General features: G+C 38.0%; 1 protein-coding gene across 3 annotated transcripts; it reads right to left on the bottom strand.

Annotated features, from left to right (window-relative positions):
• Window positions 1-55,692: 55,692 nt before the first annotated feature.
• LOC131074565 (seipin-1) lies at window positions 55,693-135,707 on the bottom strand. 3 transcript variants are annotated; one of them, XM_059218184.1, is made up of 2 exons: window positions 134,080-135,707; window positions 55,693-56,892 (listed from the first exon to the last, which is right to left on the bottom strand). In XM_059218184.1, exons 1-2 carry the CDS (start codon window positions 135,058-135,060, stop codon window positions 56,542-56,544), a joined length of 1,332 nt encoding a protein of 443 aa, XP_059074167.1. In that variant the 5' UTR covers window positions 135,061-135,707; the 3' UTR covers window positions 55,693-56,541. The 3 variants fall into 3 exon arrangements, with proteins under 3 accessions (XP_059074167.1, XP_057867186.2, XP_057867185.2); XM_058011203.2 differs by lacking the exon at window positions 55,693-56,892 and adding an exon at window positions 60,690-64,772 and having other exon boundaries at window positions 134,080-135,696; XM_058011202.2 differs by lacking the exon at window positions 55,693-56,892 and adding an exon at window positions 127,759-128,663 and having other exon boundaries at window positions 134,080-135,685.
• Between the last annotated feature and the right edge of the window lie 8,472 nt (window positions 135,708-144,179).

Here is a 144,179-nt window from a genome sequence, read left to right as displayed (position 1 = left end):
CCCTTTGATTGGTGATACAAGTATTGGAGGATTCATGAGATATTATTTGATTTGCATAAAAGCCTCTTCACACTTCTGATCCCATTTGAATGGAACGTTCTTATGTAAAATATGAGTGAATGGATGACATCTATCTACTAATTGAGAGACAAATCTTCTGATTGATTTCAATATTGTTTGTAAAGAATGCAATTGACTTATGTTCCTCAGTGACTCCATTTCCATGATAGCTTTGACCTTTTCTATATCTACTTAAATTCCACGAGTTGATATAATGTACCCAAGAAGTTTTCCAAAGGTTACTCCAAATGCACATTTTTTTGGATTTAATCTTAATTGATATCTTTCAAGCTATCAAAGATCTTGCCCAAGATGTTCAAATGTTCTTTTCTTGTATGAGATTTTGCAAGTATATCATCTACATAATCTTCCATAAATGTATGCATCATATCATGAAAAATTATTGTCATAGCTCTTTGATAAGTTGCTCCTGCATTCTTAATCCCAAATGGCATAACATTCTAGCAGTAAGTACCCCATGCACAGGTGAATGTTGTCTTTTCTTGATCTTCAGGGGCAATTCTTATTTGATTATATCTTGAGAATCCATCCATTAATGAAAATATCTCATGTCCTGCTAATAAGTCCACAATTATATCAATGTTGGGTAGTGGGAAATCATCTTTGGGACATGCCTTGTTCAAATCTTTGAAATCAATGTAGACTCTTATGCTTTTATCTACCTTTGACACTGGCACAATGCTTGAAACCCATTCTGGATAGGCAATAGGTCTTATGAAACCCACATCTAATAGTTTCTTTAGCTCATCTTTTACAAGGAGAGCGATGTGTGGATGCATCTTCCTTAGCTTTTGTTTAAATGGTTTTGCTTTTAGATCCAAATTGAGATGATGCATGATAAGGTCTAGACTAAGTCATGGCATGTATGCATAGGACCAAGCAAAATTTATTTGTCTTTGTCTGAAGAATTCTATGTATTATTTCCTCTCTTTATCTGATAATGATGCAGTAGAATGAAGTATCTTGGGATCCTTTGGTGTACCAAAGTTTATTTCTTCTATTGGTTCTATTAGAATAGCAAATCTCTCCTAAAAAATATGCAGGGAGGATGTCAAACTTTCCATCTTCTGGCACCTCAAATAGATTGTCACCATCAAATACGTCTTTTATTTTTCTTTTTGATTGATCCAGTGTTGCCATGAAATGGTTTTCAGCACTAGGTCTTTTTCCTTATTTTATTTCAATTTTGCGACTGGAAATTTTGGCATTCTTTTGACTGCAAGAAATGCTACTTGATTCTGTGATGGAAGATATCTTAGGTGTTATGGGTTCGACAACATTAAGATACACAGCTAAGTCATGGTCATTGGAAAAGACATCCAATTCAAGGTTTTCTAGGTTATCCCAATCAATTAGTTGTGGATGAAGAAGGGGTAAGTCATAGTCATCGTCATTGTTAGGTGCTTCAAGATTCATGACATAATAGTCATAATTTTGTGTAGATTAGGTAATGTCATAGATAGAACGCTCTTGAGGATATTCTCTCCCAAGTGTTCTCCAATTAGTTCTAACAAAATCAGTATTGGTATTTTGTAGTTCACACTCAAGTGACTCTTCATCTGAAGTTTATCCCTCAAACGAATGGATTATATCAACATACACATCTTTAACACTGCATGTTCCTTCTTGATTAATTTCAATAGATTCATTTGTATTTTGAAGTTTACATACTTGTGCACATGATATAGAGGATTCTTTTTCTATTTTTTGTCTTCTCTCAAACTCAGCTTCTTTTGGACTAATAGTCAATCCTGCTTGACTATATCTTAGTTCTTCCATGGTTCTTCCATACCTTGGTACATCTTGCTCATCATTTGATAGAAATCTGATATTTCCTGATGCTTGATCAATAACTATTTTTGCTTCTTGTGGCGTTACTTCTTGGCCTTTTTCATCTTCTTTCTTTTGTTATCTTGTATATGCCTCTTTTCTTTGGATTCTGAGTTCTTTTCTTCTTTCTAATTCTATCCTTTGTTTTGTAAAAGACAAGTCTTCATTTTTGATAGCTTCTTGCTCTTCATTTTGTTCTTCACTTGATACACTAGATGATACATCTGGACCCCATTCATATTCATTTGAATCTATCTCTGAACCATTGTCTAGGATTACACCACTGTACCATACAAGAATATTGTATGGTGCAAATAGTTCTCTGATTTCGGCCATCTCTTTTTTTATAGCTTCTGAAATATCTTGTTCAGATTTAGCATTTGCTCATATCCCTTGAACTTTTTTACAAGATTCTTCTTCTCTTTTGATTGCAAGTTCTTCCTATAGTTTCTCATATTCTTCTTGTTTTTGCTTATTGGCTACTATTTATGTTGCTTGATGTATCTTTTCTTGCCATTGTTCTTCTTTAGGGACTGATTTCTTTCTCCACTTTGGTTGTTGATAATTATGTTGCTTTTGATTTAATTTTGGATATCCAAGTCCCGATTTATCTTCTTTAGATTGCGAGTGAGGACAAATAGGTTCTTAAATACCTTGGTGTCGCTTACCAATTGTTCCTTTTCCTTCATATCCCATTTTTTGCATTATTTTATAACCATTGCCATATTGCTCTATGGGAATATTGACTTCTGCAGTTGTTGCTATAGTTTCATTTTCATCTTTGTACAACCAACCAAGAATGTCCTTGTCTTCAGTTTCTTCTGCAAGTGTTCCAGATATAACAAATGCTCCATTAAACATTTATTTTAATATTTCTAAGATCTGTGGTTGAACATTTGTAGGCTTTCCATATGATTTAGGTGAAAGTGGCAAATTATGCAAACAATATTTTCCCATTCCTTCATCTTTTAATTTGAGATTTTTCTCGAAGGTTTCCCATAACTTTTCTTGAATTTCTTTGGTAGGATATATTGATTCTCTATTATGTGAAACTCTTGTATCTTGTGTTGGCTTCAGATTATTGCAATTTTGGCTAGAGTCTGCAATTATAGTGACCTCTTGTCCCTCATGAGGAAACTTTACACATTGGTGATATGTAGAAGGAACTACTTGCATGTTGTGAATACATGGCCTTCCCAGAAGAATGTTATAAGAGTTCAAATCTAAAACCTAACATAATGTATTCCTTTCCACAAGTTCTATTTTGATTAGTAACACCATGGTTCCTTTAGAAGAATTCTCTTCTTCATCATAAATCTTAATGGTTATTTTCTTCTTTGGATCTACTGCATTTTCTGAATATCCCAAAGCCTTTATTAAACTTAATCCACAAATGTTTAAGCTAGTTCCACCATCTATGAGTATGCGTTTGACTCAGGTTTTATTAATGGTGACTTCAACATGTAAGGGAGAATTGTGAGGATGTTGCAAGGATGTGTCATCATTTTTAGAAAATGATAAGCAATGAGAGGCTATAAGGTGTCCCACCATGTTTTGGAACTGATCTACATCCAGGTCTTTTGAAACTGTTGTTTCCATTAGAGCTTTTTCCAAAATTTCCTTATGCATAGGTGAAACTTTGAGAAGTTCCAAAATTGATATTTGAGCAGTTATTCTTTGCAATTTTTCCACTAAGTTATATTGTCGTGAAGTGGATGTTGATTCATTTGTTATACCCGAAAATGTGACCTTCGCTTTGCTTCTCGTAATGACATTGATTGGTTATGAAGGTGTTTTATCTTTAACGATGATGACATTTATCACATCATCATATGTATAAGTGTAGTTCACTTTGGCTTTGCCTTTGTTATCTTTTGATTTAGATTGTTCACCTTTTTCATAATTTGAAAGCGGAGTTTTGAAGGCTAGATGTGATTTGTTTTTCTTATGAATATCCACTGTGATAGTTCCATTATCGATTAAATCTTGTATAAGGTGCTTCAATTTTTTACAATCATTAGTTTGGTGTCCTTTATTTCGATGGTAATTGCAAAAATGATTGTTGTTCCACCAATTAGGTTTGACTTGTGATTCATAACTTCTTGGTTCTGGTAAAATAATCAGTTTGTTCACAAGAAGAGTTTTCAAAGTTGATTCCAAGGGTTCCCCAATGTTTGTGAATTTCCTGCGAGGATTGGAGAAGAAAGAGTTGGATTTATCATTTTCTTGATTGTTATTGCTTAGGATTTGACTTGATAGATTAAAGATTGGTTGTTGTTTTGTAACATTATTGTCATCATTTCCTCCATTGATGACATTCCTATTCTTTGACCAGAACTTGGGTTTGTCATTGTTGTTGTTGTTGTTGTTGTTGTTGTTGTTGTTGTTGTTGTTGTTGTTGTATGAATTATTGTAAAGCTTTAGCTCTCCTTTCTTTACCATTGTGTCTTCTATTTTTAGATCATTCTCAATCATCTTGGCAAAAGGAGGACATTGCATTTTTAGATGATAACTCATTTCACTAATAAGATTATCAATGAATATATCCATTTTTTCTTGATCAGGTACATCTCTTGGATACCTATTAAACATTTATTTCCATCGCTGCAAGAAGATCATGAAAGATTCACCATTCTTTTTCTTTACATTGCATAAATCCAGCATTGTTATCTCATTTCATACATTCTAGGAGTATTGTGAAATAAACCTATTCACGAGTTCTTCAAAAGATTTGATTCTAGATGGTAATCTTGAGAGCCATTCCATTGATTGTCCATTTAAACTCCTATGGAATAGACGCATTAGGTAAGTTTCATTATGTACGAATTCCATACTCATAGTAAAAAATTCCCTAATGTGATCTTGAGGATCAGATTTCCCATCGTATTTATCATATATAGGGATTTCGCAATGCTATGGAAATGGTATCATATTTAAACTTTTATCAAAAGGATACAGGTAGATATCTTCCAATGAATACTTCTTGGAACTTGTTCCATTCTGTATATCTTGTATTTGTTGTTGTAGATTTTGCATTTGCTGAGTGAGATTTAACAATGGATTATCCATACGGTTTCTCCTTGTCTCTTCACAAGTTCTTCTATCACTACGCTCTCTTCTTGTGTCATCATGTTCTTTTCTTGTTCTACCTCCCCTTGTTTCTTCATGGCTTTCTTTGTTTATATCTTTGCTATTTGGATCATCTGTGTTTTGAGTGTTACTTGTCTCTGCATCTTATTTCAAGCCTTCTATGTTAAAGTCTTGTGGAAATTTAGCTCTTGATTTTGCCAACATCAAAAGATATTTTTCTTTGCTTTGCTAATAATTTTTCCATTAGTCTATCAAATTTGAAATCTTGCTTAAGGTCTGTAATGGTGTTATTGACCACTTCTTCATCAACAGTCGTATACCCAAAAGTTTGGAATGTTGAATTATATTCTTCTTCCATTTGTTTTTGTTGTTTTCTAAGTTGTTCGTATTGAGCTCTAGTCCAAACTAGCATGTGATTGTTTCAAAAAATTTGAAGTTTTTGACCTTCTAAAGACAACTCAATAGGTGATTATTGGTTTAGGAAGGTATGATTTGTTGATTTTACCACTGTTGTTGGTTTGTTGTGATAAAGCATCTCTTTGTTGAAAAGCACGTCCCTGCAAAATTTCTCCATCAAATTCTTTCCCACAGCCACGTAAATAGTGACGAAAATGGTGTAGGAATGTCCTATGTTTTAACAAGATCTTGCGATTGATATACAAGAATCTTATCCTTTTCTGAGTAGCTTTATAACTAGGCTTTCTTTTCTTAAGGCGATACTTAAAAGTCATATAAGCATATGATAGTTTACAAGTTTGCTTGATTCCAATGTGAGTGCAATTTTGATTTTGATATAACGTAGGTTCAAAAGAGGAAAGATATATCCAAGATAATGAACACAAGGTAGATTGATCAAGTTTCATGATAGAGGATTTGATATATCTTGATGAGAAAATGATAATGATGTTGATTTTCTACACTTAAGATGTTTGAATCACTAACTTGTTGAATGTTTTATGCTTATGGAAACCTTTTTGGAAATAGCATGTTGGATTGGTAACCCAGTTATCGAACTAGCTTGAAAATGTGTGATAGTTTAAAGATAATTCTACTCAAGAAGTGTTTTGATACTAACTTTGAAACTTTGGTTTGATATGCTTTGTCTCAGATGTGAGAAAGTATTTGTGCTAACTTTTTCGGACAAATGTGCTATTTTGTTGCTTGAAAGCGTTGCTCTGACTATGTTTCAAGGATTTTTTTCAACTTTTCCAGCAAGTTGTTGGATTTTTGCTCATTTTTAGATGATGATTTTCTTTAATTTTTTACCATTCTTAGCATGTTATAAACATAGAAGACACAATGTTTGAAAAATAAAATGCACAAGCAAGTACAAATCTTATGGCAGGTTGAGACAATAATTGTTGAATCTCACATGGGGTTTCCCCCGAGGCTACCCTATTCAAAGTGGATATTTAGATGCTTGACCCCACTGCCTCCACCCTCAGCACTCACTTCTCCGAGGAAGCCAAGCACTAGTTTCCATGAAAACACCCCATGGAAAACTTTATATCTCTACTAAGAACCATATGTGTCAGTCGCTTCAGAGGTCTGACCTCCTACGCCAACAATTAGAAGGATTTTGGCAACTAGTACAAGTGGTTTTTAGTAAAGGCTTTCGGTCATGTGGCCATACATGCGGCACTTTCAGCTCTGTAAATATAGAAGGTTCCTAGCCTATAGAGGTTATGCTCCATAGGGTTTATGGGGAAACATAGTGTCGGTGTGAACTTATCAGCACATGTTGCTTGTGACTTTCATCACAAACATGATTTATTTAGAGTGGATCGGAAGGACTTGATATTAGCCCATTTCTACTTTGGGTCATTCCCCTCTCACTGGCCCCCTCAAAGCAGCTCAGGAAGGCAGGCCCTCTAAAGGTTACACATAAAAGAGAGTAGGTCTAGTTTTCTAATCACCATATGAGGGTGAGAGTATACTTACCTACTACTTCATTAAGCATGAAAAACACAAGTTTATTTTAGCCCTATAAAATCTATGTGCAACTACTTTAAAGAAGTCACTCAAAATGCAAGTTGCATGCTGTCGATTTTGTTAGACAGTTCAGATAACCAGAAGACAACTGAGAGGGGGGTGAATCAGTTGTCACATATTACCGAAAGCATTAGAAATTTAAAAAAACAATACCGGAACCCAAAATAATAATACTAGAATAGCAGTTAATCCAATTAAGCATAAATAATAATCACAGAATAAAAGCCATCCACACAGCACCAATATTTGTACGTGGAACACTAGGTAAAGGGAAAAACCATGGTGAGAAGCCTGCCCATAGTCAAATAATACTTCTACAGTAAGTATATGAATTTACAATGAAGGGGCCTGCACTTGTAGGAAGGCCAACATCCTAGAGCACACTGCTCATCACAAAAGGAGCCTCGCTGACTACATACAAATCCAAACTACAATCCGGAGAAGTGTTGAACTATAAAAGATAGCATCTCCTATGCCTGAGTACAGTTTTGGTTAAGTTCAATACCAAAGGACTAAATCCTCTTTCACAAACCCAATTTGATCACCAATGATTGACCAACTCCTCTACCTAAATGATATTACATTATTCGCACATTACTTTCCTTGACCATGACCTCTTACAATAACCATGATGATCTACAATGAGATCTTACATCTTATTTACACAAACCCTCGACCATAAAAAATCAGGTCGGCCACTAGACAATAAACCAATTACATAATTACAAACCATGTCGGCCTTAGACCAAACAAATAATATCCAACACATAAGATATCTCAGAAATACAACAATAGGTCCTATCCACACGTTACATCAATGACAGTCCATAGCCTAGATTAATTGGGACCATGTATAGGTCCACACGCTTCAGCAATGATCTCCAATTGTTAAGACTCGAACAAGATCACCAACAGCATCCTGAAACTCCATCAGAAGCTACACCAACACCAATTATGCAATGCATCAAAGATCTCCACCAAAAGCTCTACCGGTAAAACCCTCGCCAGAACCAGAAACCAATCTTAATAGCAAGCAGGATAGCATCCAATCACCAGACCAAAACCAACTGACCAAATATGAGTATAAGCATTATGAACAAGTCAATTCCATCACCATATTATACCGAAGTCAACCGGATCATGCCGGATCCAAGTTAACCAAAAACCACTCAACCTACCGGGACCAGAAGGGTACCGGTAAAGCATCCAAATAGCTAGTGTTGGCATCAATGCAACACATAATAAATTCCACCAAATGGCCAACAGATTTATCCCTTAGTTAAGATAAATAAGCAAGATATGATGTGTTACTTTCCAAAATAAAACTCTTAATTAACTATGTGAGGAAATGCATGAAATTTTTTTAAAAACAATCCTGCACATAGATATGTTAGTAGTTTGAAAATTTTAGCTCTTAGACATTCGGACCTGCGTAAAAGTTTGTTAGTTGCAAATAAAAGCGCTATCCTAACAAATGTGTTGTCTTCCACCTCAAAAGCACTGACCTAGAGGACAAAAGCATGAACCTGTGATACAAAAGCAGTGCTCTGAGAACTAAAATGTGAGAATTCACTGACAAAAGCGCTAGCCAAAATGACAAATGCGTTAATCTCAGAGACAAAAGCGCTAATCTAAGAATCAAATGCATTGATTTGCTGACAAAAGTGCTAACCTAAATGCCAAATGCGCTAACCTGGGAGACAAAAGCACTAATCTATTGAACAAAAGCATTGTCAAAACTCACACATGCGTGAATCTGAATTACAAATGCATTAAACTTATGTTTGCGAGAACTAGACAAGATATTAGAAAGATATATGCGAGGCTCCAGCCCTATGGTGGGCGCCAAAATGTGTTAACTTGAATTTCATCATCAAAATACTACCTGCAACATATTAGTTTCACAAAATACAAAGGAAATGCTACAGGAAATCCAAATTCAACCAATGAAACTACATGAAATGAATATTTAAAATAAAAACTATATTACCTTCATGATTTAAGTCTCATTGTGTCCTAACTCCGTTGTTCCTGGTTGTAGATGATGTGCTCTTAGATAAGCACTAATAGCTTCCAAGATGACATATGAAGAATGGACTGATAACTGATAGTTAACTGATACTATGATATGCAATGCAAAAGATTTAAGGCTAAATGATTATGCTAAATGAGAAATTCTAAATTGCTAATTGCTTCAAGATAAAAACTCATGGATGCATAAGTTTTACTCAAATTTTTAACTTGAAGACTAACTCTTTCTCAACTCAAACTCCCACATTTATAAACTTTGAGAGGATAAGATGATGTGTCCTGGATCAACGGTCGTGATCAGATCTGCAAATTTGGATGGCTATGAGCAAAGGTGAAGGTTGAGAGAAAGGGGAAAGGAGAAGACAAGTGTCACTCATCTCACCTTGACTGGGTTGCTGACCGAGGGAATCTAGGGATGGTTGGAGAAGATTTAGGCATGAGAGGACAAATGGACTCAAGTCCTTCCTAAGATGTAGGGATGTTGGAGAGAATATAGAAGAAGGTTAAGAAATATGTGTATGTACACAATATTTCATTTATTTTGGAAGTTGGAGATAGGTGGCTAATAAATGTTTTATTTATTTTAATTTTGTTGAATTAATTTAGCCACATGATGGATGAGTTGGCAAAGGAAAGATGAAGTGGAGATGGAAGGATGAGTTGGAAATGAAATTAAATAATTTAGAAATTATTTAATATTTGAGACTATAGGATAGAGGAATAACCATTAAATATTAGATATTTAATTGATTGAAGAAATAATTAAATGTTCGATATTTAATTAATTGATTAGTAGAAAAGGATAAATGAATTAATTAATAAAATATTTTAATTAAATTAATTAATAGAAAGACATGAAATGAATTAAATTAATTAATATTTTCAAATTAACTATTTAACAGAAGTAATTATTAAATAAATATTAAATATTTATTTAATTGCTCATAGCCATTTTTATGTGTATGCAATGTCTACACTTAATATTTTGTGGTGTTACTACTAGCATTTTGGAAAATAGTGATGATGATGATTCTCATCATTAATTGCAGAAATGATATTAAGATGAGGACTAGAAGCATTGAGATGAGGATTAGAAGAATGATGATGAAATATCGTTAATAAACGATCTTGTACATACGGCAAGTTGTTTTTATCTCTGTATTACTCCTTAGTGAAAGCATATGTTGTTTTGATATCTACAAGTTGATTAAGAGTAAAAATATAGAAGAATTGTGTTGAAGACAATTTGGAAGATTGCTCCACATTCTTATACATTTGTAGATATGGTCTTGTGGTCTTGGATATAATTTCTATGCTTAATGGACATTACACTCTTATATTTTCATGTCTTTAGTGTTGCAGTTGATACTTCTCATGATGGTAGTATGTTGGCAATGTGTTGACTGGTTAGGTCTAGTCTAGAGAAAGATCTGTATTGATGTTCCTATCGATGTGTCTTGGAGGGTATGTTTATAATTTCTATGTAGTACCTCAATTCAGATCTCAGGTGATGAAGTTTTTGGATGTGTGCCAGTTTAAGTCTTTTCTCAGGACTATGTTTCTTCGCACTCCAGTAATGAAGAATTATGTATCAATTTGGTTTTGCAAATCAATTTTATCTTGACAGTGTGGAAGAAGTATGTAAGGATGTTGTTGAGGGTTCATGGAGCACCTCTATGTGGTCCACATGATTTTAGATGGTTTGTTTGGTGTTGATTTTTAAGGGTAATTGGTAGCTATCTGGCCAACATGGATTATTTGTTTTCTTTTGGTGAATCTTTGGGGGGCTTTTCCAACATTAGAAGATGTAATGAGTAGTGTTTGGGTCCTACTATGCCTTGTGGGGATCCACGTTCTAACAATTCATCTATAAGAAGAGTTTTTGGGCCGACTAGTTAGGTGTTACATGTTTTGCTTACAGGTGACCTTGTTGTTGACCTTGGAGGATGTGTCCTAGCATTTGTAATGTTTAGAGATGCATTAGATGATGTGTTATTTTTTTTAAGGTCCTCTTTAAATCTCTTGGATAGGAATTCTTTCACCATAATTGTGTTTGGTTTCTGACCCCAAGCAGAATCTCTTCTTGTCCCCTATTCTAGACAACTTAATTGATATTTTAGTATAATATGGATGGCATGTAAAGAAGGTCAATTTAATTGAAAAGAGTTTAGATAAAAGTGAAATGAGGAAGATGTGAATGTAAAGAAAAGTGTAGTGTAAGTATTGGAGTTGAATTTCCAATGGTTGTTTAAGACAATGAGTCAAGACCAACTACACTTGAAGGATATTGTTGGATGTAGTGTTGTTGAAGGCTTATTTATTATAACTTAGATATTCATATATCTTGCTTGGAGATAGTGATTCTCCTTAGCAAGTCCTTTTTATCTTTCCACTAGGATGTAATCCTCAGTCCACAAGTCATAGGATAATTGAGCTTCCTTAGGAAGTGATTCCTATAAAAAAATTGTAATACTATTTATATAGTATGAGTTAACTCTCACTGTTGTGTTTCCCTTCTTGGGTTTTCCATGTAAATTTGGTGTTCTCTTTTGCATGTATGTCCATTACCCTCTCTTTTTTATCAAATTAAAATTTGAATTTGAACTTGAATTAAGATATAAATTGTTAAAATTTGTTCAATATTGATTCACCTTCGCTCTCTTAGTCTTGGGGTGCGTTCCAAGGAAAGATTTGGTCCACGAGTTGTGAAACAAATTGACAAATGGCTTAGATCTTTCCTTTTATTGAAACACTTTTATAGAGGAAATGGCCAGTTTAGTGATTCAAGTTTTTTAATTGAATCAATAGAAAGTGACATATATGTTTTATGGGAATAAAAGTATGACAATAAAAGGAAGTATCCAATAAAGGATGACAATATATAATGGTTGTGGCGTACATGAACAAGGAATAAAAATTCACATAGAAACATATATGTGTGAAGCTTAAAAGGAACAAGAAAGATAAGAGTCATAGTATGTTGATATATTGCACCAATATCATTTAATTGAAAATAAATGACTACCCAATGAAATGTTCGCCAGTGTTATAAAAAAAATTGTATTGATCTCAGGGGTTAACAAAGATTTGATTGTATCTAGGGAAGCCATCCCTAAAGGACAATGAGTCATGGCCTGCAATGAAATCAACAATCATGTCAATGTTTGGAAGCGGAAAGTCATCCTTTAAGGAATCTTTGTTAAGATCTCTAAAGTTAGTACACATTCGAATATATAAATATTTGGTTTAGCAATGGAAACTATGTTTGAGATCCAAAGAGAACAATCAACGAGGTGGATAAAGGAAGCTTGTAGGGGTTCTGCATTCTCATCTTTAACCAATAATGTAACCTTGGGGTTCATTTTCTAAATATTTTGTTTAATATTCTTGGCATCGAGATGCAACACAATCGTGCATGTCTAAGCGTTTATAATCTAAGGGTCAAAATTAGGCATGTCTGAGTAAATCAAGCAAAGCAAAATAGAAAATTCATATAAAAGAAGAAGACTATTCATGGTGTTCATCAACATGTAAGCATTTTCCAAGCTTAATCACTTTTTCCGAAATTATTTGGATTGATCGAGACATCTATATTATCTCATACAAGAAAATTATTACATTCAACAAGATCTAACATGTGGGGGAGCTCTTGAGTCTTTTCCAAGGTATCATTCGATAATTCAACTTCTCTCCCAAAGTATGCCTTAGCATTTAAACAATAGGGAAATCATTGATTATGATGGTGTTGAGGTAGGTTATCATAAGCTCCCATGAATTCAACTATGTAATCATCCATTGAAAGGATGTCAAATGGAGTTATGCTAGAAGTGGAACTAATGTCAATTAAGTGAGGATCAATTAGAAAGAAGCTATCATATTCACATTGACATTTATAGTTGATGGGATATTTTTGTGGGCCTTGAAGGATGGTAACCAAGACCAAATAAAGCTTCACTCATGTATGGTTCTATGGAAATTTTTATTCCTTTTCCATTTACACCACAACTATTGCCTCTATATTTGCTCTTAGATAAGATGAAAATCAAGACAATAAAGGGATGTCATTTCTGATGGAGATGGTGGGGCTTCATAAGTCTCCATGTCATATGAAGACAAATTAGAAAACTTTGTTGAAGTAGAAGAACGTGTAAAATTAATCTTAGATCTTTTAGAATAATAAGCCTTTATGGATGCCACTAAGTTTTCCTTTTAAGTCTCAAATTCTAATGGAGGGACTTTAAACTCTCCAACATGGGAAGGTGTAAGGTCAGATGACCCCCAGTCATCCTCAAAGATTTTCTCATTAGTTGAATGAGTGTCATCAATAAGAGTTGGCATATCTACTTTGGTTGAAGAAGAAATTGTGTGTATGCATACACTCTAACAAGGATACTACATTATTCAGTCTCACAAAAGGTAGAACCACTATCTTTTGCAAAACCTCTTAGAGAATCTCATGGTATGTAGGTCAATTTTAAATCAATTCCGAAATGGATATCTTAGCTTGAGTAGCATGAAGCTTCTCAACAAGATCATACTCCTTTCCAAAGTGTTGAGTAAGATGAGGTGCGGGAAGACAAAAAGTAGGAACTAATTGTGTAGGATTAGGTTACTTATTGTTTCTCATGTTATATGTGTGAGAAATTGCATTATAATGAGGTTGTTGTGACACTTGTTCATTCATCCTATTTATTTGAGTGACTTGTTTTGTAAAGTTTAAATAATAATTGGGAGGTATAGCTGGATTCTTAACACCTTTAACAACAATCACAAGTTTATTTAGAGGTTAAGGACCATCAAGACAAAGGTGCACAACAATCTTAGGTTTTTAGGTTTATTCTTATTGTATACACCTAAAAATGGTCTAAAGATAATTAATTAAATAAGAAATTATTTAATTAATCCCCCTTCCCAATTTAAATGAATTTATTAGCAATTTGATTAAATTCTCTCATTCATCTACTTATTAGTAAATCTAAGGATTTATTTAATAGGTTCATTTCAATAGTCCCCTTTGATTCATTCCTTCTAATCCCCTAATTAATTAAAACAAATCAATTTATGAGTTGTTGAAAGTTAATTAGCCTTTTCCTATTGTTTGAATTTTTAAATTCAAATTACCCACATGCCTCGTAACTTCTAACCACCTAACCTAACCACCCTCTAACCTAACCCATTCCACCTAACCCTGGGTTTAACTAACCCTATCCTATCTTGCACATCCTAACCTCCTATGGGTTGGATATCCTCCCCTTGAGACATATGGCACTTATGCCACATGTCTCCTCCCTTGGACACTTTCCCTCTTATGAGCAAGGCTCCTTGACACTTGTCACCACAGAGATGACAAGTGTCCCTCCCTCCAACCTCTTCTCCAACCTCCTCCAATTTCACCCTTGATATCTTCAGACTCAATCTTGATCGTTCATTCTGACCACCTCACCCCTCGCCTTGGAAATCCTATAAATATCTTCCATCTTGGAGCACAAAAGATCCCATCTCATAGCATTTTAGGCATTGTTACTATAGGCATATTGCATCTTAGATCTAGTTTAATTTGATCATATTCTAGCATAATTGTTGAATAATATAGCATAATCAATCTCTATTCTAGCTTAATTGCAGCATCATCATAGCTTAATCATGCATATCATTAGCTTAATTAGCCTCTTGGATCAATATATCATAATCAATCTCATCTAGCTTGCATATCATATCATTTTAAATCCTCTGTCTAGGTGTAGTCAAGTTATTAGGATTGCTTATACAAATCTGAGAGCAAATCCATACTCGCATCTCTTAGGAGATGATAGGTTGCTTTGTCATGGTTTATCTTTCATTTGATTTCAATTGGCTAACCATGCTTGTAATGATGTATTGAGCATTTGTGTTGCAACTGTAGGTACCCTACTTCACACACACGACATTTTGGGGCCCACCATGGGGCCTAGCCCCTTTGATCTTTAACAAGTTTTATCACAGGAAATCTCATTGATAGGTTGATTAGCTCTTTCGGTGCATAGATTTTCTCTCTCGAGTTCCAGATTTGTATTCTTGGCCTCTTTTGTAGCGTTATGGCACCTCAAATGGCATTTTTGGGAGATTTCTCAACTCTGTTTTTATGTTTTTCTGTATTGTAGCGCTTTCAATCTGTACTTTAGCATTTTTGGTCTGTCTTGCATGCTTCTGGTCTATCTTGCAATGCTTTTGGTTTGTTTTGTAGTGCTTTTGGTTTGTTTTGCAATGCTTCTGGTCAATTCTGCAATACTTCTGGTCAATTCTGCAGCGCTTCTAGTCAATTCTGCAGCGTTTTTGGTCAATTCGATAGTGTTTCTAGTGTTCAAAATAGCGTTTTTGGTTAATTGTACAATGTTCTTGGAACATTTGATAGTGTTCTTGGTCAATTTGATAGCGTTTTTCAGTTTTTCATTGATTTTTCTAATGTTGTATTCTACATTTCTTATTTCTGCTTCTGGACTGTCATTTTCTCGAACCGAAGTTGCAGTTTGTTGATTTTGCAGGTATTTATTTCACTGTGAAAGATCAAAGTCATAAACCATTTCGTCGTCAAATAATGCAATATAAACTACTAACTTTGTTTGCATTCACAGGATTTTGCACTTATTTTTGATAAATTAGGCACATAGACTAATTACAAAGGAAATGAACAAACATGTCTTATGTGTTTTTGATGATAGGCGAGTATTCTCTCACCTTTCTTAGGTAACCAGAAAGCTAGACTCATCTTTTCTTTTCAATAGTGCATATCTTTAGTGGGCCTGTCCTCCCGGGCAGCCTATAAGACCAAAGCCATTAAGGCCGGTGAGAGGGGAACGACCCAAGTGGGAACGGCTAATGCCAAGTACTCCAACCCACTATAAAATAAACGTGATTTGATGAAAATCAAGTCAACGGCAGTGCTCGGGGAATAGATCTCCTTTGTACCTTCGGGTCTATCAAACCTTGGTTCTCAAGGTTGGGAGACCTCTTAATTGTGTTTATACCCCAACGCGTCGAACGGATCCCTTAATAGTTCCAATTAAATTAGAAGCTACCTGGTTTACCTCTGAACATTATTAAATTCTTAGTGCATGGAGGGGGAAGAATCTCTCCTTAAGACACTCACCATATGTCCCTCTTGAGCGTATGTGTGAACTCCCCTTTTGAGACCTTATTGCTAGGCTCATAATGGGAATCCACTAGCTCTCACAAAGGCAAAAACACGAGTGCCCTTTAGGGGGTGACAAGGTTGTGTGAGCTGACAGGGTACCAAGTGTGGGCTAAGAACTAATAATGAATCCAATCTCCTTAGGATAGACTGAATGATGTGTTTTCAATTGTTCAAAACCTATGAAAACTTGGGCTCTCTTTAAAGCTTCTTGAACATACACTTTATGTGTCCTTTGGGACAAAAATACAATCGGAATTTTGTGTTTGTAAGTCAGGTCAAGATATCATCCATTGAAATATAAAAAAAATTGCAAACTCAAACTTCAAATTATCAAATTTACAAGTTTCACAGCAGATTAGCTCTTTCGGTCCAAACAGTAGCTCTCATGGTCCAAACAGTTGCTCTCATGGTCCAAACAGTAGCTCTCACAGACCAAATAGTATCTCTTTCGGTCCAAACAGTAGATCTTATGGTCCAAACAGTAGTTGTCATGTTCCAAATAGTTGCTCTCACGGTCCAAACAATCGCTCTCATGGTCCAAACAATAGCTCTCGCGATCCAAACGTCAGCTCTCTTGGTATGAATATTAGCTTTCTCATATTTCAACATTAACTCTCCAAGGTTGAGCTTGCTAGGTATAAACATCAATTTTCTCAGTCTACACATTAATTCTTAGGGTCAAAATAACCATTGTCTAAGTTCTAACATCACTAGTTTAAACTTCTGAATTCTTGGTCTAAACAATAGAGCTTCTTGTCTAAACAATAGCTCTCTTGGTCTAAACAACAACTCTTCTAGTCTAAATAGTAGCTCTTATGGTCTAAACATCAACTCTCTTGGTTTAAACAATAGATTTTCTGGTCTAAACAACAACTCACTTGGTCTAAACAACATTTTTTGTGGTCAAAACAACAACTCTCTTTAAACAATAGAGTTCTTGGTCTAAATGTCAGCTCTCTTGGTCTAAATGTCATCTCTCTTGGTCTAAACATTAGCTATATGGTCTAAACGTCAGCTCTCTTGGTCTAAACGTCAGCTCTTCTGGTCTAAATATCAGCTCTCTTGGTCTAAACAACAGCTCTTTTAGGTTGAATGCCAAATTGCTCATAATTCAACACTAGATCTCCTAGTTTGCACTTGCTAGGTCTAAATATCAGTTATCTGAGTCTGAAAATCAAAAATTTAGTTCAAAAAGTTATCAAACAATAGAATAGGTAAACTTGCGATAGAGGTTCCTGATTTGGTTATTGATCATAGCATTTCTTTAATGACTCTCTCTTTGGTGGGAAAATTTGTCGGACCCCGACCTAATATTGAGGATGTTAGATCCTTTGTTAAAAGAAAATGGAGAATGAAAGGACAGGTTGAAGTTTATGCCCTGCCAAGGTGTTTTTTTGTGTTTTCTTTTTCATGCGGGGAAGATTTGGAAGCAGTTCTAAGTGGAGGCCCCTGGATGTTTGGTAAATCATCTCTTTCTTTAAGAAAATGGACCCCTAACATGGAACTAAATGATTCCTTTTTTGAATCTTCCCCGGTGTGGGTAAGACTGCCTAGACTACCGTTGGAATACTGGGTGGAGGATGTGTTCTCAGGAATTGCTAACTCCTTTGGGGAGCTTATTGTGATAGACCCAATGACTGCATCTCGCAAGAGACTTGTGTATGCATGCATCTGCATCAACATTTCCCAGAATATGGATCTCCCAAGTACCATTGATATAAATTCCAAACTTAGGGTATGGGAACAAACCATTGAATTTGAATCTCTCCCTTTTGTGTGCTTCTCTTGCAAAAAAGAAGGTCACTGGGCTAAGGCTTGTCCCAGCAATGCTAAAAGACCTATGATTAAAGACAAAAATATTAATAAACCGGTATGGAAAGAAAAAAATAACAACAAAGTCTGCAATAAGGCAGAAGAAAAAAGTGGAAATCTATTTACAGAAAATCAGGAAAATGAATCTAGTGACTTAACTAAAGACCCTACTTTGAAGGGGAACAAGAAGAATGAAACTAAGCAGTTTGAGATCAAAATAGGTAATACCTTTGAAGCCCTTCAGTTGCAAGAAAAGGAGGATGAAATTAGTACAGAGACCCTTGAGGATGGTGAGATTGAGGATATCACTGACTCGCATCATGAGGAACGAAATGAACCCATGTCAGAGAAAGAAGAACCATGTTTAGGGAAAGAGTTTCAGGAATAGGAAATAGAAATGAGAAGGAGCAACAAGTTTGGATCACCACAAGCAAACTTAAATGCCTTATTCTAGAACATAGAAGTAAATATGACCACTTCACCCCGGAAGAGAGAAAATCTTTGGAGTAACATACAAGATGAATCCAGGGCAAATGATGAATCCAGGGCAGAACAACAAGAAGAAAACATGATAGAAAATGAAAAGAAAATTAAGACCAAGAAGACAGGAGGTCCTAATGGAGTAAAAACCAGAACCAGATCCATGGCAGATTTTAGGGCATCAAGATCCCCACCAGGATGCAAAACCATGAAATGGCACAGGGACCAGGAGAGTAAACAAAGCATAGCTGATGGAAGGTAGAGAACTAAGGAGTCCTGCCCCCAGGTCTCAAAATGAAGGTAATATCATGGAACATCAGAGGCCTAAATGGTCTCAATAAACAGGATATATTAAGGAATCTTATTCGAGATCAAAATCCGGATATTATCCTGATTCAGGAAACTAAAATGAGCAAAGAAAAAGTGGAGAAAATTAAGTTTTTTAAAAATGGGGGAGTCTGTGGCAGTAGCTCAAATGGCACCTCTGGTGGAGTTTCTATATTCTGGAATAAAAGCACAACTTCTAGAGACATGATTGAAGAGGATGGCAATATTCTATCCTTAAAAGCTAGAAATATTTTTGATGAGAAGGAATTTGTTATAACTAACATCTATGCCCCTAATTCCAAACATGCTAGAAGTAAATTTTGGGAAAAATTTCAACAAAAAAGGAAAACTTTCTCTATGAACAGTTGGATTGTTATGGGAGATTTCAATACTCCTCTGCAAGATAGAGAAAAATTTGGAGGAAGTCAAGCTCAACCTGAAAGCAGATCCGACCTGATGGACTTTATCAATGACAATGCTCTCATTGATCTGGATCTTAGTGGAGCCTCCTACACTTGGTCAAACCGAAGAGATGGGGAAGATCTTATCCAGGTAAGACTTGATAGAGCTCTTCTCTCTAATGATTGGATTCTTTCTCATAGTTGTTCCCTTTTTGTCATTGATAGAATTGGATCAAATCATTATCCCATTTCCTTTGTTGCTGAGAACTCTAAGCAAAATCAAAGATTCCCCTTTCGCTTTGAAAAGATGTGGATATCCCACCCCAATCTTGAAAAGTCCATTGCTGAATGGTGGAATCTTGATATTAATGGAACTACCATGTATAAAGTTGCCAAAAAACTTAAACATGTCAAAACCAACATTAAGACTTGGAACAAAAAGTTCTTTGGTGATATTTTTGATTCAAAGAAAAAGCTAAAGGAGGAACTGAACCAGATTCAAATATCCATTCAAAAAGAGGGCTACACAAAGTATTCCAGAGCCATGGAAGATAAGGTCCTTGACAACATTCACACCATAATTTCAAGGGAATAAATATTTTGGAGACAGAGATCCAGGGCTATATGGCTAAAGGCAGGGGACAGAAACATTAAGTTTTTCCACATGACCTCCCTAAAACATAAGGCAGCTAATAGAATCACCAAGTTAACTGTTGAGAACAGCACTCTGACAAATAAGGATGAAATCAGGGATGAAGCTGTTAGATTCATCAAATAGTTGTTGTCTAGTAATGAGGAGCTTGATCAGACCCATCAACTCAATCTGGTCAGCAATATTCCTAATATTATAAACTCTTTTCAGAATAAGACCCTTGTTGCCATCCCGTCTGATGAAGAAATCAAAAAAGTTGTCTTCTCCTTTCGAGGGGATAAACCTCCGGGCCCTGATGGATTCCCTATGTTTTTCTTTCAAGAATTTTGGAATATTGTGGGGAAGGATACGGTTAATGCGGCAAAAGAATTTTTTGGGTCCAAAAGAATCCTTAAGGAGTTGAACTCCACTTTTATTGCCTTAATCCCCAAAGTTGCTGGGGCAGATTCTATGGGAAAATTTAGGCCTATTAGTCTATGCAACTCTTTCTATAAAATAATATCCAAAGTGATGACGACAAGAATGTTGGCGATGCTTCCCTTCATCATATCTGAAGAGCAAAAAGGATTTGTTCCTAGTAGACAAATTCTTGATTCGATCATTCTTGTTCATGAGAACTTTCACTCTCTCAGCGTTGCAAAAAAAGGTTTCTTGATAAAGTTGGATTTGGCTAAGGCTTATGATAGAGTTGAATGGGATGTTCTATTTAAAATCATGGGGGCTTTTGGTTTTGATGGTAAGGTTATCAAAATAATTAGAGAACTAATCACTACTCCTATGTTCTCTATTTTGGTTAATGGATCTCCTACAAAAAATTTTAAAAACTCTAGAGGGCTAAGACAAGGAGACCCCATATCACCTATCCTTTTTACCATTCTCGCTGAAAGTATGAGTAGAATGATTCATAAATTGAAACAAAGCAAAATTATCAAAGGTCTTCAACCTTCTTCTGCCAATGTGTTTTGCACTCATCAATAGTTTGTTGATGATACTATCATCATGGGATATTCTTCAGTCAAGGAGGCTAAAGCCTTCAAAACTGCTCTCAACTCCTATGCTTTGGCAACTGGTCAACTGGTTAACTGGGACAAATCAGCTATGTACTTTCTCAATACTCCAGTCATAAGACAACAGAGAATAGCCAATATAATTGGTTGTAAAGTGGACTTGCTGCCTTCTACCTACCGGGGTCTTCCTTTAGGGATGGCTCCCCCAAACTCTTTCTGGAATATGATCATTGATAAAATTAATAAGAGACTTGTAGGATGGAAAGGTTCAATGTTATCTCAAGCTGGGAAAATGCAGCTCCTCCAAGCTACTCTTCAAAATCTCCCTGTTTATGCCCTCAGTCTGTTTGGTATTCTGGCAAAAATTGCTGAAACTATGGAAAGAATTTAGAAGACATTCTTATGGTCAGGAGTTGAAGAAAAGAAGAGAATACCTTTGATTGCTTGGGACAAGGTGTGTAGACCAAAGAACAAAGGAGGGTTGGGGATTAAAATTAGTAAAACTTTTAATAAAGCCCTTCTTGCCAAGCAATTATGGAGAGCTTTTGACATTAAGAAAGACTGGAGCCAAATTTGGTTTGATAAATACATTAAGAATCAGACTATCCAAGGGATCCTCAATGATGAAGATGTCCCGGCTGGATCTTTCATCTAGAATAGTGTTACCAAAGCCATAAAAGTTGCAAAAGTTGGAGCTGGATGGGTCCTTGGAAAAGGTGACAGAATAAGGTTTTGGGAAGACCCCTGGATGAAGAATGAAGCCCTATTTGATCAAAACAACAATCAAGTCATTGAAGAATGTAAAAGGAGGTTTGGGCTGATGGTTTGTGACTATTGGAGGGAGAATAAATGGGTCAATCTTGAGGACATCCATCCTGGTCTTTCCTCTATTCAGAAAGAGTTGTTGTCCTTTTCCCCTAACAACAACTATGATGATGTTTTCCTTTGGAAAAGTGACCCTAAAGGTGAATTCACAGTTTCTTCTACTTATAAAAACACTTTTTCTCAAATCCGCAATCCTTTCTGGAATAAAGTTTGGAACAACATCCTAATCCCAAAATTCAACATGTTCTTTTGGCTTGCTTCCTATAATAGCATCCTTACTATTGATAATTTAATTCGAAGGGGCTTCAATTTCCCTAACAAATGTGAGCTCTGTCAGAAGGAGGAGGAATCAGTTGATCACCTATTTTTTCATTGCTCCTACACTTGGGAAATCTGGTGTAAAATATGGGAAAAATGGAAAATTAATTGGGTCATGAACAAAAGGATTAAGGATATAATATGGCAATGGAATTTTCCTACCAATTGCCAAATTATTAAAAACCTGTGGTCCCTGACCCTCCCCATGATATGTTGGGGCTGGAAAGAAAGGAATAACAGGATATTTAGGGAAGAAAAGTGTAATACTCAGGTTGTCTTTGAAAAAATATGCAGGGCTATAAAGGAGAACATCAACATCCCTCACAAGAATAATCAGCAATGGGCTATTATAAATTTGAATGATATGGAAAAAGGCATTATTACTGAATGGAACCTGATTGATAAGGTCTACATAGTGGATAACAAGAAGAAGAGAGAAAACATTGTTTGGAGGTTCCCTGATTATGACTGGATAAAGGTTAATTTTGATGGGGCTGCTAAAGGGAACCCTAGAAAGGCTGGTGGAGGTGGAGTTATCAGAAATGCTCAAGGAAGGTGTATTGTTGCTTTTGCTTCCCCTTTTGGAATCCAAAACAACCATGTGGCTGAAGCTACGGCCATGCTTAAGAGCCTCCAGTTAGCCCAGGAATTCAAATTTTAAAAAATCTGGCTTGAAGGGGATTCCTTAAATATTATACAAGCCCTTAAAGGGATTAGTTCAGTCTCCTGGAATATTGCTAATATTATTAAAAATGCTAAGACTATCCTTAATAACTATGTTAGCATTATTTTAACCCACACTTTTAGAGAGGGTAACAAGGTAGCGGATTTCCTTGCTAATGAAGGGGTTAATTTGGAAAAGGGGATCAAATATATAGGGGAAGATCACATTAAGTGGGAGATTAAGGAACAATTATTTTTTGATTGCCTTAATGGAGCAAGCAAATATTATGATTGAATTTTGGGGAATGAGTACCAATGACAGAGTATGGAGGCGGATGACCTACCAGTCGATGAGTGCTTCTAGGCATCATTACCAAGAACACATGTGTGCGAGAGGTAATTGTAATAATAGCCAGGTTCGTATGAACATGAAAGACAATTTCAAAATTGTGAAAGTATCTTTTCAAGCAAAAACCAGAAACACAGAGTTTTACTTGCGGGCCGAGAGCTGTAACAGAGGTGATCGTGACCTGAAAAGCAGAATGGGAGGCAGCCTTAATAGGAATGAACCGTCTGGGTGTGAGCACTGGAAGAGCAAAAGGAAGGTGTGGAGAAGGCTCCACTGACACGGGTTCACGGATTACATGGAGAAGCTCCATGGTAGTAGAAGCTTTGTTTCTCAGGGGTTCGCAAAAAGCTGGAGCAATAACAAGGCTACCCTGTTTGGGGAAATCTGGCACATTGATGAAAGCCTGATCTCGGAGGTAACGGGGCTCAAGATGGAGGGGACCAAATTCTATAGGGATAGAAAGTACGCCGCTGAGGCCTTCAAAAACTTCCCTAAGACGGAGGACGAGAAGAGCAACCTGGAGAAGAAGGATAATATCTCTTACTTCACCCCCCAACAAGTAAAACCTTTCTGGCAAAAAATTCTTAGGGCATTAATGGAATATTTAACTGTGGATGGTAGGTTTACGAAAATTTACAATTATCACTTTGCCATCCTAAACCACTTCCGCCATGGGGTGAAAATTTATTTGCCCTTCTATCTTGCTTCTTCTCTGAATGAGAGTTTGGTTTACCACATTAAAAAACCCAGCTCCTACCCTCTTGCGCACCAGGGTCTCATCCTGTTGATTTATGAATATATGAAGAATAAGACTAGGGCAACAAAGGATGACCCTTTAATTGTCAATGCTCAGACTTCTAAGAAAAGCATAGACTCTGGTTCGACTGAGGAGACCAAAACCCCTTCCCATAAAAAAAGGAAGATTAATGTGCAGGAAGAAACGGATGTGCTTTGTGAGGAAGAAGAAGGAAAAAATAATGAAGAAATTTCTGAAAAGGAGATCAATAAGGAGGAGGAGTATGGGGAAGGAGAGGAAGGGGGCAATTCTGAGAATTGTCAACATAATATTGTTGGCTCGGAAATTGAGAAAGAGGCTCTGAAGCCTAAGGAAGGTGAAAACCCTAATGAGGAGGAGACGGAACAAAGCAAGGATTCTGCAGAAACCATACTAAATACCGCCCACAATTGCACCCTTGAATTCTTCAACTTTTAGAAGTGGGTGGTGGAAAACATTACCAGCATGCAGGGTAAATAGAGGGAATTGGAAGTTAAGATCAACAAGTTGATCAACATGTCTGATTCTGGGAAGTAGCACGAGGAGATGGAGAATAGTGAAGCGGAGGAAGAAATGGAAATGGAAGACTGGCAGGAGAAAGACTTGATTAAAGGCGACCTAAAACACCTAGAGGACGTCATCAAAATTCTGAAGGAACAGGTGTAGGAGGATAAGGACAATGTCAATGCCCGGATGGCTAGAAACGAGAAAGCCCTGAAAAGCCTTATGGATCATAGCCTCCAGGTTCTAAAAGTCTCCTCCCAGAACATGAACGCACTGGTGAACCACCTAGAAAAGAAAAACCAAGAGAAGGACCTCGTGGTTATTGAAGATGCTCCTACTTCCAGCCTAAAACACCAGACCTCTAGGCGCAGAACCAGGCAGACTACGGCGGAGAAGGAAATGAAGATGAAAGATAGCCAGACTGCTCAGGAAAATACTGATTTGAGGGAAGCAACAAAAGCTATGATGCTTTTGGTATAGGATGCAGAAGAAACCATGAAGAATTTCTAATTGTTGTCTTTGCTGGGCTTGAGGCCAATTTCTTGCTGGCCTTTTATTGTCCTTTCCTTTGTTGCTGGTCTTTTTGCTGGTGTTTTGCTGCTGTTGTTTTTTGTTGCTATATTGAATATCTTTCTTATGTAATTGGGTTTCGAGTCCCTTAAAACCTATTTTTAATTAATCAAAAACAATCTCCTAAGTTCAAACACCCAATTTGTTGAGTCTAAACATCATTGTTTTGAACTTTAGAGTCACTGCACTACAGAATAGTGTTTTTGGTATGTTCCTCGGCGTTTCTGGTCAATTTGTCAGCATTTCTGGTTACTATAGCAGCATTTCTGGTTATTATAGCAGCGTTTCTGGTAAGTTTGTCAATGTTTCTAGTCCATTTGTCAACGTTTCTAGTCAGTATAGCAGTGTTTCTAGTCAGTATAGCAGCATTCTCGGTCAGTTTTTCAGCATTTCTGGTCAATTTGTCAATGTTTCTGGTCAGTTTCTCAGCATTTCTAGTCCATATAGCAGTGTTTCTGGTCAGTATAGCGGCGTTCTCGATAAGTATAGTAGCATTTCTGGTCATTTTGTTAGTGTTTTGGTAAACTGCACCAAAATCAGAAAACAAAAACCCTTTTTCTCAAACAGTCAAACATAGAGACTAGGTCATCTTCTCGGGTCACTCAATCAGGTTATCTTTTGTTAAAACAGATTCAAAGCTAGACACGCTAAGGTTCTCAAGTATTCATCTCCAACAAGTTTAAGATCTAACATCTCAAAGTGCAAAATCACACCTTCTTTGATAAACTGATCACTCAAAACATAGTTTCTCATCAGGATCTATCATCCTCTATCACGAAACTGCAATGTTTGATCAGGATAACCTTGTCCCACATCATAGGATATATCATTCCTATTGGACTTGGTTTTATCAAAATCATCATCATTGCACTCCAAACTAAGATCAAAAAACTTACAAATCTACAAATACTTGAATGATCATTGTGTGTCTTATCCATCTATCATATTTACCTCAACAATTGATCACTTATTACGACACACTATAGAAGATTTAAACCTCACAAAATATTCAGAACACATGTATTCCTGTTTTAACTAGAGCGCAGAGATGAAAGATCGAAGAAACATAAATAGAAGCATTTGAAATAGCTGAATATCGTAGAAACGTGTCATACCAAAGCAAAATACAAGAAGAAGACATAATAGGTCAACATATCAGAGAAATCAAACAAGTCCAAAATAAAAAGCCAACTATGTCAAAACCTCACAAGGATTCAAATAAATCTCCAAAGAAAGGTGGCTCTTTTATGCAACTCTTAAAGAGATCCCTAAGGGATTTTGTTGAGGAAGATTAAAATCATGCACCTATGTCTAGTAATGGATCATACCCCCATAAGAAAATTGACTCTCCAAAGGCATCTATTCCTACACCTCTTAAAAACTTGCAAGAACCGTCCATAGCATCCTCACCAAACAATACACCCAAAGATGATGTTCCCCAAGGGATATCCATAATTGTCATCAAACCTATTTCAGAGGATCATATTCAAAGCCCATCTCCTTTATATCCAAGCATTGATTCCTTGCAACATCCCCATAACACTTTCTTGCAAATTGAAGTCCTCATTCATAGAACGCTCGTTAAACGTGTCCTAATAGATGGGGGAGTTGGCTTAAACATTTGCTCATTGAGTCTTGTCCACGCTCTAGGTTATTCTGAAGATGCAATTGATCCTCGGAAAAAGATCACAATCAAAGCATATGATAAAGAAGAGCATTCCTCCAAAGGAATTGTGATATTATCCATCAAAGTGGGACCTTTACAGAAAGACACAGCATGCCAAGTTCTATACTTGGACTTACCATACAACATACTCTTGGGAAGACCATGGATGCATGACAGACAAGCTATTCCATCAACATATCATCAGTGCCTTAAGTTTCCATACAATGGGCAGGAAATCACGATCTCAATAGACTCAAATCCATTACAATGTTGTAGTAATCTGAAACCGGCCCCAGAAGTTATTGTTCCACATAACAGGGAGGCATCATCTTCAAGCACACAATCCAAAGAAAAATCATTTGCCTCAATATTTTCAAGTATGGAAATACAATTACAGCTAAGAGATCAAGGGAACAGGGAATATTCACTATCATGGAAAAACAAACAAGAGCAGTTGACTTGAAATTGAAAGGGAAGAAGAAGATGTAGGTGTCGATGCATTTCATGTGTATGCAGAGCAAACGTTAGGAACTAGATCACTTGAATTAGAATCACATTTGATTGACTTGAACTTAATCGAGGATAATCAGGATCTACTTGCGAGAGGTCATTCTGACGAGAGTATCGTTCCAGACATTGAAATACATATCAAAAACTTTGACATCTCTATCATGACCCCTAATATCTTTGAAACAATTCAACCTGAGAATCCTTTACCCTTAATCCATACTGAACTTATGGAGTGGGAAAATGAAAGACATACCACCATTGATACCTTTCCTAATGACCATGCCATATCCTTATACCTCAATACAATCGAACCCGCAACAAATTTCACCAAGGATTTTGCCAACACATCTTCCAATCAAGTGGGTGCCAAATCTCCTAGTCACAAAAATGAAAATAAAGAAAACAATATTAGGTATAATACTGAAAACCATTTATTGGCAACATTAGACCGCAAAAAAATGAAAAGAAATGACGCATCTAACGGTGAAAACCTGCTCGAGGCGCCGGAAGATGGGAGATTTGACACCTTACCTGAATACTATCAAGAGAGGTCATCTATCCTGATAGAACCAGCAGAGGTAGTTACCATTGGCACAATTGATCTACATCCAGCAATCTCTCTATCTAAACACGAAGTGCGGAAATATTTGGAACTCTTCACAACATGGCAAATCAATTTTGCCTGGTCATATACAAACATTCCAGGGTTAGATCCAGATCTTATAATACCTCGCTCGAATATCATTCCAGGAGTAGGCATCAATAATGGAACACAACATGGATCGGAAGTAAGAACTTTATTCATCACACCACAAGGTCATACAATTCCAAAGGCGTACAAATTAATCTTTCCATGCACCAACAATATGGCAGAATATGAAGCTTTGGTCACAGGAATCAAAATGGCTATAGAATGGAACATTACACAACTTCAAGTCTTTGGAGACTCTCAGCTCGTCATCAATCAAATTAATGATAATTACCAAATAAAGGATGACGATTACCATCTTTTAATGCCTTATAAAAAGATGGTAGATGATTTCAAGAAGTATTTTGTAGAAATAACTTTTGAGCAGATTCTAAGGAATGACAACAAAGCAGCAGACGTCATGGCAACACTTGCTTCTCTACTTTAGACACAGGAAAATCAAGAGCATTATGAATTCCTGGTGGAAGAGTTGTTTTACCCTGCTCATAATTGTCCTGATTCCCAATCTATTTGTCACCTTCCTAGGCATGATTCCTCGCGCTATGGCAAAACTTATACATACCTAAAAGATAACACCCTCCCTCCCGACTTGTCAAAGAACCAAAAGAGAAACTTTATTCGCCAATCCTCCCATTATACTCTTTGTTGGCATTCTACACTCTAGTGAGAAATGATGGTGTTGTCATTGATGGAAACCTACCGGCAATCTTGTGGCATTCATCTAGTAAACCACCGGCAGGCACCGGCAGACACTTCACTGGTAATGACAACAATGTATACCAGCACTCTAGCCGACAGAAATAAAGTTTTGTTTAATTGTAAATATCTTTTGTAAAGTTGACATGGAATATTGTAATAGACTCATATATGTATGAGATCTTGTAAATCATTTTGAAATGATAAGAACATGGATGAACATATGACGGATATGGTAGAAGTGATGAGCGAATATTAAGGCAGATTTTGTATAAAGTTTATGGTTATAGTATGAGCTTAAACTGGTACTGAACCTGGCATAGCAGATGTTGAATTGTAGCAGTACATTATATTAGATTTTCATAATCCATTTTGTAAGTCAGTGAGACTTCCATTTTGTAGATTAAGCAGTGAGCTCTAGGCAGTTGGCCTTCCTGCATGTGCAGGCCCCTCTTGTAAGTAATATCCATTCATTGGCCAGTGAGTGAATATTGTGGGTCACAAATCCCACCGAGGTTTTTCCCACGTCGGGTTTCCTCATTAAACATCTTGTGTTATGGTGTGTTTTCTATGTTGTCTTTACTATTCCTATTTACTGCATTAATTCTTGTTTACCGGTACACGTTTTGGAATGCAAAATACTTAATAAGGTGAAATATTCTCTAAACCAGTTAGATATTGATTCACCCCCCCCCCCCCCTCTCAGTATCTTTGGGACTATCATTAATCCTAACACTCTTGTCATGGATGCCTTTTTTAAACAAGGTCTGGACGGTACTCTTTTAAGATGTCTCGGGCAAGAAGAATCTGAGAAGGCCTTAAATGAATTCCATAACGACATTTGTGGCACTCATTCAAGTGGTCTTAACCTTTCGAAAAACTCATACGCTTGGGCTATTATTGGCCAACTATGGAATGAGATTCTTTTCAAATAGCTCGAACATGCAAACAATGTTAGATCCATGGAAATTTAATTCATGCACCAACACAAGAGCTTCATGCTTTGGCAACATCTTGGCCTTTCTGCCAATGGGGTCTTGATCTAGTAGGAAAGATAAATCCTCCTTCATCCAATGGTCACAAATTCATCCTTTTAGCTACAGAATATTTTACAAAATGGATTGAAGCGGTCCCTCTCACAAATATCACGGGAAAACAAATTGTTGCATTTACCTTGAACTACATCATATGTTGCTATGGCATACCCATGACCATTATTACTGATAATGGGCGACCGTTCAAGAACCAGGATGTACAAGAACTATGTGAGAAATTCAAGATCCAACACAGATTTTCCACACCCTACTATCCACAAGGGAATGGACAAGCACAAGCATCAAACAAAACAATTTTGAAAATACTCAAACAGACAGTGAATTATTCTGGCAAAGATTGACATATTCAATTGAACTCTGCTCTATGGGCCTACCATACCAGTATCCGCACACCAATAGGCGCCACACCTTTCTCTCTTGTCTATGGATCAGAAGCAATACTGCCAATAGAAGTAGAGATACCTTCTCTATGAGTATCATTAAAAGGCCTTATCCCAGATGAAGAACAATGAGTATCTAGATTGCAAGAGTTAGAATTGAACCATGAATGAAGACAAAATGCCTTTGATCAGTTAAAGGTATATCCACAAAGAATGTGCTGAACTTATAATCACAAGGTCAAACCACAAGCCTTTCAAGTTGGAGAACTAGTACTAAACGAAAATCCATGAAACCAGTTAGATCGAGAAAAGAAAGGGAAGTTTGAACCAAACTGGTTAGGTTCGTTTGTGGTCACAACAGTATTTGGGTCGGGAGCATATCAACTATCCACATAGGACAGGGATCATATCGAGGAACCCATCAATGGCATGCATCTGAAGAAGTTTTATGTCTGAAAAGGTAGAAAAATCCAAAAAAACAGTGGAAAAGCAGAAAAATCCAAAAATGGTGGAAAAGCAAAAAAATCCAAAAAACAATGGAAAAGCAAAAAAATCCAAAAAAGTGAAAAAGCAGAAAATACAAAAATAGTGAAAAGTGAAAAATCAAAAATCAAATATGAGAAAAAGTGCAATAATAACAGATGGTGAAAACCTGGCAAACAGGTGCTATCTGTCAACTAGCTCTTCCATCTATTGGTTCACGCATCCTTCCGCTTGCATTCATTTTCATCATCACTGTTCATATCCATAATAAAGCCTTTGTACATACGCAGGCATCGTAGATAGTTTCTCACCATGGTTTGGATCATTGGGTACATCATAATGAATTTGTTTCTAGGCTTGGGGCAAAATCCTACACCTAGCTGGGGGCAAAAGTTTCGATCATTTGAGCTTAATCAAACAGGTAGAACAATAGTTAGATAACTTCTATCACACGAAACTGAGACACATCCAATGTTGAACACATCATCAAATTCTCACCCATCAACCTATCACATGTTAGTCTAAGAACATCACACACATATCAATGGATGTATCTTTTGGATAATGATTTTAACACTTTGGTTCAACTTTTATATATTGATTTTTTGCTATCATGATTTCTGAGTAAATCCAGGATGTCTTTGACTAGAGAAACAAGAAAGGAACATGATATTTTCCTTGTCTGTTGCCTGTAAATTAATCATTAATATGTGCAAATTTGTCTCAAGACATGATCATCAAAGACATTTTCGATTTGCATAGAGAAATGGTTAATACTACCTGTTTTATGCAAGCAACACTCAGGTCATCTTGGTTTAATTATACCTCGATGCTTGTGCTAACTTTCAATATCAAAATCCAGGTAAGTCGTGCTCAGGTCATCATGGTTCAACTATACCATCGATGTTTGCACTCACTTCCCACATTTTAAAAAGCTCAATGATGACAAAACGCAATAACCTAGTGACTGGTACGATCGTATCTTTGCATTTTGCATTTACATTTAGCTTGCATGGGATCACAAAAGCTCATCTTATCCAAGACCACATCTATCACAGGAATCATCAATGTATCAGCATAGGTGTATACACAATCAGAATGATGACTCATCTCTCTCCAGATATTGTCGACCCAACGCGAATCCTATGCTACTCCCTCAAATATGCCAACATCAGCATATTTGAATCTTCCTGCAACAAGATATCAACAAAATGTTAGTTCTTTATCCAATCAATCTTATCAATTCTATCAATCCATCGCATCTGATCCATCCTATCATGTCTTATACAGGATGTATCTTTCCTAGACCCAGTTGTTTTGATCATTTCTTAAACAGGATATATTTTTCCTGAAACCAGATGCTTTGATCATCTTAGTCTTATACAGGTGGTGTCATTCCTGAAACTAGACTAGATATCAATCTTATCAATCTAATCAATCTTATCGAATTCAGTCAAGCTTTATCAATCATCACATCGAGAACCACATCACAGTGATCGGAGAACTCGCACTTTCATCCATCAATGTTGCAAAAATCAACTCATTTCTAATCGAGAAATCAATTTCACAAATATTCAAACACTCCAAAGGTCAATTATCTAAATTGATCTCCTGAGGGGGCATCATTGTACTGCATTTTATCAATGAATGTCTAGGGCTTCCTATCGAACCAATATCACATCACCATCATCAAAAAAAAGATTATTCTTTGAATCAATTCATCATCACACCTTGCTTCAAAGAGGGGAAAAATGTATACACCTAAAAATGGTCTGAAGATAATTAATTAAATAAGAAATTATTTATTTAATCCCCCTTCCCAATTTAATTGGATTCATTAGCAATTTGATTAAATTCTCCCATTCATCTACTTATTAATAAATCTAAGGATTTATTTAATAGGTTCATTTCAATAGTCCCCTTTGATTCATTCCTTCTAATCCCCTAATTAATTAAAACAAATCAATTTATGAGTTGTTGAAAGTTAATTAGCCTTTTCCTATTGTTTGAATTTTTAAATTTAAATTACCCACATGCCTCCTAACTTCTAACCACCTAACCTAACCACCCTCTAACCTAACCCATTCCACCTAACCCTGGGTTTAACTAACCCTATCCTATCTTGCACATCCTAACCTCCTTATCCTAACCTCCTATGGGTTGGATATCCTCCCCTAGAGACACATGGCACTTATGCCACATGTCTCCTCCCTTGGACACTTTCCCTCTTATGAGTAAGGCTCCTTGACACTTGTCACCACAGAGATGACAAGTGTCCCTCCCTCCAACCTCTTCTCCAACCTCTTCCAATTTCACCCTTGATATCTTCAGGCTCAATCTTGACCGTTCATTCCGGCCACCTCACCCCTAGCCTTGGAAATCCTATAAATATCCCCCATTTTGGAGCACAAAAGATCCCATCTCATATCACTTTAGGCATTGTTACTATAGGCATATTGCATCTTAGATCTAGTTTAATTTGATCATATTCTAGCATAATTGTTGAATCATATAGCATAATCAATCTCTATTCTAGCTTAATTGCATCATCATCATAGCTTAATCATGCATATCATTAGCTTAATTAGCCTCTTGGATCAATCTAGCATAATCAATCTCATCTAGCTTGCATATCATATCATTTTAAATCCTTCGTCTAGGTGTAGTCAAGTCACTGGGATTGCTTATCTAGATCTGAGAGCAAATCCATACTCGCATCTCTTAGGAGGCGATAGGTCACTTTGTCATGGTTTATCTTTCGTTAGATTTCAATTTGTCAACCATGCTTGTAATGATCTATTGAGTGTTTGTGTTGCAGCTGCAGGTACCCTACATCACACACGCGACACTTACGTTACTTATTGTTTCTCATGTTATATGTGTGAGAAATTGCATTATAATGAGGTTGTTGTGACATGTGTTCATTCATCCCATTTCTTTGAGTGAGTTGTTTTGTAAAGTTTAAACAATAATTGGGAGGTATAGTTGGATTCTTAACACCTTTAATAACAACCACAAGTTTATTTAGACGTTAAGGGCCATCAAGACAAAGGTGCACAACAATCTTAGGTTTTTTAGGTTTATTCTTACAACAATAACATGTATCGTATTTATTAACCTTTGACAAAGTGATGCTTTGTGAGACGTAAAGGATAATTCAATAGAGGTGAAGTCATCAAGAGCTTCATCTAACATATCAAAATCATCACTACTAAATAGCTCATCAAATGTATAAAAATATTGTAAAAACAAATCTAATAAAGTTGTCCATAATATTACTTTCTCCAAGATAGGGGTTGATTTTGTTTTTAAAGTTTTTTATTTTCTAATCTAAGAAAATAACAACTTATTTTAACAAATGTCTTTAAATTATGTAATCTAATGAAATGATAAAGCATTCAAACACTTTGAACAATTAAGAAAACACTCTAAAATACTTAAGAAATGCATGGAAATCATATTTTTATATTTTTAGAATCAAAAGGTATGTAAAATACGTCGAGTTCACCAATATGTTTGATATTAAAAAAAGAGATGGACAAATCTAGCTTGTAATTTTACCAGAACCAACCTCTCTTCCGTAAAACATTGGAATATGATGGACCAAAGCTATTATTTTTTACTAACCCAAATCGAAGAGATTCAACCAAGCTAGGTTATATTGCTTTGTTGCATAGAAGATGGGTTGATTGATTTAGATGTGAGATAATTAGGTCTAAAAGCATGCATAAATGACAACATAAACTATTGAAACCAAATTATAGACACACAAAAACTATTCAATGTTATGGAAATGGAATAGAGACATAGATGTGCACCTGTGAAAGCAAGAAGAGCTCAAAAGTTCTAGACATTCCTTGAAGATTCAATCTTCTTTGCAATAATAGTGAATGAACAATGTTGAAGATTTGATGTTGTTGATAATCCTTCACATTTGCAAACTTGTGTGATCAATTTGGCAAAGCTTCACTATCATAAAGAATAAATATCCAAATGAGGAAAGCTAATATCTTTCATATGAGCTACAATGTTGATTTTTGATTAAAATCTAACATAAAATGATCATTAACAAAAGTCAAGGCCAAATTTTGTATTGTCAAGGATGACATTTAAAATATTTGAAATTTTTAGATATTTTGGTAGGACATGATTGTCGGGCACCGTAGTCTCACCAAAATAAGCTCTACAAAAGTGGGTGCAAGAGTCAAGGCCTATGATATTAGATCTATTCCTAATTTGGTTTTTGACAATGATTAAATGTGGAATAAGATAATTCAGTGTTAAAATGGGATAGGTTACATCTCCTTGAGTTCAGGTGCAAATTCAAGGGTAGAAATGGTCCTAAAATTATCTAGGGGAGTGGAAACTAAGCAAGTTCTAAGAAGAGTGTGAAATTGGCCTCACAATTAAGAAGTGTAATTTACAACACTATAAGCACATATTGTACCTACTATAAATATGTACATAATTTCATATATTTTCTAGCTTGCTTTACTAAAATTCAATTTCAATATCTAGTTAAATTTGTTATGATCTCTAGGTATGCTAGAGAATGTACTGGTTTTCACATTGATATTATGCTTACTAGAAAATCAATTTGAAGAAATTTGTTTGAGATTCAACCCAAATTATAAATAGAGATAAAGAGAAATAGAGAGAGATGAAACAGAGAGAGAGGGAGGGAGAGAGAAACAAGGAGATATATATATATATATATATATATATATATATATATATATATAGAGAGAGAGAGAGAGAGAGAGAGAGAGAGGGGGGGAAAAAGAGGGAGAATGAGAGAGGGAGCAAAAGAGATTGGGAGAGAGTGAGATTGATAAAGAATAAGAAAGAGAGAATAAAAGAGAGGTAATTATTTTATTTTATTTTTATTATAGAATACTGTATAATAATAAATATCTTTAGTATGTTTTTAAAATAAATTTTACATTCTACATTATATAAATTCAATTAATGATTTTGATTATATAATCTATGACATAATAATAAATATAACTTTTAAAATATTATAAATTAATTATGTAATGTTTGTGTGTGATGGTAATACATAATAATAAATATAAATTATGTGTGTGTGTCTCTATATGTATGTATGTATGTATGTATTTATGTATGTATGTATTTAAATATGTATGTATGTATGTATGTATTTAAATATGTATGTATGTATGTGTATGTGTATGTGTATGTGTATGTGTATGTGTATGTGTATGTGTATGTGTATGTGTATGTGTATGTACACACATATATTTTAAATAATATAATAATATATAAAACTATGTAATTTAAATATAATATTAAGAATTTTTTTAAATTTTGGTTTTATAGTATGTAAGATCATAACTTTCTGACCTTGTATTAAAGAGCTAGGACTTTCTCTTAAAAGGAAACAAGCAATTCAAAGTGTAGATCAAACAGGCAAATTGAAGTGAAGATCATTACTAGAATAAATACAATACTCAAATACTAAACATGCAAATCTAAAATTGCAAATTATGAAAAGAAAATGAAACAACTTGGGTACATGAACATACAGTATTTGGGAAGTCATGCTTGCAAAATTTTGAATTTGAGATGTACACCACTAATGATTGAGAATAAGAATTGACAAAATGTATCACAACTCGAAGATACCACAATTTATCATGATACTGATTTTTTTACCTAAGTATTACTAAAGAATGAAAATATTATGTGTTATATACTGCTAAAGAATCATTGTATATAGATGAAGTATTGAACTTCTTCACTATATTCTTTGGACTCCAAACACATGCATGTCAATTCAATCAAGCTTATATCTTACTCAATTCAAGGAACAACAAATGACATCAAGCTTAACAATATATGTTAGATGTGAAGGCCTTAAATGATGTGATTGTTAATATATGTATGCCAAAGAGGTGTGGAAGGTCAAAATATCTAGAAAATCTTAGTGTATTTTTCTGTAACACATGAGATCAATTGCTAAGCCATATAGAGAGATGTATAGATGATGAGATAGATTAATTGAGAGATAAAGATATAAGGAGATACAGAGAGAGTGGTAGAGGCATATAGATACAAAGAGATGGACAAATAGAGAGAAGTGGATATAGACAAATAGAGATGGCAAGAGATAGAGGGGGGATAGAGAGAGAGAGAGAGAGAGAGAGAGAGAGAGAGAGAGAGAGAGGTAGAGATATATGAGAAGAGAAAGAGAGATAGAGATATATGGGGGAGAAAGGGAGAGATGAGTAGAGGGAGAGAAAGAAGAGGGGGCCAAGAGTGAGAGATAGCTCAATCTATAAAGAGGGAGAGGCATAGAGGGAGATGCATTTGTAAAGAGGGAGTGGAATTGAGAAAGATAGAGGTAAAGATGAAGATGGAATGATAGAGGAAGAGGGAGAGAAACAGATAAAGAGAGGTATAGGGAGAGATAAAAATAGAGGGTTTGTGAGGTAGATAGGGAGAGATAGAGGGGAAGAGATAGTGAGATATAGAGGAAGAGGGAGAGGAAGAGGGACAGATATAAATGGCTAGATAGAGTGATATAGAGATAGAGATATAAGAAGATATAGAGAGAGGGATAATAAGAGAGGAATATAGAGAGAGGGACAAACATAGAGTAGAGATAGAAAACGGAGATTGAGAGTGGAAGAGACAAATATATATGGAAAAAGAAAGAAAGAGATAAAGATGTCATACCCCATTGAGAATTGCATCCTTCACTATCATGACCCTAACTATAACAAATTCATTATCATTAAATAAACTCATAAAATTGTCTTGCTCCATAAGACTTCACCATTTTTGAAGTAAAATGCTAAACACCAATTAGTATGAGAAGTTCGTGCGGCTATTGGGATAAGTTGGGAATAGAATATAGCAGATTAAATGAGAATCACTTAGACCAATTATCGTTTGTCTAGCGGTCCGACTTAGCAATGTAACGATATTTTGTGAGAAGATAGATGCAATAATTGTGAAGTTAAACAAGGCACGGGTTATTAAAGCAACATGTCAGAGGAACAATAAAAAGACTGAAGTATGAAGTAAGATATCACAATTTCATCGACCACTAAACGTGTTACAAACAACTATCTCCAGGGACAGGAATATTGCAGATCCGATGTCTGACATTAAGTAGTAATTGTTTAGATCGAACCCATTTCTCTTAATGGCATGCGATCTCCAAAATAATGTTTAAGAATTAGTTAGCATTAATAATAATATTTTGAAGAGGGTGGTCCAGTGAGGGGCATCGAAGTATCTGGATTGTGAAAGAAAGAAAGCATTCATGTGCTTTCAGACTGCAACATACACATCAACCACTCAGCGATCTAAGTATTTTTATTATTTTTGGTGGTATGATTTATACAAAGAATCAATATGCTTTTATATGTAAATAATACTTATATGATCTTAGAATGACAACTCTGTTGTATTAAGTCTGCATATATATTTCTAAATTAGTATTAAATTGTTATACATTTCTAAAATCTGCATAAGATAGGATGAACAGAATCAGTGGAAATCCAACCAATCAAATATTCTATCGTGGAGGGGATGATACGTACATCTAAGGAGAGCAAGCAGCCAAAAGGTCCATTCTAGGTTAAGCAGGGGTTGATTGATGGATGTGCTTTTGTACCCCTGAAATCTAAAGAGTTAAGCAGGAGGTAACATAACGGTGGTACTTCTGTAGCTCTGAACCTATTGGATAGGCTCAAAGGCGCCTTGTATGATCTCCCACAGTACTTCACAATAGCAATGGGTTGATTGGATGGAGCTCCAAAGGCATTTATTGAATACCATAAGCATAAAAGTTCTTTGTGTACATTGTTAAATATGATGTTTCTTTGTGTTACTAATCTAGTTGCAAGTTCAAGATTAAGGTTCTAATTCAATAATACACATTTCCAAGAATCCTCCAAACCCTAGTTAGGGCAATTTAGGGCAAAGTAAAAGGTTCTCATAGGGGACATTACAAACATTACAAATGGTATCAAAGCATGATCCTGTCATCCTGCAGGGTATAAAATCAATGAATCATTCTAGTCAATGAGAAGGAATCTAACAATACATGTATTCATGTGTATGTTGTGTTTGCATATATCTAAGTGTATGCCACGTGTTTTTATGTGTGTGCTCTATGTTTGGTTCATACCTAATGTATTTCCAATGATAAATTCGGTTTAAAATAATAGTTCAAACTTCAAAGTCTAAAATGATCATATGAAATGATAGTGTTAGAGGTTTTTTAAGTGACAATCATACCCCATTTATAATAGCTACTGACATACTTTATAAAAATTGATTGCACTTGGTCTCTTATATTGCAAAGTGACAACGAAGAGAGTCAAATGATTTATGACATGACAATTTTGTTCCTATTGAAGAAGACAGTGATCTCTACGTTGAATAGGGAGTGAAGTGATGAAAAGAGAGTAAAAGTACTATTGATTCAAAGGCAATGGGTGTGCAGAGAAGTATAGAAAGTATTTCCTTATGAATAATCATGAAAACTGTGAGACCTAAATACACCTCACAGACCTTATACATACCAAGAAATGGTGGGTAAATTATATCAAAATGTAGTGGCAACCTTGTGAAAGTCCATATGAATAACAAATAATAAGCATGAGATTCACCATAAATGGCACTGGCAAGACACAAGTAAATCAATATCGGAAGTTGTGGAACATAACAATATAGAAACAAGAGTAGTCCACATATCTATATTTCAAGTTGTAGACGTATAAAATTGACCATATTCCTAAATGAATATTTTATGTTCATTTATCTATTTGATTAAATCCAATTTAATTAAATTATCCACATTCTTCTATTTTATTAAGTAAATTACTCAATTTATTTAGATAAAATTCACTATACCCATCTAATGAATAAATCATTTTATTCAATTAAACCCCCCCTATCCACTTTTAATTAAATTCAAATTTAATTAAATAGTTATCCTAAATTGAATAAATCTAATTTATTCAATTTCCCCAAATTGCAACCAAATTGAATTAAATTACTTTATTTCAATTAAATCATATTATCCCTCCATCCACTTGCAAAATCCCAAACCCCTTTCTAATTCCTTCTAGAATCTTCTAATCGCTACCCCTCCTCTAAACTTTGTCACATCCCTAAGCCAAGGGAAGTCACTTCTCAAAAACCTCAAAGTCTTTGATAACCATTAAAGGCTTTCAACCTTCAACCACTTAATTCCCCAAAGTCTTCAATAACCATTAATGGTTAACTCAAACCCTCTTACATGGTTAAAAAATTTGTTTTAACTCAACCTTCACCCAACCCAAAGGTCTCATCGGGCCTTTAATGCTTTGACCATGATTATCTCTTAATCATTTGCACAAAGGTTTATCTTTGGATTAACTCTTAATCCATTGGGTAATCCTAATTTAAGCTTGACCCTTACCTTCTAGATAACCCTAAGGTATTCTCAGGTATTTAATGTCTCCAACCCCTTCTCTCAACCCAACCCTATGTTGACACTTGTCACCATTTCATTGGTGCCAATTACAAACATGGATCCCCAACTTTCAAACTCAACCCTTGATCAACCCTTTCAATCCTGACCATCCATTGCCCTATTTTTGCTATAAATAGAGCTTTCATTCCTCCATTTTTACATATAGAGGATCCTTCAAATTTGTAGTATCACACTTATGCTCAAATACATTCAAGATTTCTCATATCATTTTATGCTCATCATTTAGCCTCTCTTTAGAATAGAAATTAGTCTAAATATGCATGTTTAGAATACTTTCTTTATCATATAGCTCAGTCATAGACTAAATATATCATGTTAGGATAGTATTCATACTAACCTTGTCACCTTATCATCTAGTTTATTGCATTTTAAAATCATGCATAGCTTAGAATGCATCTCATACTAAAATCTATCAAAGCATCCCTCGTTCTTGCATTTGCCATCCCTAAACTATTTTGCTCAGTGATCTAAGAGCAAAAACATTGGTTTGAGGGACATTGTGAGATAGAGAACCATGGGACCCACCTTGGGAAGCTGAGTAATACTTTGTTACTCCATAGCTTGCACCAAGAAGTCCTGTGTGTGTGTGTGGACAAGTCATTTAGCAATATTTTCACATATTGAATTCTATCAGCCCACTTTTCCCGCATACATTTCTAGCGCCCACCGTGGGGCCTGACCCCAAATATCATATCAGTTTTTGAAACTAACCTCTTTTGCAGGCACGCGGGAAAAATGAATTAGCGCGTTCAAATCACTGTTTAGCGCATCCCGTAAACAAAGTAGCGCATCCAGCCCACTGTTCAGCGCGTGGGGTCTCCACTCTAGCGCGTAAAATCCATTCTTTAGCGCATAACCCACACAAAAACTTTTCCTGTAGGTCTCAGCGCGGACGAAAAACAGAGTAGCGCATGTGAAAAATATATTAGCGCTTCGGGTCTGTCAGATAGCGCATTTAGCTAACAATATAGCGCTTAAAGCCCATCATCCAGCGCGTGAAGGCCATATTTTAGCGCATCAAATCAGCACTTTTCCTGCAGGTCTCAACGCGGGAGAAAAAAAAAATAGAGCAGTGCTTTCAACGCACTGTTTAGCGCATCCAGCAAATAGTTTAGTGCTTTTCGACATAATTTTAGCGCATCTAAGCTGTAGTGTAGCGCGTATAGTCCTTTCTGTAGCGCATCACAGATAGAGAGCAAAAATTTAAAATTGTAACCGAACTAAAATTTAGACTTGTAGAAGTCCGCCAAAATCTAGATTTTCTAACTATTCCATTGACTTTTGGCAGGACTCTAACAATTTTCTTGCAGGTGGAGCGAGCCATTTTCTTTTAAGCGATTTCTTTTGCTGACCAAAACATCGAATTTACTTTGCTGACCAAATTTCCTTTCATAGATCAGAAAATCATTGCTTTGAAAGGATAAAATAAACACCATGTTTTTGTAGAGCAACATCTCCACATAGATTTTTAGCAAATCACTGAATTGAAAGGATAAAATAAACCAACTTGATTGCTTTGTCTCGAAAGTGGAAGGAATATGCTCTCCCCTTAACTGGGTGATCAAAAATCCAGACCACTCTTACAACTTTCTTTACTTCAAGCAATAAAACCTTTAGCAGACCTACCTTCTCGAGGAGTTGGAATCAACTCTTAAAGCCGTTTATGGCCGGTGTGAAGGGAATGACCTAAGTGGGGAACGACTTTGACGCCAAGTGTTCCAACCCACTATAATCAAAAGTGGAGGGTGACGAAAGTCCCTTTCAACGGTTACGCGCAGCGATTAGCCTTCCCCCAGTATCCTTGAGATACGTAAAGCCTTTGTTCTAAAGGTTGGGAAGCCTCCTGAGGGAGTTTATCACTAACGGCCGAACGGGAAGCTTGATTTCGAACCATAGAAATAGAAGCTTTGAACCGAGTCAGTAACCAAACATTTATAACATCATAGTGCAAGGGTGGGGAAGAATCCGCCCCCAAGATTACTCACCATATATCTCTCAAGATAACTACTCAACTGTGAAGCAATTCATTTTGAGTTAATTTCTGGCAAAAGGCAAAAAAACGGGCGCCCTCTAGGGGGTGACACGGTTGTTTGAGTTGATGGAGTATCGAGACTAGTGGGCTATGATGTTATTTATGACCCTTGACTAAAGAGTCTTTTTGAAGTGTATTACTTGTATCAAAACCTGTTAAAACATTGGGGATTTGAACACATCCTCGCTAAACATACACTTTTTGTTAGATTAGGCAAAATGGTTGTACGTTTTGTGCCGTGTTTGCATTTATTACTTCAGAAAATCATCCATAAAACTTGAAAAATTTCCAACAAAAATTCAAAATTCACAAAAACCAAACCAAAGAAAAAATCAGGGCAGTTTAACGCATGAGAGCAACTTCTTAGCGCGTGGAGTACTTATGTTAGCGCATCCAAACCGTCAGTTAGCGCGTTGGTTCAAAACAGTAGCGTTTCATCTTAAAGGCAAAACAGTGTAAAATCCTTTAGCGCATCAGAAAAACAGTCTAGCGCGTGGAAGCAACAGCTTAGCGCGTGGAGACCAAACATTAGCACATAAAGTCCAACAGTTAGCGCGGCACAGACCCAGAATAGCGCATAGATTTTTCAACAGTTGGAAAAACAAATTTAACAATCCGAAAACTTTAGCGCGTGTCTAGGGGCAGCCTAGCACGTGTGGTTATTGTTTTAGCGCATAGAGAAATTTCAATAGCGCATGTAGACTCTGTTCTAGCGCGTGATCCAAAACAGAAAAACAGAGAGCAAAACCGGAAAAAAAAATTTGAAATTTTCAAAAACATTTTTAGACGTCTTTTTATCAACATCATTTTTCATCAAACCGGAGTGACAAAAACAAACCACTAAAACTATTTCTTGAGCTAAATTTGTGTCAAAACGAAAGTTGTCAGAATCTTAAACGAATCGCGCAATAGAAGATGTCTCTCCTATCATAATCCGGAAATCTCATCATCAGTATCAACAGAATCCTTTACCATCTTACGGATTTTTATCTCAAAACACTTGTTTAAAATTTTCAAATTGTCAAATCAAGTTTCTAGATCGAGAGGCTTTTATCCATATCATTTGACACGTTTTGTCATGAAGGGGCATCTAAACCTTCACTCTGATAGAGTAAGATTTGAAATTTTCAAAAGCAAGAATCAACTGAATCCAAACCAATCAAAGGAAACCATTGATCACTCATGCATGACTAATCCCCTTATTCTGAGAAGAAAGAACCTCTATCGTAACATCACGTTGAAGAAACAACAACCTAGTTTTTCCAAATTCATCAAAAGAAATAAGTTTTTATACATCAATCGTCAACTCTTCAAATCTCATCGAGTATTCCTTCATCACGTCAACCGTTATATCCAAAACAAATCTAGCAAATTTGACAAAGAACCTTTGAAAACTAGAGCATACTGTCAAAAGTCTGTTTTTAATCAAACCATAAACCGCGGAGGAAAGATCAATCCAGCATTCTTGCCCGACGAGTGCATCACATATAACACATCTCGACCAGAACCAGCAACCCCCGAGCAACATATCAACGAGGCTTTTGTCCCCTTCATCACTGAAAGTTTCTACTAAAATGTTTGTTACTCGCTCTCAAAGAGACAAACAAAGCGAGGCACACGCTGAGTCTAGTATGAATCGAAGATTATCAAATCCTTTTGAAGTTCCACCCGTAGAAGAACCTGAAATTACTGAAGCACTTCTTCGGGAATGTCAGGAAAACCCTTCATTCCAAAAGCTTGTAGAAAAGCTCATGGAAAATGACAAAGAAAAATATCTGCTCATGCTTACAAGAAAAGGAGTTAAACTTCTCGAAGATTTAGACCCAAACATCTTTAAAACTGGATCTCGACAATATGCATATCAAGAACAACAAAGAGAAGAAGAAACCCATAACTTTGAACAACATATACCTGAGCAACACATTCCAGAACAATGCATACCAGAGATGCATATACCTGAGCTAGAAACACCAGAACAAAATATACCATTTACTACACCTTTTCAGCTGAGAACCAATACAAGGCAAGAACTTTTCCCTCGACAAGACAATATACCTTTGGCAGCCCTTACTCAACAAATGCAAATGTTGCAAAGGCAAATACAGGATATGCAACAAGGGACGACAGTGCAGTACTCTTTAAACGAAATATCTCCTTACCCATTTGACAGAAGATTGAATATGGTGTCTTTTCCTCCAAACTCAGACGTTCCCAAATTTGATAAATATGATGGAAAAAGTGATCCCCGAGATCATGTTCGAGAATTTTGCACACTAAGCCTTGAATTTGCTCATGATGACACCTATTTGATGAGGTTATTCCCCAGAAGCTTGGGAGGGCAAACCATGGAATGGTTATCCAAAATTTCACCACCTGTCAGATCATTTGATGAATTGGTTAACAAGTTCATAACCCACTATTCCTACAACATCCAACATGCCATAACCATGTTAGATGTTTGCAACACTAAACAAAAGAATAATGAAACATTCATGGTGTTCCTTCAATGCTGGCGACGCATGGAATTACGATATCCTCGAGATATTCCTGAAAAGGAGAAAATGGAGATCTTCATCGATAACTTGAATGGCGAAATGAGTTATAGATTAAAAATTCAATGCATACCATCTTTCGCTAAATTGATTGAAAATGGCATTCAAGTAGAAGAAGCATGTGTCAAAAAGGGAACACTCAAATTCTACAAGGAAGGAACAAACTCATCAAACTACAATAACCAGAACAACACCAATCTTGACAAATCTCGATTTTGGACCCGAAACAAAAACGAAGGCAACAATGAATCATATGATCCCAAATCTAAGCAACCAGTGCTTGCATTATCCGAAAATACTCCAAATATGAAAAATCCTAAAAATGCTACTCCCAGTGCTAACACATATGCACCAAACAATGATCATAGACAACTCAACGCAAACAACACCAACGATACTCAAAGCAAGAACATGAATCCGGGACCTAACAACAATTCACGCAACAACACGAACAATTTCCAAAAGCGTATCTTCACACCACTGGGACAATCATTAGAATCTGCATTCAGAGAACTCTTGGCAAACAAGATTCTTTCTTTGCCTCCAATCAGCAACTATGAACCCCCAATAAAACCACCTTGGTGGAATGATTCACACTATTGTGATTTCCATCGCAACAAGGGTCATAGAACAAACGAGTGCATGAGATTGAAACACATAGTACAGGACATGATTGATCGAGGTGACTTAACAGTGGATGGTCTCAAGACAAATGGTGATCACGAAGCCTTCAAAAATCCTCTCCCAAATTACAACAAAGATGGAGCATCAACTTCAGATGATACACGTGGAGCTCGTATTAATCACATTTACAACAACACAATCAACCACATCTCAGCTGAAGATCATCAAGTCAATGTCATCACCATTCGAGATCGGCATGATCATGAATCTGTCAATGTAACAACCCGAACTCAAAAATATGTCTTGAAGGGACATACTGCACCTACAACTACCACACCAAAAATCCAATATGATTTGGTTAGCCAACTACGCAAGACTCCAGCTCAGATATCTATCCTGAAATTATTGAAACTATCACCAAAGCACAAAGACATATTGGAGCAAGCGCTATTGGAAACAAATGTACCTCAAAATCTTGATACAGACAAATTTCAAGCCATGGTCGCCCATATGACAAGACCTCATAACCTCACCTTCTCAGAGCATGATAATACTTCCTTGAGTCATCCGCATAATACTCCTCTCCATATTGAAGTCATTGTTTGCAAACACCGAGTAAAAAGAGTCTTAATAGATGGAGGAGCCGGACTTAATATATGTACTTTAAAGCTTATCCGTGCATTAGGCTTCTCAGAAGAATCTATTGATCCTTGCAAAAAGATTACCATAAAAGCATATGATGATGAGGAAAGGTCCTCTAAAGGCACAATGATATTGCCTATTCAAGTAGGACCAGTACAAAAGGATACTATATGTCAGGTCTTAGATATTGATCTAACCTACAATATCTTGTTAGGACAACCCTGGATACATGAAATGCAAGCAGTACCTTCTACGTATCACCAGTGTGTCAAGTTTCCTTATGATGGACAAGAAATCTCCATATCAGTTGATCACAATCCATTTCAACATTGCAACGCAATGGGGGCAGCCCAAGACAGTTTGGTTCCTCATAATAGAGAAAAGTAGCGATCTTCAACATCAGATCCACCAACAGCAAAATCAAACTCCTTATGGGGAGACTTCAAACAGAAAATGCAAATCAAAGACCAAGGCATGGGAGAATACTCTTTGGAGCCTTTATGTTTGGCCAAATTGCCAACATCACCTAGATCGCATAGTTTGCCTACTACATCAACGCATCTGGCCACTCAGCCCATCACTAAATTTGATGGTACCTTCATCCAATTAGGTACTCTAGCACATGAATCAGAAGACAAAAATGTTCTTAGCTAGTTATACAAAGATGAGGAAGAAGATCATAGAGCAGCCGCTCTGGACATTGTTCTACCAACACACCTGTATGGAAAAGGCTACTTAATCATGAAGCAAATGGGATATGGCGGTAAAGGACCTATTGGGAAATGCAAAGAAGGAGTCACTGAACCTATAGATCTTCCTTCACAACCTAGTAGAAACAAAGAAGGATTGGGTTCTAAACTCACGTTCCTATTGAAAAGGACGCCACACAACTACAAAAGCTCAATGGAAGGTGAAGAAGAAGTACAAAGAAGAATCCTGGCAGGAAGCACTCTTTGAATCAGCAGAAACAATCCGCAAGGCACAGGAACGTCAAGATCAGAAGTTGCATCAGGGAAAACTTCTAAGTCATAAGAAGGCCCTATTTGCAGCAGTAGCTCATATTCAAACACCAATGTCTCAAGAACAAATCATGTCATCTCCAGATACCGTTATTCCTCCACGAGGAAGCACAGTCTATGAGCAAATCCAGAAAGTAGAAGACGGATCTGATACAGAATCAACAAAAACCATCAAAATGGTATCCATTATCAAATATTTGTTTTCACCATACAACATACCTGTTTGCAGCACCGATAGAATCTGGGATGATTTCTATGAGACAGATTCCAATGAATATGAATGGGGTACCTGCTCCAATGCTACTACAAATGACCTGGATGATACTGAGTCTATATCCCTTTCTCAAGAAGAACATAAAGCAGAAGATAGACCTCTTGAATTTGGACCACAAAATATCTATGACGCCAAGTAAAGCAAACAGGAACATTATGAACAAGTCTATGTGAAAGATAATACCATCGAAGACCTCGACGAAATCCTAGACTTCTTTAAAACCAAGAACAATCACAATGCAAACTCTGTCCTAACACTCACAGTAACCGAACTTGATCCACCCAACGATTCCTTACCGCTTGTCTTTCCTGACCTCATCAACTGGGATGAACCTGAAATCCATGATATACCAATTTTCCCAGATGATGAATCCATTATCCATTACCTATGTACCGTAAATCAAGAAACAGGCTCTACCAGTGAACAAAATAACGATGTCTACAAACCAAGGAGTGCCAAGTCTCTCAGTTGCAAAAATGAACCAAATAAAGGATCTAATGCTGAAAACCAGTCAATGGCAGCTCTAGATCACAAAAAAGTAAAAATAAAGGACGCATCTGAGGGTGAAAACCTTTTTAAGGCACCTAACGATGGGAGACTTGACACTCTTCCTAAACACTTTCATGAGCGATCACCCATGTTGATTGAACCCACTCAATCAATCAACATTGGTACCATAGAAGCAGCCAGAAACATACACCTTGCAGAATCCCTGACAGAGGAAGAAAGATCGGCATTCATCATCTTCTTTAAAAGACAGCAAATCAACTTTGCTTGGTCATATGCTGATATGCCTGGAGTAGATCCACACTTAATCATGCATCACTTGTCCATTTCTACAGGAGTTAAGCCAATCAAGCAAAAGCTACGAAAGATGAATCCACAGGTGGCACTCATGGTCAAAACTGAACTAAAGAAACTATTAGACGTCGGGTTCATCCGACCCATTGACTATGCAGAATGGATTACCAACATCGTTCCAGTATCAAAACCAGATGGTAGTATCAGAATTTGCACTGACTTCAGAGACGTCAACAAAGCTTGTCCAAAAGACGACTTTCCTCTGCCCAGTATTGACATAATTGTAGATCTTACAGCAGGTAATGCAATGCTCTCACTAATGGACGGTTTCTCAGGCTATAATCAAATCAAAATAGCCCCCGAAGATCAAGATAAAACCGCATTCACCTGTCCTTGGGGAACGTACTGTTGGAATGTTATGCCTTTTGGCTTAAAGAATGCAGGGGCCACTTATCAAAGAGCAATGATGGTGCAGGAGCACCTGAGCACCTGAATGCTCAAATCCTTGCAAATTAAGCATGTGTGTTTATTTTATGCTTCTAGTAGGTTTCATAGGTTTGTTTTGTGGTGTAATAAGGTTTGGAACTCATTGTTGTTTAAGAGTTTCCAAGATTTTTGTTTTTTTGCTCAATGGGCCAAAAACTGTCAATTTTGGATCCAAATAAGCATTTTTGAATTTTTGATGTTGTAAAGCCTTGAAAGGCATTGGAGCATGTTTATTTATTGTTTCTAATGATGTTGAGCCATTGGTTTGAGTGCCAAGTCACCGGGAGTCAAAATGCAACTTTTTGAGCAACAAAAGTTGTCAAAAAGTGCAAAAAAGTGATTTTTGGTGGTTTTGGTTAGTTCCAGCCTGTACCTGTCCGTACAAAGGCTTCAATAAGTTGGCACATGTATAAAAACCATGTTCCCATCATTGTATGTGCAGTTCATGTTTGAAAAGTAAGAAAAATATTTGTTTTGCTCTTTTTTTTGTGAGTTTTAACTAGTTTCCTGCACTTTTGAGAGTACAGTCCGTACCATGGCTTCATGAGTCCGTACTACTCCTGTTTTTAATTGGTGTGATCTCCTTTGATGTTTGAGTGGTGATTGGAACAAGTTTTATTTGAAGTACTTTCAAGAAAGGCATTGTTTTGTGGTTCCAATGGAAGGTCATTCATGGTCCAACTAGTTTCTTCAAAGTCTATTCATCCATGGCTTTGAGGAAATCTGTTGGACCCTTTGTACATACTGTATCATACATCTATTTTCCTTTTCTAGCAATGCACAAGTGTTTGTAAGCCCATGGCAAGTATGTGAAGTGGACAACTTGGCTTGGGTATTCTTAAAGTTGTTTGAATGGTACTTTGCTGTTCATAGCACTGTACTTTGAAATGTTGAAGAAGAATTAAGTTGGCAAGAGTTATCATTGCAGTTTACCATCCTTGTCTTTCTTATGACTTGGTTGGATGCAAGAAGCAAAGGTGTGATCAGATTGTAAAATAGTGTGTCACTGTTTCATTGTTGAAATTTCATTGCCAACCTTCCTAATGGACAGTATGGAATGATGGATTCCTCTTTCATGCATCATGGAATGTATTTACAAATGTTTTTAATGCTAAGAAGACAAGATGCACAATTTGATTGTAAAGGACCTAAATAAGGATCCTAGAAAGGTGTATTTCTTTGTCACAGTCTTATAATGCTGTCATGTTTTGAGGCATCTTTTTAAGTGTTCAAATCTACAAGATCCTTGAAGAGGATATATGTATTGTTTTACCTTGCCATTAACACCTTTTTGCAGGCCAGGGACAGAGTGAAGGAGTAAATTAAAACAAAGAAAGAAAGTTGTAACTGTTTTGATACTGTCAAAGTGCAGTGATGGCGGGTAAATGACCAACAGTCATGAAAAAAATCCTTTCCTACTTGTTTGCAGGTTGCTCCAACTACTATCAAGTCATTGTTGCATCTGTATTTGACATACCTTCATTGTATTTGGTTTACAAATGTTGAAAATGTATGCAAAACATTAAAAACATTGCCGTCTCAGTCCTCTAGACTGTTATTTCTGTGTAAATGCAACAGTATGGCATTTGTTTGACATAATGACAATATTCTAAGATGGCTTTTGAATCCTTGGGAGTGTTTGGTAGATGTCATAGCAAGGTTTGAACATTTAAATTGGGTCTAGTATCATGGAGAAGACTTTTAATTTGCAAACCCTCACTAAAACCTTCAAAAACCCTTGAAAAATGCCTATTTTGTGGGACAGTCCTCAAACAGTCCGTACAGTACTTGCCATAGCAAAAATCCTTGAACTTTCATCATCAAATGACCACATCTCCAAGGGTTTTCCATGAAGTTTAACAGATTGAGCAGGGTGAACAATTTTCACTAAAAACTAGGGCTAATCCTAGTAGCCTTTTTGGAGCAAATTTGACAATTTCATGAAATCGGTAAGGAAGGAGAAGTAAATGATTGCTTCAAATCATCAAAATTGATGAGTGAAGACGTGAGACACCCTACTACAAGCTCCACAGCATTGCATTAAGTCATTTGATCAAGATGACCTTTTGAACCTAGAAGTTGCCTTGAGTAAACCAACGTTCTTTGCATCCAACTTGGATATTTTCACTCTTGAAAGGTGAAGGATAGTCATCAGACTTTGCAAACCTGTCCAAATGCTCAGTCAACATATTAATATGATTGAAATCCTTAAAAGGTGCAAACAAGGTTAGGAAAACCATGGTTCTCCAATAGTTGCCCATTCCTAGAAGAGAGGAGATTCAGCTAGTTGGACAACCAAACTTGTTCATTTTTGGTGACACACAAGAGGACCTCATTTCAGATTTGAATGCCTTAGCATGGAAGGTAAGGAGGAGTGATGTACAATACAATAGGGTGCAAGCAGTGTTGAATAGAGAGGAGGAGATAGGAGAAAGGTTTAGAAGAATCCCCTTTGTGCCTAGGGATTGATTTGGGAAGCACATTGAGAACAAAAGCCCACCAACCTCAAAGGAAGAGCAACTTCTATTATACCTCCTCATCAAATGACAACAATCTTCCATGACATGATGCACACATTTATGGAAGACTATGTGGATGATTTATTAGCTAAATCCTTCACTAGAGCCGAACATCTTGGCATCCTAACAAAGATTTTTGATCGATTAGAGAAATTCCAAGTCAAGCTCAACCCTAAGAAATGTGTCTTCGGGGTAACATCAGGGAAGTTACTAGGCTACATTGTCTCAGCTAAAGGTATTGAAGTAGATCCAGCAAAGGTACAAGCCATTATGGACATGCCACCACCAAAGAATATCAGTCAACTCAGATCTTTACAAGGACGACTTCAATCAATCAGGCGATTCATCGCTCAGCTAGCAAATAAAAGTCTCTCATTTAACCATTTACTACACAAAAATGTACCATTCAAATGGGAGGCCAAGTGTGCAGAATCTTTTTACCAAATCAAACAGTACCTGATGAATCCACCAGTCCTGGTCCCACCAGTCGCAGGAAAGCCTCTTATCTTATATATCTCAACAACAGATATATCACTGGGGGCACTATTGGCACAAGAAGATCAACAAGGAAAGGAACGCGCCATATATTACATCAGTCGGACATTGAATGGTTATGAACTCAACTATACATTCATTGAAAAGGCTTGCCTAACAGTGGTCTTCGCATCTCAGAAGTTCCAACATTATATGCTAGCACACACCATCAAGCTAGTCGCAAAAATTGATCCTCTCAAATATCTACTCAGTAAGGCAGCTCTTACAGGCCGATTGGCTAAATGGGTCATGATTCTCAGTGAATTTGACATCCAATACACAGAAAGACGACCCATCAAGGGACAAGCAATTGCAGATCAGTTGGCTGAAGCACCACTACCAGGAAAACACACCATGGAGATTGAATTTCCAGACAAGGACGTTCTTGCTCTTTCTACCAAACAATGGACCCTATACTTTGACGGATCTTATACACAACACAGTTCAGGTGCTGGCATTTTGTTCATCACTCCTGAAGGACACACTATACCAAGATCATATAGGCTTATGTTTCCCTGCACCAATAATGTAGCTGAATATGAGGCATTAGTTATAGGCATCAAAATGGCCGTAGAATGGAAAATCACGGAGTTAAAAGTCTATGGAGACTCACAACTAGTCGTCCATCAAATCAACAACGACTATCAGACAAAGGATGACAAGTTACTACCCTACAAGCGAATGGTGGATGACTTCAAACAGTATTTTGTGCACATCACCTTCAAGCAAATACCAAGATTGAACAACAAAGCAGCCGATGCAATGGCTACAATCGCTTCATTACTACAAATTCCAGAACAACAGAGTCGTTACGAGTTCCTAGTAGAGCAACTGTTCTCCCCCGCCTATGACCACTCTGAATCCCAGGTTATCTATGCCTTGACTGGTTCAAATTCTCCGTTATATGGACCAATATACGACTACCTCAAGCACAATATCTTACCTATTGACCAATCCCGTAACCAAAAACGTAACTTTATCCGACAAGCTGCCCGTTACACCCTTACCGCCGATACTTTATATCGTCGAGGTCTCGATGGTACTCTTCTTCGTTGCCTTGATCGTAATGATTCTGATTCTGCTTTACACGAGCTTCATGAAGGTATTTGTGGCACACATTCAAGTGGCACTACTCTTGCTAAAAAGCTTTTACGGATGGGATACTACTGGCCTACCATGGAAAAGGACTCATATCACTTCGCCAAGAAATGTCCTAAATGTCAAATCCATGGTAATCTCATACATGCACCAGCACAGGAACTACAGCCATTTACAACATCCTGGCCTTTTTGTCAGTGGGGACTAGACTTGGTTGGCAAAATTCATCCTTCATCTTCAAATGGACACAAGTTCATTATAACAGCCACGGAATATTTTACCAAATGGATAAAAGCAATTCCCATGACCACAGTGACCGGGAAACAAATTGCCTCTTTTATCCTAAATTATCTGATCTGCAGATATGGTATTCCAAGTTCAATCATCACAGATAATGGACGGCCTTTCAAGAATCAAGATATCCAAGAACTATGTGAAAAATTCAAAATCCAACATCGGTTTTCTACGCCATATTACCCACAGGGAAATGGTCAAGCAGAAGCATCTAACAAGACAATCCTGAAAATCCTCAAGAAAACAGTGAATGATGCAAGAAAAGATTGGCACGTACAACTCAATCCAGCACTTTGGGCATACAGGACCAACATCCGCACACCTACAGAAGCAACACCATACTCATTGGTATATGGATCAGAAGCTATTTTACCCCTAGAGGTAGAAATCCCATCTCTCAGAGTCTCTTTGAAAGGTTTAATCCCAGATGAAGAGTATCAAGTTAACCGACTGCAAGAACTTGAACTATTAGATGAAAGACGCCAACATGCTTATACTCATCTCAAAGCATATCAGCAACACATGTGCAGGAGCTACAATCACAAGGTCATTCCTCGCAACTTCAAGGTTGGTAACCTAGTCCTCAAAGAAAATCCAAGAAATCAGCAAGATCGAGAAAAGAAAGGAAAATTTGAACCTAACTGGTTGGGTCCCTATGTTATCATATCAGTCTATGGATCAGGTGTCTATCAGCTAACAAATTTTGAAGGAGATGTGCTCGACGAACCAACTAACAGCATCCATCTAAAGCGGTACTACACTTAAGTGGCCTAGTGCACGGAAAAAGCCAAAATACGCAAAAAAATCAAAAAATCAAAAAAGTCCAGAAAAAGCAAAAACATAAAGTACAAATAAAAACAAATGGTGAAAACCTGGTAAACAGGCGCTCTTGTAAAAGAATGGCTCCTCCATCTATATCAATACCATTTTATCCATACAAACACTATCGGCCATCGCCCAACACTTAGCAAATATCCATTCAGGACATACTTAGCGTAGTCATTATCCTGATTTGTCTATATATATCCTCTTACCACATCCCACCATGGCTTGGAAATCACTGTACATGATCATATCAAGAGGCACACTCAGCTAGGGGCATTAACTTGTTCAAAAACTTGCAAACATTCAAGACATCACAACTATTGCAAAAACTCAGAAGCAAGACATCCAACAAACCAAAACTACGGTTCATCACAAAAACCAATACAAAACAATTCACAAAAATACCAAGGATGGATGATTTTCTGAAGTACTAAATGTTGCATTCTTGCATAAAGTCTTGACTAGTTTTGCATTTTGAACTTTTTGAATTTTTGGCTTCTCTTCTTTTTCTCACTAAAACGCTTCAAAGCTAGAGATCAAGGGGAACTTCCAATATTTTCTTAGTCTTTTGTCTGGGAGGCGATCACTTGTACTGTGTAAATACATACCTCGAGACGTGATACGTCGAATATCACTGAAGGCCTGATTCCACTTCACGCATACAAATGATCAAATCTTGTCTGTTTACGCAATACGCACTCAGGTCGTCTTGGTTCAATTATACCTTGACGTTTGTGCTATCTTGCAAAATCAAAAATCATGTAAATTTTTCTCAGGTCATTATGGTTCAATTATACCATGATGCTTGTATAAATTTTCAACATATCCTAAACAAATCAATGCTCAATGATGATATCTACAAAGAAAGCAAACGAATGGCTATATCGGATGGCAAATACAGAATGAGGGATGCTCCAAAAACATTAGTTGCATATCATTTTACAATTAGTTGCATATCATTTTAACATCATTTCATATCATTTTAACATCATTGCATATCATTTTAAACATCATTGCATATCATTTTGCATTTAGTTGCAAATCAAATCATCTATGTCATTTTAAGATACATCACACCGCATATCCAATCATATATCTCATTTTCAAGATACATCTCACAGCATATAAAAGCATTGCATCACATAAACAAAATAGCCCACATAACATGCATCCATATAAACACATCACATGATCAAAGCAAATGGTGTCGTATATATATATATATATATATATATATATATATATATATATATATATATATATATATATCAAAAATGATCCAAATGTACAAAATGTGTCAAAATTGTGTCCAGTACAAAGAATAACAATGATCCAAAACTACAATAGAGAACATGTCTCTCAAGTATGACTATCCCCTGACGGAGATGGTCTCGCTCCAGATGCACCCGCCCTTGGATCTCCAGGAGGGTCCTGTCTCGGTGGCCCCGTAACACCTCGGCTCTCAGACCGTGACCCAGTAGCTCAAGATCGGCTGGATCTCGACTGTGCAAAACTCTGTACTCGCCGGTCCCTAGGTACTGCCGCCTCATAGTGCCGCTTGTAATACTCCGCCTCCTGGGCTCTCAACGCCAGCTCTCTCAGGGTGTCTCTCATCGGACCACCCACCGCTGCTCTCTGCATGCTAGACACCACCTCCTCCGCTCATCCCTGTCGCTCTATCTCGGTATCTCGCTTAGTGGTCAACTGAAAAATCTACCGCTGATAGGTCAAAATCTGTGCCTGCAGCTGTTGTACAGTAATCTGTAGGGTCTGCATCTGAGCATCCTCCATATGACCCGGGATTCGAACCCATAGTGGTACCTGTGCTGGAGGAACCCCTCCCACTCGGCCTGTCCTCGGTGCTGGAGGTGGGAGTACATCCGTCCTCCTCCTCTGCGCTGGTCGCATAGCCTCCTTTGTACCACCCACTGCAGCTAACACCTCCCTCACTCTCCCCTCTCCACCGGCTCCGATAGCCAATCCACCTCTCCCCCTATCTATCCTCCCCTGTCTCACTGCTCTATCCACACCTCTATCCCCTCTCCTCCCTCTATCTCCCCGCCTCCCTCTGGCTCCTCTCCCTCATCCTCCTCCTCCATCATCCTCATCATCTCTGTCGTCTCCCCCGTCTCCCTCCTCATCTGAATCAAAGGCTGGCCTCATCTCCTCAAGATCAGATATCCTAGCCACCGTCCGTGCCGCAAACAATCAAGCAAACTCATCCGTCATGCCCGCATCCTGAATCTCAGGGGCATAATCTCATATCTACCCAGCCAACCCCACAAACTCCTCCACCGCCACTGCACTATCAATGGTCGGCCCCCAATCCGCTACATCCTGCTGCCGTCATGCATATAAGCACGATCCCTGAGGAATACCCTGCTGGCACCCAAACTGCCTCAAAACTCGGGTAACCACAAACCTCACTATAACAAACGGGATCCTCCCGATCAAGTACCTGGTCATAAATACAAAGGGCATCTCCAGCCCATCCTTGGCCCACACCTCACATCCTGTATACGATCCTCAAGTGACCGTACCTGTATCATCCAGTACTCTCCTCCAATGCTCTAGTTTGCCCAACTTACGCTGGACAACTAAACCCCTGTATCCATAGGCATATGCACAACCTACGGGCCTATCCCTGTCTGCTAGTGGCCTCGCTGCTGGAATCTCCCAGCACCATACCTGTAATAATGTCACGCCAGCTGACAAACTGTCGTAATCGAGGTATACTACCTCATGCAGACCCCTGTATAAATAGGCCAGTATAGCTGACCCCCATGCAAACCTCCGCCCCTGTGTAACCATCTCCTCCAAAACCAGCCCCCATCCCACCGAAAATCCCTTTGACCTACGATCAGGACAAAGGAATCCACCAATGAACCCTGCTAGTACGGATGGCAGTGGTGCGTAGTCCAGGTCTAGAAGCTCCTGCCATGGGATCTCATAGCCACAAACTATCATCCTGGAAAATGTGGCGCAGTGCCTCTGTGCCACATTCCTCCGACTGCTCATATGGTAGTAGTGCCCCTACTACAGGGATGCGCAGAATCCGGTAACAGTCCTCTGGTGTGACTGTCATCTCTCCAGTGTCAAAATGGAAGGTGTTCGTATCACTGTGCCACCTCTCCACAAGTGCTGTCAATAGCCCCCGGTTCACAGTGAATCGAGGCATATCCAAGAGAGAAATCAATCTACATCTCTCAATAATGTCAAGATCAACCTGCGACAACCGCGGTATCAATATCCATGGTCTGGGAAATCTCTCCCGCGACTGAACCACGCCCAATTGCTCCTGTCAACAAGAAAAACAAATCCAATATCAGTTTCCACATCAAAACAAAGATATCAAAATCAAACTTACATCAACAACATGAAATAATTTGCTCATCTACATCAAGTTCAAAATCCTATCATTTCATATCAACTTGTAAAACAACTCAAGTTATCAAAAACCATATCAAAACTTGTAATACAACTCAAGTTTCCACAATCACATAAACTTGTAAAACAACTCAAGTTTCCCACCCATATCAGCTTGTAACACAACTCAAGTTTCCAACCCATATCGGCTTGTAACACAAATCAGGCTTCACACATTGAACTTGAAACAAGGTACGCACTCATCATATCAAATCAAAAAATTTCAAAAAACAAAATTGATTCATCTCCCGAGGGGGCATCACCATCAAAATATCGAATCTGAGGCATCACACATCAAATCAAATCTGGTATCACCATCAAAATATCGAATCTGGGGCATCACACATCAAATCAAATCCGGAGCACGACTAGCAAATCATAAGAACGACACAAAAATTGCATTTGATCATAAATCACAAAAACACATCATTTTCTTTGAAATAACATGTGCACACACGTCACTTCAAAGAGGGGCAAAATGTAAACGTATAAAAATGACCATATTCCTAAATGAATATTTTATGTTCATTTATATATTTGATTAAATCCAATTTAATTAAATTATCCACATTCTTCTATTTTATTAAGTAAATTACTCAATTTATTTAGATAAAATTCACTATACCCATCTAATGAATAAATCATTTTATTCAATTAAACCCCCCCATCCACTTTTAATTAAATTCAAATTTAATTAAATAGTTATCTTAAATTGAATAAATCTAATTTATTCAATTTCCCCAAATTGCAACCAAATTGAATTAAATTACTTTATTTCAATTAAATCCTATTATCCCTCCATCCACTTGCAAAATTTCAAACCCCTTTCTAATTCCTTCTAGAATCTTCTAATCGCTTCTAATTAACCTAACCCCTCCTCTAAACTTTGTCACATCCCTAAGCCAAGGGAAGTCACTTCTCAAAAACCTCAAAGTCTTTGATAACCATTAAAGGCTTTCAACCTTCAACCACTTAATTCCTCAAAGTCTTTGATAACCATTAAAGGCTTCAAGCTTTCAACCACTTAATTCCCCAAAGTCTTCAATAACCATTAATGGTTAACTCCAACCCTCTTACATGGTTAAAAAATTTGTTTTAACTCAACCATCACCCAACCCAAAGGTCTCATCAGGCCTTTAATGCTTTGACCATGATTATCTCTTAATCATTTGCACAAAGGTTTATCCTTAGATTAACTCTTAATCCATTGGGTAATCCTAATTTAAGCTTGACCCTTACCTTCTAGATAACCCTAAGGTTTTCTCAGGCATTTAATGTCTCCAACCCCTTCTCTCAACCCAACCCTATGTTGACACTTGTCACCATTTCATTGGTGCCAATTACAAACATGGATCCCCAACTTTCAAACTCAACCCTTGATCAACCCTTTCAATCCTGACCATCCATTGCCCTATTTTTGCTATAAATAGAGCTCTCATTGCTCCATTTTTACATATAGAGGATCCTTCAAATTTGTAGTATCACACTTATGCTCAAATACATTCAAGCTTTCTCATATCATTTTATGCTCATCATTTAGCCTCTCTTTAGAATAGAAATTAGTCTAAATATGCATGTTTAGAATACTTTCTTTATCATATAGCTCAGTCATAGACTAAATATATCATGTTAGGATAGTATTCATACTAACCTTATCACCTTATCATCTAGTTTATTGCATTTTAAAATCATGCATAGCTTAGAATGCATCTCATACTAAAATCTATCAAAGCATCCCTCGTTCTTGCATTTGCCATCCCTAAACCATTTTGCTCAGTGATCTGAGAGCAAAAACATTGGTTTGAGGGACATTGTAAGATAGAGAACCATGGGACCCACCTTGAGAAGCTGAGTAATACTTTGTTACTCCATAGCTTGCACCAAGAAGTCATGAATGTGTGTGTGGACAAGTCATTTAGCAATATTTTCACATATTGAATTCTATCAGTCCACTTTTCTCGCATACACAAGTAAAACTCAAAAATGTCAAATAATACAAGAAAGGTTCATCACAAGGATTTTGTGCTCCTCAAAAGTATGCCCAACGCCATACTACTTATTCTTAGGGAACTAATCCATCTTTGGGCTTCTGGTATTTCCACTTAAATAGATTGACATCAATTTTTCTGAAATAATAATATAAAGACAATGAAAATCTGTGAAACCCCGGATAAGTTAATAAGGAGCCTGGGGTTAAGAAGCACTTTAAGTAATTGCTACACCTTTATTCTCTTAAGATTTGGAAACAATTTATCCAACTAATAAGAACTTATTTCAGTAGTAAACTTGAACTATGTCAGCTTTAAATCACTCCATAAACTGATAGAAACAAAGAAAAATAGACAGATGGAGATATAGAGTAGAATAGATGGAGTGAAGAGGGAAAGGGCGGAGAAAGAGAAATAGAGTGGAGGGAAGTAGAGGGAGTGATAGTAATAGAGGAAGAGATAAGAATAGAAAGAGGGAAAGATATGGATAGAAAGGAGAGATAGAGAGATATATAACTTGGGAAAGATAGAGGGGGTGAGAGATAAGAGTGGGAGAGGGAAAACTAAAGAGAGGAAGAGAGAGAAGAAGATATGGTAAGTGATACAGCAAGAGAGGTAGAGAGGGATAGATAGAGGGGGCAAGACTGAGAGATAAAGGAGGTGATAAAGACAAGTGATAGAGGTAAAGGGAGAGGGGGAGAGAGAGAGGTGAGAGAGAAAAGGGAGTGTCTGTGTGTGAGAGAGAAAGATATAGAGATAGAGATAGGGAAGGAGAAAACAATGAGTGTCTGTGAGAGAGAGATATATATTGAGATAAAGATAAAGAATGAGAGAGATATACAAATAGATAGCGAGAGAAGGAGAGGAAGAGAGAGAGAAATACAGAGGATTGAAGTGAATCTGAGAGATATAGAAAGAGGGAGCAATAGGGAGAGATGGAGGGAGAGATAGATATAGTGGAGAGAGAGAGAGAGAGAGAGAGAGAGAGAGAGAGAGAGAGAGAGAGTTCTCTTTATATCTATGTATGTCTTTCCTTGATTTTTGCAACCATGTCTCCATTCATAAGTTACAACTTAAGATTGATTTTTATTTTGCAAACACAAACATGTCACATACAAATGTAGTACTTAATTATTGATATTTTAGAAATTTGAACTAGAAATCTCCATCTTGGAATGATCATCACACCTTAAAAATAGATTAAATGATATAAGAAGGTACTTGTAGTTGTAAAATTAAGATAGTCACATATATAACACTATGTAGTAGATTTTTTTGTATTAAGAGATGAAATTTTCCATTTTCCTCTTAAAAAATTATGTCAAAAAATTTTGTTAGTGATTTTCACACAAATTTCTAACAAGGTTATACCCAAAATGTTTTCAGACCTCTAACGTTATTTTATGACACAAAGTTGTTCAATGATCAGCTAGTTTTACAGAACTCATGTTTTCACGTACCAATGCATCAGTGCTTGGTAAAAAGGTTTCAGTTTTCCAAAGTTTTTGGAAGGAAAAGAGAATATTTCAGAAATAATCACTGTTTGTAACCATTACACAACTTCCAACCTGCAAATAATATATGTTTCTTCTGCCTAGAGGTGCTAGAATGTTTAAAAATTTACATGATAATTAAAGAAAAACATACATCAATAACCATATTACAAACAATATAAGAGAAATTGAAAAGGCTAAATACTGAATTTTATTGCTCAAAAGGTGTCTTACAAGAGTACATAATCTGAAGATGTTCTGATATTCCTTCAAACATGAAAGATTACTTGCAGTCTTCAAGACTGATTTTTGAGTTACAGTATGGTATATCTGCTAGAAAGAACTTTTGAAGTTACAATACTTAATGAATAATGCAAGAACTACTAACTCTAAAACTGCCGTAGACATCCACTTTAGCCTTGACAAAGTACTTTCTGTCATCTAGCATCATGTTTTTAGGACATAAAGGCATGTGCTTGCCTTTGTTTGCTTGGTCAGCTCTTTCCTGGGGTGCTCAGCTGAATCATATCCTGCTTTTGCTCCTTAAATTGCTGCTCCATCATGGTGTTTGAAGGGAGCATCTTGATTGCTTTGACTTATTTTGGTTGAAGATGCCCCTAGATGCTTGGAAATGACCCTCAAATTGATTCAATTATCTCCTAAATCTTCTCACCTACTATCCAACTCACCAAACTGCTCTTAGACGCCCTCCAACTGCTCATTACTCCTCCAAATTACGACTGTCCTCTCCTTGCTTTTAGGACATGTGACAAAAGTTTGAAAATGAAAAAACCAAGGTTGCATGGGTACGGGGGTACTCGGAGGCGTTGGAGACTGGTACCGTTACCGGTACGCCTATTTTTTCAAAATAGGAGACGGGGGTACTTGGAGACACCAATTTTTAAAAAAATATAAATTAATAAATTATAGAAAATCTGAAAATATAATGACATTGAACTTTCAAAACAAGAATTAACATTCACTTTGAAGTTTAAGTACACAAATGTGAAATGAGTCAAATCAAAATGTCATACAAATGTCTGAAAATGGGGCTCACGTCGGAGGTTTTTGCTTCTGCCCATGCATCGCGACAAACTTTTTGACTTTTGTGTGTGTTATTTAGGGTGGAGACGGCAGGGTTGGTTGACGTGGAGTCTCCTATGTGTAGAGACGTCTCCTGACAGGTCTCCGGTACGCATTCTAGGGGGTTGGGTACGGGTACCCATGCAACACAGGAAAAAACCCTCCTAAGGGCATAGGAGATCTTCTAGGGCTAGAATTTGCCACTTGTTTCATTCATTTAAAGCCCCTTTCTCCATTTCTTACCCATTGCTCAAATAGTCTTCTGCATGTTTATTCATACTTATATGTTTAAATTGATGGTACTCTACGAGTCTACAGGTCCTTGGTGATATGCGACTATCATTGACATTTCCAACTGCCTTCTAGGCTTATTACAGTCACTGTCCTTTTAATGGCTTCTACGCCTTGCTTTAGGTTCTGTACATGCCTCTCATTTGGACTGCTCTTCAAGTCTTCCTTGACTATCATTTGATCTTGCTAGGTCTCTTGACTAAGCTTGGCTGACTTTACAACCCCTGTATTTGTCTCATGACCCTTGGATTGTTCTTTCACATTCAAAACTGTCGTACTTACCTTCTTCACCCTACAACTTTTATCTATCCTTGTTATGATGCTCTATTTCCCCTGTCTCAAGTCATGACTCTGCCCTTTCATGATAACCTCTTGTCTCTGTCACTTAATCCTTTGTTAATGATGCTCTTTAAGGTCTCTTGGGATAGGGATTCAAGGTCTAACTATTTTTGTGTTCGTGCATTCTTCTTTCCCTTTCACTATCTGACATGAATACCATGTTGTCCCTAGTTGATTTTTGTGAATGTCCTTGACAGGCTATTATGTCACTTACAAGGACTGTCCTCCATTTATGTCATCTCTGTCACTCTGCCTCTTGTAGCTCTGTCATTCTATTGGTCATGCTCTATTCAGTCTATCCATGAGTTGCATGCTTCCTCAAGGATTTCAAAAGAACCTAACAACTCTTGACTGCCCACTCTTTGTTTGGTCTGTATATGATTCCTTCAGGACTGTCATCATTGCATTTATCTTCTACCATCATGGCTATAGTCACTGTCCACACTGACTTATATTCTATTGTACTGTCTCTGCCATATCTTTGCCTGACTCTAGCCATTGTTGTGTTCCTTCACCCTTCTGTCACTGTGTTTGTTCTCTTAACACTGTATCCAGCCTTTAAGGCATTGTTGTACCCCCTTTTGATAGTACTTTTGTTGAGTAAGCTGTCCTTTATAGTATCCATGGACAAATCTTACCATGACTGTCACTCTTGCCCTTGTAGCTCGTACAACTACCTCTCATATTCTTTGATAGGACTGACTACTGTGCTATGTATACTCTGAGATTGACTTATGCCCTTCTATCTGTGTCACTATTCCTTTAAATACTCTGTCATCGTTCACCATCACAGTAGTTTTAATGTATTTATATGTGAAATGACATCTGCCCCTGATTTCTGTGCACTGTCATCTTGAAACAACTTCATGACATGCCAACAAAACCCTCAAGATATTGAAGGTACACTATCTTTTGCTCTTTGGACTTGTCTTCGACAATGTTACCAAGCTCACTGTGTTTGTTTGTATAGGACTGTCATTCGCCTTTGAAAATGTCACTGTGTTTGTATAGGACTTTTATTATGTGTGTTCATAAACTCCTCTACAAGAACGTCATCTGGTATCGCTTTCTTACACTGTCAAAGCAGATGCAAAACCTTAATACACTGTCATCTCATAAAACTTCCTTCACTGTCTCCATGGGTTTCTTAGTTAGGGTTTAAACAAGAGTTCTTTACCATTTCAACATGCCCTGCCATGATAAATTTGCAATGAAAAAATAAAAATGACAAAAACTCCTTTACCCTATTTTCATACCTGACATTAGAAAAGGTTATAACAGTTTTGGTCATTTCATGACCCCTCTCAAGGCATGATCCCCCTTAACTTAATTATGCTACACATTCACTATGTTGCTTGGGCAAAGATAAGAATTTTATCACCATTCTTCAAGACCATTATTGTATGGCTCTAATCTCACCTCTTCACAACCTTTCATGACACTTTGTCCCTATCTCTATCATATTCTTAAGCTTCATCTTCTTACTGACCTAGTTCACCTCCTAACTATCCATCTTGTAGATTTACTCAGTGAATGGCCTATTAATGACTTTTAAATGTTCTCTTTCAATGCAAAGTCTTCCTATCTAACATGTCATACATTAACTACTTTGTTTACTGAGGAACGCATTAAAATGAACAGTATAGATAGCATTTGTCACCTATAACAACAATACTCTACACAAAACAATGATGGAACACTTTTCAACCTTTGACAGAGACTCTCTGTTTGTTTACCCTGGACATGCATACGGTTTATGAGCTCCATGAAGGTTTTGATACACATTTATTTGATAAAGTCTTTCCTTCTTTTATGACACTTCTATACAAATCCCTATCAATCGTGAGCAACAATGATGGCCAAGACAGAGAAACTTAACAGTTCACAGGTCCTCTTAACAGGATTTTGACATAGGTTTAGCATCTCACAAGTCAGATATGTTGTTATGAACAAGCTTTTCCTTTTAGTGAGTAGCATCACCACATTAGTTTGTGAAGGAAACATATTTTGGACAATGGTTATGACTTGTGACTGTCAGAATAAAGACCCTATCAATACATGTTCTCATCTTGATAATGGCAGGTAAGTACAAGCAAAAGACAATGCATTAAACTATCACTTGCATTACAACAAATCCCTGCACAGGATCTTCATTGACAAACAATCTCTTGACCTAAATAAATGGTTCAGAACCTTTTGGAGAACTTTGACAATGTCGTAACCCTGTTTCCCTCTTGATGAAATCTTAAAATGACTGTCACGGAGCACCCATATTGTCTTCTTACCATACAGATGTCATACAAACTGTTATAAATGCACTTTTCCAGAGAATACATAAGAAATCATCACCAAAAATGCATACAAAATTGAAGACTGCGAGCATCTCCTCTTGTCAGTGCTAGGGTTTCATAGAACAAACAGACCTGTTAACTTCTTTGTCTACCATGTGCATGCATTTGCATGAGCTGGAAATCATGACTTTCAGGGCTCCTTCATTTCCACGACTTTGAATCACTCCATGCTGCCCCATAACTGTGGCTGTCATAATAGCCTGCAAACTGTGAAGTAGAAACAACATGACCAAAAACCCTAATACAAGTTGACCTAGTCAATGAAAATTGCACTTTTTACATTAGACTTACCTCCAAATACATGCAACATGGTGTTTTAGGTTTTGGACACTTTTTGATAAAAATAAGGTTTTGGAAACCTTATTTAATACTAAAACACTTTCAAAAGGTCAAGAGTTACAAAACCTAAAGCCTCATAACAAAAACAAAAGACACTTCATTAACTTCACCCTTTGGAAACACTTCAAGCTCTAAGGCTCAGAACCAGGCAAACAATTAATCATTTGAACAAACTGAGCAACCTTGTCAAAGACTATTTAAACCAAAGGGCAAAATAGGCTAACAATGAGTATGTAATGGGAAAATGGATGATCTCATTGAGTTTGATCAAGCCAATTTTCTTGTCCTTCTTGTAGGCCTAAATCAATTGAAATGAATACACATGTGCTAATACAAGCGTGCCCAGGCATTTGAAAGGCAGGCACAATGCAATTATTTTTTAGCTTTTGATGAATTTGATATCATTGTTCCTAACAGATTTAGCATAGTAAGCACGTGGATAAGTCGGCTACATGGATGAGCATAACGTGTATGATGCAATTATATTATGGGAATTGGAATGTGTACGGGTATATTTTGATTGCATTAAATTGGTGCGTTTCCACAAATTAGTCAAAGTAGGGAGTTTAAGTTTATATTTGAAGGAAAAGATTGGGTGCTTGGAGGTGTCCCTAATGGAACAGTGGATGTAGACAAAAAAAGGATGACTTCTTGCAGGGGACAAATTGCTTGGAGAACTAGTTGCTTAGTGAGGGATAGCATGCATACTATCTCATTTTACGGTAAGAAACACCATCTCTATTTTGATATTCAAATGTCTCCAACTCAGCATAGTATGGTGTGCAATAATATGTTCCCAAGATCACCCTCCATTAGAGCATTCAAACAGGCCCTAGAGTTCCTTGAGAGCACGCTACCATAAGATTTTTGATGGAAGGGAGTAAATGCAATTTTCAAATGCCTTGTTGGTCACATTGAGTTCTTGGTCATACTATTCAATGTCATTAATGCTCAAGCTACTTTCCAATCCAAGGTGGATCGGGTATTAAATGTTCAGATGAGACTATTTGTTTAAATGAATTTTTATGACATGTTGATATGTGAAAAGGCATGGAAGGATCAAAGCAAGTACCTAAATCTGATCATTGGGATTCTAGAGCAGCAAGCTCTACTTTAAAATAATGTGTGATTTTGGGATCATAAAAATTTTATACTTAGGTCTGTCATTGTCACTCAAGGAATATACATGGAGCAGAAGAGGACTAAAAATTTCCTATTTTGGACATTCCCAACCACACTAAATCTATTGTGAAGATTATTTTGTCTATGCAGTAGTGCCAGAAGGCTTGTTAAGGTATTTTCACATGCAGCAATACCCTTAACCAACATGAACAAGAAAGGAGTAAGTATGGAAGGATGGAATATGAGAAAAAATGTATAAGTGTAAGAGGGCAAACAAATCATGCCTTGTATTTATCATTTCAAACTTCCCACATCCATGTGTGGTAGAATATGGTGTTTTAGGAGAAGGTATCGGAGCCATGTTAAGGCTCCATTAAAATTGAAAGCATGAAGTCAAAAAGGTTCAAGAAATAGCTAAGATACCGGTTCTTGTCTAAAAGGACTAGTTCCGAGTCCTGGTTATTGCCCTGTCCTGGTTCTTGCCCAATCCTGGTCCGAGCCTGGTTCTCCCTGGGTTCCACCCGGGTCCTGCCCAGGTGGCTGGGTTGTCTGTGGGTATAACCCAGCCACCTGGGCAGGACCCGGGTGGAACCTAGGGAGAACCCAGGTGGACCCATGAGAACCAAGGCTCGTGAGTTCCCAAAAATGGGGCCCACGGATCATAAAAAACCAAAAAACATGAGGTATGCATCCAAATACATGTATCCATAGTACTCAGCAAGTAATAAAACTAAGGATTGTATCATTGTAATAATCAATAATGGTAGTGATAGTATATATAATACATATATAATGGGAATATCTTTATCTCTTTAATAGGAAAACCGGGCAAACAAGTTAGGAAATTGTCCTACAAATTATATAATAATTACAAACAACTAACTATGATGATACATAAAATAAAGAATGGCTGATAAAGAATGACTAACTATGATTCATAGAGTAGAGTAGAAAGACTATAGAGTAAAGGACCAATTGTTGATGAGACCTAAAGGAATTTGCAATTACAAACAACTGTAAATGTAGAGATCAGAATCATAGATCATAACTAAAGGAATCCCAATCATAGCAAGCTAAGATGGGTAACTTGATAGGGTGTCTTATCAACCGTTCTCCCTCAATCAAGCCACACTTGATAAGGTATCTTATCAACCGTTCTCCCTCAATCAAGCCACCTTCTCCTACTTACATGATCCTGTCTATCACCATGGTGGAGAGGACAAGGATTTCCTCAATAGGTTGTCCTAAGTCTAACCCTCCTAAACCCAAAGGCAGAGCCCCTTTGGCCTCATGTGGACCCTGCCATAAATATTAGATGGTGTGCTTAGAGGAGACCCCAACAACGTTCTCCCTTTTGCAATCCTTCATCTCCCAACCATGGCTGATTACAATAATCAGACAGAATACATATATATATATATATATATATAAAGTATCATATTATGTCACATATCCCATGTTAAATAGCCATAAGCAATCACGTAGTATGAATTGGAAATGAGCAGATTGGAGATAACATGCAGTGTACTATATTGAATAATCATAACAGCAATCTGCTATCAATAGTATGCAGAAAGTATTATCAGATATATATGCACAGAAACCTCATACCAGAGTGTCACCTTATCTTAATGATCATTGCAGGTTCGATCTTTCCTTTTATGCTCTCTTCTTCAAGGACTATTTGATGCTTTTCACCCACCCCCATTCGATGCTCTTGACAGAATATGTATCCGCCTTTAAATAGGATGTGAGGAGATCTGCGGTGAAAGGAAATGTCTCTTTACGTGACCCCTGCACATAACTCCTCATTCGTACCTCTTTGACTTAACTAATATTAATGACTACTTATCATTTTCATCGATTAACTATATTTCATTGTTTTTCCTTTCACCATTGATTATTATGTGATTTCCGTTGTGGCTGGTCAATCATAACTATATCCATAATTGGTTTCCCCTTAAAATACATTCATTTCAGTATTGATCGGATGTTTCTACTTTCTAGTTCGATCATGATTATTAATAAAGTCATATTATTAATACTATAGTGTCAAGCATATATTATATTTGATCAAAGAAAATATGAAGGTTAGGAACGGGGCATGACAGTCTGTCTGAGATAAAGGTTGTGATCTAATTGATAAACAAGCTAGAGTCTATCCTGATAGGACTATGACAGTCCCCACGCATACCACCAAGAACAAGGACGTTACTACTTGTAACTTAATAACAGTTCTGATCTGATCTGATTGATGGTGATGTCACTGGATGCTTTTGATTCCTTTCCTTTATATCTCTCAATGTGAGGGAGAGATCACACCTCTTCATCATGTATGCCCTTTGGCAAGAGGCATGCCCTTTCCACCATTAGCACCCTTCGAAAGAGTGCAACTCTTCATTATATCTGCACTTTGAAAGGAACACAACCTTTCATGATCAGATCTGCTACTTCTTATTTAAATCAGATCTGCACTTCTGATTCCCAAAATTATCCCCTCTCAAATGAGGTACTCTTCTCCCTTTTATATTTCATATTTGAGGGAGTCACAACTTTTCATTCCATGTTTTTTGACCATTCATTAACTTAATTAAATTTCAATTATATTCTTTTATATTATAATTTTAATTTATTATTAATATTATTTGCCATTAAATTCTATTTCAAAGTGGGGACATTACATTAAGCAAAATTTAGACATCATTTATTTTATGGTAGGTTTGTGGTTGAAACAGATTGCAATGCCTTTCTTGCACTAAATTGATCTGAATGATGACCAACAGCAAGTGTTGAGATGCAACTGCAGACCTAGGAGGAGCAATTGATGTTATGGAACACAGACAACATCAAATGTTTTGCATTTTTTGCCAAAGCCATGCAAGGGTCAGATTTGTGACATAGTTTGTGCATCACAACGAAAACAATAAGCTGCTTATTGCAAGTAACAAGAAAGGAAAAGTACCCAAAAATGAAGTTGTCAAGACCCATGAGAGCAGCCATAATTGAATCCTTGTTCTAAGTCTTAGGTGTTACGAGTAAACAATGGGAAAATGACTTTGCAAAATCATTTGGAAGTCGCCAACTATACATGGTAGGGATAAGAGTTGGCTCCAAGAAACATGAGCCAAGAACCAATATGAATGTGGTTTCCAACCACAGATCTGTTGTTATCAATGTTTCCAGCCTAGTCCATAACTTATTTGCCATCTTTATAGAAGGATTTTTTATCACATGGTGGAGGAGTTTTCAAGCCATTACATTTGCTAAAGTCTCTCAGCTAGTATAGGACAATTTCTAGCCTTTACTTTCTTGATTCTAAATAGTGAAACTCGGTTTTGCAACCAGGCTGTATGTTCCTTTCAATCATTTTTATTAATTCATGCTTTAGATGGATGATATCTTTCACAAACAACTATAGCTCTGCAAGTTTATGGAAGATTTCTTTGTTTGATGCCGCATGTAGAAGATCTCACCTATCGGGGTCACAAAGTGTAAGTATCATAATCTACACATTGCTGTTTGGAAAGGAGTTACAAGAGACATATGATTGTTACAAATCATATTCCAACTTGCACATTGCTATTTTGGGAGAAGTTTCAAGCAATTTATGCTTTTTACAGCTATTTTCCTAACCACAATCTGATCCATACCAATTGCCAAAGGGTAGAGCTTGTGGCATCATGGTAAGAATCTATGGAATACTGGGTAATTTTTATGACAACAATCTAGGGTAGACGAGCATAATTTTGAGCACGTCATGGTCACAGTCCAAGGAAGAGGAAATAATGCTTTATGGCATCTTTCATATAAAGTTGTTGACATAATACAACAGCACTTCACAGGTATTAATAAGTTGGAGGGAAGAAGCTCATATCTAGATTCATTCTCACAAGAATACAAACTAAACAGAAGAGGAAGAAGTGATGCTCACATTTTGCAACTATGTTGCACAAAGAACAAAACAAAGACTACCGTCCACATAATTCCCAACTTCGAAGTTCCTACCATCATCATTCCCAGCTACCATAATAAATCAACTGGAATCACACGAGTGTTGTGAGTTATGGGATTGAATAAAGGATGCCATTCAAAATTAGGGAGAAATTGTTTTGGACACATCCACCCTATTGAAGAAGTTATGAGCACCACAAAACAATCTCAAGGTGGACTTCAAATGAATACTAGAGTAATGCAGCATAAGTGTGGTGAACTGACTCCAAAATTAGATACTTGTGCGAGGAATTCCCAACAAAAACATGGGGATGAATGCATCTGACAGCCTTGGGTTTTGTGGGAGTTTATGAATATTTTCATTCATCGTGTCAAAAGGTGGCATGTGGAGGATTTTGCCTTCACCATTTGATCCAAGTCAAAGGTGGGGAAATTTGGGACATGGAGCCATCATAAATATTTGGTTCATTGGAGGAAACTACGTATAGAGGAGGCTCCTTGGGAAGAATTGGGAATTTCAGAGCAGCTAAGTTGCCTCGCTTGAGAGCAAACAAATTTTGGGAATGGCAGACTTGTCATGTCCCATTTTCAATTTACTTGTGTTTGTGGAACACAAGCCCATTTCCTATCTTCAGCGAGCTGAGTCTACAAGAGTATGAAGGTCCAACTATTCAAAGTTCTAAGGAAGAAGCTTACGTTGGAGTTTCAAACTTCAACATCCCAACATGTATTTCCACCAAGCTCTACTTTTCCTTCATGCTTGTCGGAGTTTTGGACTTCACTATCCTAACATGCCTTTCCCCCCAACTCTACTTCTCTCCTTACTTTTGTCAAAGTATCAAACTTCTCCCTCAAGACATGCCTTCTACTCAAACACTTACTCCCCGACTTCCAACCATTGGTATGAGTCATGCAATATCCCTCCCAAACTCAAACATTCCTACCTATGTACATTGCTCACTCCACCTACCTATATACATAATCGAACACCATTAATGCTGAAATGGATAACGCTTCTTCTGCAAGGTTTTCCACAAGCAATAATAGTATCATTTAATAATGTGAATGTGGATCCATGTATACACCTAGTTGTACAAACAAAGAAGATAACATTGGCCACCATTAATGAGGTAGTTAAGACTTTCAACCCTATGAGACCCCAGACCATTATTGTGGAGGATCGTTGCTACTCACAAATGACATTCCCCCATGCCTCTCAAATACAGCCAACCATATGTGTGCACAATTTTAGACACATTTCAAAGACAAATGGCACTAGATAAGTACAAGCCTTCTTAGTCGTATACTAGCAATGGGATTGATACTATTGTTGCAGATTTCAACATCTTTTTGGTTGTATAATGGACCAAAAGATAAGATGGAATGATAATTGTTGAACACTAACCAAAGCTTGTTGCAAACATGTGTGTTCAAGCATCCAAATCTATGGACGAAACCCATAAATTTGCAGGACATCGAAGGATGAAACCCTTTGGATCTGACTCGTCAAAGGACAAACCCTTTGGCCAAGAGGAATGATCTCAGCAATATTTTGTAACAACCACCCTACTTTTTTTCATTTTTTTCTTTTTTTGCAATATTAAAGATGCAATGCAACATCTTCAACACTTTCTAATCATCCAAATCCTGGAGTGGGCAAGGTGAGAGTGTACGGTGCCTCCATCCACACAACTAATCTAAATGAATGCAATTACAATGATATGGTGGCAAGTCGACCAAAATATGCAAGCGGTAGATTCAACCTAATTGATACCTCTTCGGTGGATTATGTAGAATGATACACAAGCAGCAAAGCCATCCTATCAACACCTCTTCAATAGATTGCATGTATGCAATGCAAGCCATTGGCAGAATTTCTAAAATTGACTCAAACCAAAATGGTCAATAATGCCAACTTGTTCATGCGAAAATGGGCTGAATGAAAATGCTATAACTGTTAACGATAAACTATCCAGCTTACAATATGAAATTGCATTCAAATTATAGCCTGTGGTACTAACATTTAAGATTTACAAAATATATATAAAATGCTTTACAAAATAGCATGAAACTACTGCAATAATCAATTTACTACTCAGATCAGACTCATAACACTACTACAAGCCCCCAACATCCTTTCATTAATCCAACTGAAGTATACCTCTAATAGTCAATGCAAGAGGCTGATTGCAGCTTTGATATCACTATGTAACTGTTATCATACTATCTTACGGATCTGATACACTCTGATAACATGTTGCAAACTTCTCTATATTCTGATGGAACACCCCAAAATGAAAGAAACACACTCCAGACTAAAACAACAACAAAATTGGACTCGAAACTGACCCCAAACAATCATGAACACCATGGATAATGAACAGAATGAGAATAAATCACCTTGCAAGTCTCAAACTGAATTTATTGCTGCTAGTACAAAGTACAAACATCAATATTATAAAAAATACTTCAAAGTTCACCTCAAAAGTGGGTAATCTAGAATTGTTAGTCAAGGTGCCTTCAGGGAAGTAAATCTGGGCACTTTCAAAATGAGGCGCTTCTGCTCCAGCATTCCCACACCCCTTTCCTTGCCTAGTACGGCCTCCTCCAAGTGTACGACCTCCAATAAAAGACTCCACACTCCTCCAAATCGGTACAGTCTATACTAGTCACCAAGGATAATAACAATGGCTCATAATAATCCAGCAATTAATCAAAGATATTCATCAACAATAACCCAACAAGTGGTAAAACAAGCATGCGGTATGACCCTTCATCATCCTATGATGTACGCCCAGCATTTAAATTCCTGTAATCTCAGTTAGAAACCTCTAAAATTTTCTCAAGCCAATACATTGATAATCTTATCAAGCAAAACAAATCAAATCGCAGCAAAAACCTTCATTTTCAGCAATAATCTGGAAAATATTTCACTTGCAGGCACAGATGTGACTTCAAGATGAAATCACAAGATACAGCTAAAAGGGTTTTTGTCCCTGAAAATGGTACTTCTAGAGGGTTTTTTGTCCTCAAAAAATAAGAAACACCAAATCTTCTTAACGCAAAAAAGATATGAAAAAATAGTAACCCTTTTCTCTTCATAACTCCTTTTATCCCTAGTGAATAAAATATTCTCTTTTTTGGCTCCATATTCACTTTACTATTTTAAAATCATTTTAAAGTGTGCAAAAAGACCACCCTTTTCCCCCCTTGAGCCTAACACCTCCTTCTTGCACAACTTAAAGTCACATTTTAAATAATTAAAATAAGTTGTCAACATAAAAAATATAAGAAATATTACTTTTGACTACTTAATCATTTAATTGACTTTTCCCTTTTTTGATGCCAATCAGCTTACAGGAAAATATAATAAAAAAGATAATGGCCACATATTTGCATACATGTGAAAATGGGACATTACAGTCCTCCCTCCCCAAAATTGCTTGTCCCCAAGAAATTACAAATCAAGATGCTCCAAAATTTGCTCCCATTCTCATGTAGCATCCTCAACAAGAAGATTCTCCACTTCACTCAACATTTTTTATGCTTCAATTTCTCAACTTGCACTCTCTAAAATTGATCACTGACTTAAAAATCAAAATGTGCTTCCCTTCTTCATCCAAGGGAGGTAACTCAACAAAAGCAACTACAGTTTGACACAATGCCTTCTAAAGGTGTGAAACAAGAAATACAGTATGCACCTTACTACCATCTAGTAGCTTCAATTCGTAAGCCTAGAATGTGGATTTCGCTCCTGACCCTTCCAAAGGGTCCAAAGCGAAATTCCTAAAATCCACCTTTTCCTTTCATTTTTGTGTCAAGCTAAGTGTGGATCAAGGTAGATTGAGCTTGGAAGGACCCCTAGGCATGCCTTTGAATTGATTTTGGCCACCAAAGATGAAGATTTTGAGCTAGGACAAGGATTTCACTCTTGACCCTTCCAAAGGGTACAGGGCGAAATCCTAAATAGGTCCTGTCCCTGGCCATGATTCTTAGCGAAATTCTCCTTTCTAGCCATTTTGAGGGTCAAGCAAGTTTTGTCATGTTGAGAGAGGGATTCAAAGATAAAAGTCCATATATGAAAAGTGAAAAGAGTAGACCTTGGTGAAGGAAAACAAGCAAGTCAAGAATTTCGCTCCTAACCCTTCCAAAGGGTCCAGAGCGAAATTCTCAATTTCACCTAGTTTGCTCATAATGAAGGTCAAGTTGTGGATTCCTAAGCTTCGGTGAAGAGAAGGATAGCGTATGCTTGCCTTGGAAGGCATTTTGGAGTAGAGACATGATGGAATTTGTCCTAAAATACAAATTTCGCTCCTGACCCTTCCAAAGGGTCCAGAGCGAAATCCTTAAAAACTCCATTTTGCTCCAATTTTGCATCAAGCTTGGTGTTGATTGAGATTGAGGGCATCCTTAGGCATGCATCTAAGCAAGTATGGTCACAAAGTGAAAGGAATTTGAGCCAAGAATGCAAATTTCGCTCCTGACCCTTCCAAAGGGTCCAGAGCGAAATTCCTAAGTGGTCTAGTATTTTGCCTAGGTCCTTGAGCAAAACCTTGTCCTGGGCAATTTTGAAGGTGAATGACTTGATCTTGGTGGAGTAATGTTGAGAATGAGGTCTGATTCAGCAACTTTGTCAAAATTCGCTCCTGACCCTTCCAAAGGGTCCAGAGCAAAATTCCTTATAGGTCCTGTCCTTGGCCAAGGTCCAAAGCGAAATCCTCTTTTTTGGTCTTTTTGGAGGTCAAATCAATGATGTCTTCAGGAGAAAGCGATTCAAAGGTCAAGAGAAGTTCAAGGCAGGGAGATGATGAAATTTGAGCTAAAATGCAAATTTCGCTCCTGACCCTTCCAAAGGGTCCAGAGCAAAATTTTTATAGGGCCTGTCCCTAGGGAGAATCTTGAGCAAACTTCATTTTAATGTCTTTTTGTTGATGATTTAAGGTATAGAATGCTATCTTGAGATAAATACATCATGTGTACTTGATCAGCTTTTGGTTTGTTTTGCAGGTGGAAGAAAATCAAGCCAAGACAAGGACGACCTATTCTAGTCCATCATCATCAAGGACACTCCAAATGCATGGAGGAAGACTTTAAGTGTTTGAGAAAAGCATTGGGAGATTTCAAGTGTTCAATGAGTTCTAAGCTATGCTCAAGGACTCCATTCTACCACATAAAGACCACAGGATGACAAAGAAGAATGGCCTTAACAACACTTCAAGGCGAGGTATGCTACTGGAGAAAGGAGACTTGACAGTAAGGAGGCCTCATCAAGCATATGGGAGTCAAGGAGGATCAAATTGAGACAGAAAAGAGATCAACCAAGACACAAATGTCAGACAAGGTGGCATCCCAATCACTGCTCCTCCAGTCGGATTGGTCCACCTCAGCATGTCCAGATTCAATGTACCTAACTCATCAAGGACGGCAAAAACTTCGAGGCACCTACCCCTGCTTCCGATTGGTCCTCGCTCTTGGAATGTAATTTTCTCATTGGCTAGAGGAAGTTTGTTGTAACAAACCCTAATTAGGGTTTTTATCTTGTAATCCTAGCCATTGGTTCTAAGTCAATCAAAGTCATCTGTTTGTAAAGGGCTCCCTATATAAAGCCCTGGCTCCTCATTTGTAAAGGTTAACAGTTAATAGTTAGCTAATAGTTAATAGTCAGAGAATAGGAAATAGTTAGAGAGAATAGTCAATAATTCATAGCATTTTAGAGTAGAGTAGAAAGAGAAGGCAAAGATTGTTGCCAAGACATTGTTGCAAAAGACTTGTAAACTTCATTGAAGAAATGGTGAATTCTATGTGTCGATTCAACAATTTGCATGGTCTCTATACTTCTCAAATTTGATTTCATATGATTAGGTGAATGGAAGAAATTTGTATGACCAACGGTGAAATTCGTATATCCATACTACTAGCGGTTTGTTGATTGCAGACTTGCCTTGCGTAGTCAACTGGAATCATTCAACTTAAGCTTAACTTCAATTATCGCTTCTTCATTGATATGCATCAACCTGACGGTGTCCATGCTTGTAGCAGTGATCTAAACATCATAAAGCTTTCCTCATAAGATCGCACTAATCTTGTGGAGATGATCCTAGGATGTCAAAGCAAGACTTAGTTAGAATTTCATCAAAGGTCATTCATTGCTCTTACGTTATTAGTGTTAGAAATAGATCCCGTTCCAACCCTTATCCTTTTTCCTTTTTTTCAAAATCAAGGGCCGGTGAAATTGCACCTTCCAATAATATCCAAAGCAAATCAAACGTTCAGGTCGTTGAAAGTAAGTCCCCTTGTGATTCTAGCAAAATCACATCGTACCGCAAAGAGCTTATCCACACGTAGAGAACCTACATATCAAAACCTTGGAGTTACTCCGACTGATCCTTTGGCGAGATCTTCAGCAGTTGGGAAACTTTGTTCAAGAGAGGATAAGGTACCTTTAGGTATTTTATTTTGTGTTTGGTCGTGTACAAAAGACACATCAACAGGTACCAAGATAATTCTTCCCTTATACAAGATCAACTCATTCACCACTTCATACTTATTATCTCCTAAGGTACCATCCAAAATATTAGTGGTGAAGGAGCTTTTGGCATTTCAACAAGAATTCGATCCTTCCAATTAGCATTTATCTCCACCATAGAACTCAAACGTGGCCTTCTTGACAACACATCAGCAACAACATTTTTCTTCCCTTTAACATAATTCAATGCCAAAACCGTAAGCTTGCAGCTTACTTGGCCACTTTAGTTGCCTCTCATTAAGATCCTTTTGATTAAGAAAATATTTTAGACTATCATGATCAATTTTGAATCTTGACAACAAACTTACCTCCAACCAGGTACTATCTAATTCTAAACTTAGCCAAAGAAAGCATAATGGCTAGCATTTATTTATCATAGATGGAGTAGCTTCTCTCCGATCCTCACAGCTGCTTACTTTCAAAGACAATTGGATGTTTATTTTGCATCTACACAACACCATTCCTTCCCATCACATTCAAGGTCAAAAGGCTTTGTTAAGTCTAGTATGGCAAAATAAGACAAGAACTATCACTTTCTTAAGCTGATCAAAAGTTTGCTGCACTGAATCAGACCATTAGAATGCTCCATTTTTTGTCAAATCAATAAGAGGAGCAACCAACTCTAAAAACCCCTTCACAAACCTTCTGTAGAAATTGCATAAACCAAAGAAACCTCTCAAATGAGTGAATCCTTGGTGGTGGCCAATTCGAGATGGCTTGAATCTTTTCTTGATCAACTCTTACACCCTTGGAGCTAATCACATGCCCCAAATACATAATTTATGTCATAGAAAACTCACACTTAGATTCTTTAGCAAATAAATATTGAGCCTCTGAATTTCCAATACCTTATCTAATTACCTCAAATGCTCTTCACAAGTCTTACCATAGATTAAAATGTCATCAAAGAAGACCAAAACAAATTTCTTAAGTTGCTGATTGAAGGCTTGGTTTATACAAGTTTGGAAAGTTGCAGGTGCATTAGTCAAACCAAAAGGCATGACTAAGAACTTACCAAAGTGGCATCAAAAGGCAATTTTCTAGATGTCTTCTTCTCTAACTCCGATTTGGTGATATCCAGACCTTAAGTCTATTTTGGAGAAAGAAGACTTTCATCAACCCTCAGAATTCAATATTGATTCTTGATGGTCTTCTTGTTTAGTGCACATTAATCTATACAAATGCACATAGTTCCATACTTCTTCACCAAGACAACAAAAGATGCAAAGGGACTTTTACTAGGTCAAATGTGTCCCATCTCAAGGAGCTCCTTAATGGCTTTTTCTATCTCTTCCTTATGCCTTCTAGGATGGCAATAAGGAGTGGTAATGACAAGCTTTGCTCCTTCCAACTCAATCACATCCTCTATCCCCCTACCTGGTGGTCTTCCTAGAGGTATTCCACTGAAAACTTTGTTGTGCTTATCTAACAAAGTTTGAACACCTACATGATATTCTCTTATATTTCGTGGTAAATGTGTGGGCATGGTCAAGCAAGGCTACCCAATCTAATTGGTCATGACGGAATAAACTCTCCATCCTTTTTGGCTGAAACAACACAAGGAGTTCCATTGGCCATACCCCTCAACACCACCTTTTTACCATCAACATGAAATCTGAGCTCCATGGTCTAAAACGAGTAATCTTACCCAAAGAGTGAAGCCATTAAATGCCTAACACAGTATTAGAGCCTCCTATACTCACCACATAGAAATCATCCTTCACTTCATAATTCCCAAATAAGAGACTCAACTTAGGAACCCTTCTAGTACATTGGAGAGTGAAGCCATCAACAACTTTGGCATCAAAACCTTCAAACTCTTCTATTTTTAGAACTCTCCTAGCAACAACTTGTTGTGACCATTTCACACATCGCCCCATTAAAATGGGGACCCCCCCTCTTTTTTTTTTTGTTTTGCCTGTTCTTCTCTCTGCTTTAGGGTTTTGGATTAAATGAGTGAGTCGTCTGGATTAGGGTTAAGCCTTAGGGTTGCCTTTGATATTTTCAAGCCGAAGTCCAATCCAATTTTGAGAGATTATTAAGCATCCTCGCATTGATTGCAATTTTGAAATAAGATGAGCCTGCCAGGAAGTCAGGTATGTCTCAGGATGGGTCCAGTTAAGATTTTGAAGGCACATTCAAGTTATGACTAAGTGCTAGCATAGTTTCAATGATTAAATTGTGCAATTTTGTCCGGGTGAATTTTGACCAAATTTTGGAAGGTTTACTATCTTGCCCCCGGCCTTGGAGATGACCTAATTATGCCTTGTCGAGTGATTGAAGACCAAAAATGTGGATATTTTGGCCTGCAGAGGTGAAATCGCCCCTGTCCCTCACCCAGGGACCAGGGCGAAAATGATATTTGGTGCATATTGGTTATTGACTTGTTTAATTTGTTTTGTGCAGGGTCACCAGGGGATACAATCGAACGTGAATTGAAGATTTTGAAGATTTTGAAGACTCAAAATGACAAGTTTTTAAAGTTTAAGATCAAATCGCTCCTGTCCTTCACTAAAGGACCAAGGCGAAATGGTTTTCTTAGGTCGTTTTGGGCCTCATTTGACCGAACAGACAGAATAAGGACGCAATGAAGGATGAAACAAGCATAAAGGAGTATCCAGACTTAGTCAAAAGGTGGCGAAAGGTTGAGTTTTGGGCCTAACAAGACAAGTTCGCTCCTGTCCCTCACCGAGGGACCAGAGCGATTTTCCTCAAACACACCTTCTTGGACATTTTTTTTGATTTGGACTTTTGTTCATAACTTGCGAAATGATGGTATCTTCCCCAGCAAAGGAAATTTGAGATGATAATTATGAAGATTTGACCCTAAGGAACAAAATCGCTCCTGTCCCTCACTGAAGGACCGGAGCTTGTTTTTCAAAGTTACACTGTCCTTGCAGGACCAAGACAATTTTTTGATTGGAAGAGATCAAGGAGGGCATGTTTTGTCCATTGAATATAATTTGAGTAATTGGCAAGCAAGGAAATATGCTAAAATGACCAAGTTCGCTCCTGTCCCTCACTGAAGGACCGGAGCTTGAATGCCAAGTTTGCCTTATCCTTGCAAGATTTAAATGATTTTGCGATTTGAGAAGGACAAGGAAAGTGCGTTTTGCTCATTGAATATAACTTGAATGGACCACAATGGAGAAAATCGATCCAAATTGGCTGAGGCGCTCCTGTCCCCCTCTCAGGGACCAAGGCGAATTTCAAAGGTAGCTCCTGTCCCTCTCCTAGGGACCAGAGCGATTTTCCCTCAAGACAAGTTTTTGGCCAAGTTAAAACGAATTTCATGTTGGAGATGAGTGAAGGAAAGCATAATGAATCCATTGAAGATAATTTTGAAGGTTGCAAAACGCAAAGTCAGCCCATAATGGCCAAGGCGCTCCTGTCCCTCTCCAAGGGACCAGAGCGATTTCCTCATAAGGCAAATTTCCCGCAAAGTTAAAACGAATTTCATGTTGGAGATGAGTGAAGGAAAGCATAATGAATCCATTGAAGATAATTTTGAAAGTTAGCAAAAAATGATTGAGCTTATAATTGTAAAAACGCTCCTGTCCCTCACCAAGGGACCAGAGCGAAATCTTCAAAAAAAACATAAAATGCTTAACATTGCGAAGTACTATTTCTTGTATCCAGGACTCAAGGTGGGAAGGAAAGTGATATTCTACGTTTACAAAGCAACTTAAGGATGATACGATCAAAAGTTTATGCCAAGGACTAAAGAGCGCTCTTGTCCTTCACTCAAGGACCAAGGCGATTTTCATAAAATAATCATTCCTTTTCAAAAACCACGCCAAGGCAAGGTTGTGCAAAGCGAGAAATGCCTTTCGAAGGACGATGAACAAGGAATTGCCCCCAAAAGTCGACAATTTCAAGCTCAAATGCAAAGTTCGCTCCTGTCCTTCACTGGAGGACCAGGGTGAAAATCCTTGGGAGAGCTCAATTAGTCTTGAAAAGGCGAATTGGACATGCATGAAGCAAACAATAAAGATCATTGCCTACCTCACAACTCGATTTGGCGATTAAAGAGACAAGGATCAAGGATAAAAGATAAGTTCGTTCCTATCCCTCACCAAGGGACCAGGGCGAAAGTACTTTAAGGCACACTCCTTCCACAAAAGGAATGAATTAAGCTCAAGGTTCCCAAGCAAAATGCTATTTTGGACGTCCAAGATGGGACTTTGAACGTGAAAGACAAGAAATGCAAGGCCAAATGAAAAGGGCGCTCCTGTCCCTCTCCCAGGGACCAAAGCGAGGTTCTCAACAAGGTGGTATTTTTACCATGCTTAGGCACCAATGTCATCTTAATCGCATTGAATGCTAAGTCCGCTAAAACTTTGAAATATTTTTAATTAAAATTGGCATTTAATAAGTTCTCATAAGGCATTTAATAATTAATTTAGCCTTTTAAAAAATCGAAATTTAATTGCAAAGGCATTTAATTAATTAATTATCAAATTAAGTGAAGGGAGTGCGCTTGGGGTTTTATTTTAAATATTTTATAAAGGTCGGCCCCCTTTTTATTTAATTTTTGTTTATTTTCGCCTATTTTCTAAGTCGGCCTATGGGCAATTGCAAAGCATAAGCGCCTATATATGGGAGGTACTTTGAGGCATTTTAATCCATCATTCAATCATTGTTTAAATGCGATTTGGAGAAGCAATAGAAGGAGCGAAATCTCATCCAAGGAGAAGTGCGAATTTTGATCCAAAGAGGAGTGCGAATTTTGTTGGAGGTGGAGCGAATTGTCCCTCAAGGCGTTGAAGACCCACAAGGTGGTGAAGTTGATGAAGGAAGCGCCTTTGCTAGAAGACTTCGATCTTCATTTTGCCTAGCAAATCTCTTAATTTTTGCATCTTTTTTTAGAGCTAATTCTCCAAGAAAGGTATGGTGAAGATCTTCCTAGCCTAATTTTGAAATTTTGAAATTTTGAATTTCCAATTGCATAATCGTATTTAGGAAATGATAATTCAAAGATTTATCATGAAGTTTCCTAAATTTAAAGCTTAAACTTAATCTATATTTTTTACATTCCAAGGTATGTTGCTCATTATGAAATGTTGTGTAGGTGTCAAGATGGCGACCCCAAAGCCAGGAGCATCCACCAGTCGTCCAGCCCTCATGAAGGAAGATCAAAGGAATGAAGAAATGGAAACCAAGATCGTGTCAAAATGGAGCAACATTGGAGATACCAACTTGGGAAACTTCAGTGTGAAGAAGTTTCGAGAGGTCCCTTACATTGGAAAGCCATCACCTGTCGCAAGGAGGATAATTGAAAGTGGCATCATCAAGGCGGCCGGCTTCCCTCCTGCAATCCAGTGCCATGAGCTGATGATCGAGTGTGCTCACCATTATGACCCACAGTCAAGATCGATCGTGTCCGAGGAAGGAAACACTTTGGCTTATCTTTCAGATGAGGCTATCAGTGAAGCTCTCCATCTGCCAGAACATAAAGACATGATTTACAAAAGCTTGGAAGGAGCTAGATCCATGTATGAAGATGATCCAGACACTTGCTTGAGCATCATCAACAAGAATTGGTTACTCAAAAGTCGTCCTCGCCTGAGCAAGATTCCCAACACACCACATAGGATCGACTTCCAGGAGGAGTATAGAGATTTGGTAACCTTACTCAATCGAGTTACAGGGGCTCCTCAAGCCTTCTATTTTGAGAAATGGATGTTCTTCTTCATCCAAGTGATAGTTCAAGGAAAAGGAACAATTCATTGGGCTAGAATTATTAGCCATTGCTTGGACGTACAGTTGAGAAGACTGAAGGCTACCAAGTCATTTCACATGAGCTCGTACATCATGTATGCCTTGATCAGGAGTTTTGAATATGCAGGACTACCTCACAGAGGGGCGATTGGAAGAGGACCTGGAGAAGTCAGAGTTTGTGACTCTTATGTTCATTTGCATCATCCACCTGGGAGTAATTACAAGTTAGTCAATGATACTTTCACAATGAACATCACCAGGACACTGCAAGGCGGGATTCACAATCGGCTATCTCAGGAGGCACAAGAACTTGTAAAGAGGTATGGTGCTTGGTTTATCCAATTCCAGAAGTTTACATATATTAGAGTTCATGGGTGTCCTTCACCTCCATATATGTTGCCAAGATAGCCGACAGACAAGATAGTACTACTTGAGGTAACTAGGCAATTGGCAGCTTATGCGAAGGCATTCAGACACAGGCATGGAAATGGGATTCCTGTACCTATCATACTAGGGAATTCAGTTGAGGTATGTCCTAATGCTCCAGCTTTAGATGATGCAAAAAGGGAGTTGGCCTTATATTCATTTTCATTCTTTTCATTGAGGGAGAATTTTGATCCTTATGGGTATATAGAAGAGACAGTTGGTAGAAAATACAAGCATGAATGTCAAGTAGAGGACTTTTGGATAAATCTCTCAGATGATTTAGAAGTAAAAAGAAAGATGCATTCCAGATTGCCTTTGGATTTCATCAGGAAATGCAAAGTTTACAGAGTGGCCGATCAAGCTCAGGACAGTGGCAGGCACCTCCAGTCATCCTATGATAGAGAAGACAAGGCAGTAAAGATAGATTGGAATGAACCTGACGTTGTGGATTTGAAGACTTTGATGGCTCCAGTTTTGTCCTGTACTCGCAGATGGATTGATGTGCAACATCAAAAGTTGAGAGAGCAAAACATATCAATGACTTTTACTTTGGAGGAAAGGTCGGCAGAAGGAGGAGCAAGCGCAAGTGAAGGTCATCCTCATCCTAGAAGCACAAGCGAAGGCAATCCTCACCCCAGAAGCGTAAGTGAAGGCAATCCCCATCATAGAGGTGCGAAGAGGAAGGAAAGACCTGAGAAAAGAGAATCTTCCAAGAAGAAGCAAGAGGCCAATCGAGATCGCTCATCCGGCACATCTTCTCAACAAGAGAAGAGGGTACTTGAAGTTGAGGAATCTATGGAATCAATGGTTCAGAATGATAAACATGAAGGAGGACAGGCATCTCAACGTTCATCAAGTCAATCTCCCTAGGTCAATGAGCTACATGAAGACCAGAATGACGATGAAGCGACATCTTCTCTCCGGAAAGAAGAGCCACTACCTAAAGAAATACAAGTTAGAGAGACAAGGTCCGCCATTCCAGATTGGTTGAAGGAGAGACTAACAAGGGTGATTGTGATCGAAGACGAAGAAGATAATGTGATTAATTTAGATAGCCTTGTTGGGAATTCTCAGGGAGTAACAGAAAAGAAGAAGGCCACCAAAATGTCCAAGATGATCAGGGATGAGACAGGGTCCAGGAAGTTGCAGATAGCTACACCGGCAGTGGACAAGTATGAGGGTGAGATCCTTGCAAAAGAATATGATGTAGAAACCGTTGAGCTTGGTCCACTCACCACCGAGCAGGCATTGGATGAGGCAACTGATTCATTTGAGGCGCTTAAAGATGAACTTAAGGAAGAAATGGAAAAGAATAGAAAACTTGAGAGAGAGGTCAGTGCTTAGAGAGGCTACTTTAGCCACCTCAGTCAGCCTTTGGGACGTCAGGATCCAGCAGTATCTCCCGTGCAAGCACTTCCCCTTGAATCAATTGGTGAGGCAGAGAAAGTTAAGAGCTTGGTCCAGCTTATGAGCTCTTGGATTGACAAATCCCATACAGTTGCTGTTGAGTTTGCGACAAGAATGATGCAGACCATTCATCGGGCTATCCAGGTCCTTGAGATCGTCCACAACCTAATGATAACAGTAGCCGCCTTTGCTCATACTAAGGATGTTATCATTCCTGTTCTACAAGTAATCAGGCAAACACCAAGAAAGATCTTAGCACAAGAAAAAATAATGGATGGAGGAGCTCATAATTTACTCCAATGGTCTACTTTACTCTAGATGAAAGAAGTACTTTTCGAGGACACCAGCACCAAATGCAATCAAGTAGAGGAGGTCATCCATCCGATCCAGGACAAGGTGTTTGGGGTTTTATGTACTATTCTTGGCAGAAGGATCGAAGTTGAGACAGATGTGGATCTTCAAGAGTTGGAAGAAAGGGTCAAGGTCATCTTTTGCAAAGATGAGAATGTGATTACAGATGAGCAAAGAGATCAAATGTTTGCTACTATGCTCCTGATTGAGAAAATCAAGGAACTCGAACCTGAATGGGACGCAGCTCTTCTCAAGGCCTTTGATCAGATTATTCACTTGGAAGAACGAATGAGGAATCTTCCTGAGATTCCTATTGCTAAGATTGAGGGAATCGTGTCCAGATTCATTGCATATGCTAAAAAGGAGCATTGGAAAGGGAATAAGATTCTAGAAGAGAGGTTGTTATAGATGACATGGCACCTTAATTATCATTGGTCTATGTTTCCTAGATTTTTGTGCCAAATTAAATATTTGGCTATGCATTTAATATTGTTCAATAAGAAGGGAACTTTTGTAATAAAACCCTAATTAGGGTTTAGGTGTCAGAATCTCAGCCGTTGATCTTCTTTTGATCTGGGTCGTTCATTGTAATTGAGGATGCTATATATACCCTCATTCATTTTCATTTTGTCATTAGAATTAGAAATAGAGAGCAATAAGAAATAGTTAGAAGTTTAGAGTTTTTGGAGAGAAGAAAGTTATTTTGTAGCAAGATTGAGTTTTGAAGAAGGAATTTCAAGCAATTGTTGTCTATTTTGGCTTTGAGATCAATAAAATATTGAAGTTATGGTGTTTTATTGCAATTCTTGTGGCTATCTTCATGGTTGTTCGTTTTCTTGAATCATTCTCAGTCGAAGTGGTATTTAAGTTTGAAGGACTTGATTTTGGTGAGATTCACATTCCAAACCACTAGCTTCTTACTGATTGTAGGAACGCCTTGTGTGGTCAACTGGAGAGACTTGAATTGCTTAAACCTTCAATCGTCATTGAGCTTTGGATATGTGCCTTTGTGGTAGTGTCCATGATCCTTGATGAATTGAAAAATCATTTGTTACCTTAGAAGATCGCATCAATTTCAGTTGGGTTGTTATTTCATGGCAATATTGAAATTGGTAGAATCTTGCCAAGTCTAGCCTACATTAGGTCATTCATAGGATTAGATTAGAATTTATCCCTTGCAAACTCTACCCTTTGATCTTTTTTGAGAATTTGTTAGTTTAGAGAAATCTTGTTCCTACAGCTTGGAGGACGTAAGGCCCCTTGATGAAACAGCATTCACAATGACCACTGGTGCTTATCCACACGTAGAGACCCTACATAAAAGAACATTGGAGTCACCCTAATTGATCCTTTTTTGCGACATCTTCAGCAATCAGAGGCTTTATTCAAGAGAGGATAAGGTACTATTGACGTGTATTTTGTACACTGCCTAACACAGAATAAAATACCCAAGGGTACCTTATCCTCTCTTGAATAAAGCCTCTGATTGCTGAAGATGTCGCGAAAAAGGATCAATCAGGGTGACTCCAATGTTCTTTTATGTAGGGTCTCTACGTGTGGATAAGCTCTTTGTGGTATGATGTGATTTGCTGGAATCACAAGGGGACTTACACTTCATGATTGAACTTCTGATTTGCTTTGAATATTGCTGGAACACAGGATTTCACTAGCTTTGATTTGGAAAAAAGAAAAAAAGATGAGGGCGAGGAAAGGATCTAATCCTAATACTAAGAATGTAGGAGCAATGAATGATCTTTGATGAAATTCTAACTAGGTCTTGTTTTGATATCGCAGGACCATCTCCACAAGGCTAGTGCGATCTTCGAAGGAAAGCTTTATAATGTTCAAATCATCACTGCAAGCATAGACACCATCAGGTTGATGCATATCAATGAAGAAGTGACAATTGAAGTTAAGCTTAGGCTGAACGATTCCAGTTGACTACGCAAGGCAAGTCTGCAATCAACAAACTGCTAGTAGTATGGATATACGAATTTCACCATCAATCAAGCACATTTCTTCCACTCATCTATTAACATGAAATTAAATATGAGAAGTATAAAGACCATGCAAATTGTCGAATCGACCCATGAATTTCACCATTTCTTCAATGAAGTTACAAGTCTTTTACAACAACATCTTGGCAACAATCTTTGCCTTCTCTCTCTACTCTACTCTAATTGCTATTCTATCAACTATATTCTAACTCTTCCAACTATCTTCTAACTCTTTCTAAATTGCCTTTACAAAATGAAATGCCAGGGCTTATATAGTGCCCACAATACAATTCAATGGCTTGGATCGATTCGAGATCAATGGCCAAGATTCAACAATGAAAACCCTAATTAGGGTTTGTTACAACCATTACATAACATTTAATGCCTGACCAATGATAAAATTGTATTGCTTGGACACATGTCCTCTCTAGAAAATTCCACCAATGGATAGCTGGGGTAGGTACATCGGAGTTTGGGCCACCTTCCATGAGTTAGGTACATTGAATCTGGAAATGCTAAGGTGGACCACACTGACTGGAGAAGTGATGACTAGGATGCCACCTCGTCTGACACTTGTAACTTGGTAGATATTCAACTTGATGTTGTTGAGAAGCTAGCTTTAATTAATTCATCTGGAACTATCTGCTTCTTCAACGAACCCTTGTTCTAACTTCTTGTGTCCTTGATGTGCAGGATGATTGATGTACCTCGCCTTGGAATACTGGATTGGAAAAGTCGCCCTTGATGACGTTAGTCCAAAGAAGGTCGTCCTTGTCGATGCTAGGCTGGAGGAGGTCGCCCTTGTCCTTGCTTGATCGTCCTTGGAGGAGACCGTCCTTGTCCTTGCTTGATCGTCCTACTCCGAGATCTCCATTTGATGCCTACACAACATTTCAAAATTAGTAATATATCTTGAAATCTAAAAATTAAACTTTAAAAGGAATATTCAAGATTTTAATTAGGAAACTTCATGATAAATCTTGAGTTATCATTTCCTAATTAACCATGTAATACTTAGATTTTTCCAAAAAAATGCTTAAAATATCAAACCTTGAATAAGGGTGTCAAGATGATTTTGCCATACCTCTTCTTGAGAATTAACTCTAAAAAATAGATGAATTTTGGCTAGGCAAAGTGTAGATCAAAGCTCTCCCTTGGATAAAATGCACCTCCTTTAGCTTGGAAAAGAACTCCACCTTCCTCTTCAAAAATCTGGAAATTCGCCTTCAAATACCTTCAAAACATCTGGAATTTATCCTCCAATCTGGCAAGAAATACGCCTCTCCAATAGCCTTCAAGATGAATTTCGCCTTCCTTAGTCTCCACACTTGGTAGAAATTCGCTCCACACAAGCTAGATTTCGCACCTTGTTGTTCTTCTCCAAATCGCACTTGTGTGAATGAATGAATGATGGATTAAAATCGCTCAACACACCTCTTATATGGGCGCTCATCCTTTCATTTCCCATAGGCCGACTTGAAAAATAGGCCAAAAGATAAATAAGAATTAAATAAAAGGAGAGGCCGACTTGAAAAATAACATTAAATAATACCCCAAGCGCTCCCATTTTATTTTGAAATAATAATAATTAATTTTAAATGCCTTTATAATTAAAAAAATCGATTTTTAGGCTCAAAATTAATTATTAAATGTTAGGCGCACTTATTAAATGTCAATTTAATTTTTTTAAATATCTCAAGGTTTCATCGAAATTGGCATTTAATGTGTCATAGATGATATTGGCGCCTAGGCATGGCAAGATAATGGACATCAACAAGATCGCTCTGGTCCCTTGGAGAGGGACAGGAGCACCTTTTCATCTTAGCCTTACAATTTCTTGTTTTTCACGTTCAACACTTCATCCTGGACGTCCAAAATGGCATTTTACTTGAAATCTTGAGTTTGATCTATTCAATTTTTGGAACGAATGCTCCTTAGAACCATTTTCGCCCTGGTCCCTTGGTGAGGGACAGGAGCGATTTTTGGTTTTAATCCTAAAATTGTTGATCTTTGGGGGCAATTCCTTGTTCATCATCTTCGAAAGGCATTTCTCACTTTGCACAACCCTTGCCTAGACATGGTTTCGGAAGGAAATGATTGATTTTATAGAAATCGCCCTGGTCCTCCAGTGAAGGACAGGAGCGATTTTTAGTTTATTGCACAATCCTCTAACCACATCGACATCTAATCTCCTTCAAGGCGTAAAACATCATTCCTTGTTCCATCTTGAGTCTTGGCAATGAAAGTAGCATTCCAAAATGTTAGACTATTAGGCATATTTGAAGATTTCGCTCTGGTCCCTTGGTGAGGGACATGAGCGCCCTAGCCATTTTTCATCAACTTGATGGCCTTTGTTACTTCATTCCTCCGTGAAACCTTTTAAACATCATTTTGACCTTGCGTCTTGACTTGGCTTCGCCCGAATTTGGAGAGGAAGGTTAGCTAATGTGCTTTTCGCCCTGGTCCCTGGGAGAGGGACAGGAGCGATTTTGCTTTTATAAGCTCACTTGTGTTTTGCTAGCTTCGAAAATTATCTTCAACGGATCGATTGCGTCTTCCTTCACCCACCTCAAACGCGAAACTTGCCTTCCTTTTGCCAAAAACTTGTCTTGAGGGAAAATCGCTCTGGTCCCTTGGAGAGGGACAGGAGCGCCCTGGCCTTTATGAGCTCATTTATGCCTTGTTAACTTTCAAAACTATCTTCAATGGGTTGATTACGTCCTCCTTATGCCTTTGATGTCTCAATTTGTCCAAACAAGGTCAGGAATGACTCCACTAAGCCTTTTCGCTCTGGACCCTTGGTGAGGGACATGAGCGATTCGCCTTGGATCCTCAGTGAAGGACAGGAGCGAAATTTGACTTTTTGAACTCTCCATCGGGATAATTTTTATGGAATATAACATTTCAGTATAAGAAAGAAGAAACTTATACTTTAAGTTATATTCCATATATACTTTCAGGATGTTTGAGAGTGGTTTCAGACCTCCAGGAGTTATATTGCAAAATCTAGTTTTTGGAGGTTTTTCAGTTTCCAGACTTAGTCAAATTTCAGGATCAGGACATTCCAGACTTAGCCAAATTTCAGGATCAGGACTTTCAGACTTAGCCAAATTTTCAGGATCAGGACTTCACTCAAGCCGGACTTGCTATCCTATTGATCCCCTCGACAACACTCAAAATGCAAAGGCTAACTAACAAAACCCTAAAAGACCCAAAAAACAAACCCTAAAAAGCAAAAAAAAGCGAGGGTCCCCATTTGCAATGGGGCGATGTGTGAAAACGTCACAACAGGTACCCTTGGGTATTTTATTCTGTGTATGATTGTGTACAAAATACACGTCAACACAACTCCATCAATGAAATTATGTGTCGCTCCAAAATCAATCAACACAATGAAATTCTGACCACATAGGACGCCACAAATCCTAAAAGGATCATACTTTCGTGTGCCAAAAGTTGTGCCAATGTTCCCACAGCGGTCTTCTCTTCATTTGACTTTATATGTTCATTTTCTTCATCATTCTCCTCATGATCAGCTTCTTGTTTTGAGTTTCTGATTCTGATTCATCATTAGAAACCACCTCTATGTAGCTAACATGGCCTTTCTCAAGGCACCTATGACCAAGAACCCAAGGCTCCTTGCATGTGAAACATCGTTTCTTCCTCATTTCATTTTTGACTTCATCCAACTTTGGTGGTGAACTCTTTGGCTAATGACGAGTTTTCTAAAATGGCTTTTTAAATGGAAAACTCTTATTATAAAACTTGTTCTTGAGAATAGTGGACTCAATAGCTAAATCCCTCTTAATTGCTTGCTGCAGAGATGTAGAAAATAAGACTTTGACCAAGCCCCTTGAATTCTCTATCAACCCTTCTATGAACAGCATTACCAATCTTCTTTTTTTGAAAAAGACTATAACAGCAAGTTTTTAGAAATCAGCAATAAAATTTTCGACAATGTCATACTATTTGAGTTGTGCAAACTTGTGAAAATGCACCTCCAAGTCCTTTATATCAACCTTCTTCATCAATTTCTTGCAAAACTCATCGTATGAGTTTACAAGGGCATGTCCCTGAATAAACATCCCATGGTACCACCACTCATGGGTAACTCTTTCAAAATAAAGAGTTGCAAATTTAATGGCCTCCTCTACCATAGGTCTCAAGAACAAGTATGTGTCCAACTTCTGAATCCATGCACAAGCGGTGATCTTTCTGCATCCATCAAGTGAGGAAAATGTTAAATTTCCCAATGCATTTTGGTAGTTTGAGTTTGAGACCTTTGTTCTTGTCTAGCTCCACTTCTAGACCTCTTCCGATTCATAAACTAGTTAACGGACAACTCATTATAAATCTCTCTTGAGGAAAAGCTCGATACTCAACATAATGTGCAGTAATTTCATCAACAATGGCACTTCAGCTTCTAGTCTATAGATTTCATTTTTATATATATAAACATACCCAAACTTGCACGCATACCCAAGGAAAAAAATTGCCATACCGTCGTACCTATTGATGTATTTTTTATGCACTTCGAACAAAAAATAAAATACTAAGTATTCTATACTCTCTTCAACAAAGAAACCTTATATGCTAAACAAATGTGATCAAATAAGGTAACCCCAAGGTTCCTACTGCATACAAGTGACTTTATGTGGGATAGACTCAATGTGTTGATGTGATTTGTTGGTAATCCAAGGGGACTTACGTTTATGAACTGTAGCTGAAACTTGATCATCTTATGTAACAATCTTGTGATGCTCTTCTCTTACACTAACTCAACACCTAAGGGCAATGAAAACAATGGATAATGCTTTGATAGACAAACTCCTTCAAACCAAACTTTGCTTCGCTATGATAACAACTACACAACGTTGGTGCAATCTCCCAACAAAATGAAAGATTTTCATTTGCAAACAATTCATTCAAATACCCAATACTAGCACAATCCAAATAAAACATTCACAATCGAACTAAGAAATAATGAGGTTCAAGCTAACTTTGCACTATAGCTTACAATCAGCAAACCACAAAAAATATGAACCAAGGAATTTATCATATATCATCGCATTTCTCCATTAAGATCAATGAACTTCAACTAACTGAGAAGTAACAAGAAGCCATGCAAAATGTAGAACAAAACACAACGAACCACCATAACTTCAATGAAACTTATGTATTTCTTTTTTCCTCCTCCTACTCTACTTCTAACTATCAACTGCCTAACTGTCTATTGTCTATTGTCTATTCTATTAACCTTTACAAATGAGACAGCTAGGCCTCTTATAGATATCCCCATTACAAATCAATGGCTTTGATTGATTCTCAAATCAGCGGCCAAGATTTAAAAATGAAACCCTAATTAGGGTTAGTTACAATTAACTCCCTCTTGACCAATGAGATCATTACATTGCTTTGATCACACATCTTTCTAGGTGGAGGACCAATAGGAAATAAGGTTAGGTACATTGAATACATTGCCCTCCACATGTATAGTGTGTTGATGAGTCAAGTACATTGAAATTGGGCACCTTGACTTGGAATCATTTGATTGGTGGATGAAGGTGAGTTGTCATCATCTCAGCTATTTACACACTATGTAGACTTGGTATCCCATTGCAAGCAAAATCTCTTGATACTCAACATTATCAAGCCTGTGTGTGATGATCATGAGGCATATTCCCAAATTGTATCATCATGATCAAGCCTCTAAGCTTTGATTAACTCTTCTAAAACTATCAGCTCAAGAGATGCTTTCATTGTTATTCATCTTCTTCTTCTCTCGCCTTCTTCATGATGTCAAGGCTTGATCCTCATGAGTAGTCATAGTTGTGTCTTCCATACGGATTTATTACTTTGTGCATGATGTCCTCCTAGTATCGCTCTCCATCACCTTGTTTCCTTGTCGTACAGACCTGTTGTGACGTATTCACACATCGCCCCATTGCAAATGGGGACCCCTGCTTTTTGCCTTCTGGGGTGTGTTTTCTAGGTCTTTTAGGGTTTTGTCTTTTAGCCTTTGCTTTTCGAGTGTCGCCAGGGGGATCACTAGGATGGCAGGCTCTGCTTGAGCCGAGGTGAGTCTTTGGAGCCCCAGAATTAGGGTCTCTTTGAGAGTCTTCCTTAGGGCCTGGTTTTGCTCTTGTTGCTAATTGTGTCTTGCTTGGTGAGTGAGTATCATCCTTGAAGGTCTGAGTTAGGTCGAGTTGGTGAGTGATGAAGTCTGGAATGTCATCCTGATCTCCAAATGCCCTGAAATTTGGCTAAGTGTGGAATGTCCTAATCCTAAAACTTGGCTAAGTCTGGAATGTCCTAATCCTGAAATTTGGCTAAGTCTAGAATGTCCTGATCCTGAAATTTGACTAAGTTTGGAAAACTGAAGAATCCTCCAAAAACTAGATTTTGCAATATAACTCCTGGAGGTCCGAAACCACTCTCAAACATCTTGGAAGTATATATGGAATATAACTTAAAGTATCACTTATACTTAAATGTTATATTCCATAAAATGATCCTGACGGAGAGACCAAAATGTCAAATTTTGGTTCTGACCCTTCCAAACGGTCCAGAGCGAAATTCTCCATAAGACATTCTACTTTGACCAAAACCTAGAACTAACGCATTCCCAAGCTTGAATGAAGGTAAAAACGCTTGTTTGAATGAAGAAATGTGAAAATGAAGTCAGGATCTTGGCCAAGAATAGGGATTTCACTCCTAACCCTTCCAAAGGGTCCAGAGCGAAAATCCTTGAAGACCTCAAATTCTCACTTATCAAGGCCAAATTTCTAGTTCCTAAGGCATGTTTGAAGGTATTTTTGAATGTTCTAGCCTTGTCAAGATTGAAAGATGAAGGATTTTAGTCAAGAAGATGAATTTCGCTCCTGACCCTTCCAGAGGGTCTAGAGCAAAATTCTTGAAAACACTCATTTAGCAAGAGTCAAGACCAAGGTGGAGATGCATGAGGAAGGATCTATGTTTGCCTCCCAAAGAGGATGAAAATAGGAAAAGTCAAGGATCCAACCCAAAACATGATTTTTGCTCCTGACCCTTCCAAAGGGTCCAGAGCGAAAATCTTTGTAGCTCTCATTTCCTTTCAGTAGCTCTCATTTCCTTTCAAATTTTGACTAAGTGTTGGTTTCTAGGGCATGTTGGGGAATGAATTGGTATGTTCTTGCCTTGAGATGGAGTTGAATGATTTTGAAGAGCAAGATTTTAGCCTAAAAGAGAATTTCGCTCCTGACCCTTCCAAAGGGTCCAGAGCGAAATTCATCATAAACTTCATTTGCTACCTTGTTTGAGCTTGAAACCTTGTCCCTTAGGTGGAAAATGATCTAAGTTTGCTTCTTGAGATGGTTTGAAGTTGGAAAAGTGAGTGATCAAGCCTAGAATGAGATTTTCACTCCTGACCCTTCCAAAGGGTCCAGAGCGAAAATCTTCCTAAAGCTCATTTCCTCCCTAGTTTGACCAAATTTTGATTTGCAGAGCATCTTGAAAGAAAGGATGGACATGTTTGGATTTTGGAAATGTGTGAGAGCTTTGAAAAAATGAAGGATTCTAGCCGAGAAGGTGAATTTTGCTCCTGACCCTTCCAAAGGGTCCAGAGCAAAATTCCTTGCAAGCCTATTCTTTTGACCTTGTTTTGGCTTAAGACATTATCCCTTGGGTGAAGAATGATGTCTAGTTGTCTTCTAGAGTGGATTGGAGTTGAAAAAATGGAGAATCAAGAATAAGATTTTCGCTCCTGACCCTTCCAAAGGGTCCAGGGCGAAAATCCTCCTAGACCTCATTTCTTTCCTTATTTGACTAAAATTTGATGTCCAAGGCATGATGAGAAGGAGAATGAACATGATCTTGCCTTTAAGAGTGTTTGGTAGCTATGAAACTGAAGGATTTTAGCCAAGAAAGGAAATTTCGCCCCTGACCCTTCCAAGGGGTCCAGAGCGAAATTCCTTACAAGCCTACTTTTTGACCTTTCTTAGGCTTAAAACCTTGTTCCTAGGGCGAAGAGAGATGAGATTTTACCTTGCAATGAAGTTTCAAGTTGAAAGAATGATGATTTTTGGTCAAGAATGAGATTTTTGCTCCTGACCCTTCCAAAGGGTCCAGAGCGAATTTTCTCAAAACCTATCTTTTCCCTCAAATTTATGCCAAGTCTAGTGTGGGTCAAGATTACAGGTGTCATGGGCATGTCCTTGAATGGTCAATAATTATCAAGTTTGAAGGAATTGAGCCAAATGATGAAAATCGCTCCTGACCCTTCCAAAGGGTCTAGGGCGAAAATTCTTCAAACACCTATTTTCCCTTGCAAAATCAAGTCAAACTTGGGTTGGACGTGAGAGAAGTGTTTTCTAGCCTTTTGAGGTGAATTCAACTTGAAATGATGGAAGAATAAGCCTAAATTAAGAAATTCGCTCCTGACCCTTCCAAAGGGTCCAGAGCGAATTTTCTCTAAATCACCTTTTTTTCCCAATTTTGTGCCAAGCCAAGTGCTGACTAGGGCGAGTTTTGATGGGATAGGTCCTCAGGAATGACTTTGACTTAGCAATGATTATCAAACTTTAAGGAAATGAGCCAAAAAGTGATTTTCGCTCCTGACTCTTCCAAAGGGTCCAGAGCGAAAATCTTAAAACCACCTATTTTCCTTGCAAGTCTAGTCAAACGATAGGTTTTCATGGCTTGGATGGGTGCGAGGAGAGGTGTTCTTGCCCTGTTGAAGTTGATTGAGGACAAATGATGGAGTAAGCTCAAGTCAAGATTTTCGCTCCCGACCCTTCCAAAGGGTTTAGAGCGAAAATCCCAATTCCACCTATTTTTTTTTAAGGCAAGGTAAAATTTTGATTTTTATGGCCTAGAGAGGAGTGAGGCAAGGTGTTCTGAGTCTTGGAGGTGATTTGAAGTTGAAAGGAGGAGGAAATAACCCTAAAACAAGATTTTCGCTCTTGACCCTTCCAAAGGGTCCAGAGCGAAAATCATAAAATTTACATATTCCTTTCAAATTTATGCTAAACCATGCCTAGGCCAAGGTGAAAGATGCCCTTGAGATTGCCCTTGAGTTGATTGTTGTCTCCAGAAATGATGATTTTGGGCTAAAGGAAGAAATTCGCTCCTGACCCTTCCAAGGGGTCCAGGGCAAAAATTCTTCAATTACCTTTTTCTCCTTGCAAAATTAAGTCAAACTGGAGTTGGATGAGAGAAGAGAAGTGTTTCCTTGCCTTGTGAAGTGATTTGAAGTTGAAATGATGGAGAAGTGAGCTACAAACAAAAAATTTGCTGCTGACCCTCCCAAAGGGTCCAGAGCGAAATTCATCTAAATCACTATTTCCCCTTTTGTGTCAAGACAAGATTTTGATTCCTAAGGCATGAAAAGACTGGAGGAAGGTTATTTAAGCCTTGCAAGATGAATTGAGGTAAAGGAAGTGTAGAATGAAGCCTAAAGAAGGAATTTCGCTCCTGACCCTTCCAGAGGGTCCAGGGCGAAATTCCCATTATCACCTAATTTGCCAATGTGAGAAACTAAAAGGATGGATCCCTAGACTTTGTTGGACTAAAACAAGCATATGCTCACCTTCCGGAGGATTTTGAAGTCAAAAAATGGAGTAATTGAGGCCTAACCAAGAAACTTCGCTCCTGACCCTTCTAGAGGGTCCTGGGCGAAATCTTTTGAAACTACTATTTTTCACCTTGTTTGGGCCAGGCGAGGAGCTGGTTGTGAGGTAACGTTGAAAAGAGGTCTAAGTTGGCCAGGAATGCTAATTTCGCTCCTGACCCTTCCAGAGGGTCCAGGGCGAAATTCTTATAGGGCCTGTCCCTAGAAAGAGTCTTGAACTAACTTCATTTTAATATCTTTTGTTGATGATTTAAGGTGTGAAATACTATGTTGAAATGAATTTATTATGTCCTTAATCATCTTTTGATTTGTTTTTGCAGATGAAAGAAAATCAAGCCAAGACAAGGACGACCTTCTCCAGTCCAGCATCAACAAGGACGGCCTTTTCCGGTCCAGCATCATCAAGGACGACCTTCTCCAGTCCAGCATCAACAAGGATGATCACTTCCAATCCAGCATCATCGAGGACGACCACTTCCAACCCAGCATCATCAAGGACGACCTCTTCCAGTCCAACATTTGAAGGAAAGGTACACCATCCATCCTGCACATCAAAGACAAAGGAGGTCAAAGCAAGGGTCCATTGGAGAAGCAGATAGTCTCAGAAGAGTTAATTAAAGTTAGCTTCTCAGCATCATCAAATTGAATATCTACCAAGTTGCAAGTGTCAGACAAGGTGGCATCCCAATCATCACTCCTCCAATCAGATTGGTCCACCTCAGCGTGTCCAAATTCAATGTACCTGACTCATCAAAGATGGCACAAACTTCGATGTACCTACCTATTGTGACGTTTTCACACATCGCCCCATTGCAAATGGGGACCCCTGTTTTTTTTTGCTTTTTAGGGTTTGTTTTCTAGGTCTTTTAGGGTTTTGTCCGTTAGCCTTTGCATTTTTTGAGTGTTGTCAGGGAGATCAATAGGATAGCAGGTCCTGCTGGAGTGAAGTCCTGATCCTGAAATTGGCTAAGTCTGGAATGTCTTGATCCTGAAATTTGACTAAGTCTGGAAACTGAAAAACCTCCAAAAACTAGATTTTGCAATATAACTCCTGGAGGTCTGAAACTACTCTCAAACATCCTGAAAGTATATATGGAATATAACTTAAAGTATCCTTCTTTCTTATACTTAAATGTTATATTCCATAAAAATTATCCTAATAGAGAGTTCAAAAGGTCAAATTTCGCTCCTGTCCTTCACTGAGGATCCAGAGCGAAAAGCGCTCCTGTCCCTCTCCAAGGGTCCAAGGCAAAGCGCTCCTGTCCCTCACCAAGGGTCCAGGGCGAAAAGGCTTATTTGAGTCATTCCTGACCTTGTTTGGTCAAATTGAGACATCAAAGGCATGGTGGAGGACGAAATGAACATGATAAAGCATCCAGACTTGATTAAAAACAATGAAATGATGAAGTTTTTGCCTAGAAGGTCAAAAGTGCTCCTGTCCCTCACTGAGGGACCAAAGCGATTTTCTTTATATGCACAATTTTAGACCTTTTTTGGACATTAACTTTTATTCATAGCGTGAAGTAAGATGAAATCTTCCCTAGCAAAGGAATTTCGAGATGAAAGGTGAGACAATTTGGCTTAGAGGGCAAAAAGTGCTCCTGTCCTTCACTGAAGGACCGGAGCTTGATTTTCAAATTTGCACTGTTCTTGCAGGATCAAGACAATTTTATGATTCGAAGAGGTCAAGGGAAACATGTTTTGTCCATTGAATATAATTTAAGCGGTTCACAAAGGAGTAAATCAACCCAAATGACAAAAAGTGCTCCTGTCCCTCACTGAAGGACCATGGCGCTTTTTCAAATTTCTCCTCTTTGTTTGATATTTTATGGCAAAACTTGACTTGGATGGGAAGGACGAATGATGTTTTATGCCTTAGACGCAATTGAGAGGTTTAAAGAACAAAGAAATACACCAAGATGTAAAAAGTGCTCCTGTCCCTCTCCAAGGGTCCAGAGCGATTTTCCAAAAAGTGCAAATTTCTTGCAAAGCCAAGGCAAGTTTGAGATTGAAATGAATGGAAGAAGACATGATTAGCCCATTGAAGATAATTTGGAAAGCTAGCAAAGGACGGATACGCTTAAAATTGCAAAAGTGCTCCCGTCCCTCACCAAGGGACCAGGACAAAAAACATATTATCTAGCCTTTCTCGCCAATTTTGGACAAATTGAGGCCAAGGCACAAGTTTGAAATGATGTTTAAAATGCTTCGAGGTGGAATTGAGAAGCAAGACTTGCGAATTTTGATGACAATTGGCAAAAGTGCTCCTGTCCCTCTCCAAGGGACCAAGGCGAAATTTCTAAATATGCCCATTTACCTTGCATTTTGAAATAATATTTTTGTTTCCAGGACTCAAGGAGTAGGGAATGATGTTCTACGCCTTGAGGGTAATTTGAAGATTAATGTGATCAAGAATTTGCACAATGACTCAAAAGTGCTCCTGTCCCTCACTAAAGGACTAGGGCAATTTTTATAAAATCAACAATTTCCCTCCGAGATTATGCTAAGGCAAGGTTGTGCGAGATGGGAAGGATCTTCTAAAGCATGGTGAACAAAGATTTGACTTCAAAATTTGAGAATCCTAGCCTAAAAATGAAAAAGCGCTCCTGTCCTTCACTGGAGGACCAGGGCGAAAATCTTGGGAGAGCTTATTTTGCCTTGCTAAAACGAGTTAAGCATGCATGGAACAAGTGAAAGAGATCATTGCTTACTCCACAACGAAAATCGACAAATGAAAGATGAAGGATTGAGGACAAAAGTGAAAAAGTGCTCCTGTCCCTCACCCAGGGTCCAGGGCGAAAATGTCCCAAGGCACGTTCCTTCTAAAAATCAAGTGAAATTAAACTCAAAGCTCCAATTAAAAATGCCATTTAGATGCCTAGATGAAGTCTTGGACGTGAAAATGAGGAATGCAAGGCCTAGATTGAGAAAAGCGCTCCTGTCCCTCTCCAAGGGACCAGAGCGAAGTTAATGGCATTCATTATTTTTTACCATATTTGGGCGTTAATATCCTCCAAATCGCATTAGATGCCAAATTGCTAACTTTGGAATATTTGAAAAAATTTATTAAATTGGCATTTAATAAATTAATTTTGGGCCTCAAAAAAATCGAATTTCTATTATAAAGGCATTTAAAATTAATTTTTGTGAAATTAAAATTAAAAGTTGAGCGCACAAGGCATTATTTTGCCTTTATTTGACAAGTCGGCCTACTCCTTTTGAGGTTTTATTTATTATTTCACCTTTTATTTGCTAGGTCGGCCTCATGGGTAAGTGGAAGGTGAGCGCTCTATATATTGAGGAGTGTTGCTTCACATTTCAAATCATTCATCCTTTCCTAAATGCGAACTTGAAGAGCAATTTGAGGAGCGAAATCCAGAGGAGTGGAGCGAATTTCTACTAAGTGTGGAGAAGCTAGTGGAGGGTGAAATTCATCTTGAAGGCTATTGGAGGCAAATTTCTTGCTAGATTGGACGATAATTTCCAGATTTTTTTGAAGACATTTGAAGGCGAATTTCCAGGTCTTGAAGAAGCTAGTGGAAGGTGGAGTTCTTTTCCAAGCTAAAGGAGGTGCACTTTATCCAAGGGAGAGCTTTAATCTACACTTTGCCTAGCAAAATTCATCTATTTTTACATCATTTCTTAGAGTTTAATACTCAAGAGGAGGTATGGCGAAATCATCTTGACACCATTATTGAAGATTTGAATTTTGAACTTTTATTTTGAAAATTCTAAGTTTGGCATAGTTAATTAGGAAATGATAACTCAAGATTTATCATGAAGTTTCCTAATTAAAATCTTAAATCTTCCTTTTGAATCCTAATTTGTACACTTCAAGATATATTACTAATTGTGAAATGTTGTGTAGGCATCAAATGGAGATCCCGGAGTTGGAAAATCAAGCCAGATCAAGGACGACCTCCTCTAGCCTAGCATCAACAAGGACGACTTTCTTCGATCAAACATCAACAAGGGCGACCTCTTCCAATCCAGCATTCCAAGGCGAGGTACATCAATCATCCTGCACATCAAAGACGAAAGAAGTTAGAGCAAGGGTTCGTTGAAGAAGCAGATAGTTCCAGATGAATTAATTAAAGCTAGCTTCTCAACAATATCAAGTTGAATATCCACCAAGTTACAAGTGTCAGACGAGGTGGCATCCTAGTCATCAGTTCTCCAGTCAGTGTGGCCCACCTTAGCATGTCCAGATTCAATGTACCTAACTCATGGAAGGTGGCACAAACTTCTATGTACCTACCCCAACTATCTATTGGTCAAATTTTCCAAAGAAGACATGTGTCCTAAAGATATAATTTTATCATTGGTCAAGCATTAAATGTTATGTAATGGTTGTAACAAACCCTAATTAGGGTTTTCATTATAAAATCTTGACCATTGATCTCGAATTGATCTAAGCCATCGAATTGTATTGAGGGCACTATATAAGCCCCAGCTCTTCATTTGTAAAGATATATAGAAGCAGTTAATAGAAGACAGATAGAGAGTAGTTAGAAGGTGATTAGCTAGTTGATAGAATAGCAATTAGAGTAGAGTAGAGAGAGAAGGCAAAGATTGTTGCCAAGATGTTGTTGTAAAAAACTTGTAACTTCATTGAAGAAATGGTGAAATTTATGGGTCGATTCGACAATTTGCATGGTCTCTATACTTCTCATATTTGATTTTGTGTTATTAGATGAGTGGAAGAAATGTGCTTGATTGATGGTGGAATTCGTATATCCATACTACTAGCAGTTTGTTGATTGCAGACTTGCCTTGTGTAGTCAACTGGAATCATTCAGCTTAAGCTTAACTTCAATTGTCGCTTCTTCATTGATATGCATCAACCTGATGGTGTCTATGCCTGCAGTGATGATTTGAACATCATAAAGCTTTCCTTCGAAGATCGCACTAATCTTGTGGAGATGGTCCTGGGATGTCAAAACAAGACTTAGTTAGAATTCCATCAAAGATCATTCATTGCTCTTACATTCTTAGTGTTAGGATTAGATCCTTTCCTCGCCCTCGTCTTTTTTTTCTTTTTTCAAATCTAAGGCAGTAAAATCCTGTGTTCTAGCAATATTCAAAGCAAATCAGAAGTTCAGTCATCAAGTGTAAGTCCCCTTGTGATTCCAGCAAATCACATCATACCACCGGAGCTTATCCACACGTAGAGATCCTACATACAGAACCTTGAAGTCACCCTAATTGATCCTTTTCGCGATATCTTCAGCATTCAGAGGCTTTACTCAAGAGAGGATAAGGTACCTTTAGGTATTTTATTCTGTGTTTGATAGTGTACAAAATACACGTCAACACTACCCCAGTTATCCATTAGTCGAATATTCCAGAGAAGACATGTGTCCAAATAATGCAATTATTTCATTGGCCAGAATCGAGTTGTTGTAACAAACCCTAATTAGGGTTTTCATTGTAAAATCTCGGCCATTGATCTCAAATTGATCTGAGCCATTGAATTGTATTGAGGGCACTATAAAGCCCTGGCTCCTCATTTGTAAAGGCTAATGGTGAGCTAATAAAGAATAGTTAGTAAATAGTTGATAGTCGGTGAATAAGTAGTAGAATAGCAATAGAATAGCAATTAGAGTAGACTAGGAAGAGAAGACAAGACATTGTTGCCTTAATTGTAAAGACTTCTTTCTCATTTAAGATATGGTGAAATATGTCGTTTCGTTGCAATATGCATGGTCTCTTGTTGAATCTTCATTTTAGATGATAGATAATTAAATTGAATGAAAGAAGTCGTTGAATGCACCTGTGCGGAATCCGTCTAATCCATACCACTAGCCTCTTACTGATTGTAAGTGCGCCCTGCGTGGTCAACTGGCATAAAATGAGCTTAATCTCAAGTTGTTACACGTCTATTGTTCATGCATTAACTTGAATGATGATCAGTATCTGATGGTGTCCGATTTGAATATATTTAAAGCATCCCCCAGAAGATCGCACTGAGTTGGTGTTGAATTGTTCAACTTGATGGTGAGACCCAGCCCAATAGGACTCCACCTAGTCGTTCATCCATCTTCTCGCATTCTAGGTAGTAGAGTAGACTTTCTGAACCCTGCATCTTTTGTCATTTGTTTGTCTTCCAATTAGTTAATAGGACCTGTGATTCCAGCAAATCAGACGTTTAGGTCGTCAAGTGTAAGTCCCCTTGTGATTCCAGCAAAATCACATCATACCACAGAGAGCTTATCCACACATAGAGATCCTACATAACAGAACCTTGGAGTTACTCCGACTGATCCTTCAGCGAGATCTTCAGCAATCGGGAAACTTTGCTCAAGAGAGGATAAGGTACCTTTAGGTATTTTATTCTGTGTTCACATGTGCATGAAAAACACATCAACAAGACCTTGATCTTGGATTTCTAAAGAAAATTCAAGATAGTTGTTGCATCTCTTTCATTTGTAATGTCTTGAACATTCATTATCCACCTTCTTGAAATCCTATATCTTGATGCTATCTTTTGCATTTCATCTTCATTTTATACTATCCTTCGCATTGTGGTAGATTGATCCTCTTGTACAGGTTGTAGGGCTCATCTCAATCACCATCTTGCATTTGTGAAACTTAAACTCTTTATTGCATTGTCAAGTTCTTCCATCTGGGCATCCTTTGTTCATTCTCTTGCATATATGGATGTTGTCTTTCATTGTTAATAAATCCCCGATTGCTGCAATGCCTTGACTGCCTCACGATGTCATCTTGAACTTATGTATCTTGATGTCTTCATACTAGGCCATGAAGTGCTTCTCCCTCACGTTGTGAAGGCCTCCTTGAAGTAGCTCCTCTTCGACCTTCATTGTCATCTTTCATCTTTGCCTTGTTGAATCTTCCACCATCGACCCCTTCACATGATTTGATTTCCCTATGTGAAATGTCTCTTCCTCATGCATCAATCTTTGGGTCAAACCTGAAAAGAACACAGTACTACGAATCAAGAAACTTGTGATAATAAAATAAAACAGCATCAACACTTCATCAAACAAGTCTCAAAAAACCCCCTTCCAATTTGGAAATGGATATCTCTAGGTCTGCAAATGTATTTTAGGTGCGAAGATGCAAAATTTTAAGTTTTATTTTTAATGTTTTAACTTTTAAGCCCGATATCTATATCTGCAGGTCTGATCTTTCATGTTCTGCACCTAAACATTCCTCCTAGGCAGGTTTTCACTCATTGTATGTGTAGCCTTTTTAAGGCGGATTTCAGCTATACCTATGCAACTCGTGGAGATTTATGATTCCAGGTCAGATTTTCACTTCTAAATTGCCTCAAAGGTCTAATGAACAGCTCTCAGCTGATAGATTTATAAGATGATTGCTTGAAAACCCACCCTAAGTCTGCTCATCCAATTTGCTCAGATCTGCTTGCATTTCTGGGAAAATCGCTGCTACTATCTTCCTCAAAAGGTCTGCTGCAATTCACCCTAGGCCTGCTACAAGGATTTGCCACAATTCGCCTCAATCAAGGTGGAATCTGCTCATAAAATTGTGTTATACTGAAGATACATCAGCCTTGATTGAAATTCATGCACGGTGCTCCAAAGATCAAGGAAATATGTTGGATAATAAGGTGGCAAGGTGAGCCCAGTAAAGATTTAGATATAGGGATATTTCTTTTACTCCTTGTGGAGCTCATTCATTTTATGGAGTATATAATAATAAGCTCATTTTATATCTTAAAGATAGACCCATGAATTTCTACTGCTCCTGTCTTAAATTAATTTAAAAAAAATGACCTCATGACTTTTATTAAGCAGCCCTTGTCTTTATTGAAACATTAGATCATGTAACATTGTAAAAGGAGCTGCCAAAAGTGAAGTGAAATGTAAAAAGAAGATGGGTGAGTAAAATAGAATAAGAACTCATACTATAATATGTTGTGTGCCCTATTATCAAAAATTAATGACAAAAAAAGAAATGAAGAACACGAGGGAAGAAATAAAGGAAAAAGGTGGCAGAAGAGAGGAAGGGTTTGAAGCAATAAACAGGCATAAAGGAAAACAATTTCAGCATTTAACACTCCGCTCAGGTTGTTAGTGATGGCAGGCAGCACAACAGTAATGTGTACTTGCAGTGGTGGCATTATATAAAAAAAAAGGATTTTTTGAAGCTCTTCATGCAGAATTGCTTGCAGTAATGGGCATCCATTGCCTGCATTTTTAAGGGTTTTCTGTTAGTTTTATTTTGTATAAATAAGATCTCTGAGCTCATTTCTAGGTTAGGTCGTATTAAGGCTGCCCATGCTCATGTGAGCTCTGTGACTTCATATATATTCTCAGTGCTTTTCATTTTCAGTTACCCTTCACATGTCAAGAGATGTTATGATCTTGTTGTGACCTTTTTTTCACACATCGCCTCATTGCAAATGGAAAACCCTCCCTTTTTCTTGCTTTCTAGGGTTTTTGTTAGTGTCTCATGGCCTTCCGCTTCAGTTTGTCAGTTTTGAGCGATTTGAGTCTAAAGGTTTGAAAGTCAGTTTTTGCAAGCCAAGTGATAACAGAGTCCGGATACCGTCAAAGTGCCCAGAAAGGCCAAAGGACGAAGAACGCAATTGATTTGAACGAATTTGAACAACTTTCTATTTTTAGAAAATTTGCTTTTTTGCTTTTTCCTATTTTTTAGGAAGTTTTGTTTTTGGCATTTTTAGCCCAATCCCCGGTATGGCTATGTTTAGAAAGTATCCCCTATTTTTTAGGGATGCCTGTTTTTTGCTTTTTCAAAGTGGGGACCTAGGGTTTGCACTGGTACCACTAGCATGCATCGAAAGCTATCGAAAATTTTCAAGTTTTGACCCAAAAAGCTAAGTTCCTATATTTTAGGGGGTCATGGCACATTCAAAGGATAATCAGCTCGAAAAATCATCTAAGTCTGAAAATTCGCATATGTCATCCTGATTTGGCCTGAAATTTGACTAAGTCTGAAATTTTGAAATATCTCCTAAAATTAGAATTTGCATTATAAGTCCTAGAGATCTGAAACCACTCTCAAACATCCTGACAATATATATGAAATATAACTTAAAGTATAAGAAAATGCCACTTATACTTAAATGTTATATTTCATATACAGACAGAACAAACTTGGTGTCAAGAGTTGTTCCATCCTCAGAGTGCACACTTCAAAGTCCGCCTTGGAGGTAGTCTTCAAAGTCCGCCTTGAATGATCTCTCCAAACTCCGCCCAAGGTGATGATGAATGGATCTCTATGAAAGTCCACCCTTGAAGCATGTGTCTCAAACTCCGCCATGATGGTGATCTCTTGAAACTCCGCCCTACTTGGTGATCTCTTGAAACTCCGCCTATGATCATGAACAAGTCAAAGTCCGCCTTGGAGGTAGTCTTCAAAGTCCACCTTGTGGGATGATAGCAAGTGAAGTAGCTTCAAAACTCCGCCCTATGGAGATGCCTAAAAAAGTCCGCCCTAAAGGAGCACTCATCAAAGTCCACCTTGGTGATAGTCTTGAGCTTCCAAAAGTCCGCCTTCTTGGTCTCTCCAAAGTCTGCCTTGGAGCATAAGGTAGAAAGTCCACCCAAGTTGCATACCTCCAAAAGTCCGCCCTTAGATGGTCTTCTAAAAGTCCGCCCAATGTAATGTCCCCAATTTTAGCCTTTAGGCTAGTAGGCGTTATAAGGTGAAATTAATTAAATTAATTTCTTATAAAGTCATTAAAATAAGTTATTTATTAAAAAGTGACTTTATATTTAATTAATTTAATTATAAGTGACTAAAGTATAAAAATAAAATAATAATTAATAGTCACTTAATAAAAATAAATATAGTGTGTCTACCCCCTTCTAGAAGGTGTCTCGTGACGGGTTATGGAAAAGGTTAAATAGAAGAGGGTAAGAGAAGGAAAGGAGACTTGGATTTTGAGATTGGAGAATTACAGGTTTTGTAGAACCTAAAGGGTGTCTGCAGACTTCGGATCCTTGGGAACGTCAACTCCCATTGATCGCATAACTGAGAGAGTGGAATATCTCTCGAAGGGTTGCATTGCGGAGATGATACTTCAGTTATCTCATTGAGCTTATTGGAGTTACATATCAGATTTCAGGTGGTTATCTTCAGACTTGCAGTTTTAAGGAATCATCTTGTATGGTGGTGAAGGTATCCTTTGGGCTTCACTTGACAGCGATTTCCTTTGGGTATCTTGGCAACATTGATCTTCAGTTATTGAAGGCAAATCGAACTGCATTGTTGCCGCTGTCACATTGGTTGCAGACATCTTCCTTCCACGATTTGGTTCATACACCCACCATCATGCATTGATATTGACATTAAATGTCAGCGATTTGTTCAAGAAGGTGGCCGATATTATTTGTCATTCTTGTGGAGAGCAAATTAAATTATATTGCTGTTGTTGATGCATGAGTTGCAAACCCTAGACTTCCACGATTTTGTTCACACCACTCTCTTCGTGCTTCGATTTCCACTTTGGATGATTCCTAAATTAATAGGAGTAAGGGGCAATCCCTTTGGGAAATATTGGAGGGCAGTTTAGTGACCATTTCAATAACTTTGGTGATCCGAACTTCTGCAGGTCCGTGCCTTCATACTTCATCAGACTACATCATTTGATGCATCGATTTATGATTGCAAATGGTTCCAAAGGGCAGTGAGACTTAAGGCGATAATGTTAAGGTCATTAGTTGGAGGCTTGGTGTCAATTTTAATTATTCTGAAGGAGCTGAAACTGACTGGTCTGCCCTCCTTGTAATACCACGATTTCATCATTGAATGCATTTTCATTGATCTATTTCGCCCTAGGTGAAGACGCTGTCATTTAGTTTGGAGATCGGCATTTGGGAGGAGATTTTCAGACTGTTAGTAGCAGATAACTTTGTCATACTCAGACTTGTTGTGACAGCAGCAAAGGACGGCACCTGTCAATCATCTTGAGGTTCACTGTTAGTAAAAGATTGCTTGCATTGTCATCGCTACATTTGGGGTGACATCAAATCAGGTTCCCAGTATTTCATTTCATTGTTTCAGTTGTAAATATGTGACTCAATATCAGTCCTTAGTCCTCAGAAAATCTGAAACTTAGTCCTTGAAAAATCAGTCCATACATTGGTCTTTTGACAGCATATTGTAATGGTCTTAAATGGGAATTGAATTAGATTTGGGACTGCATCTTTGGACAGTATTCTGAGAATGTCTGCTAAGTGTTTGACTTAATGAGAGTAAGAAGTTATGAGCCCCATTGGCCCTGATATGTTGTGGTTATTGTTTACAATTATTTCTATAATATTCTATCATTGTTGAGGCTCATCTTACTTGAAGATTTGCTTAGAATGTCCTTGAAATCAAACTGAAACTAAGAACAACATATTAAACTACGACAGCCAAGTGTTTGATAAAATGTTTAAGTGGAAAATACTAAGATTTCACATCAGAAATTAGCAGGGACATTACACCCAAGGTGACAAATCTCTCCAAGTCCGCCCTTGTATTGATTGTAGCAAGTCCGCCTTTTGGTTGTTCCAAGTGTTTGAAGGGTCATGGTGCAAGGAAGCCAACAAAGTCCGCCTTAGAAGATGATTTCAAAGTGAAGAAAAGTCTGTCCATGATGCCAAGCCTACAAAGTCCGCCTTGGTAGTGCTTGCATACAAGAAAAGTCCGCCCTATGAGATGATGGTTGAGTGGTGTGCAAGCCTCTCAAAAGTCCGCCTAAGTTGATGAAGGAAGATGCCTATCTCTCCAAACTCCGCCTAGAAGATGGTTTCAAAGCAACACTTAAACTCCGCCCTTGGTGATACTTCAAAAGTCCGCCTTGAAAAGTATGATGTATAAAGTCCGCCCTATGCTACATGGCTCTTATCCTTCATATTGATGGAAGTTCACCGAACATTGCAGCAAGTTAGAAACATGACCAACAAAGTCCGCCTTGAGGGAAATGTGAAAAAGTTAAGGCATGAAGTGCACATAAACATAAGGAAAGTTCCCACTCTATAAAAGTCCGGCTTTGCCTTGCAACACAATGAGAAACAAACTTCATGAAGTTCGCCTAAGTCAAAGGTAAAGCCAAAAATACTTGCTAAGTATTGAGGAAAGGAGAATATTCCTTGGTGATGTCATCCAAATCTTCATAAGATTCGAACTAAGTTCCAAATTAGAAAGTTTTTAAAAGAGATATTTGAAGATCAAATATGAAGTGGAAAATCAAATTAGAAAGTTGTAAAATGAAGGATCCGAACTTAAGGAAGATGACATTGCAACTCAAAATCAAATTGGAAACTTTCTCAAGGTTGAAATCGAATTAGAAACATGAATTGGAAAAGATCTGCATGTTTCTAATTGCAAATTCAAACTTCATTATAAATACCTTCTTCACTTCTTCATTCTCACACATAAGGTTCGAACTTTCTGAGCAAGTTAAGAGTAATATCGAGAGTTATTTTGCAGGTTGAGAGTTATTTTAAAGAAGATTTTGTAGATTGGAGGTGTTGCAGGGTGATCTCTTGCAGATTGAGCGAACTTTTGAAGGAGTTTTAATTTTTCAACCTCATTCTTATCAAGTATCTGCAGATTTTGGAGTCCAATCAACTAGTAGAAGGCAGAACTTTCAAGTTTTCTGAGTTTTGTTCCTTCTATATTCTCATTTCTGTCAAAGGTGAAGTTGATTGGTGGGCAGACTTATCAATTTTCTCAATTTTTCTGAGTGTATTCCAAGGTGTCTTTATCGAGTTTATCCAAAATTTTGATAAGAGGATCATTTTGGATTGAACGTTCTTTCTCTCAAGCATGACCTTCTAAGTATTCGCAGCTTTTTTCAAAGCTAAAAGTATTGAGAAATCGGAAGATCAAAGCATTCAGCCATCTAACTGTTATCACAAAAGCTTGCACCCTTGCTGAGCTATCAACTCAACAACCTTGTGAAACATGGAAACAACCCCGAAGTGTGGGACCTTGCACAAGGGGGTTGAATCTCCGGAGAAGGCCGGCTTCCTTCTCTATCTAGGTGCAGGTGTTGAACCAACTCAACACTTCAAAACTAACTCCTAAACCTATCCTAACAATCTGCAGAGGAAAAGGGAAGAGAGAAATTGCTTGAAACAAAGGGAGTTGATGCACCAAGAAGAGATTGTTCCTCTCCCTACCTAAATGACACAAGTAATTAACTGAAACACCCTGAAGATGCACAACTTTCAGTTGTATGAGTAACCCCAATGCATAGATGAAGGTTAGAATCCACTGAATGCCAAGAGGGGAGAAGGATTCCCACAAGTCACACTCAGAAAACCAGTTAACACAGCATATATGAAGAGAAAGAGCCACAACATGCACCTATGATGAAAGTAAGAAAGCATACACAACATACATAGGTTGAAAGAAGGCAAGAATAGTGTTCTTCAATTAATCATAAGGCCAAATGCCAATCTTACAATTGCAGAAATGCAAAGATTACAAGTCTTCAAGAGAAGAGAAGAGCATAAGAAAGCTCAAGGCAGCAGGGAGAGAACCCTTTACAATGAGGCTTAAAAGCCATTATATAGAAAAATGGGTTACAATGGTGATCATGACCCCTGCATGTCAGTCTGGAAGTGCAGGGAAGTGCATGCACTTGGCTTGTACATGCAAGCAACCTAGCCATACCCACAAAGGGCAATCCTGAGAAGGTGGATTGACAAACCTTCCAAAGTCAGACATGACATAAGTCACCAAGCATGGCCCCGTACCTCCCTTGATGGAAATCCTGCCAAAAACATTAAATGCACCCCTATGGCTCCACAAAAAAAAGTGCATAAGTCACCAAAACTGTCGGAGCATTTAAAGCCTTGAGTGTCGATCACGCCATCCGGAAGTGTTGCCAGTCGGAAGGAAGCCCAGAGACTTCGGAAGTTCGGACTCCCAAAGTGAGGAAGACAAGAGAAGGAGCAAGGAACCTCGGAACCTTGGGGTTCCGGAGTTCCGAGATAGGAGAAAGGAGGGCTAGGAAAGGAACTTCGAAACCTCGGGGTTCCGGAGTTCCGAAATAGAGAGGGAAAGGGTTAAAGAGAGAAGGGGAACTTCGAGGACCGGGGTCATCGCAATTGGGGAACTTCGGAGACTGGAGTCACCGTAGTTGGACAAGGAACTTGGGAACCTGGGGGTTCCGGGGTAGAGGGCTAGGAACTACGGAACCTAGGGGTTCCGGAGTTCCGGGGTTGAGGACTAGGGAACTTCAGAACCTGGGGGTTCTGGAGTTCCGAGGTTGAAGACTAGGGAACTTCAGAACCTGGGTGTTCCGGAGTTCCGGGGTTGAAGAGTAGGGAACTTCAAAACCTAGGGGTTCTGGAGTTCCGAGGTTGAAGACTAGGGAACTTCGGAACCTGGGGGTTCCGGAGTTCCGGGGTAACTTTGGAGACCGGAGTCACCGTAGTTGGGAAGACTTAGGAACTTGCTTATGACAAGACAACACTTCACACGTCATAATTCCATTGCTTTTCTCCTTGATCAACTGGGCAGCGCTAGTCCATGGAACATATCTTTGATCGGTTCTCACTGATGGACCAAGGGTGTCATAAAATGACAACACTAACCTTCGAAACTTTGCACTAAAAGATAGATTTCTAACTTAATTTCCTTTGGTTTTGCAGGTTGCAAATGGTAGTAGAAGCGGGATCATCTTAGAGATCGCAGCTGGAGTTTCAAGCCAAACGGGGGATTGAGGACAAGTTTACGAGCAAGGTTCATCCGAGCATGAAGATAGCCAAAATTTAGCTAAGTATGGGAAATGTTTCACAAAGAAAATTCCAATTTCCTCAATTATGATGAAAGCATGGAGAAATTCTTCTCCAAATTTCAGGGTATCAAGAGGAGGGCATGATCACAGCGAATGTCTGAACAACTTGATCCTATCATTTCATATTTGCAAGAGGTTATCTAGAGCTTTCACCCTCCTCTCGCGCAACATAAATTGGAGCCACGAAGAAGCAAGCATAGAGTCGTCAACAAGAAATTATTCTAAGAAATTCAACAATTTTCCTTCCGAGCTTCAAGGGCCTGCCAATCATTCCTCCTGGACTAGGCAGAGAACCTCGTCCAGTACTTCAACCAGACTTGGATTTCAGCGACGAACAAGAGCACGTTATCATAGAATTGTACAGCTTGGCATGGGAAGTGAAAAGAAACACTCTTGATTGGCATCGCATGTGTTTTATCCTTGACGAGGAACTAGAAATTGCCGCACGTATCAACGCTGAGATAAGAAGAGAACAAGAGCCAACTCCTACACCGCCTCAGCAAGATTAGGAGTGACTCACGCTGCGGTAGCGCCTCGTCATCTTTCGACCAATCAGATTGCTCCAAGTCAACATGCCCAGATTCAATGAACCTGATTTATCTGAAAAGGAACCTAGACGCATACTTTAGTGAGAATGGCAACTGTGCCACATGTAATGTTCTCATTCATTCAAACTGATAGAGTCTTGGGAAACCCTAATTAGGGTTTATAACTTTCAATCTGGGCCCTTGGTCACTGTTTGATCTCGGTCGTTCATTGATTTTTGAAAAAACTATATAAGGCTACCTCCTCTCATTTGGAAAGTGTGAGGTTTTTGATATATTGTTGCGTGAAGGTCATTTTTTCAAATAATATATTACATGTGTGCTTTCTCTTAAGGCTTTGTAATCTCTGTTGTTTGAGTAATTAGCATGGTTTCAATTTCCTCAACACATTAGTTAAAGTTAATTTAGATTTGCTTTCATGTTGCTAGAATTGAATGAAGGATTTGATTAGTATTAATTAACGGTGTATCTTTGCTCATACTTTTGGTGAATGGATGATTTCCATTTCACTGTGCAAAGTTAGTCTGAGCCTATCCTCAGTGTGGCGAAGCAAAGTGTGCTTTCCCGAGAACACCCAGTTAATACCGTCTCCAAAATTCAAAGGTTTAGATCAGCTTTCTTAGCCCTATCCCCTTTTCCCTTTTTTGAAAGTCTAAATCCCGGAAAACCCAAAAAAAGAAGAAAGAGCCTAAAATTGATAGATCTATCTAAGTCTAGAAGCTTGAAAGACACTTGTTAACATAAGTTCCCCTTGAGATTTTCAGCATACACTGCCCAAGTAGCTATTTCATTAAAGTCGCTTGTTCGCACATATAGACCTTGGAATCAGTAGTGATTTTTCAAGAGAGGATAGAATACCTCCGGGTATCTTATTCTAATGTTTGGTAGATGATTAAAAGACACCAACAAGTCTTTCTACAAATTTGTAACCATTTTGAATCAAGTGATCAATAAAAATAAGTTGTGATTATTTCTATCCTACTTCCTGTTGTTCATGAGCTAATGTTTTATTTGTTTTGTGGAAGCTTAAGTTCTAAATATGTAGACTATTGATGTATGGTTCCTCAGAGAAAAAGGTTAAATTTTATCTAATGAATAGCTTCTTGAAGTTTATTAATCAAATTAGCTTTCTTTTTGTATTTTCCTTTAGTACTCTTTCCTTTTTCCCTTACAAAGTGAAGTTGTGAGAGCTAATTGAAAATCTATAAGGAGCTGACCTTATAATACTAGAGATTTACCTATGAGTCAAGTCCCACACTCACAGGTTTCCCATTCTTGATATCCATGAGAGCATATAGACTTGAAGTGACAATAAATCTGGAAATCAACATGGAAAATGTGCACAAAACAATTTTCATAATTTGCCTTTTAAACACCAAAGAAAAGGGTCTAGGAGCAGAGCCTCAACAAGGTTGTCATGACCCCAGTCTCGAAGAAGACAACAATAATCAGAAAATTGTCAATTCCTTAAGACTTAACGATTCTGTGAAGGTGAATCGAACAACATGCCAAGCTGTTAAGGAGCAAGAATTATGAACAAATGATTAAGAAGTCATCAACAGCAATCGATGAAGAATAACAAGCTGTCATTACACTATGTAATTAAGAAGAAGCATATCGGTTATGGAGAGACTCCAAAAAGGGAAGAACTAAACAGTTCACGTTTGTTGAGACGGCAGCCACGTTCCGAAAGGACGCCTCCCTTCATGAAGTCGCCAAGGTATTGTTGACGTGTATTTTGTACACAATCAAACACAGAATAAAATACCCAAGGGTACCTTATCCTCTCTTGAATAAAGCCTCTAATTGCTGAAGATATCGCGAAAAAGGATCAATCAGGATGACTCCAAGGTTCTCCGATGTAGGGTCTCTACGTGTGGATAAGCACCAGTGGTCATTGTGAATGCTGTTTCATCAAGGGGGCCTTACGTTTCCGAATTGTAGGAACAGAATTTCCTAAAACTAACAAGTTCTCAAAAAGATCAAAAGGTGGAGTTTGCAAGAGATGGATTCTAATCTAATCCTAAGGATGACTCAATGTAGGCTAGACTTGGTAAGATTCTACCAATTTCAGTATTGCCAAGGAATAACAACTCTACTGAAATTGATGCGATCTTCTACGGTGACTAATGATTTCTTCAATTCATCAAGAATCATAAACACTACCATGAAGGTACATATCAATAGTTCAATAATGATTTAAAGTTTAAGCAATCCAAATATCTCCAGTTGACCACACAAGGCGTCCTTACAATCAGTAAGAAGCTAGTGGTTTGGAACGTGAACTAGTGGTTTGGAACGTGAATCTCACCAAAGATCAAGCCCAACACTTAGTCCTTCAAACTTAAATACTACTTAGTCCTTCAAACTTAAATACTACTTCGACTGAGAATGATTCAAGAAAGTGAACAACCATGAAGATAGCCACAAGAATTGAAATAAAACACCATAACTTCAATATTTTATTGATCTCAAAGCCAAAATAGACAACAATTGCTTGAAATTCTCTCTTCAATGCTCAATCTTGTTACAAAATAACTTTCTGACTATCCAAAAGCTCTAATCTTCTAACTTCTAACTATCTGACTATATCAAAATGAAAAGGAGTGAGGGTATACATAGCATCCTCAATTACAATGAACGGCCCAGATCAAAAGAAGATCAATGGCTGAGATTTTGACACCTAAACCCTAATTAGGGTTTGTTACAAAAAGTCCCCTTTTTATTGAACAATATTAAATGCATAGCCAAATATTTAATTGGCACAAAAATCTAGGAAACATAGACCAATGATAATTAAGGTGCCACATCATCTACAAAAACCTCTCTTCTAGAACCTTATTCCCTTTCCAATGCTCTTTCTTAGCATATGCAATGAATCTAGACACAATTCCTTCAATCTCAGCAATAGGAATCTCGGGAAGATTCCTCATTCGTTCCTCCAAGTGGATAACCTGATCAAAGGCCTTGAGAAGAGCCGCATCCCATCCAGGTTCGAGTTCTTTGATTTTCTCAATCAGGAGCATAGTAGCGAACATTTGATCCCTTTGCTCATCTGTGATAACATTCTCATCTTTGCAAAAGATGACCTTGACCTTTTCTTCCAACTCTTGAAGATCCACCTGTGTCTCAACTTCAATCCTCCTGCCAAGAATAGTACATAACACCTCAAACACCTTGTCCTGAATTGGATGGATGACTTCTTCAACTTGATTGCATTTGGTGCTGATGTCTTCGAAAAGAACTTCCTTCATCTGGAGTAGAGTTGACCACTGGAGTAAATTATGAGCTCCTCCATCCATTATCTTTTCTTGTGCTAGGATCTTCCTTGGTGTTTGCCTGATTAGTTGTAGAACAGGAATGATAACATCTCTAGTGTGGGCAAAGGCGACTACTGTTATCATTAGGTTGTAGATGATCTCAAGGACTTGGATAGCTCGATGGATTGTCTGCATCATTCTTGTTGCAAATTCAACGGCAACTGTGTGGGATTTGTCAATCCAAGAGCTCATAAGCTGAACCAAGCTCTTGACTCTCTCTGCCTCGCCAACTGATTCAAGGGGAAGTGCTTGCACAGGAGACATTGCTGGATCCTGACATCCCAAGGGCTGATTGAGATGGCTAAAGTAGCCTCTCCAAGCACCGACCTCTCGCTCAATCTTTCTATTCTTTTCCATTTCTTCCTTAAGTTTGTCTTTAAGTGCTTCAAATGAATCGGTTGCCTCATCCAGTGCCTGCTTAGCGATGAGTGGACCAAGTTCAAATGTTTCTAATCATACTCCTCTGCAAGGATTTCACCTTCATACTTGTCCACTGCTGGTGTAGCTATCTGCAACTTCCTGGATCCTGTCTCATCTCTGATCATCTTGGTCATCTTAGTGGCCTTCTTTTTCTCCGTTCCTTCCTGAGAATTTCGTACAAGGCTTTCTAAGTCAATCACATTATCTTCATCCTCGATCACAATCACCCTTGTTAGTCTCTCCTTCAACCAATCTGGAATAGCAGATCTTGTCTCTCTAACTTGTATCTCTTTAGGCAATGGTTCTTCTTCTCGGAGAGGAGATGTCACTTCATCATCATTCTTGTCTTCATGTAGCTCATTGACTTGGGGAGATTGACTTGATGAACGTTGAGATGCCTGCCCTTCTTTGTGTTTATCATTCTGTACCATTGATTCCATAGATTCCTCGACTTCAGGTACCCTCTTTTCTTGTCCTACAACTTGACTCGTCCTTTTTTCATGTCGAGAAGATGTACCGAATGAGCGATCTCGATTGGCCTCTTGCTTCTTCTTGGAGGGTTCCCTTTTCTCAGGTCTTTCTTTCCTCTTCGCGCCTCTAGGATGAGGATTGCCTTCACTTGCGCTTCTGGGATGAGGATTGCCTTCACTTGCGCTTCTAGGATGAGGATTGCCTTCACTTGCGCTTGCTCCTCCTTCTCCTGGCCTTTCCTCCAAAGTAAAAGTCATTGGTATGTTCTGTTCTCTCAACTTTTGATGTTGTACATCTACCCATCTGCGAGTACATGACAAAACTGGAGCCATCAAAGCTTTTAAGTCCAAAACCTCAGGCTCGTTCCAATCTATCCTCACTGCTTTCTCTTCTCGGTCATAAGATGATTGGAGATGTCTGCCACTGTCCTGAGCTTGATCGGCCACTCTGTAAACTTTGCATCTCCTGATGAAATCTAAAGGCAATCTGGAATGCATCTTTCTTTTTACTTCTAGATCACTTGAGAGATTCATCCAAAAGTCCTCTACCTGAAATTCATGCCTGTACTTTCTACCAACTGTCTCTTCTATATATCCATAAGGATCAAAATTCTCCCTCAAGGCAAAGAATGAAAATGAATATAAGGCCAACTCCCTTTCTGCATCATCCAAGGCTAGAGCATTAGGACATACCTCAACTGAATTCCCTAGTATGATAGGCACAGGAATTCCATTTCCATGCCTGTGTCTGAATGCCTTCGCATAAGCCGCCAACTGCCTAGTCACCTCAAGTAGCACTATCCTGTCTGTCAGATATCTCGGCAACATATAGGGAGGTGAAGGACACCCATGAACTCTAATATATGTAAACTTTTGGAATTGGATGAACCAAGCACCATACCTCTTTACAAGCTCTTGTGCATCTTGAGATAGCCGATTGTGAATCCCGCCTTGCAATATCCTGGTGATGTTCATCATGAAGGTATCATTGACTAACTTGTAGTCACTTCCAGGTGGATGATGCAAATGAACATAAGAGTCACAAACTCTGACTTCCCCGGGTCCTCTTCCGATCACTCCTCTGTGAGGTAGTCCTGCATATTCGAAACTCTTGATCAAGGCATGTATGATGTACAAGCTCATGTGGAATGACTTGGTAGGCTTTAGTCTCCTTAACTGCACGTCCAAGCAATGGCTAATAATTCTAGCCCAATGAATTGTTCCTTTTCCTTGAACTATTACCTGGATGAAGTAGAACATCCACTTCTCAAAATAGAAGGCTTGAGGAGCCCCTGTAACTCGATTGAGTAAAGTTATCAAATCTCTGTATTCCTCCTAGAAGTCGATCCTATGTGGTGTGTTGGGAATCTTGCTCAGGCGAGGACGACTTTTGAGTAACCAATTCTTATTGATGATGCTCAAGCAAGTGTCTGGATCATCTTCATACATGGACTTGGCTCCTTCTAAGCTTTTGTAAATCATATCTTTATGTTCTGGAAGATGGAGAGCCTCACTTATAGCCTCTTCTGAAAGGTAAGCCAAAGTGTTCCCTTCCTTGGACATGATTGATCTTGATTGTGGGTCATAATGGCGAGCACACTCGATCATCAGCTCATGGCACTGGACTGCTGGAGGGAAACCGGCAGCCTTGATGATGCCACTTTCAATTATTCTCTTTGCGACAGGGGATGGCTTTCCAATGTAAGGGACCTCTCGAAACTTCTTCACACTGACGTTTCCCAAGTTGGTATCTCCAATGTTGCTCCACTTTGACACGATCTTGGTCTCCAATTCTTCATTCCTCTAATCTTCCTTCATGAGAGCTGGACGACTAGTGGATGTTCCTGCCTTTGGGGTCGCCATCTTGACACCTACACAACATTTCATAATGAGCAATATATTTTACAACGTAGAAATATAGAGTAGAAAGGAAGATTTAAGCTTTTAATTAGGAAACTTCATGATAAATCTTTGAGTTATCATTTCCTAATTAACTATGCAATTTCAAAAAAACTTGAAGTTCAAAATTCAAAATTTCAACATTGGGACAAGGATGATCACGCCATACCTCCACTTGAGAATTAATTCTAAGAAATGATGCAAAAATAGGAGAATTTGCTAGGCGAAAGATAGATCGAAGTCCTCCCTTTAGCAAAATGTACTTCCTCTAGTCTTCACAAGCATCAATTCCACCACCTCTAGCCTCCAACAAAATTCGCTCCAACTAGACCAGTTTTCGCACTTCTTTCTCGCTCTTCCAAATCGCACTTGAAGTAATGAATGAATGATTGATTAAAATTGCTCAAAACACCCCTACTATATAGGCGCTTACCACTTCATTTTCCATAGGCCGACTTGGTAAAATAGAACCCAAAATAAACAAAAATTAATAAAAGAAGAAGGCCGACTTGACAAAATATTAAAATGATACCTCAAGCGCTCTATCTTTTAATTTTAATTTTCAAATGCCTCAATTAATAAAAAAAATCGATTTTCTAAGGCTCAAATTAATTATTAAATACCCATGCACCTTTATTAAATGCCAATTTAATTAAAAATTTTAAAATATTTCGAAGTTTTTAGCGAACTTGGCATCTAATGCGATTTGGAGGATATTAACGCCCAAGCATGGTAAAAAATAACGAATGTCAATAACCTCGCTCTGGTCCCTTGGAGAGGGACAGGAGCGCTCTTGCATTTTAAACCTTGTATTCCTTGCTTTCACGTTCAAAACCTCATCCTTGGCGTCCAAAATGGCATTGTTATTTGGAACTTTGAGTTTAATTCACTTGATCTTTAGAAGGAGTGTGCCTTAGGACATTTTCGCCCTGGTCCCTTGGTGAGGGACAAGAGCGATTTTCTACTTTTGTCCTTGATCTTTATCTTTTAAATTGCCAATTCATGTTGTGGGGGTAAGCAATGATCCCCATTGTTCATTCTATGCATGCTTAACTCGTTTCCTCAAGGCAAAATAGGCTCTCCCAAGATTTTCGCCCTGGTCCTCCAGTGAAGGACAGGAGCGATTTTTGCATTTGAGCCTAGGATTGTCAATTTTTGGAAGCAATTCCTTGTTCACCATTTTTTAAAAAGGCATTTCTCATCTTGCACCACCTTGCCTTGACGTGATTTTGGAGGGAAATTGTTGATTTTATAAAAATCGCCCTAGTCCTTTGGTGAAGGACAGGAGCGTTCTTTAATTCATTGTACAAACTCTTGATCACATCAACCTCCAATTACCTTCAAAGCATAAAACATCATTCCCCACTCCTTCTTGAGTCTTGGAAACAAAAAATAGCATTTCAAAATGTTAGGCAAATAGGCATATGTGGGGATTTCGCCCTGGTCCCTTGGTGAGGGACAAGAGCGCTTTAGCCAATTGTCATCGAAATTTGTGGTCCTTGCAACTCCATTCCACCCTAAAGCACTTTAAGTATCATTCCAAACTTGTACCTTGGCCTGGATTCGTCCCAATTTGGAGAAAAGAGATAGTCTTTTAGGTTTTTCGCCCTGGTCCCCTGGAGAGGGACAGGAGCGATTTTGCAATTATGAGCTTACCTGTGCTTTGCTAGCCTTCGAAATTACCTTCAATGGACCAACCACGCCCTCTTTCATTCATTTCAAACATGAAACTTGCCTTACCTTTGCAAGAAATTTGCCTTTTTAGAAAATCGCTCTGGTCCCTTGGAGAGGGATAGGAGCGATTATTGTCTTTTGGGTTGATTCCCTCCTTTGTGGTCCACTCAAGTTATATTCAACGGACAAAACACGCCTCCCTTGACCTCTTCAAATCGTAAAATCACTTTAATCTTGCAAGGATAATGCAAATTTTGAAATTCAAGCTCCGGTCCTTCAGTGAGGGACAGGAGCGAATTTTGCCCTCTAGGCCAAATCTTTTCACTTTTCATCTCGAAATTCCTTTGCTAGGGATGATATCATCCTGTTACAAGCTATGAACAAGAGTTCAAGTCCGAGAAAGGTCTTAAAAGGCGTGTATAAAGAAAATCACTCTGGTCCTTCAGGGAGGGACAAGGGCGAATTTATCTTTTTAGACAAAAGCTCCATCATTTCATTGCCTTTAATTAAGCCTGGATGCTCTAACATGTGTAATTCATCTTTCACCATGCCCTTGACGTTTCAATTTGACCAATCAAGGCCAAGAATGACTCAAATAAGCCTTTTCGCCTTGGTCCTTCAGGGAGGGACAGGAGCAAATTTATCTTAATCCTTCAAATTTCATCATTTTCAAACCTTCAAAATCCTTAAAATCATCAAGTCACGTCCAATTATCTCCCCTGGAGACCCTGCACAAAACAATTTTAAAAAAGTCAGAGACAAATATCCACTAAATAACATTTTCGCCTTGGTCCCTGGGAGAGGGACAGGAGCGATTTCACCTTTCTAAGCTAAAATATCCACAATTTAGGTCTTCAATCATTTCACAAGGCATAATTAGGTCATCTTCAAGGCCAAGAATCAGTTATCTTTGAAAAAGTGGCATGGTCCTTCAGGGAGGGACAGGAGCACTTTCTCTGTTTCAGGCATCATCTTGCCTCCAAAATTTGATCAAAATTTACCTAGGCAAAAATGTACAATTTTATCTTTAAAATGCTAACACTTAGACAAAAGTTGAATTTTCCCAAAAGAACCCTGACTAGACCTAACCTGAGACATATCCGACTTCGTGATAGACTCACCTTACTTCAAAAAACTCAATCTTCGGGAGGATGCGTAATAACTTTCAAAATTTGACTGGACTCGGCTTGAAAATATCCAAAAGAAACCCCTAAGGCTTAGCCCTAGCCCAGACAACTCACTCACTCAAAATCCTAGAAGCAGAGAGAAGAACAGGCAAAACAAAAGCAAAAAGAGGGGGTCCCCATTTTAATGGGGCGATGTGTGAAATGGTCACAACAGGTATATATGAAAGCAGTTCAAAGGCGGAAGAGGGGGGATCAGACATCAGCAAAATAGAATAAAATATCACAGTGGAACAAAAAGACAGCTTGAAGTCCCCACGTGGAAGCAACAGCATCGACTAGAATTAAAGACAGCAATCAGGGAACAAGGAACAGCAACAGAAATTACATCCATAAATTAGGAAGGCAGCGCTCAAGGAGAAGACAACTCCAGTTAAAGCACCCAATCACAACAGATTTCTGATTTATCTAAGATTAAACCTAGCCTAATATTTGGTGGTATAAATATTATATTTGTCAATCATTATCTTATATATATGTATTCTTACATGCGGATGGTTATTTATTGCTTATGACTCTAATTAATCTGTCTACATCCCATCTTGTATAGTGGTAGGTAGTGTAAGAGGGAGTTGAAGATGGTGATCTAAGTAGGCCACTCTAGAGGTGACCTTATTACTGGGGCCAAGAGGGCCAAAGTTCTGCTTTTGGGCTTAGTGTGGAATGGTGTTGTGACGTATTCACACATCGCCCCTTTGCAAATGGTGACCCCTACTTTTTTTTGCTTTCTGGGGTTTGCTTTCTAGGTTTTTAGGGTTTTGTCTGTTAGCCTTTGCATTTTAAGTGTCGCCAGGGGGATCACTAGGATGGCAGGCTCTGCTTGAGCCAGAGGGAGTCAGCAGGTGCTCCAGGTTAGGGTTTCTTTGAAAGTATCCCTTAGGCCTAGTTTTGCTCTTGTTGCTAATAGTGTCTTGTTTGAGTTTCAGGAGGTCAATGAAGCTTGGTGAGTGAATATCATCTTTGAAGATCTAAGTTAGGTCAAATTGGTGAGTGATGAAGTCTGGAATGTCATCCTGATCTTCAAATGTCCTAAAATTTGGCTGTCTGGAATGTCATCCTAATCCTGAAATTTGACTGTCTGGTAAATTGAAGAATCCTCCAAAAACTAGATTTTGCATTATAACTCCTGGAGGTCCGAAACTACTCTCAAACATCCTGACAATATATATGGAATATAACTTAAAGTATAAAAAAGAAGAAAGATATAAGGAAATGTCACTTATACTTAAATGTTATATTCCATATATGAATCCTGACGAAGAGACCAAAATGTCAAATTTCGCTCCTGACCCTTCCAAAGGGTCCAAAGCGAATTTCAATTTCGCTCCTGACCCTTCCAAAGGGTTCAGAGCGAATTCCTCTATAGGACATTCTACTTTGATCCAAACTTAGAACTAACTCATTCCCAGGCATTATTGAGGGCAAAACACTTATTTGGAGTGAAGAAATATGAAAATGAAGTCAGGATTTGAGAATAAGGAGGAATTTCGCTCCTGACCCTTCCAAAGGGTCTAGAGGGAAATTCATATGAGACCCTTTTTTCTTCACAAAACCTTGAAGTGAATGCTAACTTGGACTGGAGGATGATCAAGAGAGGCCTAATAAGTTATATCCAAGCCAAAGAAGGGAGGAAAAAGGTGAAAATGAGCCTAAAATGAGAATTTCGCTCCTGACCCTTCCAAAGGGTCCAGAGCGAAATTAACTTTTCCTCTATTTTGCTCTTTGATATGGCCAAGTTTTGGATTTTTGAGGCATGGTTGAGGAGGCTTTGATGCATATTTGCCTTTGAAAAGAGGTTTGAGGCGATGAAGTGGTAGAAATCAACCCAGAAGGAGAATTTCGCTCCTGACCCTTCCAAAGGGTCCAAAGCGAAATTCTTGAAGGACACCTATTTTCCCTTGGAGATGGTCAAATCCTTGGTTTTTATGGCATAGATAGGTGTGGAGTGATGTGTCCTTGCCTTTTAAGGTGGTTTGGAGTTGAAAGAATGAAGAAATGTGCTCAAAACTAGAGTTTCGCTCCTAACCCTTCCAAAGGGTCCAGAGCGAAATTCCCAGAACCCCTCTTTTCCTTCCATTTTTGTGTCACGCTAAGTGTGGATCAAGGTGGATTGAGCTTGGAAGGACCCCTAGGCATGCCTTTGAATTGATTGTGGCCACCAATGATCGATATTTTGAGCTTAAACTAGGATTTTGCTCCTGACCCTTCCAAAGGGTCTAGAGCGAAATCCTAAATAGGTCCTATCCCTGGCCATGATTTTTAGTGAAATTCTCCTTTCTGGCCATTTTGAGGTTCAAGCAAGTGTTGCATGCATGGGAGAGGGATTCAAAGATGAGAGTCCAAGTATAGAGAGTGAAAAGGATAGACCTTGGTGAAGGAAAACAAGCAAGTCAAGAATTTCGCTCCTGACCCTTCCAAAGGGTCCTGAGCGAATTTTATTATAGGGCCTGTCCCTGGAGAGGATCTTGAGCGAATTTCATTCTAATACCTTCTTGTTGATGATTTAAGGTAGGAAATGCTATGTTAGAATGAATTCATTATGTGTACTTAATCACCTTTTGGTTTGTTTTGCAGGTGGAAGAAAATCAAGCTAGGACAAGAACGACCTATTCTAAGCCCATCATCATCAAGGACGTTCCAAATGCATAAAGGTGGACTCAAGGTGTTTTGAAGCCTTGGTTCAAGGAGTTGCCAGCTATCTCCAAAACCTTCACTTCGCCACACAAAGGAACCACAAGATGACAAAGAAAGGCTTTGCAAGCACTTCAAAGCAATATGAATTATTAGAGAAGAAGGAAAGACTTGACAGTAAGGAGGCCTCATCAAGCATATGGGAGTCAAGGGGGTACGCTTTTCATCAAAGTACATCAAGGACGAAGGAAGATCAACCAAGGCACAGACGTCAGACAAGGTGGCATCCCAGTCACTGCTCCTCCAGTCGGATTGGTCCACCTCAGCATGTCCAGATTCAATGTACCTAACTCATCGAGGACGGCACAAACTTCGAGGCACCTACCCTTGTTTCCTATTGGTTCTCAAATATTGAATGTAATTTTCTCATTGGCTAGGGAAGTTTGTTATAACAAACCCTAATTAGTGTTTCTGTCTTGTAATCCTAGCCATTGATTCTAAGTCAATCAGAGCCATCAATCTGTAAAGGGCTCTCTATATAAAGCCTTGGCTCCTCATTTGTAAGGGTTAATAGTCGGGGAATAGTTAGAGATAGTCAATAATCAGTAGTGGTAGTTCAAGAGCAATTAGCTTTTAGGGTAGAGTAGAAAGAGAAGGCAAAGATTGTTGTCAAGACATTGTTGCAAAAGACATGTAAACTTCATTGAAGAAATGGTGAATTCTATGTGTCGATTCTACAATTTGCATGGTCTCTATACTTCTCAAATTTAATTTCATGTTATTAGATGAATGGAAGAAATTTGCATGATCAATGGTGAAATTTGTATATCCATACTACTAGCGGTTTGTTGATTGCAAACTTGCCTTGCGTAGTCAACTGGAATCATTCAGCTGAAGCTTAACTTCAATTATCGCTTCTTCATTGATATGCATCAACCTGACGGTGTCTATGCTTGTAGCGGTGATCTAAACATCATAAAGCTTTCCTTAGAAGATCGCACTAACCTTGTGGAGATGATCCTAGCATGTCAAAGCAAGACTTAGTTAAAGTTTCATCAAAGGTCATCCATTGCTCCTACATTCTTAGTGTTAGAATTAGATCCTTCTCCAACCCTTATCCTTTTCCCTTTTTAAAAAATCAAGGATCAGTAAAGACCCACGTTCCAATGATATCCATAGCAAATCAGACGCTCAGGTTATCGAATGTAAATCCCCTTGTGATTCCAGCAAAATCACATCATACCGCAAGAGCTTATCCACACGTAGAGAACCTACATATCAAAACCTCGGAGTTACTCCGATTGATCCTTCGGCGAGATCTTCAGCAATCGAGAGCTTTATTCAAGAGAGGAAAAGGTACCTTTAGGTATTTTATTCTGTGTTCGCGTGTGCATGAAAAACACATCAATAGATGGTTTCAAGCAGACCTATCATGCTTCTTCCCCAATACCCTAACATGTTTGAATAGTAAGAAGTAATATAGATATTGTATGTGTTTGATTTAAATATTATTATATGTTATTATCTAATCCTAATAATGGGAGATATGTGTATGTGAATCCTTGGTCATGGTTGCAAGATCTAAATCCAAGCCCATATTGTTAAAGAAGATATTTTACTTGATAAAGAAGCCAACCCTAACCCTAACTTGTTGCAATTGTGGTTCTAGGACATAATCTAAGGTAAATCTGAAAGGGGACATTACAAAGGTCAATATAAGCTAGGGTTGAGGAATGAGCAGCCCCTATCTAAGGTAAATCTGAAAGGGGACATTACAAAGGTCAATATAGGCTAGGGTTGAGGAATGAGCACCCCCTACCAAAAGCAAATTTAGGCCTTTGAGACCACACAAACCTTCATGGCACATGCCATTTTTCATAAATGGCTAAAAAAACCTCTAAAATTTAAAATCACACAAATATGCCTAAATGGGTTGGATTTACTTAAAACAAAATGTATTTTTCCAACACTTTTGCCACATTTTCATGTTTCCCTGCAGTATGGCAAGTCTGTGTGGTAGACTCACGATTTACTCATGGTAAGTCTACACCAAAACTCATGGAAACTCAGCCCTACAAATCCAAAATTTCAAGGTTGAATTACTCGGCACAGAAAAATCTTTGCAAGAATTAGCAAGTTGCTCGCAAGTACTCACACTCAGTAAGTTTGTAATCCATGGTTTAAGCAACATTCAAAAGGGTTTCCTAAAGCACTTGCATTTTCAAAAGAGAACCCAAGACTTACTCCATTGACATTGACTTATTCCCCCTCATACTCATTTTTATTTGTAAAGGAAAACCGAAAAAGGAACAACAAACTGAAAAGAAAGTGAATAGCAAAAAGAATACCTAGAATCTTTGGAAAACAAATTGCTTAAAAACAGATTATGTGTGAACCACTCATTTCCAAGTAAGCTGCTATGGTGGCCATGGCTGGAAAACAAATTGCTTAAAAACAGATTTTAAAAAAAAATCCTATTTCAGCCATGGCCACCATAGCAGCTTACTTGGAAATGAGTGGTTCACACACAACAACAAATGCTGGCAATGATCGACTTTTACTTCTTCACAGCTGCAAATGCAAAATGCAAATTGATTATGGTAATTGTGTATTGCAAACAGGTGGTTGGGTTAGGAACAACAAACTGAAAAGACAAAGAATAGCAAAAAAAATACCTAGAATCTTTGAAAAACAAATTGATTAAAAACAAATGAAAAAAACAATTCCTATTTTAGCCATGGCCATTGCAGCTCACTTGGAAATGAGTGGTTCACACACACAATGACAAATGCTGGAAATGATTGATTTTTCCTTCCCCGCAGCTGCACATGCAAAATGCAAATTGGTGGTAATTGTGTGTTGCAAACAGGTGGTTGGGTTAGTTAATGGGAGGATTTAAGGTTTGATAAGGGCTGAGAGGGGCCTGGTAGGGACCCTACACTTTCTTTTTAATTTTTTCTTTTTTAATTTTCACTATTTGGTTATGTTTAGAGGACTTCCAAAACGGCCATTTCAAAGACATGCCACAGAATATCATGGGGACAAGGGACCTCACCTACTGCCCCTGTCTCCTGGAAATGCGGGTGTATGGGGACACTGGGTTTGGAGATGTAGATGCACATTCCATGTAATACAGCTCCAACTTTTATCATCTCATACACACTACTATAATGGAGTGCACCTAAAAACAATCATAAAATCAAATAAATAGAAAATGAACAGCTTAGGCAGCATTGGACCCAAAATAAAATAAAAATTATCATAGATGTATGATAATGACCAAAATAGGCCAATGGGACTGAACTACATTAAAAAGGGGTTACTATCAGAAAGAACAACCTAACAAGGGAGTATCAGTGCAAACTAAAAAAGGACTCATCAAGAATGTAATAACAGATAAATCTATAGCGCATCTTTAGAAGCTGGGAAAAATTGGTAGCTGCCACTACGCTTTAGATAGAGAATCTAAAGGTTACATTCAGATATGCTAATAAAGCAGCCTATTACAAGGTGGGTCACTGGGACTGAACTACATTGAAAAGGGGTCACTGTCAGAAAGAACACCCTAACAAGGGAGTATCACTGCAATTAAAAAAAGGACTCAACAAGAATGTAATAACAGATAAAGCTACAACACATCTTTAAATTCTGAGAAAAGTTAGTAGCTGCCAGTTCGTTTTAGATAAAGAATCTAAAGGTTACATTCAGATATGCTAATAAAGTAGACTGTACAAGAAAGGTGAGTAACTCCCTGTCATCCACAGATCTGAGAAAAGGCAAAGTAAATAGCTATTGACTGCCAAAGAACATCCTGCATTAAATGAACAAGGCTGATGAGATTTTAGTGACCTTGTGCATAAATTAGGCTCATTGTGCATAGGGAACCCTAATAAAATCTGACGTTTGAATCTTCAATGCAATACAATCCAATGGTCAAGAAGTAAGAATAAAGTACAAATGTCAAAAAAATACTTGATCATCAAGGAAGACAGTTTGCAGTTTGCTTTGCCAGTGCTCATAATGGAATCAAAAGACTGTTAGACGAAAGGTGAGTCACTCCCTCACATTGAATGATCTCAGAAAAAGAAAAAGAAAATATCTACTGACTGGCAAAAAATATCCTCCAGCAAATGAACAAGGCTGATGGGGCTTTAGTGACCCCATGCATAAATTAGGCTCATGGGTCATAGGGAACCCTAACAAAATCTGGTATTAATTTTTTCAATGCAATACAATTCGATGAGAAGTAAGAATAAAAGTGAAAATGTCAAAACGATATTTGATCATCAAGGAAGACAGTAAGTGTTGTCCCTTCACATTTTGCTCTACCAGTGCTCATAACTTGCCACTAGAGAATTCTGAAGCAACATATGAGTTGCCTTCTTGATGTATGAAGATAAATATATCTAGTCAGGGTATCTTAAAAAGAAATAGAGACTCCTTGCCAAACAAACCTCTTAGAGGGTAAATAATATGTCTTCCTTATCCCATAGTAAAATTAGCCACCAGAAGAAGTGTTTTTCCGTCTGCAGATCCTGGAATGAGTAGTGAATTGAAGTCATGCTTATAATATATTTCTAAAAGATAGCTGATATCAATTCATTAGATCACAAATGTCTACCAGATGACCTATGATAGGTGTGCTTCATGTATCGAACTCGGACATTTGTTTGAACATGTCATTTTACATTGGTCCACACATGTAAGTTTAATACTTAAACAAATAGTCCTCATTTAAGTTAATGCAACTATGCCATTCACCCCTGTAAGCAGATGTGATCAAGGAAAATTCCAAATAAACTTTAATTTCCTCCGTACTCAAATGTAACAAGCATCAAACACCCACAAAAACTCTTAATACAAACATCTTGTAAAATTCTGTAAATAAATAAATAGCAAACGAACAACAAATATACACAGCAAACTGTAACTTGTATCTCAGGAACAATCAGACAGCAAAGATTTTGATTCAAAATTTATTTTACCGCAGCAAATGTCCAGAAAAAGGCACAGAGGGCTAAATGAAAACATTGAAAGGTCCCTGCTTCTTATTCTCTGGACTAGTTCTTTAAGAAACATGTGCCGTCCATGTCTGCTGATGATTTGTGTAGTACATATCCCATTCCCTTCTAGTCACATGAGTTATAAAAACATATTACAGCAACTCACCCGTATGACAATCTCAAAACAAACCCAAAATATTTGATATTTCCACTGAGGTGATTCTATCAGCTTTCAATACTTCTCTGCATCAAAAATGTTCTTATTCATGTCTTTGTGCATAATCATTTTTTCTAATTTTGATTCTGTCCACCCCTCAATAACTCTCTAGCTTGCAGTCTAGGGAAGAATATTGACCTACAACAGAGTAAGAGAATCAATACTTCCATGGCAAAGGATCCCATGCCAAGCCAGATAACAAGCGTCCATTTCCAATTCCAAATCACTCTTTTCAGCCAAGGTAGCTCAGAGTTGAGATATAAGTCTGCACTATAGATTTCTGGTATGCCTGCTCCTGGAGGGAACTCAGCTCGAGGTTCTAGAGTCATTCTTAGACAAGCAGTAGGAATAATTTTTTCAGCAAATTCTGTCATTTCTAGATGTCGTGTCTGTGATTCCGAAGCAAAACCAAGAAGAAAGGGTGTACTCCACAAGAGAGTCTCTGCAAAACGAATGGGAGAACTCTTGAATCGCAGCATACATGGATGACTTGAGGTTCCTAAAATCTTTCCTTCAGCTGAGAGAAACTCCAACTTGACCTAATAACAAATTACAGGAAATATGAAACATGTGAGATTGTAAGCCAAGGACAATACGACTGACAGAAAAAAAAGATTAGCTATATTCCTTATCAAGGCTTAACATAAGCAATCACAAGTGGATTAAACTCTTCTTTTTAGTACAGCAATTCAGTCCCAACCCCAAACAACAAACAAAAAATATATTTTGGATAGCAAAATGGAGGTACATTGATAGACAAACCTCTGATCAGATATTTATGGCAATTTTGAGTTTGATAAGTGCCATAGATCTTATAGTGCATACACAAATCTTACGGACGAATGAGAAAAGAAGATATATGTATTTTGTGCCACGGGAGCAGTTGAAAAAGAGAAGCATGCAATTATAGAACCCCAACTTACAATGACATTCTGATCACAAATATGCAGACCATAAATGTGGATATTATGCTAGAAGTAATTGAAGAGATGAGAATAAAGCAACTTAGAGAATTTGAGATCCTTAAAAACAGGAGAAGAACTAAAATTCACATGAAAGCAGCATTGTCTTAAAGCTCAACAACACTGGGTAGTTAATACAGTTATAAAACCAGTGGTTCCAATTTCCAATGGTCTTGTTGATGTGTTTTTTTATGCACATGCGAACACAGAATAAAATACCAAGGTATCTTATCCTCTCTTGAACAAAGTCATTCGTATGCTGAAGATTTGCCTAAGGATCAATTGAAATAACTCCAAGGTTCTTATATGTAGGGTCTCTACGTGTGGATAAGAACTGTTGGTGTGATGTGATTTTGCTGGAATCACAAGGGGACTTATATTCGAATGTCTGAGTGTTTAATCTGCTGGAACTTGAGTCCTAACTACTAACCGGGATAATAAAGAAATAACCAAAAGATGCAGGGTTTAGAGAGTCTAATCTAAGACCTATAATGTAAGAAGATAGATGAACAACTAGGTGGAGTCCTACTGGGTTGGGTCTCACCATCAGGTTGAACAATCCGACACCAACTCAGTGCAATCTTCTAAGGGACATTTTGGATATGTTCAAATCATTTCCATCAAACACTGATCACCATCCAAGTTAATGCATGAACAATGGACGTATAACAATTTGAAATTAAGCTCTTTAATGCCAGTTGACCACGCAGGGCACACTTACAATCAGTAAGAGGCTAGTGGTATGGACTAGGCGGATTCCACACGAGTGCATTCAACAAACTTTTCAATTCAATATAATTATCTGCCATCTAATGAAGATTCAACAAGAAACCATGCATATTGCAAAGAAACGACATATTTCACCATATCTTCAATGAAAATGGAATCTTTTACAACCAAGGCAACAATTTCTTGCCTTCTCTTCCTACTCTACTCTAATTGCTATTCTTACTATTAGCTATTCTAACCACTATTAACTAACTATTAACCTTTACAAATGAAGAGCCAGAGTTTTATATAGAGAGCTCTTTACATTTCAATGGCTCTGATTGATTCACAATCAATGGCTAGGATTACAAGATGGAAACCCTAATTAGGGTTTGTTACAACAAACTCCTCTAGCCAATGAGAAAATTACATTCAATGCATGAGAACCAATAGGAAACAGGGGTAGGTACATCAGAGTTTGTGCCTTCGTGCATAAGCGTGATTCACTGAATCTAGACATGCTGAGGTGGACCTATCTGACTGGAGGAACAGTGACTGGGATGCCACCTTGTCTTGCGTTTGTGCCTGGTCAAGGAACTTTGTATTTCTTGATATTCAATGTGATAATGATGAGAAGCTAACTTTGATTAACTCTTTTGAAACTATCTGCTTCTTCAACGTACCCTTGCACTGACCTTGGTTGATCCTCCTTCGTCCTTGATATACTTGAGGAATGATGTACCTTTCCTTGGCTCTCCTGTGTTTGATGAGGCCTCTTCACGATCAAGTCACTCTTCCTCTGGTAGCTCATATCGCCTTGAAATGTTTGTAAGATCCTTCCTCTGATATTTTGTAATTTCTCTGTGATAGAATGAGGTCCTTGAGAATATCTTGCTCTTATTGCTTGAACACTTGAAGTCTTTAACACTTTAGTCTTCTTCTCTGCACTTAAAGTGTCCTTGATGATGATGAGGTTTGAAGAAGTTGTCCTTGTCCTGGCCTGATCTTCCTCCAACTTGATTTTGTTAATCTGCAAAACAAACAAAAATGGTGTTAAGTACACATGATATATTCATTCTAACATAGTATTCCTCACTTCAAACCATCAACAAGAAGGCACTATAATCAACTTCGCTCTAGACCCTCTCCAAGGACAGGACCTATAATGAAATTCGCTCTGGACCCTCTCCAAGGACAGGACCTATAATGAAATTCGCTTTGGACCCTCTAGAAGGGTCATGAGCGAATTTTGCATTTTTGTACAAATTCTTCACTTTCTCATCATTTTTCTTTACTTCAATTGTTTCCAAGGCATGATAATGTCCTAGTTGAGGTTCCAAGGCATGAAATTAGTCCATATTTGAAGCAAAGGTGAGGATCTTAGGAAAAATCGCTCTGGACCCTTTGGAAGGGTCAAGAGCGAATTTGCTCCTTTAAGCTCTATTCATACTTAACTTGCCTTGGACTTGTCTTTTCCACCCTTCATCTATCACAATCAAGTCAATTCGCCCTCAAATCTGCTCAAAATGGGATTCATTCAATTGTTTGAGTGAGATAGGAGGTCCCTTGAAGGATTTCGCTCTAGACCCTTTGGAAGGGTCAAGAGCTTAGATGAAATTCGCTCTGGACCCTTTGGAAGGGTCAGGAGTGAAATAGCTATTTTGCTCAATTCTTCCTTCATAAAAATCCATTTCTCACCCTTACCTTATCAAGATCAAGCCATTTGCCTTCATAAATGCTTAGGAATGGATTTGGTTCAAAGGTTTGAGCAAGGTACCAAGCTTCTTGAAGAAATTCGCTCTGGACCCTTTGGAAGGGTCAAGGGCGAATTTGCTCCTTTAGGCTCAATTCACACTTCTTTTCCCATAACTTTGTCTTAGACTTGAACTTTTGAATCCTTTTCTTGTCATGCATGACCACCATTCAATGTCTCTAGTGAGGAATTAGGTCCCTTGAAGGATTTCGCTCTGGACCCTTTGGAAGGGTCAAGAGCGAAATTTGGCATTTTGCTCAAATCCCTCACATTTTCATCACTTCACTTTGTTTTACACATCAATTCTCTCTCAATCACGCCATAGGGACAAGGTTTACGATGCAAACTAGGACCAAGAAGGGAGATCTAAGGAAATTCGCTCTTGTCCCTTTGGAAGGGTAAGGAGCGAATTTGGCTTAATTGCTCAAATTCTTAACATTTAGTGATCATGACCTACTCAAATGCATGTCTAAGGGTGCCTCTAAGTTCAATCAACCTCAATTAATGCTTTGGAACCTAAGCTTGATGCAAATTAGAAGCAAGAAGGGAGATCTAAGGAAATTCGCTCTGGACCCTTTGGAAGGGTCAGGAGCGAATTTGAGGAATTAGTCTTAGATACATTCAAACATTCAAACTTCACCCTCATTCACATTGTTCTCACCTTGGGACATGCTAACAAATCACCTTAAGGAGGCGCCTAGTTCAAAATGTTGGATCAAAGTACATCTTAACAATTTCGCTTAGGTACCTTTGGAAGGTACATGACTTCAAGAGGAATTTCGCTCTGGACCCTTTGGAAGGGTCAGGAGCGAAATTCGTATTTTCACTCAATTTTCACATCGTTGCTCATGAATTTTAGCAAGTTCAAACCTTTTAAGAGAGTTTAAGTAGAGACACCTTCAAAATTTTCTTGTAAGATGCATGTCTCACCTTGATTCGCTCCAGACCCTTTGAGAGGACAGGACCTATAATGAAATTCGCTCCTGATCCTTTGGAAGGGTTAGGAGCGAAATTGGCAATTTTCACTCAAATTTCTCATCCAATATTGTTGCAACTCATTCACAAGGGCATGGATCGATCATTCTTCATTCAGTCAAGGCCTGGAAGCAAGGGTTATAGTCCAAGATAGGACCAAGAGAGGATTTGTAAGGAATTCGCTCTTGTCCCTTTGGAAGGGTCAGGAGCGAATTTTGCAATAATGCTCAAATTCAAGACTTTCTCTCCAAATTTCCAAGTCCAAGTTTGTCCAAGGCGTCTCCAAGGGTGAATTCAAGCTAATTTCCTCCCAATCCATGCCTTAAAGTGAAGTTTTTGTCCAAAATAGGAAGGCAAAGAGAGTTAAGGAAGATTTCGCTCATGTACCTCTGGAAGGGTCAGGAGCGAAATTCACAATCTAGCTCAAATTCTCCATTGTCTTCTAGCCTTTGTGTTCAAGTCTCATTGATATGCTTCTCTAAGGGATAGGTAAGTGGATATTGCATCAAACAAGGCCCTGAGATAGAGTATTTCATCCAGTTTGGGGGGGGAAAGCCTTCTTTTGGAGAATTCGCTCCTGAACCTCTGAAAGGGTCAGGAGCGAATTTGAGGTTCTCACCCAAATTTCTCATTGTTCATGATCAAAAGTTTGCTCAACTTAAAGTCCAAGGTCAGGTTTAGGTTCATTCCTCCTTAGTTGATGCTTTGAAGCAGGAGTTTAGCTTGATTGAAAGGCCAAAGGGAAAGTCCTGAAAACAATCTGACTCAAACGACTCACATCCTCAACTTGACTCAATGGCGTAGGTCTCAAAAGGCAAGACTCCTAGCATGATACAATGACTTCGTCAAACTCAATCAAGACTCAACCCTAGAAACAAGTCTCGGGCCTAACCAGGAGGAAGCTTTCAACAGAGATCCTAACCTAGACCACCTACTGACCCACTTGAGCCTAGGCAGACCATCTTATCCCAAAGAGCTCTCTAGAAACTCTCCAATGCAAAGATTAATAGCCAAGACTAGACAACCAAGCAAAGAGAACTAACCTAGAAAGCAAAAAGCAGGGGTCCCCATTTGCAATGGGGTGATGTGTGAATATGTCACAACAGGTCCATAGGACCTCGTGGACATAGTTAGAATCATTTCACTTCATAATTAAGAAGCACCAAACCAGTGATGAACAACATATGATAAATTTAAATTTATGATTTAGAAGCACAAACTTTATTGTTTCTACCAACAAGGCCTTAGTTCCTTAACAAGGTGAACAGAGTTTTTAAAAATTAATCAAGGATTCATTGCAATTGCAAAAAATGACAGCCTTAGTTCAGTAAGTAGGTGAACCCACTGGTCAGGGTTTTTTCCACAAAGCTATATTTGAAATAAAAAGTATGGGCTGTATTGTAGCATGCCCAAAAATAGTAAAAACATGTTACATTAGTCATAAAATTTGGTGTTTAACAGATAACTATTTTGATAACAAAAGACACAATCCAACTATAGAAGGCCATTCAGAAGAAGCCACCATTGAATAAAGCTTTAGTACCGTCAAAAACTTACCTGGAAGATCCCAAGCTTTATATTATGGTCGGACTCCGGAAGTGTCAATTCAACAGCAACCTCTAGCCTGTGATTGGCTGGTATCAAGCGAGGCGGTAGAACATTCTTCTGGTACCTATCCTTTATACTGCTATGATTATCCTCCAAATTTGATGTTGCGGAACAAGATTGGAGAGATACAAATGCAACTGGGTGAGGCTTAGTATAATCGAAATACAACGCTTCTTTCATGTGAACCGGTTTCTCAACCAAGGTATGCATGACAAAGAAACTCAGGACAAAGGCTGCAAGCATAAGCAGTAAAAGCAACCAAAACACATACCACGACAAAATGCAGCCCCACCCAATTCTTTCGATTCTTCTCCCAACAGAGGGCTGCAGATGGGAGGGCACTTGAAGAACAGTATCAATGAGAGACGACATGTTTTCTTTAACACTTAAAAGAGTGGAAGGAAGATGGTAACCCTGGTGCATCAAATAACTGGGCAAAGACAATACACGCAGCATAAACCACGCTTGAAATCCAACAGCCTGAATCACTATGTCGGCCAACCAAAACACAAAAGAACTAGATCCTCTACCTCCAGAGGATGGCTCTGGCATAGAATCAGCTACAGTTATAGTTTCATCTCTACATATATCTTTATCTCCGTCCCAAGTTGGCAGCTCTTTTTCCTCTTCGTCTTCCCCTACTGCAACCGGTTCAACATCTATTACCTCCCTATTTTCATCTTTAACTAATCCAACACAATTCGACGAAATCTGGCTGTTGGTGCTGTCATTCCCCAATAGAAAACCATTGTTTTCACGTGATAATCTGGAAACATTCATCTTCCTCCTCCTCCTCAAGGAATTAATTGAATGAAATCGGGGCTCTGTTGGTTGTTTCTCTAAACAGGACTCTGCCTCGTCTTCCACACTGCTTTTCTCACAAAGAATTTCCTCCGAGTCCACATAACCCTCTGGATTTTTTTCTGCCATGTTTCCTGCTTGCTAAACACAAAACAATCTGAACACTCAAAACATTTCGATTAATAAAGAACCAATTCAAATGCTTTCACTGACGCTTCGAGCTGTGCCTAACCATTAACAGAATTCAATTTGAGCCCTTCTGTCTTCTCCGCTTTTATAAAACAGGTTTGCCCTCTTGCGTCTTTCCATTTACGTGTTTGATCACTGTCGTAGAATATGGAGGTGTCCTCCCGAAGCGAGACTAATTCCCCAATGTCGTTCACAAAGTAGCAATACACACGGAGTTAATACAGTCGGGGACTCAAACTCAAGATCATGGGGAGCATACCCACGTCTTAAGTTGCGATCCACGATCGGACGAGCTAGGGTCGAATTCCTTTGATGCTGATTTTGGCTCTCTTTGCCAATATTATTTCGCAGCAACGGGTCGAAAGAATTTACCTGTGTAGAACTGCCTCGCAACAAATCGTAAAGCTTCTTGAAGAGCAAAAATGTTCACCAAGTTTACAAATGTCTTTACATAAATATGTGCAAGCAATCATTTTCCCAACTTCACAAGGTTTCTTTGGCCTCAAGCCAAATAGGAGTTTAACTTTATGCTAACTCAACTTTCCAGCCTACCAAACTATAATTGGTGTTGTTCCTTCTTAGTATGTGCAAAAACTTTCTTGGCACTTGTGGAATGATAGGCATCGTATGTTAGCTCACCTATCTATAACTAAAATTCTGAAAAAAGGCTATATGTTTCTCTCACCTTACCTGATCGTGATTCAAAAATTGAACAATAAATGGTCTCTTCAGTCACCCAATTTCATCTAGGTCAAAAGATTTCAAACCACTATGAAGCTTAAAATTGCTCAACTTGCCTAGTGGCTACTATACAAACTCTACCAATACCACTTGTTTGATGCATCCTAGCATTTTCAATCCAGGATGTCCTTTTATGCTTGGTGTTGGATGCATTTTTTTTTTTATCTTTAAGGTCTAAAGTGTTTACTTAGCACAATATCATTTTGGGATATGAGGTTAATTTTTTTTGGTTGAGTTTTACTAGTTGTAGCATTTCTTAAGGTTGGAAAATATTTTTTACATTTAGAAAGATAGAATTTTAGTTTTTTTTCCTAATTCTCTTAAGATATCAATTTTGCTATTAACTCCAAATCATCAATTATCTTTAATGTACTCTAGTTGGACTAAGTTCAAGCTAGCAAGGTTGTATTGGAGCTTGATCACCTCCAAACTTTGTTGGACCATTAAAGAAATACACTATGCATGGTGGCTAGGGTGCCACCTTCACCAACCTATAGTGTATTTTCTTTCCAAGACAAGTAGTATAGCTACGCAATCTTCACATCATCATTAAGAAAATTATCATAGATCCAAAACTCTACCTCCTCAACTGCATATGAGATAATATTCTAGGTAAACTCCTCCTTGGTTGTTTGGTTGTTAAAGAGGGTAGTTTTCACCTCTTTATTGCTTATTCACACCTTCTAGCATAGATGGACCCTATAAACAACCAAAATTATTTCAAATACAAATTGCTAGAGTTACACCAAGATCTATATGAAACCAAATGTAGGCGACCCTTGAGGAGGATGAAATGACTAGAATTGATGGATGTGAACTTGTTAATGTGACTAGAAACTTACAAGGTGGTGAATGGGATAACCTTAATGGGCAAAAACCACCTCCTATTACTAGTGTTCCCTATAAATTTTATTGTTGTTTTTTTATTTTATAATGATATCATAATTTGATGGTTGATTCTCTTGTTCCATTAGCTCTTTTGTTATGTGGATTTTTCCTTTTTAGGGCCACATGTCAATTTGACCTTGATTGATTTGGTATGGCTTTACAATATGGTCCCATGCTCCCTATATTTTTTGAGGATTTATCTATATCCTCTAGCAGACTTATTTTAATATATGGTCTTGTCATCAAAAAATCCATGATAATGGTTATTTCTTGGAACGTGGGGAGCATTTTGTTGCACATATTTAAATTATGAAAATAGACCCTAAATTTTCATGCTTATAATGGTGAAGGATATGCATTCCATATATGTAAGGTTTGCACTTACAAATCAAGATGGGGTATTCTTGTTACACTTGTAGGTATTTTATGTCTAATAGTGAAAATTACATATCATGCACTTTCATATTTGTTTTGGGTCCATTTGATTTGATTATTATTAATGCAATTATTAGCATACAAATGACATGTTGCAACATAAAAGTTAGAGATAATCTCAAATATAATATCAAGGACTAGTCCCTATTCCTAATTTTTTCAATCGGTACCTTGTGTCAAATATGCTAGCATGAAACTAACCCAATTCAATTCCACAAATGTGAAAATGAACCTAAATATTATAATTCAAATTTTAAAAAATTGGGTTCAAGTCAACTCCCTTTGACTAGGTGTTATTGTTAGAGTAAAAGGTATTAGTTTACTTAATTAATTAAATCATATTGATTCAATAATTAAGTCACCTTTTCTCTATTTCACTTAAGCTAAATTTAGGAAGCTAAACTTAGGAATATTAATTATTAATTGCTTTTAGGGTTTTTCCTTTTAGGTTTGATCTCCTTATATAAGGATTTATCCCTTTTGTAATTCATTATCTGATTATCATTATTGTATTCTTTTGCTCTAGGTTTTCAAAGCAATCTTTGTGTTTTGTGAATCTTCCATTGTTGTGACAAGTTATTTGCATACAGGTGTTCACTGGGTTTTGTGAGGTTGTATTTCACAACTTTAACATGGTATCAGAGCTCTTCACAACCATCCATGCACTTTTTCCAGATTTTACTTCAGGTACATTTTATTCAATTTTTTGTGTTTTCACACTCTGGTGAATTACTTGGACATATGAGATCATGGAAACTTTTCATTTGTGTGGGATGACTCGTTTTGTGTTGTTCTTCATGTATTTCCAGTCTTTCTTTCTTTTTTGACATTCTGAGCTTTCATTGTAAGCACTTATGTTTTGTAAACGCACTGAGATAAAGTGTCTCTGTATTGCACATGTATTATGGGATCTTGCACATCAGTTTTGTGCCTTATTGTACTTGCACTATGATATAAAGTGCCATGGGGGTTTGATGTTTGCCTTCATACCTTTCTCATGCATGTGTGCCTTGGTTTGCATTCCCTTTGTATTTGCTTGTACTTTCATGTCCGCACGGTCAGATGTTCTTGGTTCTTCTTCATGCACTACATTATGGCTTTCAGATTCAGTGTACATGCCATACCTCTCCCTTGTCAACGCTATGGGGGGCTTTCTATTGTTGGTGCTAATGCTTCCTTGGTTTTGCATTGGAGTGAGCTATGTATTCAGTATTTATTTCTATGTACTAGGTGAATGCAGCAGCTAGTTACCCATGCATTTCGGTGAGATGGAACACTTACCATGGACACTCTTGCATTCATATCTTCGAAGGCGACCTTCTATTTTTTCATTTGATAGGTTCTTTGGACTATTGGTACTTGTGCCATATGTATCTTCAGGTTCCAAACGTTTTGCCTGTGTTTGCCATTTGATTCGGATTCGAGCAGTATCATTGAGGGCACTCATGCAAATTCATGTCTTCTTGATCCTGGTCATCTTTTTTTTTAGAGGAGGTTTATTATTTCAGCATCATAGCAGTCATTCTATGACAGTGTTTGCAGCTTCTTCATGCTTATGTGATTCTTCATGCTCGTCTTTTGTTCCTATCTTTTGGAACATTCTTGTTTGGAGGCTTCTTAGTCCTTCACTTGAGCTTTCATCTCTTCTTGGAGAGGAGATGTAATGCCTGCCAAAATACCCTAGAGAAATACACTAACTAACATGCAAATAGAGATAAAAAAAAATTTTAACATCAACTAATGCAACCATTACCATCATCTAATCAAATGCAATAATCATTCATTATCCAAATAACATCTAACTTTCGTAATCAAATTCACATAAGAGCATAACGCAAGCAGAATTAAACTCAACACATCAAAGCATCCTCTAGGTCATCTCAACGTCGTCACTTAAACTAACCATAAGCAATTAACATAACATAATAAGCATGATAACACAAATACCCCTTCAATGCATACATGACCATTCACTAATCTATAGCATGATTATATCCATCTACTAAGCTTACTAACCATCCCCTTTTAAATTCATTTTAAAACACCAATACCAAATGTTCCTACTCCCAATTATTTATGCATTTCTATCATCATATCAAATCATAAGATAATCTATCATATTTCCAACATCACATAAGACTATAGCATATCATAAATCAATTTCCATTAATGAACCAATATCACAAGTTACATCATCAAATCTCCTAACATACTATTACGACATATATGAATACAATATCCTTCACAACAAGGATCATAGTTTTATTTACATTTCAATTACATCACGAATCATTACATGCATTGCCATATAATCATTTGCATCAATCTACTACAAGAATCTATCCAAAGTTGTGAAGTCAATCTATCCACATCCACACAAGAGCATCCAACGAAGAACATCCCAATGGTTGAAAAGCACCAACCACCCGACCATGTGGAACCAAAGGAACCACCCCCCATACAAGGAGATGACACAAGATTCCACTCATACTCTAGATCTAGGTTGACACCTAACAACCAAGGGAAAGACTAACAACAAACACAAGAAACAAGAAATTTAGAATCATAAAATCCAATAAGAACTTCAACACAAACCTCTAGAGGTGACACATCAAAAAGGCTCAAGGCACTAGGACCTACATGTAGGGAAAAGAGTGTCATCACATGCAACATGTGGGTACCTTGGCACTGGTCTCGGTTATCCCAAAGCACATGTGGAGCCATCTCCCTTTATGGAGTGGGGAAGATTAGCTTACCTAGGTTGCCAAGGCCTTCCCAGTCCTATTTCGGTCCTCTACCGTAGGGCAAGGCAAAGGGGCCAACATATTTTATTATTTTATTAAGATTAACTAATCTACCCAGCCTAGGTATTTTAATTAGATTATCACTTGTTTACAAGGAAAACTTCCCGTAAGATACCCAGTGATCTAGACCCCGAGTACACCTGGCAGCCCACTCCATGTGATCCTAGTCACTCACTAAGAAGCCCACTCTCCCCCTTGCATGTACCTAGACCTTAGGATAAAATATACATCAAGGACTATCATAAAGACAACAAAAATCCATCATGGAATAATCAAATAATTCATAGCAAGGCCTATCTACTTGTTGGCTCAAGAATCTCAACTATCGCCTCTCTAATAAGGCGCGTCCACATGAAAGAGAATCTATCAATACCATAAGCATAAAATAATATCAAAACACAATATGAAACCATAAGAGGACTTGAAAATCAATTCATCAACATGAAACAACATCAAACATGCCCTCAAATTGCCTCTGGTTCAATCCCAAATCAAACAGACTTCAAACAGACCTCCAACCGGATCAAAACCCTAAAAACTGCAGTTTGGCACATTCATCCACTGAAGTGGAGCATTTTTTTAATTTTGTGGTGCATTTGCACCATCTTTTGGCACATTTGTAACATTATGTGGTGCATATGTCCACTATTGTGGCGCATATGTGCCAGAACCCAAAATTGGATAAAAATTACTATGTACGAAAACCCATTTGCCAAAAACATAAAAAGAGATAAATGAGGAAACCAAGGTCATTAAAGATGCATTGAAATGAGCTCCAAGAAGGTACTAAAGACTCCAAACAACAAAAAATAACCAAAGAGATCCGATCAAAAACATATCTCAGACATGGAGGTAAAACACCTCCCAAAACTCACAAAACAAAGACATCACTCAATCAAACTTGCATCCAAACTTCACAAAGGTAAACATACACCCATACAAATTCAAGGAAGCATTGTCATTCAAAAAATATCATTTCATAAGAGGACAATAAGCAGATCAAAGGAAAACAATATATTTTACAAGTTGTGCATTCACGACAATGCACACACACAGCTATATCCCAAAATCCCAAACTAAGCAATTGAAACCAAAACCCAATAATTTCTAAATCAAAGCCATGATAAGATATTATAAATGATATTCCCATCTCCCAAAACAAATCAGCCATAGTGTATACAATCTTTACAAATCTGAAACTAAGAAATGAAGGAACAAATGGCTCCAACTCGCACCCTGCGTTATGGAATGAAACGAATGAAGAATCTCAAACTCCAGCAAATATTTAGCAAACCAAAAGCCTCCCAAATCCAAGCCAAGAACAAAATCTTCAAAAGTCCCAAGTTGCAAAAGAATACCCTAAAATGCTAACCCAACAAAATACTCAGGAAGCCAATAAATAGAAAAATAAAGCATAAACTATAGAAAATATCCACCAATCATAAATATTGCAAAATAATATATTTATTACCAAACATTGCAAAACCCAAGGTAAGAATAATAAAATATTATTTAATTAACTTACCCAATAATATAACCAATAGAATAATAGGGTAGGTAGAAAGAATCTACCAATTAACCCAAAAGAGTAACAAGAGAATAATAATATAAACAACTCAAAATCGTGGGCACAAATAATTATAAAAGCCCAATTAATTAAATATTCAAGAGGTATAAATAAATACCACCAATAATAATAATAATCACACAATATTATTTAAATATTTATACCAACTATTTATTTAATTTATTATTATAAACTATATTAATCTATTATTATAAACTATATTAATCTATTATTTTAATTTAACATTGTTAAACTATGTAAATAAATTTAATCAATTAATTAAATAATAATAAACCAATTAATAGCTACCATACTACACCAAGCAAACCACCAAAGAATAATCCAAGAGAGCACTACACTCAAAACAACGACTTGCGCCAAGACTCTAAAATTGACAAGGGTAATAAACTTAAACCTGGAGTATAGGGTGGGTTCTCATGTCAACTCCGATCAACTTGCCATTGGGGTAAGACACGTTCAAACCTGTGAAGCCAGGTGGAATCAATGTCTAATACCTGCAAATCCTACATCCACAAAGCCAAGATACAACATATACAATATATAATGAATAGGCAAGTGATAGAGAATCGCGACAACATATCATGCTCGCAATGAGATATGAAATCGTCTCTACTCATGCAAAAAGTCACACAATATATCATCAAGACATCGCATGGAATCATAATCATGAAATAGGGTTAGTACATCATAAGATATCATCAAATAATCATAGAACAAGCATGATACACACATAGAAATGAACACACATCGATCATCAAAGAGTAATCCATTCTCACGATAGTCTAGAAATATCATCATCCACATGTAAACATACTATCAAGCACAATATAATATGTCTAATATCCATTAAGAAACATCCAAAACATAGATAAATCCATAAACATCTAGTCAAAAGATCACAAAAATAGTCTAAACTATGCCAGTATAATCTATCGAAGCACAAAAAGAAAAGACGAGTCAAGGAGAGACACTATAGGAGTTTTGTTACCATAGGGATTTCTCCTTTTCTCCACTTTACAGAGATTTCATTATACTTGGGTACCTCATCAGGCCTTGTTGTCGGGACCCATTTTAGCTTTCTAGCATCTAGTCCTTAGTTTTTTTAGCTTCTCCCTAACTTCATCTTGTTATGCCTTGCATACCTACCCAATCATTTTCTTGGATTAAAAAATGTTGGTCCCCCTTTTTTTGTCTCTTGTTTTTCTTCTTTTTGCTGTGTTTTGTGTTTTTGTTTTGATCACCTCGGAACCCCGGAGTTCCAAGGTGATCTTTGTTCTGTTTTGGGGCCTATTTCGGATTCACGGAACCCCAAAGTTCCGAAATGTTTTCCTTGCCCTTTTTGTTCTTTTGTTCTGTCAGGACCCCGGAACTCCGGAACCCCAAAGTTTTGAGGTCCTCCTTTCTTTGTTCGCTTCAAGACCCCAGAACTCTGGAATCCCAGAGTTCCGAAATCTTGTGGTTCTATCTTGTTGAAGCCTCAGAATCCCAGAACTCCGAAATCCTGAGTTCTTCATGTTTTGTTGTGGTTAGTTTCAGAATTTTGGAGTCCCGAAATCCCAGGCTTGTTTTGTGTTTAGCTTCGGAACTTTAGAGTCCCAAAGTGTGTTTTTGTGTCGTGCCCCAGAACCCTGGAGTCCTGAGGTATGCTTTGGTGTTTTGTTCATGGCCTCGGAACCCTGAAGTTCAAAGCTTCTCTGTGTTTTTCTCTCGGGATCCCCAAACCTCAGAATCCTGAGGTCATTTTTAGTGAGGTCATACGGTCACGAAGGGGGGGAGTATAAATAGGCCAAAATGAGTGATTTTGATTCATTTGTGCAAACTGCTTCTACGAAATTCGAGCTCTCTCTCCTGTGAATTTTGCCTCCTCGCTCATCTATGTTTTCCATCCCACCACCTTGCTAAGTTGGTTTCCTTTGCTGCGTTTCTTGCTTTTCTCGTTCTTTCGTGATTTTTTAGCTAGGGTTAGATTAGACTTGCATGTTTCCAATAATTTTTGGGCCTTTTCAGTTTTTTTTTGCCTCGCGGAACCCTAGTCTCCACATCTTCGGGCCTCGGAACCCTGAAATCCCGAGGCACCTCAATTTTGCCCATCTTACCCACCTCGAAACCCCAGAACCCTAGAGTTCTGAAGTGATCATATGAGAAGTTTTTAACCATCTTAGAATTCTGGAACTCCGGAATCCCAAACCCTTGAGCTCAATTTAAAATTTTGGTCTTTCCCACCCTAGAGTTCTGAAAATTTATCTTTGAGAGATTTACCCTGTTTCGGGATTTTGGAACCTCAGAATCCCGGAGTTTGTGTTTTGGGTGGTCTTATCAACCTCAAAACCCCGGAGTTCCAAAGTTGATCCTTATGATGTTTTCACCCACCTCAAACCTTTAGAACCCTGAAGTTCTGAAATCAACCTTTGAGATTTATTGTCAAACTCAGAACCCCGGAGTTCTGGAGTTAGTTGTTTTCTGGCTTTTCCTAACTTAGAACTCTGGAGTCCCAAAATTATTTGTTCTAAAGGGTTTTCACGCCTTGGAACCCCGAAATCCTGGAATACCAGAGTTCTAGAGTATGTGATGATTTTATAATACGATATAGTAGCTAATTGTGG

Source organism: Cryptomeria japonica, chromosome 3 (genome assembly GCF_030272615.1).
Source record: "Cryptomeria japonica chromosome 3, Sugi_1.0, whole genome shotgun sequence".
NCBI lineage: Eukaryota > Viridiplantae > Streptophyta > Pinopsida > Cupressales > Cupressaceae > Cryptomeria > Cryptomeria japonica.
The sequence above is the reverse complement of the archived record's forward strand: the minus strand, read 5'-3'. Positions and strand labels throughout refer to the sequence as shown.

What these genes read in the sequence shown, in the direction of transcription:
- LOC131074565 (XM_058011202.2), bottom strand. Translation starts at nt 135,060, where the DNA reads ATGGCAGAAAAAAATCCAGAGGGTTATGTGGACTCGGAGGAAATTCTT. An exon ending in TAAAGCTTGGGATCTTCCAG is followed by an intron (nt 128,664 to 134,079) that starts GTAAGTTTTTGA and finishes ATTTGTTATTAG; the next exon opens with GTCAAGTTGGAGTTTCTCTC.